Genomic DNA, 141,897 nt, shown 5'->3' on the forward strand with positions numbered 1-141,897 from the left:
TCCACCTTACAGAGACAAAGCCTACTATTCCCTAACTCCCTTCTGCATGCGCCCAAACCTTCGCACCCCGAGTACGCTCCTCACCCCCAAAACTCTCTGAGCGGTTCTGAGCTCGTCCTCGGCACTCCCGCGCCCCCGCGATGGTCTCCCGCGCCCCGCCGGCACCCCACCCTCCCGTCCTGCGGACGGCCTCCTGAATCTCCCCCACTCCCAGGCACCCAAGACCATTTTCCCTCCAGTCATCCAGTCCCTCCCCTCCGCTTCACCGCAGCTCCGACTCCCCATTCCCTCCCTGTCCCCCGCGGCCACTCCAACCCCGAGTCCGCAGCCGCATCTCCCCCTGCCCTCCCGGCCCCGCGCTCCTGGGCTGCTGCCCCCGCCTCACCTCAGCGCTCAGCGCTCGGCGCCCGCCCCGGCGGCCCCGTCCTGCCCATGCCGGGGGCTGGGGCGGGGGGCGCTCGGCTCACCTCCCCGCGGGCTCCCGCCCCCCCAGCTGCAGCCCCTCTCCCCCCGGGGCCTCGGCCCGCTACTTTGTGTCAGTTTCGGCCACGGCGGGGCGGAAGTGACGGAGGTGGCGGGAGAGGGCGGGGGGCGGGAGGGGGTTTTGGGGAGGGGTGAGGAAGGGGGAAGGCGGGAGCCGCCATCTTTGTGCGGGGCAGGGGGAGGGTCTTAACCCCGCGGATGCTCGGCACTGCGAGGCCGCGATCCCCGCCCCACCCACTCCCAGATGCATCCATCCCCGGTCCAAAAAAAAAAAAAAGTCTGGAGGCGAGGTAGCTCTGAGATTTTTTATTTTTAATTTGAAAAAAGGGAAACAGAAGAACGCTGCTTCTCTGCTAAAAGAGACCTCTCTTCGTCGGGGAGGTGTGTGAGAGCAGAGGACGAGCTGAACGATGAGAATTTTCCTCCGCGCCAGCTGGCCTTTACTCCTACTCTTTCCGCTCGGGGCCCTCTGCCCCTTCGCCTTCTCTCCTCGCCCTGGCTCATCTCGTCTCACTGTAGTTCACCCTCTCCTTGAATGACACAGCCCGGAATGCCTAGGTATGGGGTCGTGCCTCAGTTTCTCCACCTTGCTCTCGCAGTCTCCAGCCACTTGACTGGCTGTGTTCTTCTGGCGGCCCTCCCTTTCCCGTCCCCCCTACGCCGTCCCACGCCCCCTTGGTGGAGGCGGTTTTCCTACCACCACCCCTAATTACTATCTGCGGGGTGGCTGAATCTGGGCAAGGCGCCCCAGTCAGCTTAAAGGCGGGCGGCGCTGAGGCTACGCGAGCTGGGAGTCAGTCAGTGGCGGCCAGGCTTTGGAAGAAGTCCCCTGGATTATGCCCTGCACTGGATGGTCGGCCCCCACCATCCTGCAGATTCCCGAAGCCTTCCCAATCCGGTTTCCAGGGTGCGCACCCTCTGGCGGCGTTTTGGAGGGACTACGTTCTTGGAAGTCCAGGGTCCGAAAACCTGCGTGAGCGAAGAGAGGATGAGAAGCCCGAGTCTGGCACCTGAGCCTCCTCGCTCTCCCTGTCCAGGCATCCTCCCCAGTTTAGGAGGAGGAGATGCCTAGATGAGTACACGGAGAAGCTGCCAGGGCCTGGCGTTTTAATAAAGAGAAAGAACATCTTGTCACCAGGCATGGGGTATCTGGCCCTCTCAAGTGTCCATGAGGGAGGTGAGGACTGCTTTGTCAGAGTCGCAGCTTACTCTCCTGCAGCTGAGTTGCGGCCGGACTTCCCGAGTCTGAGGCTTCCTGTTGGGCACACGGTAGATTCTGAGATGGCTGAGTCCTCAGGATTGTGCGTGCCGCCAGCAGCTGGTGTGTGGCTGTGCCAAGCGCGGCCCCCACTAGAGGGCCCACCACAGGAACCCACCACCAACCGTTGCCAGCACTGCCAGACAAGAACAGAAGGGTGAGTCCCTTTGACTTCCCTTTGAAGAACTGAGGGTATTTGAAAAACTCCCTAAAGCAGTTCCTGGGGTGAGAGAGCCCAGAAAGAGTGTTGTGGCACCAAAGCATAGCATTTAGAGAGGAGGAGACCCCAGGAGAGCTTGATCTTTAGGGATTGTCTGATACATGCATTTTGTCAAACACAACCTCTAAATCTTACTGTTTGAATGAAAAGAGTAAAAGGGGAGAAAGAGGACAAGACATGAAGGGAGAATTGAGGCTTAGACGAGGCTCAAACTGTCCTGAGATGCCAAGAGAACTCTATCTAAAAGGAGAGGGCTGGAGACCCACGGTCAGAGCCCTTAACAGAGGGATGTGAGTGGAAGGACAGCACCAGGGGAGGCCATCTCCTACCTGAAGACTTCAGGGCCCCAGCCAGCTACGTAGGTGAAAAGCCGTGGGCCAAGGTCCTGGGCGGGGTCGATTGGGAGCCCACAGTTGGCACCCATGGATAGCGTGATGGCCAGGATCAGTAACCCCCACTACCACAGCCTCCAGACCTGCAGGCAGTCCCTTGTTCTGTGTGTTCAGGATGGCCAGGATCCCCACCATCAGCATCCAGGTGCCTAGAACCTTGGAGTCAGCAGAGGCAGGGGGGCTCCCATCAGCCGCCAGTTTCTCCACCTGCCCTACCTCACCCAAACACTCCAGGCTCCCACCCCATGGCATCTGACTTTGTCCAACTCAGGCAGCTGGGGAAGGTAAGATGCAAAGATAAAGCCAGCCTCACAACCCACCCAGAGCCTAAACAGCAGGCTGAGCTTCCAGGGGGCAAAGGGCAAAGGTGTGGCTTTCCCGGGTCACCCTCTTATGCCTACCTGATCCAGGAAGCCATTGCTCAGAGATAGATAGGGGGCAGGGTAGGTAGCAAAGATGGAAGCCATCTCCTTGGGACCAGCCACTGTCAGATTCCCACCTGTGTAGTTCTGTAGGGCATCTGTAGAGTAGGGGACACCCAGATTTCCATCTTTGCTTATTCAAAACTGCTCTAAGGCGTCGTTAACCACACACAGGTGCCCCCAACCTTGTTCTCTGTGACCGTAATAGAGAGCATAGGTGACTCCAGAGGCACAGAAAGCAGACAGCAACTGCACCAAGGAGTAAATGAGAAACTTGGCCCAGGGGAGGCGTCCCAGGAGGCACATGGGCAGGGAGAAGGCTGGATTCAGGTGGGCCCCTTCAAGGATCAAGAAAAGAAAACCAACATCCATTAGGTATCACTATCAGGCACTGTCACCAGTAACACTGCTATTCCTCCCCACAACTCTTAAGTCAAATGTTACTGTTCTCATCACATACATTAGGAAGTTGAGACTGAAGGAGGTTAAGCGACTTGTTAAGGTCATGCAGTGAAGCCAAGTTCAGACCTGGGTCTGTCTGCTCTTTCTATTACAGTACTTGATGCAATGTGCGTCTGAGGAACAAGCTGGTGAAGTCTTAAGCAAAGATGAACCCCAGAGGGCTTACGCAGGAGACACAAGATGAGCGCATTTACCCATGATGCCTTGCCATAGAGCTCTGTCTACCTGAGCGGAGGATTAATGTGAAGTGGGAGGGCAAGATATATAGGGAGAAGGGACTGGACTGGGCCAAAGGCATATCTCAGTCCAGGGCACTGGTCAAGCTCAAGGAGATAATGTCTGTGAGTCACCAAGGGATCCGCCTTTTCACTGTTACCAAGCTCAAGTGCACGTCCTACCCTGTCTGATGACCAGACTTCACCCTCCTCACCTGAGACGTTACCACTCACATAGATGGCTAGCGTAACACCCAGAGAGCCAGCCAGAAACATGGCGAAGAAGTTTCCTTTGGTTCCTCCACTGGTGACAGCCTGGGCCGAAGACCCCTGTATGAGGAGCTGGTGGAGAAAAGAAAGATGAGAGAGGGAGGTGGGATGGGAGACCGGGATGGGGAATTCGTGTAGCTCTATGGCTGATTCATATCAATGTATGACAAAACCCACTGAAAAATAAAAAAATAAATTAAATAAATAAATAAGGAAACAAACAAACAAAAAAGAAACCAAAAAAAAAAAAATGAGGAAGAGGGAACCAAGAATAGGGAGCCTGGGAGACCCATAGGAGAGAGAGACTGGGAAGAGAGGGGAATGGCCAAGATTGATGAACGGACTTGAGGGATCAGCAGGAAAAAACAGAAAGGGGAAAGAGAAAAGATGGGAGAAGCAGAGAGAGAGTAAAGGAGGCAAAGGAGGGTAAGAGAAGGAAAGTGACAGGAATAAAAATGAGAAGGTAGAGGAGGAATAGAGGAACAAGAGCAGGAAATAGAGACTGATGGAGGAGCTGTCTTCCTAGTACACCCAGAGGAGGAGGTAAGGACACTAGGAGGAGCCCACCTCCCTTCTTTCTTCCCCCTCAATGAGCCTGCCTGCCATGAGCACAGACACAGCCAGAAACTCCGCCAGGCACTGCCGGGCCAGGAGGCTGCAGATTCGGAGCTGGTCCTTGACTTCAACCAGAGGCTGAATGGAGACCATAGTGGGGACACTCTGTCCTGGTCACCACTCTCTCCATCTGCATATGTCAGGGGCAAAGATAAGGAAAAGACTTTAAAACCAGTTAGCTCAGTTACTGACCGGCAGCTGATGTCTGTCTGTGCATGAGTGGAAGCTCGGGAGGACAGAGATAGCAAAAGAATGTCCATGGGCAGAATGCGCACAGCCAGGGTCTGGAGTTTGCCCAGTCTGTCCCCTCCGTCTCAGCCCCAGGCCTCCCAGGAGTAAGGAGCCTCCCCTTATGCTGACAAACTTCGTGGAGTAGCCTGCTTTATGTGCATTAGTTCTCTTGGTCCTCAAACCAGCTGTGGAAAGTAGTAGTAGAGTGCTCCCACTCTACTACTGTCCTGAGGATGAGGATACACTTACTGAGAGAGCCTTAGACTTCCCCAGGCCACACGGCTAGTTAATAGCTAAGCCAGGTCTTCTGACTCTCCGTCTGATATTCCACAGTGCCTCTCCTGTGGAATGGGAAGTCTTTCCCCCAGCCATTTGGATGCTTGGAAAATTTAGCATGCATCTGGACTGGGAGACTGGACTGAAGACCATAGGCTGCAGGAATAAAACCCTCATCAGGAGCGCTTGTGGTCTCCCCTTGGCTAGAGAATGCTCTACCTTCTGTCTCTAGCCTTGGCTCCAAATGAGGGCTTCATGCCCCCACTGAGCTCCACGTCCCCTTCTCTGGACGCTTGCCACTCGGATTCTGCTTAACACATAGCCACTTCCTACTTCTTAATATTTCAAGCCTCTAAGATTCATTCAATGATGAATCAAGCTCTAACCCCTAGGGAAACATAGTTTCTGCCCTCCTAGAGCTCATGCTCTAGTAGGTGGAAGTAGAGAATACATAGACATTTTTTTTTTTCCTTTGCACCATGCCTCATGTGGGATCTTAGTTCCCCGATCAGGGATTGAACCCGTGCCTCCTTAACCACTGGACCTCCAGGAAAGTCCAATATACAGATTTTTCAAAATATATTGTATATCATTTATGAGGTTCTTGAGAGCTGGACTATATAACCCCAAGGGCAGGGGTGGGGGTGAGGGGCTCTAGCACAGTCCTGGGCACATCTCTGTGAAATAATACTTCCTTCCTAGGTTTAGTGGATATTACAGTACTCCACCCAGGTCCCCTGTTCAGAGTCAATGCACCCTTCCCCAGCTTCTGGGAATAACAGACACTGAGAGCACATGGCTTCTTCCCTCATGGCAGTGACTTCTGCGGCAGGAAATTGTGTCAGCCAAGGTCATGTGCCCTCCTATAGGGCCCAGTGAATGAATGGTCGATGCAGGGATTCAAAGACCAAGCAGAATTTGGTAGTGTTGCACACAGACCTGGATGCCAAGAGTGCTGGATCAAACGAAGTGGAACATAAAGTGAAATGTGGAAGAATTTATTGATAAGGGAGCATTCTCCTGGGACTTAGGATTTAATCCTGGCAAGATCCCCCTGGAATGTCGGATGAATACTCTTCTCGGAGGCTTGGGGAAAATGATAGCTCATGCTAAGAAAAGTAAAAATGTCTAAACAACTCATTTACGTTGATGACCATTATTGAAAAAAGGGAGAGTACTCAGACCTTCTGAGGGTTTTTGGACAAAGGATCTGAATTAACATTGACAGTTGACATCCCAAATTTGTACCATGGCCCCCTGTTAGAGAAGTAGCACATGGGGCCCAGATAATAAATGGAGTCCTGGGCTAAGGTCTGGTTCAGAGGATATTCACTGAGACCAGGGATCCACCAGGTGGTCACTTCCCTAATACCCTAACATATAATAGCAGTGGACATCCTTTGGCGTTGCAGAACACTCATAGTGGTTTTTGACCTGTAGAGTAAGTGATGAAGGCCAACTAGATGCCTGAGACTACCCAACATCAAGAGAACAAATAAAAACAAGACTGTATCCTAGGGAAAATGGAAGAGGTTAGTGCCACCCTCTGAGACACAAAGAATAAAAGAGAGGTGGCCCCTTTCATACCACCACTTTGGCTCTTAAAAACTGGATAGATCATGACAGATGACAGTGGTCTACCATAAACTTACTTAAACAGTAACTCCAGTTGCAATTGTTGTGTCCCAAATAGTAACTTTACAGGGCAGTTTAATACCGCCTCTAGTTGGGAGTATGTAGTCATTAATCTGGTGAATATGTTATTTTCCATCCCAGACAGATCAGAAAGGAGGTCCACAAGCAGCTTCATACACATGGGAAGTCTAGCAATATACACTTACAGTCTTACCCCAAGACTGTGTTAACTTGCTGGTCCCCTGTTGTAATAGAATCTGAAGGGAGCTTGACTATTTGGACATTTTGAAAAACATCATATTGGTCCACTATACAATGGACCGTTGAACAACACAGGTTTGAACTCTGTGGGTCCACTTATATATGGATTTTTTTCATTAAAAATATAGTACTACATTATCTGCAGTTGCTTAAATCCATGGACAGAGAACCATATACACGGAAGGCTAACTATGAAATTATACTTGGACTTTTGACTGTGCAGATGGCCAGAACCCCTTACCTCTGCATTCTTCAAGAGTCAACTGTATATATAACATCATGCTAACCAGATCAGAAGAGGACTAAATGAAAGTATATTGGAGGTCCTGGGAAGATACATGATGAGAGGGTGGAAAATATTCCTGTAAAGGTCCAGGAAACTGCCATATTGGTGAAATTTTCAGAGGTCCAGTGGTCCAGGACATGCTAGATATCCTCTCTGAGGCAAAGGACTGATTGTTGCACCTCATATCTTCCATCACTAAGAAAAAACACATTACCTATATACTCAGGATTTAGGAGAAATATACTTCATGCTTGAGAATACAACTCTGAAAAATTTACTTGCTGACAGTGACGGCTGTCAACTTTGAGTGGGGCCAAAGCAAAAAAAAAGGCCCCTGCAGTCATATGACCCAGCAGACCTAGTGAGACAAGAATATCTGTAGTGTGTGTGGTTTGGCAAGCTCTAATAGGAGAATCATAATGCAGACCACAGGGCTATGGAGCAAAGCCATGCCATCTGCAGCAGAGAAGTACATATCATTTGAAGAGCAGCTCTTACAGTTCATCAGGTGACCCAATAGCCAGAACTGCCCATCACAAGCGGGACTCTACCTGACCCTCTGTGTCGTTGGGAAGGGTGGGCCCAGCAAGAACACTTTGTAAAATGGAAGTGACATCTTTGGGTTAAGGCATAAGTAGGGTCAGAGAGCACAAGCTAGCAGAAAATAAGTGACCCAGACTCTCATGTCATTCAACAAGCATCTCTCTCTCTCAGCTCACATGACCCTATGGAGAATCATCTTCATCCATTTGGGCTTCTGTAACATAATACCATAGACTGGGTGACTTATAAACAAACATAAATTAACCTCATAGCTCTATAGGCTGCTAAGTCCAAAATCAAGGTGCCAGCAGATTGAATGTGTGGTGGGGGCCCATTTCCTGGTTCATAGACAGCTGTCTTCTCACCATGTCCTCACATGGAGGAAGGGGTAGAGGAGCCCTCTGAGGTCTCTTCTGTAAGGGAACTAATCTGATTCATGCTCTGCCTCATGCTCTAATCACTTCCCAAAGGTCCCACCTCCAAAATACCATCACATTGTGGGTTAGGTTTCAACACATGAATGGAGAGGAGCACAGACATTCAGTCTATGACGGGGATCCCTTGTGAACGAGGGATTAGAGAAGGAATAAGCTTGTTCAGACATGAGTTGGCATGGTATGTGGGTAAAAGCCAAAAATTGACTGCTGCTGCATTGCAACCCACCAGGAGTGGCCCTAAAAGATAGTGGTGAGGAGAGATCCTTCCAAGGGACAGAGATTTAGACAGTACATCTGATCATCCACTTTTTGTGGAACAAGAAGGTGAGAATATACATAGTCACAACTAGCCTGGTAGTCTGATCAGGGGTTGAAAAGACAAAGAATGTAAGATTAGGGACAAGAAGGTCTGAGGATGAGATGTGGATGGACCTATGGGTGTAGTCTTGAAGGGTAAAGGTCTTTCTATCACACATTAACACCCACCAAGAAAGCATCCATCGGACGTCCCTGGCAATCCAGTGGTTAAGACGCTTTCTTCCTCTGGAGGTGGCACTTGTTTGATGTCTGGTCAGGGAACTAAGATCCCACATGCCTCACTGCTCAACAAAAAAAGGAAAAAAGAGAAAGAAAGAAAGCATTCATCATAGATGAGACACTAAACAACCAAGAAGGCAGAAAGACTTAGCCACTGTCCATCATCAACCACCCAGTTCTGTATGATGGATGCACTGGGTAGAGTGACTGGGGGTAAGACAGAGGTTATCCAGGGCCCAGCAGCATGAGCTCCTGCTCACCGAGGCTCAGCTAGCTACTGCTGCTGCCAACATGCAACTACCGTTAAAAATACCAACATTGATGGGCCTTCCTGGTAGTCCAATGGGTAAGACTCCAAGCTGCCAGTGCAGGGGGTCTGGGTTCGAGCCCTGGTCAGGGAGCTAGGTCCCCCATGCCCCAGCTAAGAATTTGCATACCACAACTAAAACTTGGTGCAGCCAAATAAATAAATATATATATGTTTTAAAAATATTAGCACTGAGCCCCTAATATGGTGCAGTCTCTTGAGGAGAAGAAGTAGATAATTAGGGAAAAGTTGGGGACCCTAGATTTCCCATTACTTTTGACTGGGATTGACACATATTCCAAGTATACGCTTCCCTTTCCTGCCCACAGGGTCTTGGTAGGGTCTTATACCACTCTATAAGGACTTATAGAGTACTTGATCTATTGATATGGAATCCACATTATATAATTTTAGACAAAGGGATCCACGTTACAGTAAAGGGGATGTGGCAGTGGGAACATGACCCAAAGATCCACTGATCCTATACTACCCCACCCAGAGGCCTTCAGTCTGATAGAGCAGTTTGGTGACCTCTTAAAGACACAGCTTCAAGATGAAACCCCAAGAGGATGAGGTACCATCCTCCAGAAGATAATATATACCCTAAATCAATGGCAACTGTATAATTCTGTATCTGTATAATTCTGTATCCCCAGTGGGAAGATTACATGGATCTGGGAATTGATTGCATGGATGTAGGATAGAAATCAAGTAGCCTCCACTTATCCTCACTCACAGTGAAACATGTGGGGAATTTGATTTTGAGGTCCAGAAATCCTGGAAACCAGAGATGTAATGCTTCCTCCAGGGGTCACAGTAGGAATCCCTTTAGAACTTTGGGGTCTTGGTAGCAAGAGACCAGCAGGCAAGAAAAGAAGTCCTCATACTGGCCAGAGTAATTGACTATGATGGAGGACAGGTGACTGCAGCTACATGAGGGAGCCAGGAAGAAAATGCTGGCATTCAGGTCATCCACTCTTGCTGTTCCCATGCTCAGTTTTAACAGTAAATAGAAAAATATAGCAGCCACAGCCTGGGAAGGGCATGGTAACCAAGGGCACTCTCAGGTGAAGGCCGGGGTCGTCCCACTATCCAGCCACCTAGACCAGCAGAGGCGCTCACCAAAGACAAGGAAAATCTAGAGTTAGTGGTGCAGAAGGAGGGATAATAAGAATCCATTAGAGCCGTAAAACCAATTGCAGTAGTTAAGGCTGTAGACTTTTCCACTAAACATTCTCTTAAATTTCCTCCAAGAAATAAAACCAATCAAAGTCCTATAGAAACTTTCCCCCAACTGGGTAAACTAACCATAAGTATGGATCCAAACAGTGGTAGTGGTAAACAGTAGTAGACACCATAGTGCTTTACCCAGATCCTCTCTTTAAGATCATGAGCCTATGTCCCAGCTGCTGGGAAGATCAGTTGCTGATGGCTCTCAGCTGCCTCCCAACTGGAAATTAGCTCAGACACATTGAACTGTGTCATCCTATCCCAGCAGGTTTCCTGAAGTCAATGATAGGCTGATTCAGGGATACAAAGTCCAGGCCCCTTTGCCTTTTCAGTTCAGTTCAGTTCAGTCGCTCAGTCGTGTCCGACCCTTTGTGACCCCATGGACTGCAGCACGCCAGGCCTCCCTGTCCATTGCCAAGTCCCAGAGTTTACTCAAACTCATGTCCATTGAGTCAGTGATGCCATCCAACCATCTCATTCTCTGTTGTCCCCTTCTCCTCCTGCCTTCAATCTTTCCCATCATCAGGGTCTTTTCAAATGAGTCAGTTCTTCGCATCAGGTGGCCAAAGTATTGGAGTTTCAGATTCAGTGTCAGTCCTTCAAATGAATATTCAGGACTGATTTCCTTTGGGGTGAACTGGTTGGATCTCCTTGCAGTCCAAGGTACTCTCAAGAGTCTTCTCCAACACCACAGTTGAAAAGCATCAATTCTTTAGCGCTAAGCTTTCATTATAGTTCAACTCTCATATCCATACATGACTACTGGAAAAACCATAGCTTTGACTAGACGGACCTTTGTTGACAAAGTAATGTCTCTGCTTTTTAATATGCTGTCTAGGTTGGTCACAACTTTTCTTCCAAGGAGCAGGTGTCTTTTAATTTCATGGCGGCAGTCACCATCTGCAGTGATTTTGGAGCCCCCTAAAATAAAGTCTGTCACTGTTTCCACTGTCTCCCCATCTATTTGCCATGAAGTGATGGGACCAGATGCCATGATCTCAGTTTTCTGAATGTTGAGTTTTAAGCCAGCTTTTTCACTCTCCTTTTTTTCACTTTCATCAAGAGGCTCTTTAGTTCTTCGATTTCTGCCATAAGGATGGTGTCATCTGTGTATCTAAGGTTATTGATATTTCTCCTGGCAATCTTGTGTCCAGTTTGTGCTTCATCCAGTCCACTATATCTCATGATGTACTCTGTATATAAGTTAAATAAGCAGGGTGCTAATATACAGCCTTGACGTACTCCTTTCCCGATTTGGAACCAGTCTGTTGTTCTATGTTCAGTTCTAACTGTTGCTTCTGGACCTGCATACATATTTCTCAGGAGGCAGATCAGGTGTTCTGGTATTCCCATCTTTTGAAGAATTTTCCACAGTTTGTTGTGATCCACACAGTCAAAGGCTTTGGCATAGTCAATAAAGCAGAAGTAGATGTTTTTCTGGAACTCTCTTACTTTTTCAATCATCCAATGGATGTTGGCAATTTGATCTCTGGTTCCTCTGCCTTTTCTAAATCCAGCTTGAACATCTGGAAGTTCATGGTTCATGTACTGTTGAAGCCTGGCTTGGAGAACTTCGAGCATTATTTTGCTAGCGTGTGAGATGAATGCAATTATGCGGTAATTTGAGCATTCTTTGGCATTGCCTTTGTTTGGGATTGGAATGAAAACTGACCAGTCCTGTGGCCACTGCTGAGTTTTCCAAATTTGCTGGCATATTGAGTGCAGCACTTTCACAGCATCATCTTTTAGTGTTTGAAATAGCTCAACTGGAATTCCATCACTTTGTTCACAGTGATGCTTCCTAAGGCCCACTTGACTTCACATTCCAGGATGTCTGACTCTAGATGAGTGATCACACTATCATGATTATCTGGGTCATGAAGATCTTTTTTGTTTAGTTCTTCCATGTATTCTTGCCACATCTTCTTAATATCTTCTGCTTCTGTTAGGTCCATACCATTTCTGTCCTTTATTGTGCCCATCTTTGGAGGAAATGTTCCCTTGGTATCTCTAATTTTCTTGAAGAGTTCTCTAGTCTTTCCGACTCTATTGTTTTCCTCTATTTCTTTGCATTGATCACTGAGGAAGGCTTTCTTATCTCTCCTTGCTATTCTTTGGAACTCTGCATTCAAATGGGTATATCTTTCCTTTGCCTTTTAATTTGGGACAATTCAGAAGAATTATCTCCATTCTAGTTGCTTTTTGGTCGGCCGGTTGTGTCTGACTCTTTGGGATCCTGTGGACTGTAGCCTGCCAGGCTCCTCTGTCCATGGGATTCTCCAGGCAAGAGTACTGGAGTGGGTAGCCATTTCCTTCTCCAGGGGATCTTCCCGACCCAGGGATCGAACCCATGTCTCCTGTGTCTCCTGAATTGGCAGGTGGATTCTTTTACCACTGAGCCATCCAGAACTCCCTGTAAAATGCTAGGATCAGTTGAGTATCCTATCAGTTGAGGATCAATTGCAACCACACTGTGTCAGCAGCTCCCTTTGTGGAATCTTTATTTCTTCACTTACGTACGGGTATTTCTCTCAAGAGCACTCCTAAACCAACCTTCTGCATTAAACTCTCCATATCAGAGTCTATTTCTAGGGGGACCCAATCTAAGACATATTGCTCTCCCAGCCCTACACACTGCCTCCTATGGGCCACCCTCCTTGAGCCTTTCAGGCTGAGGAATACCAAAACTCATCAGAACCTCCCCGCTCTCTCTCTTCTATCATTTTAAATAAGAAAGGTAAGTTTTATTTTTTTTTATTTCTCCTCCAACAGTGGGTGATTTCAAGAAGCCTATAGAAAATTATCTGAAAGGGATGTAGCAGTCAGTTCCCTATGACTTTTTAAAACTAACTCACCTAGTCTCCCTTCCAAAACAGGGCCCCACATTAAGGAGGAACTGTTGCGACTTCCCCGGTGGTCCAGTGGTTAAGACTCCACACTTCCACTGCAGGGTGCATGGGTTTGAACACTGGTTGGGGAACTGAGATGCCATAAGCTGTGTGGGAAGGCCAAAAAAAAAAGAAAAAGAAGCAAACAAAAAATGAGAAACAGCTGTGCTTGTTAATTTACATGTTAAAAAGTTGCATTAAATTTATTGTATATAAATAAATTTGTATACAAATAAATTGAACTTAATAAGTTGTATTAGATTTATAGTTAATTTTGGGCAGAATTGCTATCTTAATATTGTTTGTGTTCCAAGGACACTTCCCAGGTGGCGCTAGTGATAAAGAGCCTGCCTGCCAATGCAGGAGATACAAGAGGCGTGAGTTCAATCCCTGGGTTGGGAAGATCCTTTGAAGGAGGGCATGGCAACCCACTCCAGTACTCTTGCCTGGAAAATCCCCATGGACAGGGGAGCCTAGTAGGCTACAGTCCACAGGGTCACACAGAGTCAGACACAACTGAAGCGACATAGCACACACTGTGAATATGGCATTGCTCTCCTTTTATTTAGATTTTATCTCAGCAATTTTTGTAGTTTTCAGTGGTAAGCTTTTGCACTTATTCTTCCAAAATTATTCTTAAATATTTTACTATTAGTTACGCTATTGTGAATGACTTAATGTCATTTTCAAATTGTTGCCAATATATAATATGAAATACATTTTTTTGGTATATTGATCTTATATCCTGAAACCTTGTGATACTCATTTATTGTTGTTATTATTCAGTCACCAAGTCATGTCCGATTCTCTGCGACCCTGTGGACTGCAACATACCAGGCTTCCCTGTCCCTCACCATCTCCTGGAGTTTACCCAAGTTCACGTCCATTGAATCGGTGATGCCATTTATTACTGTTAGTAATTTTTGTGTTGTTTATTCCTTAGGATTCTTTTTCTACATATAAAATCATGGTATCTTTAAATATAGTTTTACTTCTTCCTTTCCATTCCAAGTCTTTCGTTTCATCTTCTGACCCTATTATCCTAGCTGGAACTTCTAGTATGATGTTCAATAGAACTAGTAAAAGCACATAGCCTGGCTTTGTTCCTAATGTTAGTGAGAAAGCATCAGTCTTTTACTATTAAATATCTTTTTACAGCTACCTCTCTTTTAGATTTCTTTCATGTCTAAACATGACTATTATATTGCCATGTTTAATTCATAGTTTAACTGGATATCCAATTTTAGATTGGAAACAATTTTCTTTCAGTATTTTAAGTTTTATTGTCTTTTAAATCCAGTATGGCTGTTAAAGTTTGAGAATATTGTGATTTCTCATCCTCTGATTTTTTTTCTCTGTCTCAAATTATTTGGATTCTCCTTCAACTCTACTGTTCTGAAATTTCATATGATGTGCCTTGGAGTGTATTTATTTTCATCCTTGGTATCCAGCATGTGGTGAGTCCTTTCATGTTAGAAAGTAATATCCTTCCCTTCTGGGATATTTTCTCAAGTTATTGATAAGTTATACCATTCTAGTTTGCTTTCTTCCTCCTATTTTCTCTCTCTGTTATTTGGTCTACTATCTTGGAGATTTCTTCAACTTTATCATCAAAATATTTTAATAGTTTTTCATTTCTGTCATTTTTTTTTAAACTCCCAAAATTTCCTTTTATTTTGTTTATTCCTCTTTTGTAGCTTCTCGTTCTGGTTTATGGGTATATCATCTCATATTTCCAATATAGTAAAGTTTTGTGTCCTTGCTAAATTTTTGTCTTTCTGCATAGTCTCTGTTTCTTCCAAGTCTTTTGTTTTTGATTCTACATCCTTCATCTTAAAACTGTCCACAGATGTCTGGTAACCTCTAGCAACATTTGTGTTTACAGTGGTACTCTAAAAAGCTGATTAGAAAAATCAATTGCACTCTTATACACTAGGAGAGTTAGAAAAAAAGTGGGAGGACATGTTCTACAAAATACAACCATAGTATTTAAAACTATGATATGGGCACAAAGGTAGGCAAATAGATTAATAGAAAAGAGTGGACATTGTAACATTTGTACATATATATGTATATATTTTTCCAAATGTAAAAAAATGAAGTTGGTCCCCTGATTCATACCATATAGTGAGATAAATTCCGAGTGGATTTTAATTTTTTTTAATATTTATTTATTTTGCTGTGCTGGGTCTTAGCTGTGGCATTTGGGATCCTTAGTTGCAGAATACAAACTCTTAGTTGCTGCATGTGGGATCGAGTTCCCTGACCAAGAATCGCACCCAGGCCCCCTGCCTTGGGAGCGTGGGGTCTTAGCCACTGGACCACCAGGGAAGTCCTGATTTTATTCTTAGAAAAGATAAAAACTTTAAAAAACTTAAATATTAAAGCAAAAATACAGATCTTTCTCAACTTACCAAAATAGAGATCTTTCTCAACAGATCTTATAGGGTCTTGTCCCTATAAACTCATCATAAGTTGAACATGCCTTTAATATATCTAACCTAGTGAAAATCACAGCCTAACCTAGCCTACCTTATACATGCTCAGAACACTTACATTAGCCTACAGTTGGCCTCAATCATCTAATACAACGCCTATTTTATAATGAAATGTTGAATATCTCATATTATTGGATACCATACTGAAAGTGAAAAACAGCACAATTGTTTACCCTTATGATGCTATCGCTACCTAGCATCATGAGAGAGTAGTGTACCACGTATCACTAGCCTGGAAAAGACCAAAACTCAAAATCTGAAGTACAGTTTCTACTGAACACATGTCACCTTTGCACCACCATGAAATTGAAAAATTGTAAGTCAAATCATCATAATTTGGGGACTGTCTCTTGTGTTTTGAGATATGTGTTTTTGTGATATGTATGCCTTTAGAAAAACCTCTTTAGGAAGTTCCCTGGCAGTTCAGTGGTTAGGACTCCATCTTCTCACTACTGGGGGGCCTGGGTTCAATTCCTGTCCAGGGAACTAAGATTCCACAAGCTGTGCCCCCCCAAATCTCTTTATTATCATTTTATTGGGGTTTTTAGAAGGAACAGAGGTAAATTTGTAAGCTCTGCCATTCTAAACGATAATGCTAAAAACTTTAGTGAGAAAAATATCCAGTAACTTAAAATTTAAGTATAGTTGACTTATGTTAGTTTCAGATGTACAGAAAAGTAATTCTTTTTGCAGATTATATTCCATTATAGGTTATTATAAGTTAATGGGTATAATTCCCTGTACTATACAGTAAAAATCCTTGTTACTTTATCTGTTTTATACAAAGTAGTTTGTATCTGTTAATCCCTTACTCCTAATTTGTCCTCCTTCCATCCCTCTGCCTTTGATAACCATAAGTTTGTTTTCTATGTCTGTGAGTCTGTCTCTCTCTTTTATGTACATTCTTTTGTGTTATTTTTTAGATTCCACATATAAGTGATATATAGTATTTGTCTTTCACTTATTTCACTAAACATAATATTCCCTAGGTACATCCACATTGCTGTAAATAGCAGTATTAATATTTTACTTTTTAAAGGCTGAATAATATTCCATTCCATACACACACACACAATTTTTAAACTATCAAATGTCACTTATTAAATTCAAAATGATGTCATCAAAAGAAAGATTTGTACAGATTTTTTTACTTCCTTGCAGAAATCACATATTACAAAAAATTTATCGAAATATAGTTGATTTACAATGTTGTGTTAGTTCTACGTACACAGCAAAATGGTTCAGTTATGTATGCATAATCTTCTTCAGATTCTTTTTTGCCTTATAGGTTTTTACAAAATAAAGTATGGGTCCCTGTGCTAAACAGTAGTACTTTGTTATATACTTTTTATACAATAGTGTATGTATGTTAATCTCAGACTCCTAATTTATCCCTCCCCCACATCCCCCCTTTGGTGATCATAAGTGTTTTCTATGTCTGTGGGTTTATTTTTGTTTTGTATATAAATTCATTTGGTTTTTGTTTTTTTTTGGATTTCAAACATAAGCAGTATCATATGGTATTTGTCTTCTCCTGCCTGGCTTACTTCACCTAGTATGATAATCACTACAACCATCCATGTTGCTGCAAATGACATTATTTCATTCTTTTTTATGCCCAAGTAATATTCCATTGTATATGAGAATCCCATGGAGAGAGGATCCTGGAGGACTACAGTCCATAGCGTTACAAAGAGTGGGTCACAACTGAACTTACCTTCACAACTGAAATGAAGTGTATTTATATATATATATATATAAATAAATATATATATATATAATTATATATAAATATAAATATATTTATATATAAATATAAATATTTATATATAAATATATAAATTTATATAAATATATAAATTTATATATAAATATATATATAAAAATATATATATATAAATACACACACACACACACACAACTTCTTTAATCCAATTGTCAGTGGACATTTAGGTTGCCTCCATGTCTTAGTTATTGTAAGTGATTCCACTATAAACATTGGGGTGCATGTACCTTTTCTTTTTTCTTTTTTTTTATTTCTTTACGACCCCATGGACTGTAGCCCACCAGGCTCCTCCATCCATGGAGTTTTCTAGGCAAGAGTTCTGGAGTGGGTTGCCATTTCCTTCTCCAGCATGTACCTTTTCAAATTATTGTTCTGATTCTTTCCTGATAGATACCCAGGAATGGAATTGCTGAATCAAATGGTAGCTCTATTTTTAGTTTAAGGAATTTCCATGTTGTTTTCCATAGTGGGTTCATCAATTTACATCCCCATCAACAGTGTGAGTTCCCTTTTTCCCACATCCTCTCAGTTCAGTTCAGTCGCTTAGCCATGTCCAACTCTTTGCTACCCCATCAACCACAGCACGCCAGGCCTCCCTGTCCATCACCAACTCCCAGAGTCCACACAAACCCATGTCCATTGTGTCAGTGATGCCATCCAACTATCTCATCCTCTGTCATCTCCTTCTCCTCCGGCCCTCAATCTTTCCCAGCATCAGGGTCTTTTCAGATGAGTCAGCTCTTCGCATCAGGTGGCCAAAGTATTGGAGTTTCAGCTTCAACATCAGTTCTTCCAATGAACACCCAGGACTGATCTCCTTTAGGATGGACTGGTTGGATCTCCTTGCAGTCCAAGGGACTCTCAAGAGTCTTCTCCAACACCATCCTCTCAAACACTTATTTGTAGACTTCTTGATGAGTCATTTGGACAGATGTGAAGTGATATACCTCATTGTGATTTTGATTTTCATTTCTATAATAATTAGCTAAAGAGTCTAATAATGTCCGACTCTTTGTGACCCGACAGGCTGTAGTCCATGGAATTCTCCAGGCCAGAATATTGGAGTTGGTAGCCTATCCCTTCTGTAGCAGATCTTCCCGACTGAGGAATTAAAGTGGCGTCTCCCACATTGCAGGCAGATTCTTTACCAGCTGAGCTACCAGGGAAGCCCCTAATAATTAGCTATGTTAAGCATCTTTTCATGTGTCTGTTAGCCATTCACATGTCCTCTTTGGAAAAATATCTGTTCATGTCTTCTGCCCATTTTTGATTGGATTTTATTTTATTTTTTTTGGTGGAAGGATGGGGCACACAGCATGTGGAATCTTAGTTCCCCAACTAGGGATCAAACCAATGCCCCTATGCATCGGCAGCATGAAGTCTTAACCACTGGACCACCAGGGAGGTCCTGACTGGATTTTTTTACATTGAGTTCTATGAGTTCTTCATATACCTTAGTTACTAACCCCTTGTCAGTCATATCATCTGCAAATATTTTCTCCCATCCCATAGGTTGTCTTCTTGTTCTGTTGGTTTCTTTTGCTGTGCTAAACTTTTTAAGTTGAATTAGGCTCCATTTATTTTTGCTTTTTTTTTTTTTTGCCTTGGGAGACTAATCCAAGAAAATAGTGCTGCAATTTATGTCAGAGAATGCTTTGCCTATGTTCTGTTCTAGAAGTCTCATGGCTTCATGTCTTACATCTTTTTATTTTTCTATCTGGTGTAATGGAAAGTTCTAATCTACTTGTTTTGTATGCAGCTGTCCAGCTTTTCCAGTACCACTTGTTAAAATGACCAATAATGCTTTGCTAGTTATATTTTCTCTGAATTATCCAATCATAGTAATTTCACACATAGGGAAGCAGTTTTTCCCCATACACTTACACACATCGTTTTTTTAAAACTGATGCATCCGCATGTGGAAATTTCCCTGGAACTATCACTAGTTATCTATTCATAAGGAAAATCATTTCCTAAAGGTACCTGGTCCTTACTTATCAAAATCAGTTTTGCAAGTAAAGCAAAAAATTAAGAGATAATTTTTTGTGGGTCAAGTTAATTTGGGAAGCCCTGGATAGTGTGAGTAAGTGGAATAGCCATGACAAAACCAAGACCAAGGCATTAGCATAAATAAAGGTTTTATTGGTCAGTCTGGGTGACGGGCACACTGACAGACGTTCAGTTCACTGTTCTGCACACCCGAGGTCCTGAGGCGGCAGGAAGACAGCTAAGCCCATTAGTACTGAGCAAGGGTAGGAGGTGGAAAGAATCTAAAGGCCTCTGAGGTTAATTAACAAGGCTACCGGGACCGGAACCAACGTCCTAGGAACAAATCCAGGATGGAAGAGGAATCATCCAAGGATGGACGTGTTGGTGATTCTGGACCTAAAGGAAAAAGTGATACACACAGGCTAAATGAAAGGGATTGCAAAGAGGCAAAGGAGAGCAGTAATGTGAAAGGGCAGGAGAGTAACGGTTTCCCTTTCCCATGGAATTGAGAGATGGATCCCTTTCATTTATACTCTTCACTCACCATCTCTAGGACTGCCGCCTGCCTCTTGATGGGTTACTGTGGTCTCTTTCCGGCCCTCACTGTCCACCACAGTCCGGCGCTCCTCTATAGTCTACAAGGAGAAGTCCCCCCACCATATCCCTAACATCACTAAAGGTGAGTTCACTGGTTTCTTTATATAGTCCCCCTTTCCAGAACATTCTCTGGTTACAGTTGCCTTTACCCATCTCTCCCAACTCACCCCATCTGGCTTAGTGATCTTGGTCACAGAGACACTCTTGAAATAGGTTTTGGGTTGGGGCTGCAGAACCGGGCCAAGACCCTCCTGAGAAACCTGGGAATCAAGATCTAGGAGGGCACAGAAAGGAAACAAGAGTCCAAAGCAAAGAAGGGAACAAATGTGGTGGACAGAAATTTCAGGGAGAGAGACTACAGGGCTGGTAAATGTCCTCTCCCTCCAGACTTACCATTGTCTTCCCTGGCTCTAGAGTGGGCGGTCACAGGCCACGTATCATCAAACTGTAGAAGAAGCCAAAGTAGGTCAAATGACACCTTTCAATCTGAAATTTGAGGGGCCCCAGAACCCAAACTATTTCCAAGTTCCAAAACCACTTTTTTCAAGAGAAATGATCCCAGCAGGATGGCCTTCTTTACTCACTCCTCCTCCTTCTTACCTGATTCATGTATTTCTCTACCAAAAAGCATTCCTGAACTGACACATTTCTGTCCTCCTTCAACATTTCTTTCTCCAAGGATCATCTACAGTAATTTTTAACAAAAAGCAGAACTCCCATTTCCTCCCAAAAAAATTCTACACAAAGTTTAATATAGAAAACAGATAAATACAACCCAAGTCTGTTAGATTCCAGCAAGGCTTCCAGTCTTTGCAGTCTTCTCCACAGATCCCACTTCAGGCCCAGATGTACTCACCCTATTAAAAGGTCTCTGGGGGCCCCAGTCTGGTGCTGGTTTGGGGGATTCAGATCTTGCATCACTCTCCAAGCCCCCACCAAAGATCTTGGGCTGGTGACTATCTGGATACTTAAGCATTGAGTCCCGAAGCGTCTGTCCTTCCTGTCGTCTCTCACCAGGTGTCTCTGACTCAGGACCTGGAAGTTCTGCAGAAAGGTGGCAGGTGGATGCTGGGAGTGGGAAAGGACTTGGGCTCTTTTAAATCTCCTTGAAATCATCAGCTTTCTCACACTTCCCAACCCCCAACTACTCTCTGCAAGTCTTTTTTTTTCACCCACCGACCCAGTAGAAACCACAGGTTCTTCCCCAGGAGCATCCACACACCAGGAGGGCGGGAAGGCAAGGTCCAGGCCCCCATCTCGCTGAAGATGCTATTGAAATCCCGTACTAGGTCATCAAAGCCGAAGTTATCGTGGAAACGCATTCCTCCTCCAGGGCTGAAGCTGAAGCCAAAGCTAAATTCCTCGGGGGGCTGGGGACCCTCAAACCTCGAGTTCCCACGGCCCCACGTGACTCCTTCTTCTTCCTCTTCCTCATCATCTTCGTCTTCATCGCGAGTCATTCCTCCAAAAAAGGGATCTCTGTGGCTAGGGGTGGAGGCAGATTAGCCACCAAAATTTCAGTACTACTTAAACCATAACATCAGCTAATGCGCGACAAAGTGGGACAAGAGTTGGGGTCTGAGAACCTGAAGCGAGGGTAGAGGACTGGCCATCAGGTTTGTTTTGCTTCATCAAAGTCGTGTCCCGCCCCCGCCCCCGCCCCCGCAGCTTCCTGCGGCTTTTCTTAAGTGTTTCCCAGCCCCCCCCCCCCCCCAAGGTCTTGCTCACCAGTCCTCTACCCTAGAACCCCATTGTCTTCCCCACCCGGTACCCCTGTTGCATCACCCTAGATTGGAGAAAGGTTTAAGCGGCTGTTTCTTAACGACCGCCCTGGTTACTGTCGGGGGTGTGTTCAATGTTGACCTTCTTTTCCGCAGGAGTTGTAGAAGTGGAGAAAAGGATGGTTTTTCAAAAATAGGGTGTAGGGTTAAGCTCCTCTCAGAGTACTCCCGCTCCTCCGTGTCTGGCCCGAACCCGCTCTCACCTTCGAGGTCCAGAAAAGCCGAAAAAGCCCCGAAAGAGGTCAAAAAGGCTCATTCCCGCAGTGGGACTCGAACCTTGGAAGCCCACAGCTGGCAGCAGCCAGAGCTACGCTGTCGGAAATTGAACGAACGTCAGACCACGCTGCCGGAAAGCAAGCATGCGATCGCACACTGTCGTAAAACAACCGTAAGCCGGCCGTCGCTGAGGGGCGGGGCGGGCGAGCCTATCAAATTCTAAAGGCTTTCAGTTTTGCCCCCACCTGTTTCCTGTCAAGGGAGCGGGCGTACTGAATTTTTCTTTTCCAACGAACACTTGCCCTCTAAGCCAATCCTTTTGGCCGACCAACCCACTCCAATAGGGTTTCGAGGTGTTGACGCTTGATGGTACTGGAGACAGCCGCCAGAGGGCACCCCACCCACACAAATGAACCGGACCCAGACCCTCCCTCATTGCAGACTTACCACACCCACGGACCAGTGTTCTGCCTTAACCCACCTCGCTCCCTTCTTTCATCCTGTTTGTTTCTCGCCTGACTTAAGTCTGGTATTAGAGGAATGGACAAAATGTATCAAGCTCCTACTTTAATAATGACATCCCCAGAGTAAAAGACACAGGAATGCATGGATTTAATTTCATCTCTCCAGCTATTAAGTAGTTTGTCAAGATAGGCTCTGCAACCATCAGCATAGACTGTGAGAGCAAGGGAAATCTAGTCGTTTTGGGATGGAAGAATTTGGAGGTATCAGTATCCCCTTTTGCCTATCAGTGACTTTCAAAGCTTCTCCCCCTTTCTGTACCCCCACCTCCTTCCCAAACCTGGCCTTGCTCTAGCCTCCTCCTTTTCAAGGGTTTGGATATTAGCTGTGTGAAATGAAAACACTCAAGAAGCAAGACCTACTGCCTCAGTTTTACTAGTCAACAGTGCATGTTTTGCCCTCATTTCTTTCCAGTTCATTTGCCTGGACCCATCTAAATTAAACTTTGATTCTCTTGATACAAAGTGATTTCTTTCAGCTCTTGCTTAATCCCTTTCCTTTCCACCCAGTATCAGCTATCCCACTCCCTTCACTGCCTAAAATCTGCTACAGATCTGAAGGAAATGAAGTTTTGCAATGATTCTTTCCAGGCACCACTGTGAAATTTTTGAGGGTGGGTGAGGGAATCCCCTCAAGGGCAGCACATTAAGGTCAGAGTTCTTAAAGGGCGAAGATTCCGTTTTTATTCCACTGCCTTCGGGGCCTGCTATGGAAGGCCCAGTTGGTACAGTAATATTTATTCACCAAGCTGGTCATCGACGAGACTGAGGACATCCTAGACGGAGCAAGAATGGGCAGAGGCTGAAGGTAGAGGTTTTCTTTTTATATATACAAGACACATTAATCCATTAAATTTGAGGACACAGTACAAAAAAAAAAAAAACCACTTCAACTAATTCATCTGACAATGCTGTTCATATTCATGACGCCATTTTTTGTTGTTGTTGTTTTGTTTCCTAATAATAAAGGAGGAGACTTAGGGCTGTTGGGCTGATATATATTTGGGGGTCCCCCCTCCCCACCTCACCCACACACCACCAGGGTGAATAGGAAGAGGAGAAGAGAGGGCAGGGCCCACAGCAAAGTTTCATAATCTTGAATGCAAGGGAGGAGGAAGAGAGGAAAGGAAGAAAAAAAAAAAAAAAGGAGAAAATACAAATCCTATAATACATACAACAGAGTGGGGATGGTATGGGAATGGGACAGACATGAAGCTGAGGCATGGGGTGGGCCGCTGGGGGTGGGGGGTAGCGGAACCCCCCACATTCTTTTCTCTCTTTGATGCTGTTTCCATAGTTGCCAGGCTGAGAAGCCCTCTCAGAAGATGGGACCGGGAGAAGAGGATCGGGGCCTCAGTTGGCCCCCCAGCTGTAGCTGTTGTAGGCAGACTTGTTGGTCTGGGGCTTCTGCGGGATGGAGCTGGTCTGGCTACGTTGCCCGCTGCCCGTCTGCAGGGGAATGGGAGGGTGAATGGGGAGGAAAAAGATGTCGAGTTAGTGGGACGAATTTATGACATCTTCAAGTGGAGATTTAGAAACTGTTTTACTCTCCCATTCCCCTGGCTTAGAAACTACTCTGAAGCTTGCTTCTCAACCATCAGAAATTTGGTTTATACAGCAGTTAAAAGCACCTCTGACAAGTAAAAAAGCACCTATAAACTTTAAATAAGGGAAAGATGAAAAGAGGGCAGGATACTTTTGGAGGCAAGATAGTGAATCAGTTCTACTCATTTTCAATTCCACCTCCCCCAACCCCTCAAACCCATCCTCTCCTGTTCCAGAAGGCTAACTCTCTAGAGAGAATTATGGCCTCTTGGAGATGGGTTATCACAAGGTGATTTCACTTTCACTGATCCCTATAAATGCCTCAATTTGGGTATCTGTAGTTGAGAGCAAGGAAGTCCTTACTCTAGCTTCCCAAGCCACCTATGAGGAAGGGGGAGAGGTCACTTGCACCACCCCAGGGCTCCCCAGCCCTATCACACATCACATCTGTGAGCCTATTTCAGGGAAGATAAGAGAGTCTGAGGCCCCAGGCTCTAGATGCTGCTCCAAGAATCCTTTCCATTCCAGTAACCAAGTGTTTCAAAAGTCAGGGAAGGGTAGAAAGAAAAAGAGCAGTGAGGAGGGGAGGACGAGAGAGGAACGGGAGGCCAGAGAGCTCAGCAAGGTGTGTGTGTTCGTGTATCCCGCCTTGTGACCGTGCAATCTCTTCTCTTCACGTTCCCTGAGACTGTGGAGGTGAAATGGGGACTGAAAAGGAGTGGGTTCAAGCATATCATCATTCAGTTTCATTACCTGCTCCTCCTGCTGGCGCTGGCAACAGAGAATCATCTGCAAATATGGTAGCTGAGGCAGAACCAGGATATATGGAAAATAAAGGGACAAACTTTGACAATAGAACTCCACCATTAGAAGGGAAAGCTATAATGTCAGGGAAGGGGGAAGGCTGGGAGAGGTTAAGAGGGGAGGTGTGAGCCAGGTCTGATGGGATGAGGACAACTGTGCTATGGGAGGAGGTGGAGGAGAAAGGCACCAAAGGAATCGGGGAAAAAAGGTTGCAATCTGGCCCCTCTCTGACATATCCTTTGCCGGCCACTCGTGTTATGTGCGCTGTGTCTGTATGTGCTGTGTGCCCATGGCTGGCGCTGGGGAGGATTGGGTGAAGTTGGTGGTGAGGAAGGGTAAGAAAAGGAAAGGGGAGGTAGTTTTAGGGATAGGAAGGAAGAGGAAGGGAAAGGAAAGAGGGGGAAGGGCTATTACCTGGCCATCCTGCTGCAGGTGATGGTGAAGGATCTGGGAGTGCGGCTGCTGATGGGGAGTCAGGATGTGCATAAAGGGGGCAGGTGGGTAGGCAGCAGCTGTGGCCGGATTGATGGGCCCCCCACTTCCTAGGGCTGAAGGCAAGTTGAAGGAGGCAGCAGGAGTACCGGAATGAAAACCTTGTTTCTCAAAGGACTGCTATCCAGAAGAATAGGAGAGAGAGTAAAAAGATCAGCAAACTATTCCTTGGAATTTCTGAATCTAAGATCCCCCACCCTGATAGAGCAGCATGGTGTCACAGGAACACTGCACCTGAAGTCAGATATTCAGGTCTCTGCCTCAGTTCTAGTATTTAATAGCTGTGTGATCCTGAGAAAACTATTCAGTCTCTCAGCCTGTTTTCTCTTACATGAATCAGGGATGCTATTAACCTCTCAGCTGTAAGGACCAAATAAGAGGACAGATGTGTGAGAGCACTTTGTGAAATCTAACATCATTCATGAACACAGTGAAATCTGCTGACTACTATTAGCACAACCTCTGGAGTTGGCTAAAAATTAGAACTTGTTGGATATTTTTTTTAAAAAATGAATACACACTGAGGTATCTTAAGTGTTAATGGTCTTGGTCATGAAGCACTCCACCACAACTCCTAATACTTTACCTGGAACTTTTAATTATTTATGGTGTGTGTGTGGGAGCAACACAATACTAATCTGTGCATAATTTGGATGCCTCCTTGCTTTAATTACTGGGCTGTGTTGTATCCTTTCCCACTCTGTTATAGACTTAGAAAGAATGGGAAGAACTAGTTTCCTTTCATTCTGTATCTATTCTCTGAGAAACTTATGAAAAGGTTGGGAGTAAGTAAAGGGCCAGGAAAACTTGCACAGTAAACAACATGACATCACAACAATTTACCACACTTCATCTTCCTGTAACATTTTTCTTTTTTCCAAGAGGGCTAAATTTAAACTTTAAGAACTCACTTTCTAGTAGGATGGGTTTCCTGATACCTCTCTTAAGAAGATTGTTCTTGTTCACTGTATTTTCCCGCCCTTTGGCCACATGGCTTGTGGGATCGTAGTTCCCCGACCAGGGATTGAACCTGGGTCCATGGCAATGAAAGTGCCAAGTCCTAACCACCAGACAGCAAGGGAATTCCCATGTTCAGTGTTCTTCTATCACTGCATCTCCACCTCCTTGATATCCATCTCTCTTGCCACTTCTGTCCAGAGCCAGGCACCTACCTGGGTTTTGGAGTACACAGAACCCGAGATATCTGGCACGCCTGTATTACTGGAGGTGACTGACACACCTGGGGGAGGAGGAAACAGACAGGAGGATTAGCTCAGCTAACTGTCTGGCCCCATCCCTGGGAAATGATGATGCTTTTCTAGCTATAGCACTGCAAGGGAATTTTGGTCTGTTTTTCCAACTTCATGTCAGTCCTGAGGAATAAGAGCTCATGACACAAAAAGGTTCCCTAAGGAGTTCTCTTGCCCTTTCCCGATATATACCATTTATGTGAGAATGAGGTGTGTTGTTTTTGGGAGCACCAGGGAATATAGCCAAACTTCACTAGCCTATGACTTTCAAAACACTCTCTATGCCAAAGCCCAACAGGACTGTATTAAACTTTTCATGTCCATTTCAAATCAATCAGCCCAAACTCCACTCAGTTCTGCCGTCTTGCTGCTGAGTGGGCTCAAAATTCATGCCTCCACAGCATAAGGAAAGTACTAAAGGAGAAGTTCAGTTCAACCCCCCAAGAGCACTTTCATTCTCAGAGCCTCAGTTTACTTAGGCCAGCTTCCCTATTGTCTTGGTACTACTAGGCTACATACTTACAATTTAAAGAACAAATTTCCATTTACTCAATTTAAGCCTAAGTGTGGAGAGGAGAGAAGGTAGACAGGGTTAGGCTATAAGAGAGAGCCTAGGTGGAACACAAAATCCAACTGTCATTCTAGTTTACAATTTCAGCTTTTCCATGAGGTAAAAGCTCTAATCCATACTGCAGCAACTTGTGTGTTTCCGATTTAAAAACTCCCTACACCACCACTATAATTTTATGGAAACCACAAAGATACAATTCCCCATTTTAATCTGTACTCCTTAAGCTGAAATACACATACTGTACCCCCCAGGGTATGAGGCAGTAAGAATAGGAAAAAAGCCATCAGGTAAAATAACCCAGCATCTTACTAGCGATACTGTATGCAAATATTGAAGAAAAAGTAACTGAAATTTTACTAGGAATTTAAAGCTTGTTTTCTAAAGATCTGTTTAATCTCAGAAAGTGAGATAAAACGAGACTTCAGAAAAACTTCAGTCTGGGTCTCTGGATTTTCCTCTGCTGTTAGGATCATTTTGAGGAGTTTTTTAGAACTAAACTGATGGACTCACCCAACACACACACACACACACACACACACTCTGATGGAGTGACAAACGAGGAATCCTCCATTTACCCACAATTCAATAGCGATCTCCGTTCACACACACACTGATGGAGTCACAAATGAGGAATCCTCCATTTACCCACAATTCAATAACAATCTCCATTCAAACTCCAAAATCCAAATCCTTCCTAGACCAAGGTAGCCTTTAAAAGCTAAGTCCACCTTGGACAGCCACTTTAGAATCTTCCCAGTAGAAGTGGCGTTTACCCTGGAAAACCCTCCCATATCGTAAGTCCAGACAGTTTCAGGGAGGAACAAACACAAAATAGGAAAAGAAAAGAATTACAGACACTAATGGCTCAGTGATAAAGAACCTGCCTACCAATGCAGGAGATGTCGGTTTGATCCCTGGGTCAGGAAGACACCCAGGAAGAGGAAATGGCAACCCACGCCAGTATTCTGTGCATGGAAATCCCATGGACAGAGGAGCCTGACAGGCTACAGTCCGTGGGGTTGCAAAAGAGTCAGACATGACTTAGCAACTAAACAACAACAGAAACCAAGCATGAGAAAACACTTTCCCATTTTCGAAGTATCAACTCTACATTTTAATGGCGCTGGAATAAAAGGGGACAACACAGGAACTAACCAGGTAGTTTTTTCCTTTCCTTTTTCAGCTCCCAGGTGCCCATTTGGCACATCACTGGTAACAGGCATAACTTTAGGAACAGAAATTCATTTATGAAAAAAGCTAAGCTAATGAGGAGGTTTGTGTGGAAGTGTTGAGAGTAAGGTGAAATGGACAGGATAAAAATAGAACATCTCTGAGGGAAACCAGAAGAGACAATAACCTTTACAGTGAAGGTTCAAACAGCTTGCCAGCACCCTTGGTCATCCCATACAGAATGGAAGAGATGGCTGTTCTCAAGCCTAGTGGTAGGAATTTAGTTCCAATGTGCCCTTTACTGGTCTCATTCTTTCTAGAGGCTGAACTGGCTCAAAAACAGCTTCTAGTCTAGAAGCCTTGATTGGGCTACTGGTTGAAACAACTGGAGATGCAGAAAAAAACAAAATAGTGTAGTAGCCCTAAATGGACTCAGTGTAAGCATTTGAGACCCTAGAAAATAATAGGCATTCATTTCCCTACCTACTATTCATCAGTTAGAATCTCAGACTACAGAGTTTTTTTGCTTTCCTTCCAACAGTCAACATCCCCTGGTTAATCCACACTCCCAAGCAGTCATGATCACACAAACACAATGTGGATGGCAGGGAGGAGAAACAAGAAATCTCTCCCAGCATGGCAACCCTTGAGAAAGCTGGGCACACTCAAAAGACAAAATTACTTCAGAGGGCTGGGAACAAATACAAAGAAGGTCAAATATCTGGGTTTCCAATTAACCAAGAACAGAGTTCTCAGTATCCAAGTTAACTCTACGAATGAAGGGCATTAAGAGGGGGTGAGAATTTCCGTAAAGGAGATGTCTAGCCAAACCTCTCCCACACATCCTTAGCTACACCCAACAAGTGCGAATTGACTAATAATCCACAATCCCTAAAAAGTCATCAAGGGACTATAAGAACAATGTTCCAGGCTAGAAGAGTTTCCATAGTCCGAGTCATCAACTAGCTGGTCACTCAAGAGTTTATCATATCTCAGCCAGCCATGTGGCCTCTGGGATAGAAGATACTTTCGTAACAACAGTCCTGAACACCATCTCTTTAGCCTTTCACAATGACATGACACTCATTTTTCTGTCCTTTCCTCTCTGCTTATGTCAGAGACAAGGGGAAGATCTAAACTGAAAAGTGAAGAGCTATAAGCAGCATGGAGAATGGGGAATTTTCTACAAATAGCTTTCTTTACCAACAAATCAACAGGCTGAGAACTGAGGCCACTTCCCCTCCCCCACCTTAACAGAGTCACCATACTGAAAAGTTAATGGTTCTTTGACTATGGCCACCCTCCACCCACAGCACAACATTGGCTCCTAGAGTCCAGAAAGACATGCACGGAAAGAACGCCAGAGTTAGCTAAAGAAATACCACAGTTTATTGAGGACTACAAATATTTTGTTACAAGTTGAAACTACATGCCTTCCAGAAATCAAAAGCAACAGCAGGTGTGTGCATTGATGCTTCGGAGGAGGTGCTGCACCGCTTGAATTCGAAATGGGTAAGACAGGGTCAGACACATGGGGCAGAGGGAAATGAGGCAAGGGCAAGTTCAAAAGCCCAGAAGGTATCCACAAACTCATTCCCCCAAGCCACGCAGGCCATGGCCACAGCTCAGTAGGCTCTCCTCAGTGGTCTGGTTTCTGAAACAAGACTTCAGTGCAAATTTATACACACACACAAAACACAGCCCCCAGCCTTGGGCCAAATTAGCTCTCTGCCGTCCAGAAATGCTTGTATGGGGGTGGATATTTTCTTCCTAAAAGGAATCAAATACATAAAAATAAATGAATTTAGAGGTTGATGAGGAATGGGATGACAAGAGCCCTCTGTGGGATTGGGAACTGGGGGTCCTCAAAGGGTTGTTATAGGTTTCTGAAATCTTAGGGAAAAACTAGGATTTCCACAACCAAGTAATGCCACCTTCTTATATTACCAATCATCTACCTCTTAAAATTCTTGAATCTGGTCCAGCTAAGACCTAACCCTGAACTCCTGTAATTGGGCCACTCTAAGACAAGAGCTTGTAAGCCTCCCTACCAAGGACTAGGGCTGACCTGCTCCGTGCGAGGGGTCCCGAGCCACAAGGAGTCTGTGTATTTAATCTCAGTGAGTTTAAATACAGGAGGTTTAATCTCAGTGAGTTATCTCAGGATTTCTTTACTTTAAATCTCAACCCACTGTAAGTCATACAACACAGTTCAAAGCTCCACCTGATTGACAGTTTCCAGACCTACTGCCCTCTCAGCTCAGTTTCTCAATTATTGAAAAATCTTGGACAATTTTAACCATCTGGAGCCCATACAAGGGTGAAGAACACACGTACAGCTCCATCCAAACCATCATGAAACCATAACTAAGAATTTTCAAGAACAACCCTCAACTTCAACCCCAAGCAATGACAACCACCTACTCTCCATACACATCTATTAGGCACTGAGAAAAGTAGAATTGTTTTATTAAAAAACTCTTACTTCCTGTCCCCCAAAAACAGGACAGTAGGTGTCAGGTATGGGAGCAAAGAATAGGATAAATATCTTTTAGGTCAGCATCCATTCAGAGGATCCCCGTATTTCCCTCCCTGCCTTCAGCTGTACAGTGGACTCTGCGAAGAAACCAGCCATACAAATGAAGGAACCCAAAGGTCCAACTCTCCCTCTATTGAGCATTTGTGCCCTACTCCTTTCTTTCCACATCTTAGGCCCTCTAGATAGGGAATAAAAGGAGAGGCCACATGAGGAAAGTAGTACTATAAAGACATTTCAACCAAACCTATTACAGCGTCTTAGCTAAGAACCCATTTAACTCTTCTATTCAGTGAATGAATATATCACCTACTGTACTTACCAGTACCTTAAATGTTAACACCTGCCCCCACTGAAAAATCTCAGTAAAATCTTGCTTAGATTTGGGTGGGCCCCTTGCTTCCCCCGCAAAGTGTAGGCCAGTCAACATATTCTAATAGCCAATTTGTGACCCAGGGCATTCTCGAACTAAGTAATAAATACATGTTCTACTATTAAGCTCTTCTGTTGGTGCTGCTCAGACAGTAATCCAAGTCAGACAAACATGAACAATCATACCTGGAGCAGCAGCACACCCTTACCAGTCCTATTTTCTCAAGCATCGAATCTTCCTCCCTGAAACTCATTTAATAACATCCCAATGACAGCCAGGGTCAAGGTTAGCTTACCAGTGTTGTATCCATGAGACCCATAACCACTTGGCTGTTGGAAAGGGGTGGCTGATGCATTCACACTGACATTCACACCATGCTGCTTGGAAGAGGTAGGAGCCACCTGAAGAACAAAAGACCAGCACTACAGTGAAATGGCAGCAAAGTTACCATTTATCCTACTCCAGAGACTGGGCATTCAAGACGGCTACCCACCCTGAAGCAGGCTGTCCAGTTTGCTTAGCAAAATGGCTCAGGGAGTGAATGACAGTCTGAGGGAAGCAAAGCTATACACTGCCCCTTTAGCTAATTCTAACAACAGGGAGTCCCTTATCCCAATACCACCTATCCAGCCCCAACCCCTCTCCCAGGCCAGAAGTGGAAATTGCTCCCCCTATTTGTTATCAAAAAGTCATCTAGCTTTCAGAGTAGCAGCAGAGGGCCGAGGAGCCCCCGCTGCAAGGAAAGGCCAGGCCCAGGCACTCACAGGGAACACAGCAGGCCCATACTGGAAGGTGCTGGGAAGGCCAGGAACCCCTGTGTAGTACGGCAGGCTGGTGTAACTGTAGCCAGGAGGCAGCGCCGGGTTCAGGAATGTCTGCTGCGTGGTATGGTGAGTCTGCGTCTGGTTCTGCTGGGGTTGGGCCAAGGTTGTGGCTGGGGCCGGGGAGGAGGCATCCCCACGGCCAAACTTTGTGAGGTCACCTGTGAAAGGAGAGGCTCAATGTATCTGCCGCTTTTACTCCCCACATCAATGTAGAATTACCTCTTCTGGTTTCACATGATCCAGGAGAGACTTGGTTAAAGTTCAGTTCTTTGAATTTTATTTTTTTGAGGCTCCATTTAGCATTGCTCAGAACACACTCTGCACAGTGCCAGGACTAATGAGGCATGGCTGTGCAATGCTGTGGCAGAGACAAGCTTCCAGAATAAAGCTCCTATATGGTTTCTCTGCCCACCTATGTTCTTTCATCTCTTCCCCACCCGACCCCCTACTTCCCCTCTCTGCTTTTCCTCCATGGGGAAAACTCCATATAGGACCTGAAAAACAGTGACAGTCAATAAGGACAACAGGTCAGGCCTGTGGCCTGGCAAGGCAATAAGACTGCCATGTAAATAGGGAACAGGAGTAGAGATGAGCAAAGGAAGGTCAATTCAACCACTATACTTATTCTAAATCTACTGACCCTGATTCATGACATCCATTTTGTATAATATTTCTGTCAAAGATCTTAAGGTGAAAACTGGATCTACTAATCAGGTTTCTGCCACCAAAACCAACACAGCTTCCCTTTATTCAGCCTCATCCCAATCCTACCAGAATAAGGGTTGCTGGCCAGGCTACCATCCCTCCCAGTCAGCGGAGTGGTGGGTGTGGGAAATGGGATGCTGTAGTAATCCTGAAAGACAGAAATAAAAGACACTCAGTGCCACTCATTATTGGCATGACACATTGTACAAGGTGAGAAGCAAGAGAATGTTGGAGAACTGCAGTTTATCCAGCCATTAATGAGCTGGCAAGAGCTAGCACAAACTCCATATTACTCTTGCATACACTGTCCCCCCTGCCTGGCCATGGGGATAGTCAGGCAAGGTCTACAAGTATGCCCACCAGGAAAACGCTTCAAGTCCATCAGTACCAATAATATTCTAGATAAATTTTAAATCTCTAGATATAATCCTTAATAGTCTACCACTATGAAGATAATACATCTTCCTTCTAGAATTCATCAAAGTGTTTGAGACATAAAGGAAGCTTAAAATACGTTTAATTCAAAGATGCCACAACTTTTTTTTTTTTAAGTGACCTTCTATTAGAACCACTTTCTAAGTACATTCTAATAGGTTGAAAAAAAGCCAAGTCTGTGACTTATCAAGTAAACATCTGGAATAATTCAAACATTAAGATCACTTTCTTTCCCTAAGCTCTACAACCATATACTCACCAATGGAAATCTTGTCTGAAGCATCTGCAAGTCATCATAACCATATACCTGTGGCTGAAAGATAAAAACACATTAACAGTATTAATGGGAACTGGTCATGATGGTAGCAAACCAAGGAGCTAAAAGACAAAATAAATCAACAGAACTTTCATCTTTATTCATGAGAAAAAAGAGGACATAGATTATTTCCTTCATTTTCTTTAAGAAATGAAATGCAAAGAAATTACATGATTCATGAAAGGCCTTGAAGTTTTCCTTGAGCTACATACTGATTCAACTAGGCTGTCCTCTGGGTAGCAGTGGGATACATAAGTCACACATGAAAACTTAACTTTATTTTGCCAGTCTTTTTCTCCATTAGCCTTCAAAATATGGCTTAAAATTCCTCTCTCTCAGAAAGGATTCACATTTTACTCTATTATTTAACCGCTGGATACTAAGGTAGTGTGTTAACTATTTAAAAAGTGCTACTGAGTATTTCATTTGTATGATAATCTAAACTCTCTGAAGGCAAAAACAGGTGTTTTGGGTTTTTTTCTGGGGGGGGGGGGGGAGTATTTACAATGCTGTGTGAGTTACAGGTGAGTAGGTTCTCATATATTCACTTTTTTTTTTTTGGATCCTTTTTCCATATGGGCCATTGGAGTACAGAGCTGAATTATTACCTGTGCTATACAGTAGGTTCTTATTAGTTACCTGTTTTACATACAGTAGTATGTACATGTCAGTCCCAACCTCCCCATTTATCTCTTCCCCTCCTGTATCCCCTGGTAATCATAAGTTCAAAAAACAGGTATTTAAAAAAAATGCTTCTAAATAAATATCCTTCATCTTAATAAGCACTGAATACATAAAACACAGCAAGACAAAAGGCTACTTCTGTTATTCACCTATTCTCAGAGAACCACAGACTAACTCAGGGAACTCTACTCTCATCAGGTCAGAGCCAGCATAGACCCCCAGGATTAGGAATCAATCCAACTAGAGAAAATAATTTTCTAGGAAACTGAGGGATTCACTAACAGTGACACTCTGGCCTCTGGCTTCTGAGGTCCAGTAATTATTTCACATAGAGAAAATACACAATAGAGGATCTGGTCTAGGTTGAGTCCTTCCTCTTAAAAAAAATTATTTCCCCCCCAAACTACAAAGATTAAAGACTACACATGACAACCACTTATTTATTATGTATAGTCTTCCACCTGAAGTCATAGCAATAAAGACTAGGCATACCACCTTCCTCTTTTGGAAAAGATCATTCAGTCTCACTTACCGGGTAGGCATGTAACAGCCCTGGAGCCATAATATATGGATTAGGCAACAATGGCGGGACTCCAGGAGGGAGGTTGGGAGGAGCTTTTCCTAAAAGAGAAATTATATTTTTATCCTGTCACACCATTACTTTGCTCCTCCATCCCAAAGGAAGGTAACTGAACTTCTACACAGGGTTACCTGAAGTCGTAGCAACTGAGCTTCGAGTGGAGGCTGTGACGGTAGAGTTGCTGCCTAGGCTGAGGCCCAAGCTACTGCCACTACTGAGACTGGAGGAGACACTGACCACTGGGGGAGGAGCAGAGACGGTGCTGGATGCGGTGGAGAAAGTGCTGGAGGAAGAATGGAGATTCGCCTCACTCTCCACGCTCGTGTGCTTCAAAAAGGCAGTGCAGTGGAAAAGAGGAGGAGGAGACAGTGATTAGTGTAACAGGTCAGGAAAGACATTTCCTTCTGTTGATTCTGTCACACCAACTTCCCAATTAAAGAGGTTGAGGCAGGGTATTGGGCATCCTCTGCCAAAATAACTAGAATAAATGATTAAATATCTCCAGCTACACATTCACCAAGATTTATCTGGTAAAGATTGTTAGCAATGGATCCACAGCACATTATCACCCTGTTCAAAAAGCAGCAGAGCGAGTAGGGACAAACTCCCTAGAAATCAATACTGACTGCCCAAGGAGACAAAAGATAAGTTTGAAAAATACATCATAGCCTCCTCGACTACTCTTCTTCACTAGGCTAACACAACAGACAAGTTCAGAGGCTAGAAAAAAGTGCAAGTTCTAATGCATTTAAACCTGAAATAGTATACTGGAGGAAAGAGAAAATCCCAAGAAAGCCTTAGCCCTCATTACCTGGTCCCAGGCTTTTGACAAACCAGACATGCTTTCCCTGAAACAGGTGCTTTTGAACTGAGTTTTTTTCCTTACCATCTCAGCTTAATTCCACAAATATAGTTGTCACAAAATCACAACAGTGAAATTAATTCTTTAGCCAAAAGCACTCATCTGGCCTTTACTTTCATAGGATGCCTAGACTCCTTATTTTCAGGACTCAGGTTTGGCAAATCCCAGAGTGAAAATGGCTGTATCAGTTAGAAAAAAAAATGTTCTTACAGAATTCATCACAGCATACAAAGCCCCACCCAGTTTCAGTGTCTTAAAAAAAAAAAAAAAAAAAAGTCATATACTCAGGAAAGTAATTTCCAGGGCTTTAAGAATTAGCCCACAGCTCTGCAGTATTTCTGGATTCTTCTGCCTTTCTTGGCTTCAAGTATCCTTTACCCCTTTTCCTGCAACCTTAGGTCTGTTGTCATTTTGCCACCTCATGAAGAAATTTTCAAGAGTTGCTTCTTGGGAGAATCTTATGGTTAGATAATTGTTTGAGTATAATAAGACCACATTTCCTTTTCCCACATTCACACTTACCAAAAGAGTGGATGTCGAAGTGCGCCCAGAAGATGTTGATGACGAAAGGGTATTCTGCTGAGTAGATAACGTGCTGTAAGGATAAAGTGGTTGCCATCAGCCACAGTGCTATGGTTACTGCCTGACGTGGAGCTTCAGTCAGGAACTGGGGACTAGGTTGGGGACTTCCCTAGTGGTCCAGTGGTTAAGAACCCACCTGCCAAAGCAGGGGACACAGGTTTGATCCCTGGACTGGGAACTAAGACCCCTCATGCCTCAGGACAACTAAAGCTCACACACTGCAACTACTGAAGCCCGCGCACCCTAAAGCCTGTGCTCCGCAAGGAAAGAAGCTACTGCAATGAGAGGCCCGCACACCACAACTAGACAGTAACCCCTACTCCCTGCAACTAGAGAAAGTCCATGTGCAGCAACAAAGAACCCGTGCATTGCAATGAAGACCCAGCACAGCCACAAAAATTAACAGAGGCCAGACACAGAGAGAACTAATTTGTGGTTGCTGAAGAGAAAGAGATAGAATTGAAGTTCTGGGTTATCAGATGCAAACTAGTACATACATAAAATGAAGGAACAATAAGAATGAAGGAACAAAAAGGTTCTACTGTACAGCACAGAGAACTATATTCAATATCCTGTGATAAACCATAATGCAAAAAATAGAAAAAACAATGTATGTATATGTATAACTGAATCACTTTTCTGTACAGCAGAAATTAACACATCATAAATTAACTATAATTCAATTAAATAAAAAAAACAACCCAGATAAAGAAGGCAGAATATGGGACCAAGTAGATCTGAGATCATAAGGTCAACACAATAGCCAGCGAGGGGTAGTGAGCAGTTAAAACAAGAATGGGTTTTGAGAAAGGGAAAAAAGCCTCCTCTGTCTTTACTTCCCATAGCTTGTAGGTCATCCACTTAGATAATGTGGTCTCTGCTAGGCAGAGAGGGTAAGAGAGAACCAGAGAGCTCTGTTATTACTATTCACCAACCCAAACCTCCATCCTCACCCCAAATCACCTGCTGTGTTGTGTGGTGGTAGTATTTGGAATCTCCTCATTGTGGCTCAAGCCACCCAAGGAGGATGAGTGCTGATTGGTTGTCGTCAGTAAGGAAGCTGCAGATACCGTTTCACTGAGAGGGGGGATGCCCGAAGAGGAAGGTGAGTCAGATTTCACTGCAGACCCCGTAGCACCTGGAAATAAAGAAAGGAATTCACATCATCAGAGGAAGTTAAGAGGTGACAACAGTCCTAGGCTGTCCCGAAGACAAGAGTGTGAGTATGAGTTATTTAGTAATGGACCACTGGCATTTAGGTGCAATCTTTTTTTTTTTTTTTAAATTCCGAGCATTTCACAGTACCAATCTCATTCGTCCAATAAAGGAAACCAAAAGGATTATCACTGTTACAAGACAGAGAACCTGAAACTTAGGAAGGTTTGAGATTAAACATCAAGGTAGAAAAAATCAAGCTAAGAATAAAACCAAAAGTTTTGATCACTGAGGCAGGGGTCTGTTCATGACAATCTACAACATGCAAAAATATTGAAAGGGGAGTAAAAACACTATAATTTAAAGGAAAAAGCCTGGAGAACCCTCACCTTCAACAGATTGCGTGGTCTGTAACTGCGTCGCCTGCACAGAACTGAAGCCATTCTGGTAAGAAATAGACAAACAAATAGATTAGGTTAGTACACTGACTCAGTTTAATTTTTGCCAACCAATTTCCTTCAGAGAAATTCTGCAAGTTAACAGAAGGATTAACATAATGTACACAACCCAAAGGAAAAACAACAAAAACTTTAAAACAACAAAAGATATACCAACCCTGTGTGACCCAGGGCAATAGGAGGCAATGCCCAAACTGCTGAAGAGATCCCCAACCCCAAACAGATAAAGGAGAGGTTCAAATCCAATGATCCCTCGGGAAGGATGTGGGAGTAAGACAGTTCAGCCAAACCACTTATTCTGCTGGCTGCCATCTGACAGTCATTCCACATTCTCCACATTTCCTCTGGCATATGCTGTCCCCCTCACCAACCCAAGACATAGCAAGGTGAGGTCTACTGATATGCCCTCAGAAGTCTAGCAATCAGATCTTCCAAGAAAACGGGTATTGGAGAATGATTCTACTAGAGAGAATGAATCTTTAGTGCAAAGAGAATGACCTTCTGGCTCTAAGTCTCCAGGATTAGTGCACAGAACTTTTTTTAATTTCACCAACCACAAAAATGAGGTTAAGCTTCATAATCAGCATTTCAGAGATATCTCAGCACCATTTGTCAAGAAGTAAAACACTAATATTTAAGAGACTTTGTCTTCTATTCTCCCAACCAATGCCCAGGGGCTAATGAAGCCAATACCTTTGCCTGAGTCAAGTCCTTTTGGGGTGATGAAGAGATGGAGCTGGGGTACCGCCGAGTCTGTGTGGATCTCTGTTCATATAGAGGGCCCTGAGCATTATTTTGGGAGGTATAGGTTGTCGACTGAATTGGGCCACTCTGATAACCGGACTCCTGACTCTGGTTAGATGAAATTGTGGATGAAGATTCACTGTGGGGAATGGAGAGGGAAAATCTCAAGAGAAATGAATAGAACAGATCTCCTGATACTAGAAGAGTGGAGAAAGTAACTTACTAGAGTTGATTACAATCAACTTATAATCAAATTGATTATAATCAAAAAGACAAACTTCAAGAACAAATAAAAGATACTGCGACAATTTTCTCCTGGCAACAGTAGGAATTTCCACATCCTATGAAGCCAGGTATCTAAGTTAAGAATCGAGCTTAAAAACACTTTCAACTCTTAAAGGAAAAGAAAATTTTCTTGTGTCCCTACATTCTGCTGTTATTAGAAAAAGAGGCTAAAAGTCAGTAGAAAGGATACACTACTCTTGGTCCCTTTCATACAACCATAACAAGAACCCCAAGCACAGGAAAAATCACCTTTTGCTTATTTTAAGGAATTCTGAGTTCCTGGCTCTCTCAAAAACCCAAGAGCAAAATTCTCATGAGAAGAACTTTAAAAATACTCACATGCATTAACAACAATTATGATTCAATAGAGCTAGGCTAGGGAAAGGCATCTCTACTTTTAAATTCTAAGGATTGGGGGGTAACACCTATTACTCTGAAATTCCAGGATTTTCTATTGCCTAAGATAGACTTCCCTGATATCTATCATAGGAAATAGAAAAGGTTCTACAGGAAAGATTTCTTTTAATTCTGTACTACTAATTTTAATTTTACCTCCTTCCTAGGAGTTCAAAGTTACAATCTTCATAGGCTTTAAATCCACACAAAATGTCTCAAAGTGTCAAAAGCACTATTGGTTGTGGCAGATGCCAAGGTACTTTAAAAGTGCGGTACACCTTCCTAGGAACTGTGCTTGGACATTCTGTAAGTACCCAAAGGATATATTTCTATCTGTTTAGAATTATGAAAAAACCTAGTAACAAAAGCACTCAACAAACTGCTACAAGTGGCTGCTTTTCCTTCAATCAGAGCCTTGGCTGTCCAGAGTTCTAGGAATCAACAAGAGACTTACAAAAAGTGGTAAAAGTCTAAAAGAAGTCTAGGACAGCTGTTTCCTCTACCTGGCCGTGCTGGTATAGAGGCTACTTGGAGCCTGGCTTGAAGAGGCGCTCGTGGTGGGGGTGGACTCATAATCAGAAAGGACAGGCTCTGATCCAAACTGCAATGCCCCAAACTGCAGGTTTAGCCCTGAGATATCTGCTGAACCAGGCATCTCCACAGCCAGAGCAGGAATCTGTAGAGAAGATAAAGAAATGGTTTACTATAACCTTACTGTAAGACTGATAACAAACCTCCACATCAGACTTCCAAACTACATCCTTACAATCTCAATTCTCAAATCCTACACCCCTTTGCCCTAAAATAATATCTATCTAAAAGTTCAAATACCTTAGAAGTCAAGGAGGCTTTTTTCTTCTGCTGTTTGAGTTTTTGCTGAGCCGGCTGAGGGCTAGAGGATTGGTTGTCTGAAGACCCAGGAGACATCTGTGGAGCCGAGGTGGATTTGCTTGGCAGAGGAGAAGACGGGGGTGGAGGTGCAGCTGTGGAGGTAGCCACAGCAGGTGTCTTCTCCTGAAGGAACACCTCCATCATGGTTGAAGACGGGGTGAAAGCCTGGCGCTTTGTAAAGGGGCTGTGCACTGTTGAATCATTTGGGTTCTTCAAATCTGCATGAGGACATCCAATAGGTATGAGGCCGGAGGTCCTCATTAACCTCAAGAAAATACTATCATTCTGTGACAACCATTGGGTTATATCAAATCAACACTATTACACTGCTTTGTAAGAAAGCAATCTAGAAGTGGCCCATATTCAGAGTATAAGGTCCTAAAACGGCAAAGTTCATAAACTCTTCCAAAGGCAACAGACTGTTTTCAAATACTGACGATAAATCTAGGAAAAATCCAAAACATCCTCATGTCAACAGAAGACTGCAAATGTGTACAGGGTTAAATTTGATGAAAGAGATATACAGCCTCAACTTATATATTTATTATTCCCCAGCTATCTGAACTGAGCCTCTCTGACAAGGGGAAATGAGTGTGGGTACTCCTCCTCCCAGCCTCTTGGCAGTAATCCTCCAACGCTTAAAGAATTCAGTCACTTTCCATCTTTCTCACCATACTGCACCAGCGATGGGGACTGTGTGGTAGAGCCCATGTCCCATGAGGAGGTGGTGGTGGTTCCAGATTGAGAATGCTGAGCTGCCAACTGAGCCAGGGCCTGAGCAGTCTTGAATTGCTCCAAGAACTGGGAGCCTGTGGTGCTGCCGCCTTTAGCTTCACCGACATCACCAAATCCTTTCCCTAACATGCTCACCTGTAGATTAACACAGAGATTAGAGAAATCCACAGCCAAATAACCTTGTTCAGCTACTCAAAAAGACACTCATCTGGGTTAAGAGTCAGTATAAAGAATGTCACTAAATGGAATAGTCTATTACAGCATAAGGCCTGGACTGAGACTGTCTAGACTTAAATCCTGGTTATAATTGTGGAAAAATGACTTGTAGTCATCTGTACCTCATTTTCCTCATCTGAAAATAGTAGTAGTATCTCATAAAGATGTAGGAGGATTAAACAAACAATAGATAAAAAGCATTTAATATGTGCATGACACCTAGAAAGCACTCAAAGAAATTTAAGAGCCATTAAAATTGATACCATTGCCATCACCCTTCCCTCCCTCCTTCTCAGGGACTTCCTTTTCTTCTTTGGCCATGCCAGGTCTCAGTTGCCTAACAAGGCATTTCTAGTTGTGGCATCCCTAGTTGTGGCATATAGGATCTAGTTCCCTGAACCCGGGCCCCCTGCACTGGGAGCGTGGAGTCAGACACTGGGCCACCAAGGGAGTCCTCAGGAATTTCTTTTTTTGTTTGTTTTTTAAGAAGCGCTTTTTTGTTTTTTGTTTTTTTTTTTTTTTAATATTTATTCATTTATTTGGCTGCACCAGGTCTTAGTTGCAGCATGTGGGATTTAGTTCCCTGACCAGGGATCGAACCTGGGCCCCCTGCATTGGGAGCTCAGAGTCTTAACCACTGGGCCAGCAGGCAAGTCCCCTCAGGAATTTCTTTAATGACTGGAGGAGGGGTTTCCCCCCTTTTTGAATTTTTAAATCAACTGATAACTGTTTACTAAGCTAACATGAAGATGACATAAAATTTCACTTCAGTCATTAGTGTCTTTGCCCCTTCCACTGAAAAGCTCAGAGAGAATAAAGAAAAACTTACTCTTGATGCTTCTGGGGGAATCCCCAATACCAAGTAAAACTACCATCCTAGACCAGAAAATTAACCATTCTAAAGAAACTCTAAGGAGATTTAATCTAGTCTTCCTAGGTTCTTATTTAACCACATCATGATTTTCATCATTAAGCAGCACTTATACAAAATCAATCTGTCCAACTCAGGGTAAGACTTTTTCTTTTGCACTTCAGTCTGCATTTCAAGATTACACAAAGAAAAACCAAAACAGCCAAAACCTAGTTGAAAGTACAGGATTGTAGGAGAAATGATCCCACACAGCAATGATTACCAAATACTCTGCAAGCATGAAACATTAAAGACACAGAAAATTACTTTATATTCACATATTATGATAATAAGGACTCCTATATTACTTACATCTATTAAATTTTAAGGGAAATTAATCCTGTAATTTATCCTGAAAGGAAAAGAACTACATTAAATAGCACACTAATTAATACAGATAATAAGAAAGAACAGAATAGTATTTGTGTTTAGTTTAACTTATCACATGACACACATTAAATAGAATGTTAAGGGTAAGGTGGAAATATACCGAAATTTCAATTTTTGATGAGAATTTGGATTTGGGTATAAATCTTAAATTCCAGGCTTTAAAGGTAATTTAAAGTGACACAAAGCACGTAACTCTTTTCAAGTCATCTATCTTAGGGGCTGGCAGCTATTTTCTGATCATCTTTATCCCATTTTCTTTCTTTCTTTTTGGTCCCAACACTTCTTTCCCTTTCCCTTCTCTTCCAGTTTTTCTCACCTGTCGCCATTCATATATGGCAGAATATTAACCACCAAATTACCATTAACACAGGAAATTATTTTAGGATAATGGTTAAAAATTAAAAAACTTCTGGATTAGAGGCTGACTTGACAATTTTCTAGTTGAAGCAATTACTATTAATATATATCTTACTACTAGATAAGTAAAAGTATATGCATACACACTGTCTCTTACCTCTTGACAACCACCAAAAAGTAAACAGACAGCAAAGTAAAAGAAAGAAAAAGCAGTACTTTTAGGATTTACTGACCATAAGAAAGTTGGTCCTTGTATCATCTTTGTTTATTTAGCCTTTCCTGTAATTGATGACCTTAAATTTTTTAAAAATAATTCTGAATCAACAAGTCATTTTTTGTTAAGTGCTCCAGGGTGTTAACAACTAATATCACTACTGCCACCACATTTGTATAACTTTTACTCATAATCTTATCTGTCTTCCTGAAGCCCTGTAAGATAGGCACAGCAAGCACCCTTATCCCCACTTAAGGAGAAAAGGAGAAACAGTTATTATATGGGCAGATTCAGGAAGACCCCAAGTTTTTAGAAGCTTACCTCAGAAATGTCTGATTTAAATAAATACATATGATAATTGTGCTCTATCAAGAAACAGGGAAGTGCTACCACCTCTCATCAACGTTTAATTACTGTTACTAATTAGTATCAGCGTTAAAATTGTCATTGATTTTCTCTCTTCAAGAATAATAGAAAATAAGGACTTCCCTGGTGGCCCAGTGGCTAAGACCCCACATTTCTAATGTGGGGGGCCGGGAGAGAGGACTGGGTTCGACCTCTGGTCAGGGAACTAGGCCCTGGATGCCACAATTAAAGATCCTACATGCCACAACAAAGATCTAAGATCCCAAGTGCCACAACTAAGACCCAGCACGGCCAAATAAATTAATTTTTTCCCCAAAAAAATTACATTAAAAAAATATATATATATATTGTTCAGCACTGTTACGTAGTCAGTAAATGGGGTCAGAGCTTCCCAGGTGACACAGTGGTAAAGAATCCACTGCAGGAGATATGGGTTTGATCTCTGGGTCAGGAAGATCCCCTGGAGTAGGAAATGGCAACCCACTTCAGTATTATTATCTAGAAAATTCCCTGGACAGAGGAGCCTGGTGGGGTCCATGGGGTTACAAAGAGTCAGACACACTGAGCAACTGACAACAAATAAAATGTTTATTCATTTTTATAAGACAATTCTGTCTGTCCACAACTAAATCCTCTCCTAGAGCTATCCCCTATTACCCAACTCAACATTTCTATACTCAAGTCTGCTCAGGAAGATAAAAGATGCTTTTTACCTTGCCCCAAACCTTTCAGGTGTCACTGAAAGGACTTATGATATTTTTAAGTATGTGCTGGGGTTGCATAAAACTTTAAGATACACCTTGTTTCCTACTTACCATACTGTGATGAGAAAATGTGTTCCCTGAAGCAGGCTGTGATATGGCACTCTGCTTCGAGTTACTGAACACCAGAGGCTGGGCAAGAGAAGGAGCCTGAGAGGGATCCAGATTAGATGAATCATTCTCCATTGAAGATGGTGTCTTTCCCAACAGAACAGCAAGGTCAATTCTAATGGAGAGAGAAAGTTTGATGAATAATGACAGAACATTCTTGTCTCCCAATACCCGACTTAGATTAAGGACAGATCAAAAGGAAGTCACTCCGCAGAAACACAAAGCCCTAAAATGCTGAACTCATCAAAAATAACAGATGTATGAGTCACAATAGCATTCAGATGTATTCCAATGGAGCTGACATCCTTAATGTTATTTATATTTTTAATTTTAGTGAAATTTAACTTAATGAAATAGCAAATGTTAGTTTTAATACAGCAGCTCCATAACTGGCCCCAAATTAACTAACTTTTAGTCATGATTTTCATACTGAATACCTGTCATGACCAATATCTAAGACCACAAACAGAATGCTGGCATCCTCTAGTGGCTTTAGAACAAGAAGGATTTAGGCAATTTTTTCCCCAGTTTTTAAAAAATTCCAGAAGTCACCTGTGGTATAATAAAAACATATACTAGGGGCTTGGCAAATTTCTTTAGTAAGAGGGTATATCTTTTATTTTTCATAATTGGTCCCTTTCAACCGCAGTTTAAGATAATAGTTACTCGGGGAGGGGGACCCCCACACACATAGTTTTGAGAAGGTGGCTGGTCACCAAAAACACCAAGAAAGTGAATCAGAGTTGGAACTTTCAACCCCACTACACTCCACCCACCTCTAGGAAAGGAAGGGGAATTAAGAGACTGAATTCAATCACCAATGACTTAATCAATTATGCCTATGTAATGAAACTTTGATCAAAACCTCTTGAACAGTGAGATTCAGTGAGCTTCTGGTCTGATGAACACATATGACCCACAAGGAGGGCAGAACACCCAGAGAGGGCTTAAAAGCTCCATGCTTCACTTCCCACACCCTGGCCTGTGTATCTCTTCCATTTGGCTGTTTCTGAATACTGGTTAAACTAATAAATCAGGAACGTCAAGTAAAACTCTTTCCTGTATCCTAGATCAATCAAATGATTGATTTAGGATCAATCATCCTAGAAAATTATTGAATCTGAAGAGGGGGCTGTGAAAACCCCCAAATTTGTAGCCAGCTGAGCAGAACTGTGTGAGTAGCCTGGGCACCTCTGCAGAAAGGCTGTCCTAGGGTACTGAGCAGTCAACATGGGTCTGTGCTAACTCTGGAGAGTTATTGTCAAAACTGAATTAAACTGCTGAACGCTTAGCTGAACACACAACCTGCGTGGGGAAAAAAATCACAGATATTTGGTGTCATTAAAAACAACAACAATTAACCTCAGTTAATGACATCCTTAACATTCTATTCTTATCACACTTCTTATTAGGACATTCTGAGTTAGTTCAGTTCAGTCACTCAGTCGTGTCTGACTCTCTGCAACCCCATGGACTGCAGCACACCAGGCTTCCCTGTCCATCACCAACTCCTGGAGCTTGCTCAAACTCATGTCCATCAAGTCGGTGATGCCATCCAACTATCTCATCCTGTCATCCCCTCCTCCTCCTGCCTTCAATCTTTCCGAGCATCAGAGTCTTTTCCAATGAGTCAGTTCTTTGCATCAGGTGGCCAAGGTATTGATTGGAGCTTCAGCTTCAACATCAGTCCTTCCAATGAACATTCAGGGTTGATTTCCTTTAGGATTGACTGGTTTGATCTCCTTGCAGTCCAAAGGACTCTCAAGAGTCTTCTCCAACACCACAGTTCAAAAGCATCAATTCTTAAGCATTCAGCTTTCTTTGTGGTCCAACTCTCACATCCATACATGACTACCAGCAGAACCACAGTTTTGACTAGGCGGACCTTTGCTGGCAAAGTAATGTCTCTGCTTTTTAATATGCTGTCTAGGTTGGTCATAACTTTTCTTCCAAGGAGCAGGTGTCTTTTAATTTCATGGCTGCAGTCACCATCCAAAGTGATGTTGGAGCCCAAGAAAATAAAGTCTGTCACTAGTTTCACTGTTTCCTCATCTATTTGCCATGAAGTGATGGGACCAGATGCCATGATTTTAGTTTTTCTGAATGTCGAGTTTTAAGCCAGCTTTCTCTCTCTCCTCTTTCACTTTCGTCAAGAGGCTCTTTAGCTCTTCTTCGCTTTCTGCCTTAAGAATGGTGTCAGCTGCATATCTGAGGTTATTGATATTTCTCCAGCAATCTTGATTCCAGCTTGTGCTCATCCAGCCTGGCATTTTGCATGATGTACTCTGCATATAAGTTAAATAAGCAGCGTGACATTATACAGTCTTGATGTACTCCTTTCCCAATTTGGAATCAGTCTGTTGTTCTGTGTCCAGTTCTAACTGTTGCTTCTTGACCTGCATATAGATTTCTCAGGAGTCAGGTAAGGTGGTCTGGTATTCCCATCTCTTTAAGAATTTTCCAGTTTTTTGTGATCCACACAGTCAAAGGCTTTCGCGTAGTCAATAAATCAGAAGATGTTTTTCTTGAACTCTCCTGATTTTTCTATAATCCAACGGATGTTGGCAATTTGATCTCTGGTTCCTCTGCCTTCAAGCTGGATTCTGAGTCAGTAACTATCATGAAAGTGAAAGTGAAAGTCACTCAGTCAAGTCCGACTCTTTGCGACCCCATGGACTATACAGTCCATGGAATTCTCCAGGTCAGAATACTGGAGTGGGTAGCCTTTCCCTTCTTCAGGGGATCTTACCAACCCAAGGACACAATACAGGTCTCCCACATTGCAGGCAGATTCTTTACCAGCTAAGCCACAAGGGAAGCCCAAGAATACTAGAGTGGGGTAGCCTATCCATTCTCTAGTGGATCTTCCCAACCTAGGAATTGAACTGGGGTCTCCTGCTTTGCAGACGAATTCTTTACCAACTGAGCTATCAGGGAAGCCCTATAGCTATCATATCCAGGTCCAGAAATAATCCAAGAGTTTTTCAGGGGATAAAATATTCCCTGACAAGTGTTACCTCCCTCTATTGATCCCTACTTATGTTCAAGTCCTAAAAAATTTGTAAGATAGATGCTAGGGGAAAAAATGATCTTCATACTCAGTTGGCTAAAACAAAGACATACTTACAAAGCAAGAGAAGAAGCTACTGGACAGTTCTGCAAATTCCGAAGTAAATCAAATCTTTCCACTTTTAGTTTTTCTTAACCCAACTTACTGTAAGTTTATATTATTCTAAGTTTTAATCAATATCCAGGATGCTGACAAGGCTAATGTATATATATATATATATTTTTTTTTCCCCTGATATATGTATTAATAAAGGACTATCTGTAAGAGAGTTAACTTTAAAATTATAGTATACAGATTTCCATTCAGTAGATTAACTACTATCAACTCTTACAAAAACCTACCTATAAACTAAATAGGACCATAATGTAATTTAATTCTCATTATTATCAACACCATGGGAGTTCATAAAGGCCCAGTACCACTCCTTCCTTACAGCTCACTTAGCAGATTCCTTTGAGAAAAGATACTGGTAATTCACACCACAGACTTGCCTCTGACCAGCAGTGATTGTCACATTCTCCGCAGGCAGAGGCACTGAAGACACATTAGAGGCAGTGAAGATCTTGGTCTCAGAAAGCTGGAAAACAGAGGCATTAGTCACTCCTAGTGTTAGGCTAGATATAGTCCAGAAACCTGGCAGAGGTAAAGGGAATGCAACATAAGAAAAAGGGGAAAATTCCTTGAAGAGAAAACTATTTACCCTAAGGAATCCTGAAAGGACTGACTTTCAAGCCCCTTCTATCTATCTTCTATAGATCCTATCAAAAGAGAGAGCAAAATCCATGAACCCAATAAAACCTAGTGGAGTCACATAATATGCACCCTGAACTTACAAGAAGGTGAATATGCTAGATAGAAAAATAGAGAAAGCCCCTTTATATTTTCCCACTATACCTCCCAACTCCTACCTTAATCCAAACCATACTTTATCTTCCACTAATCCTCTCAAAGAAAGAAAGATTCCAGCCAAAATGAAGACAGAAATAAAAACAATTCTTGGCTGTTGAGCAGTAAGGGCCCAAGTTTTGATGTGTTGAAATTTGCAGGAATAATTTTAATGTGTTTTGCCTTAAAACTGACTTTATTCCATCTAGTCTCTCTCCTATAAAACACTAAAATCAGGTAAGCAATTGCAGGGAATAAATATTCCTACTATTCAAAGTTGATTTAATTTTTTTAGCCATGCTGCCACGTTTGTGGGAGCTCAAAGTTCCCCAACCAGGAACTGAACCCTAGCCCTCAGCAGTGAAAGTGTGGAGTTCTAACCACTGGACCACCAGGCAATTCCCCAAAGTTTAAAAAAAACTTTCTGATTGAAGCCTCCCCTCTAAAGACAGGGAATTCACTCGCCCCAATATATCATTCTCTGAAAGGTGGTTAAGCAGACGAGCCAAATCTTAGGACGTATTCACAAAGCAGTCTAGCTGAGCTACAATAGAAAGGAATCACACTCTGATGCTGATATATCTGGAATTTTAAAACTCAGCCCTGAAAACCAAAACAGCTTGACACACCGTTTCCTCTTACCATATTCTGTCTTGCTTGAATAAATACAAATACAGGAAAGTTCATCCATGATTGCTATAATTCACAGCAAAGGCTTGACTGTGACCAGCGATCAGCAAAATCCTTTTACTCAGGTACTACTCCAGTGAATTCACATAGCTGTTTATGTGCCACCCATCTATGAGGTTTCTAAGTTTAGTCACTGGAGGACAGCCAAACCTACATAATCATCTCAATTAAAATCACCCAAGTTGGGCTCCGAGTACAATAACAAAATGGGTTTCAGAGTCAACCAAACTTTCACCACGTACCCACCTCTAAACCAATTACAGAACTGTACACCAAAGCCTGAATGTGAACCAAATAACCACACTGCTCCAAGGAGCGTCATGTGCTACCAGAAGCTACCTGAAGCTACCTGCCTGACTCCATCTCTGGTGCCCTACCCAACCACCAACGCTTCCTGGGATAAATCCGACAATCAGATATTGGACTTACACAAGTGCACTTGCCCTTTCCATAGTCTGGTTCCAGAGAGTCCTGTTCATGCCCAGTCTCCTTCATATAACATATGTGAAATGTTCTGGCTCAGAACACTATTTTGGATGTAAAAGTTTTGGGTCAGAATCTTAAGGGTGAATTTTGAGGGGTAGAATCATACCCATTTTCTATCCCTAAAACATCACTTAGGGATAGAAGGTACTAATGAAAAATAACATGGAATTACTTACATCTTCATTCCAATCTTCAGTTCCCCACTCCTCTGTTGCAGTCCTCCATGCACCTGGGAATAAAGAAAAACACGGTGAAGTAACTTTTAATGCCAGTACAAAGCATGTGCAGAAAATACTAATGCATTAAATTTTTTGGCAGCCAAAAGTGTAACCAGCATTTAGTAATCAGAAAGGAATCTTGGGCTTCAGAGGGAGGAAGAGACTTTAGAATACCTCAGAACACCAGGGTTCTAATTAGATTAAATTTCACAGCTACTTTCAGTTTTTGTCACACAGCTGTAATAGGAAAGAGCATGAGACAGCAAGAGAGAGAAAATAGAAGAGAGAGCAAGACTCCAAGAGACCCAGCACTCCAAGCAATCTCTTACAGCCCTTCAGGCCTGACTCAGTGGTCTGTTCAGTGAAATGACAGCAGACAATTCAAGCCAAAACATGCACACTCTATTGAGTATAAGACAATATTGCCAGCAGTCTGAAGAGACGTGGCAGCAGGGGCAGAGGAACACAAATGGTCTCAGTTGAAGGGCAATGAAGAAGGCAAGGCCTGAAATCCAAACAGAGCACTGACACCTATCTGCTATGGGAACTGAATTAAGAAACCCCGCTGGCTGTTATTTTCAGAAGATACAAGGCGAAACTTGAAAAATCAAGTACGTGTGATAATTACTGTACTAATCCTAACTATACAAGACATGAAATCTGACCTGCTAAGCTCATGGCACAGACAATGGAGTTATACAGTCTCCTCCTGTTGGTAACAACATAGTGCAAATATAGTTTCAGTAGGAGAGGTCCATAAATAATCAAACTATCTTCCACATTCCCCTTGTTTTGCTTCACATATACACATGTCCTCCCCTCAGAAAAGGAACCTACCTTTTCTTAAGGAATATGGGTGAATTTCTTTTTTATTTTTTTTGGGTGAGTTTCTGAGACCTAAAATTCTTCTCAGAAAAGGAACCTGCCTTTTCTTAAGGAATATAGGTGAGTTTCTTTATTATTATTTTTTTTGGGGGTGAGTTTCTGAGACCTAAAATTCTTCCCTTCAAGCAAAGGACCACACTAAGAAATAGGCACTTATCTGTAGGAAACACAAGAAAACTTCTGGTTTTCTTCTCTAGAATAACAGTATATATTTAATAATTCTTACAGCATTCTCCCCAAATGGAGAAAATTTCTTACAGGAATCAAAGAATGAAGGTCTGGCATTCAGATTTCATGGTCACTGAAAATAAACATTCTAATACCTACAAAACCCATTTGAAATCCTTCTAAACATTTAATAATGAAAAATCCTATTTCCTAGAGAAAAATATGTCAGTGCAATGCCTTTCCCAGGACAGTATTTAAACTGTACCACAGAAATTTCAAGCCACTTAACAATGACAATGTTCTCCAAATCAAATTTAAGTCCAACCTCAATTTAGACAAGCTACAAACAACATTCTTCTCCCCCTCTCTGGTGATATCATTCTTCCTCCCCATTGACATCCATCCCACCGTCGTTAACTGGAATCCAAAAGGGGGGTTAACACATACACACAATCCTAGAATTAGAAGTGATCTAAGAAGTTACATACTACTTAGAAGCTATCTCTCATGCAAGAATTTTCTTCCCCTGCACTCTGGTGACTGTATCTGGAATGGAAAGGAAGACTGTAGACAGCTACTTGACACCTTCCTATACCGGACATATGGTTACAGCTAAGGAAAAAGACTACACACTGAAGAAGCATTAAGACGCAGAAAGCGTTCAAATATTCTAACAACAGATTAGGGCTTCCACTCCATCAGCAAAAAGCATAGACAACGTAAATATTAAAGTGTTCATTAAACAATTTTCTAAGTAAGAAAAACAGGCACAGAATAAAAGGAAAAAGCAGAAAAATAAAAAAGCAGGAAGACATAAAGATGACATATCCACAGATATTTCAGTTCATAAAAATCTATTAAATATCCGGGGCAGTTAGGCGCCTGGATGTATCATACCAGGAGCAGTCTCAAATTTTCGGGGATAATTTGACCCCTCAACCCCAATGAAATCAAGTCCTGAAACAAAAAAGAAAAGAAAAGAAAAAACAACCAGTGAAATTTTGTTTGTGAATGAGAATGATTGCCCCCAACACACAACTCCCACTGTACCTGTGGATATTTTAAGGGTAGATTTCAGTCTCTTTTTAAAATAAAAAGGGAATTTGAAGTTTGCTATCATGAAAACATAAAAAGAGATCATGCATGAAGAGTTCAAGTCATCAAACTACCACAGGTGAATCACGGAACTGACCCAACACTGACGAGATAACAGCAGCACAGAGTCTCATTTGGCCACAAATCAACAGCTCCGATTCTGGCCTCCCAGATCTGCTCTTCTCCACACGGTGTACACACACACACACCTCTTCCTTTCCTCTTCTTCCAACCAACCTAGGACTGCGACTCCATGCCTAATTTTCTGTCCACAACTAAAAACAAATCCCTCAACTTGTTATTCAGACTGCTACCAATGCTCTAAAAAGCCATCAAAAGATGAATGAAGAGCAGTTCTAATACCTCCAAAGTTAAAATAGAAAAGGACATTTCATAGCCAATAAGGAAGCTCAAAAAGTTACCTAGCTTGACAATAACTTTAGCCTCCACCCCTGAGAAATTCGTATTCAAAATGAGCTTTTAAGACAGCTTGATGGAAAAAAAAAAAAAGACAGCTTGATGAACAAAAAGCACATAATATTCAGGACCTGAGGTAAAGCATACTGTGGGCAGTAGATGAGAAGAAGTTTGTGCCAAAGACCTACCTAAAGATGCAAGATTAAGGTAACAGATCTCTGAAACAGGGGTAAGGCAAATTTAAGTGGATAAGGAGTCAAGAGAGCCTATTTCATGCTCCTCTATTAACCCATCCCCTCTTTATAAGACAAAAAAAGTCTCAGGCTTTTCCTTCCATGTGGTGACCCAGTCAGAAGGAGATAGCTGATCTCCTCAGAAGAAAATACTCTGGAACCCAGAGGCTGCTCTCATTTAAAGTAATAAAAGTATCTTACTTCCAAATACATCTTGATGTGTCCCACAAGCCTAACATACTTACAAACATCTATGCTACCCAGATATGCACCGAAGTCAGCTAACAAAAAAAATCAAACCCCATAATACCCTACCATACCCAGAACACTATCCAACAATGAGAGGCTGAAAGTCTCCAGATTTTCTTCTTGCCCAGATACTGATTATTTCCCAACAATTAAAGGAAAAAGACATTCCTATCTCTGTACACAAAAACAAATTAACAGTGGGCTTTGATTCTGGGCCCTGTTCACCTCTACAAGCAGTGGTTTGATTAATCCTGGATAGCTTATCAAAAGGCAAAGCCAAACAGAAACACTAGGAAATACAACTGGGAGCTAACAGTATAATGGAAAGAGCATGGCCTTACAGAGTCGAAAAATTCTGAGTTCAAATACTAGCCAATTTCATAATCACTCCTGCAATCTAAACCTTGTCATCTGAAAAGTGACAACAAATAATGTTTGTTTTATAAAATAAGTGAGAGATCAGGTGAAACAGCATGTACAATGTGCCTATAGGCACACAATAAATACAGACTACACAGTAATACAACTGTTATCCCTTTCTCTCCCTGTCTCAGCACTCAGGAGCTATACCTTCACTTTTTTATGTTAGTATAACCTCAAAAAAATTACTTCCTTAGGTTCCTAGAGACAAAAAATGAATAAAACAGTCACTCACTCGTCCCATCATCTGGTTCAAAGTGGCCAGTGTTGTTCCATGTATTGCCGCTATTATTGCCGTAGTTATCATCAGTATTGGCCGGCTCTGCATAATCAGCTGGGTTAAAGGTTCTGGGAGAAAAAATAAATAAAAAGCTTAAGAGCCTCTGAGCTCTAAGCAACATCAGTTAAAATTAACTCAAATGGAGGGCAATTAGAAACTTGTCTGTTCACTTTTCCTCATTTTACCAGCTTACCTAAAATTTCATGATATAATCTTATATGTATCTATCATTCCCCTTGTGTTAGGACACTGATAAAATCCACATGAAGATTTTGGAAAAACAGCAGGTATATGTATTCATATGAAGTTATGAGATACGTAATCCAGGTGGTAAATGCTTATCTCACTAAAATAAGCCCAATGTCTACACACATCTGATGAAATAGTGTAGCAATCTGATCACACTTGGTTACTTAGCTGCCTATTATCCTCAGGATACCAGAATATTAACCACATCAAGCTACTATGGTAACACTTATGAAAAAAAATTAAAGACTGTGACATTGGATCAATGAAACTCACCCCATTCCTTGAGCAGAAAATCTTCCTCCGCGCCTACCAGAGCCACCTAAAGAGGGAGAGGGATACATTTTAAAAGTTGATATAAAACCACCATACCAACTGAGACAACTTTGCAAAGTAAGTGGTTGACATTATTAGATGTTCCTTCTCTCACTCCGCAGCACAACAGTTAATACAGGAGGACAACCCTTATTATTGACAAGATTGTTTCTTTGGTGACTGAACTGCTGGATCCTTAAGCAAACACAGTAATGACAATAAATACTAGAGGAAATGACATCTACCTTCATTCTCACTGCCCTCACAGTAATCTCTAGAATTTGCACTACATCTCAACAATTAAGGTACCCAGCATCCATTTGAATTTTTTTTTTTTTAAATAAAGCAGACCCCTACTAAACTAGTAAGAGTAGCATGTCCCCAGCATCCATTCCCCCAACAAAATGATCACCTCTGCCTCGGCCACGACCTCTTCTGCCTCTTTCTGTGCCTCTTCCAGAAGGTCCTCCACTCTTGGTGCCATCTAATCCATTTTCCTGACCTCGAACTGAAATTTAAAAACAAAACACTACAAATGGCCAGAGTAAAGTGAATAGAAAAAAAATATATAAACAGCATGCATACATGATGGGGGGGGGGGGGCAAAAACAAAGAAGAGAAAATGAGCTGGAAGGACAGAACATGATGGTTACGAGGGAAATGGTTCCCAGTCAAAAAATTTTACAAACAGCTAACAAGGTAATTTCATGCTAAACTGGCGGCTGTTGCTAAAAAAAATTCTATGTAAGAAATGCCAAGATCTCAGAACAGATGATCGTAAGAAAAATAAAAAAGATAAGGGTTACTCGGTCCAGCCTCACAAGGCCCTGACATCCCTCAAGTCTAGACATTACTAACCCACAGCTGGTTTTGTTAAAGCCCCATGCATACACTCTCGTCCACGGCTGGCACCTCTTCCCCGTCTTGGTGGCCCACCACGTCGCCGACTATAGTCTCTGTCACGGTCTCGATTTTCTTTGCCTTCCTCGTTGGATTCCGTTTGGCCACCATCCTTCTGTCCTGAGACACCCTTCTTCTTCCCGACCATCTCCCAGGAATGCTAAAGAAGGGAAGAGCATTCATGTCAAATCAATACAGGCTGCTACCAGGAAACCAGAGATAAAGGTTGGGACAACTGTTAACCACTCTCTCTCAGTATCCATATCTAAGATACTTCTATAAGTTTACTTCTGTTTAAGTTGAGGGTATAGACAGAACCTCAAAACAAATTCTGCACCTATCACTGCAAAACTGAAGCCCTTTCTGTGGAGGAGGTGCTTATGAACAAATGGACTGCAGGAATCATTCTCAAAAGAACCACCGAGATCTCAACCCAGTTCAGTCATTTGGTGTCCCCTTAGTCAAAGGGCCCAGTTATTTACTGGTCCTTTCTTTCAAGTGGATTTCCTAGGCTGAAAACACTAGTTCCCTATGCATTCAGTAATTTCCAATTTTTTATAGCCTTATCCATGTCAAATAAAACTGAAAACTCAAAGTTTCTAAAAGTTAACTTTGAATTCAGAGTGAATGAATAGCATTTGCCTCTTGAGTACAGTCTCTAATTAAGTAACCAAGAATTTAGGAGGAAAACAACTACACCTGCTACCTAACCCATCCCTTCCACACACACCAATTTCCTTTATTTAAAAGACGACCAAATAGCAGTCAGGAAAGCACAGCCCTGGCCCTGAGACATGCTGACTATACGAAGCATGTCTGGTTTTACTGTGTTCTCCTTACACATCTGAAATTGCTATAATACAATTCAACCTTCCTCAAAACAGTTCAGGAATAAGTATTTACAGCAAGGAAAATAAGCTAAACAGCCATGCAAAAACTTATTCCTTAGGAAAACGAATTTTATAAACTTAAAGTTCTTTTTTTTTGTCTTGTTGTGTGGCTTGCAGGTTCTCAGTTCCCTGACCAGGGACTGAACCCAGGTGCTCAGCAGTCAAAGAGCAGAGACTTAACCACTGGACTGCCAGAGAATTCCTTATAAATTTCAAGTTTTAAACACACACATATACTCATTTATAATGTTTGCAGAAAATATGTACAAATAAGTTCAAACATGCACAAGTAAGTTTCAGTTCAAACGCCAAGACTATCATGTTTACCATCCTGGATACCAGGATTCCAAATACCAAATTACATAATACCAAATTATAATGGTCCTGTTTGCTCAGTAACAGCTATCAAATAACTTTAAAATATGGAATAGTAACATGAAATTACTATTAATTTTCTCAGGGCTAACCATAATTTGTCATATAAAAACAGTATCCTTTTAGGAAAACATGATGAAGGATTTAGGAAAAGTACTCTGATGTCTACAATTTATTTCCAAATAGTCCGAAGTGTTCACCAATGATGAGTGGATAAACAAAATGTGCTATAAACATGCAACAGAATATTACTCAGTCTTCCAAAGAACTGAAATTCTGACACAAGTCACAAGACAGATAAACCTTAAAAATATTTTGCTAAATGAAACACAAAAGGACAAACATTTGATTCCACTTTTATGAGGTACCAAGAATAGGCAATACCTTATATGAGATACCTAAAACACAAGATGTTACCCGAGCTGGGAGTAGGGAATGGAAAGTTAATTGTTTCATGGATACGGTTTCTAACTGGAAAATGAAAAAGTTCTGGAAATGGATAGTGGTAATGGTTGTACAGGGGCGTCCCAGGTGGCTCAGTGGTAAAGAATCCACCTGCCAAGCAGGAGATACAGTTTGGATCCTTGGATCAGGAAGACACCCTGGAGGAGGTCAAGGCAACCCACTCCAGTATTCTTGCCTGGGAAATCCCATGGACAGAGGAGACTGGCAGGTTATGGTCCATGGGGTTGCAAGAGAGTCAGACACAACTTGGTGACTACACAATAAGAATGACTGTACAGCACTGTGAATGTCCTTAGTGACAAAGAACTGTTTACTTAAAATTGTTAAATTGGTCAATTTCCTCTAGTGTATTTTACCACAATTTAAACATTTTTAAGTTCAAAACAAGTAAATTTAAAACTATACTAAAGGGTGCCATGAAGCAACTAAGCCCACACACTGCAACTACTGAAGTCTGTGTGCCTAGAGCCTGTGCTCTGCAACAAGAGGAGCCACCGCAATGAGAAGCCCGCGTACCGAAAGAGTTGTCTGCAATTGCCGCAACTAGCCCTCTAGTACTCTTGCCTGGAAAGTCCCATGGATGGAAGAGCCTGGTAGGTTGCAGTCCCTGGGGTCGCTAAGAGTCGGACACGACTGAGCAGCTTCACTTTCACTTTTCACTTTCATGCATTGGAGAAGGAAATGGCAACCCACTCCAGTGTTCTTGCCTGGAGAATCCCAGGGACAGGGGAGCCTGGTGGGCTGCCGTCTATGGGGTCGAAGAGTCGGACACGACTGAAGCGACTTAGCAGCAGCAGCCACAACTAGGAAAAAACCCTCAAGCAGCACTGAAGACCCAGCATGACCAAATAAAAATAAACAACTATATTAAAGGAACTTCCCTGGTGGCCCAGTGGTTAACAATTTGCCTTAAAATGCAGGGGACACAGGTACAATCCCTGGCCAGGAAACTAAATCTTGCAAGCTACACAGCTTGGCCAAAAAAAAAAAAAATTAAGCATCCACCTAGGACCTAGCAGCATCGTGTTGCCTATTCTTCCAACCCACCTGACTCCACATTAAGCTGTAGGTCACTTTATGCTCATAGTAGTTTTAATTCATAAATTATAGTAACCTCATACCTAAACCTGCCATCAGGAACTCTGGAAACGAGACTCAAAACAGTCAGTCCTTAGGAGTTTGTGTTAATCTGTATCAAAATCTGGAAGGTTTCAGAAACCTGTCACCTTTTAGCTTCTCTATGGTTATTTATCAGCTGCTGGCACCAGATTGGTTTTATACATAAAAAGAATTATTTACTATGCTTTGCCCAAAGGCACTGTCAGTTTTCTGATATGATCTCATCCACCCAAATACATGCAACATTCCTGGCAGCTGACTGATTCCCATTGGTTTCACTAGTTGCTAGTTTATTTGGGAAATAAACCTACATTCTCTAGCTTATTTTTTTAATACTGTGGAAGAAGGTCAGACTTCTAGTACTAGGAAGGTGAAACAAAACGTGACTTGTGCAAAAAAAAAAAAACAACTTTCACATTTTTTCTGCTATGCAGTATGTCGGACCTTACCCCCAACTAGGGATCAAACCCACGGTCAGTGCATTGGGAGCTTGGAGTCTTAACCACTGAACTTCCAGGGAAGTCTCAAAAAAAGCCACACTTTTAGAAAGCATAGGTAGTCCCACTTCCATCTCCATCCTACTCCCTGAAAAATCCTGCGGCAATTATTCCAGAGTAAACTCAAAATGAACCAAAACTGCTATCTGATTATTCAGGAAGTAATTTTCAAACAAAAGCAATAATTTACAACCTAATCTGGGGCCACACTTTTGAAGACAAAAATCTACAAATCTATATTCAATGATTAAAAAACAGTTTTCACTATTATTTCCCATTGTCTCAAAAAAAACTGACAAACCTCCAACATTCAGCTAAAGTAACACTGTAACATCAATCAGTTACTCTAAGGATGAAATCTGGTTATCAATCTCAACCAAAAATCCCGAGTAAGATCAAGTAAATGAAAATGACTTCAAGTGATACACTGCTCATTTAAAAAACTAGTAATAAAGGTCTCTACTAAACGCTGCAGAATATCCCAAAGATTATTTAGTAAGGCACAATCCTATTCTTAAGGGACATAACAAACACAATAGTAAGACAGTAACAAAACACAGCATTCTCATTAAGTGGAAAGGAAAGGAGAGGAAGAGGTGAAATCAACTCTAAATTCCAGAGCAAGAGTTCCTCCCATATCCCCTATCATCTCCAGGAATGGTCAACAAGCTGTAAAGTTTATTTCTCAGGCTTCCCTGGTCATCCAGTGGTTAGGAACCCACGTGTCAATGCAGGGGACATGAGTTGGATCCCTGGTCTGGAAAGATCCCAAATGCATCGGAGCAACTAAGCCCTTGAGCCACGACGACTGAACTTGAACGCTGCAACTACTAAAGCCCGTGTGCCCAGAGTCTGTGCTCTGCAACGAGAAGCCACCGTTGAGAAGCCACCACAGTAAGAAGCCAGCGCACCTCAATGAAGAACAGCCCCTCGCCACAACCAGAGAAAGCCTGAGAACAGTAACAAAGACCCAGTGCAGCCAAAAATTCATGAACAAAATAAATTATTTTCAAAAAAGGATTCTTTCTCTGCTACTTCAACAAAAATAAGTTCACATGATAAAAAGGTATTATGAAAAAAAAAAAGTTATTGTGAAATATAACGCTGATATTGCTGGGAATGTTCTGAAATCAGAATCCAGTAAGGGCTGTAGTTCTCTGTTCAACAGCAATAAAACAAGTGAGTGAGAAATCTTCTATTAGTAAGTAAGGTTATTTAGCAGCAACTCTTAACTCAGACTAACCAAGTCTTAAAAGTAGTCATTAGCCTAGAATCAACAATTATTCCAGGCCAACTAAAAGAAACTGATTTTATCTGTTTCTCCTATTTATTGCACATAAATTTTAAGTGTTTGCAACCTCCAACAAATAATCTCCAAGACAGTTCCTTGCTTTATTTGGAGAATAAGAGAGTATGCTTTAAGTTGACCCCTCTTGCTATTTTTGGAATTTACTAGCCTCTCAACCAGGGACCCACTTTCTAGAACACTTTATTAGCACTCTACCGTATCTGGGTTTCCTTCCAGCAGTACATTGATGGCTCTGTTGACATCTCCATTGCAGTCATGCAAAGCAATGACACATTCATCCTGGTTCTTGCCTGTGATATCAATCAACTGAAAGAGAAAGATCAACCATTATGAACAAGCTTGCACTCCCCCAAAAAGGAAAATAGATGAAGGAAAGGGAGAAGACACAGCTGAGTTTGAATCAGGTTTAAAAAAGCAAAACATGCAGAATTTTGACATTCTAGCTCCAAAAGCAAAACATTAACATCTGTGATTAAGGATGGGGCAAAAGTATTTATAAATCAATCGAACATTAAAGTATCTAATAGAGAATCAAATGCGGAAACAAACAGGCTTCAGCATACCATGACTCTCCATATTTCCTAGAAACCACAAATGCTAAATGTTGCTATACAACAGTACTAACAAATTCATTCAATAAAGAGGTTAAAATTAAGATAAAATCTCTTTGAATAAGGTATCTGTCCAAAGGAGCACAGTAAATCAGACAATAAAAGCACTCATGTATTGGCTTAACCTATCATATTTCAGGTCAAAATTCTTTTAATACCTAAAGTGGAACGTATCCTGGTAGGCATCAATCCTATTAACTGCGCTTTAATCTTCATGTTTTTTCCCACAACTTATGGCGAATCAAAAATACACTCACCTGTTTCACCTTTTCCTCAAAGTCAGCATCATTATGGTCCGAAATCATCTGTGCAAGTCGAATTTGTTCTGCAGTGGCCTAAAAAAGCAAGATCAAGAGACAACAGCTTAGAGAAATGAGAGGGACCAATACAGTCAACTGGGCTTCCCAGATGGCTAAGTGGCAAAGAATCCACCTGCCAAGCAGGAGACGCAGGTTCGATTCCTGGGTTGGAAAGATGCCCTGAAAAAGGAAATGGCAACCCACTCGAGTATTCTTGCCTCGAAAATCCCATGGACAGAGGAGCCCGGCCAGCTATAGTACATGGGGTTGCAAATGAGCCTGACACAACTTGGCAACTGAACAACAATCAATATTCATCATCTCCCACCCCGATTTCCTTCTACCTGTTACACACGACCAAGTAATAAAACATTTCCACCACCTCACTTCACTTCAGTTGCTCAGTCGTGTTCCACTCTCTGCGACCCCATGGACTATAGAGCCGTCAAGCTCTTTCCACCAGTTAAGATGCTTAAATGAGCAAAACAACAGAGTGAAGCTGTCACTATTTCACACTACCTTCTCTAAAAAAGCACAGAGCTTTTCTCTTATGTTCACAGTTAAAGAAACTCATTTCGGGATCAAATACCACTTTGAAACATCTGTGCCTTAATTCAATTTCATGTATTTGCAAAGTCATGTGAAAACCCTGTTCCTGTTTCTGCAATGATCACTGTCACTCTTATTCCCTAGGGATGAGAATAGCATAAGGTTTAGTCTGAGGATACACTGAGCATATCCTCCAAGTATCCAATGTATGCTTGTAAGATGTCAGAAATTTTAGCCCCAGCTGAGATAAATACTAGAATTCTGCTAGAAATTCACCTGGAAAGAGAAGCAAAAGAAAAATGAAAAAGAGAAAAGTTCTAATCTTAACATTCAACTTATCTGACCATAATCAAATGTTAACTGATTCATTCATATTAGGTGCCAACAAATACCAAACTGGTTATTAAAAAAAATCTAAATTCAATTAAAAAAAAAAAACTCATAAACCTCAGTGCTAAGGAGGTTAATTTACTCTTTAAAACTGAGCAATACTCTAGAGTATCTCATTTGTTAATCTTAAAGGAACATAGTAAAGACGCTAACTCCTCATGGGAAAGGAAAAATCAGATTAGGGCTCAATGAGACAAGAGAGGAAAATAAGACAAGTGAGGGAAAAGAAGAGCAAAGGAAAGGAAAAGGTGGGAAGACAAAGATTGGCTAAAGAGACATCAAAATGGAAATTATAGGAAATAAGGAATGTATTGCTGAAACAACCCAGATGAATAACGGAAACTGCTATCTCAGAAATACAAAGCACAGGACCCATTCTTTCCAAGCCTCACAATGCAGTAAATTAACAATTAAAAAAATTAACAACAAAAAATAAGCACATTGCATCAATGTGTCATTAACAGTTATTAGGCCCCAAGTGAAAAGAGGAAAGGGTAAGAAAGTAAAAATAAAGAACACAAACTAATAACCCAAAGCACAGAACAATGCTGAACTAGATGGAAACGAGCATCAACCAGCAAGGCTACCCCATGGATCCATATCCCTTGGGTTCTTTACCTGGGGCCGCTGCTTGTGCTGTGTCTGGTTTTGGTTTTGAGGTGGTTCCCAGTTTCCCCGGGCTCGGTTAGTGCCCACCGACGTCATCATTTACAGTATATACAAATAACAGTATTTACAAGGTAGAATACTGAAAGATTTAAAAAAAAAAAAAGGAAGAAAAAAATTTAGATGTTAAATGCCGGTAAAATGTTTTCAACCTTTTTCATCAACACCTTCACCACTATCATTTCTTCAAAGAAACCAACATGCACCTGTTCTTGAGACATTTATAGTCTGATGAATTCTTTAGGGTACTAATCCATTTTTGCAGAACAATAAATGTATGAAACATGTGTTAAGTGATGGTTTGTTTATTTTAAAGTTATGGGCACAATTTGGTTACAGTCCGTTATAAGCAGGCTTTGTTAAGTTTTGCTATCTTGATAGTTAGCAAAACAATGTCAATAATCAAGTTTTCCCGTAAGTGAAAATATCCAAAGTCCCTCTGACAGAAGGAAAGATAATCAGCAAAGCCTGGAAACAAAAGCCTTCCAGGAAGGGGATTAGTCTATATTTCAAATAAAAACAATGTAAAATGCTGTACTCAACCTACCTTTGAAAACAGCTTTACCTGCCTTACAACCTTTTGAACACAAGCTGCATGTGTCCTCCATCATTTGGGAAAGGACAAGCTCAAGTCTAGCCTTTCTCCCTCTAAAAGTTTCTGTCCCTCAGTATGGTGCAGGGGCTCCTACAACTTTCAACAAGGCATGTATTAGCCCCAGTGGACTGCTCAGAATCTCAGTTCCTTGGATAATAATTCCAACACCCTGCTTTTGTGGCTGCTTCTGTTGGTTTCCTAAGTCCGACGTTCCAAGAAACCGGAATGGGAATTACCCTCCACCACTCACCTTAATATACAGAGAATCCCAAATTTGTCCTAAATCAAAAGCATTTGGCACAAAATTTTATTTGGAAGAAAGTCCTTCAGGGAAATCATTTTAAACTTGAGACATTACTGCCAGCAAGATGACTTTGTTGAGTCTTTAAAGAGATAAGGAACACACAGGGCCTTCCCAAAACCAGATCAGTTTTTCTTACAACACTTCTAACAAGCAAAGATTCTACTGAATTTAAGTTGCCTTCATTCATACTTTGCTTTATAATGCAATCTCAGTTGCTATATTTAGTAAACAAAGAAAACATTCATATTGTGGAGTGCTCAAAAGGAGGTTACTCTGCATGTTTTATTCCATTCCAAAAAGAACAAGTTTATACTTTTCTATATTATTTATTTTTCACTAATAAAACTTCACATAGGGTAATTCTAGGCTGCCCAGGAGACATTGCCAGATATGAGGGACAGGTTGGTTGGATTTCTAAGGAAATATGAAAGCATTAACTATTGAGAGTGAATTTCACCTGTTTCTTGGGTCACAAAGAAAGCTAACTTCCTTGTGGATAAATCCTTCACCCAATTAGGTCAATGTGTTACATAGGTCTTTATTGTTTGATGCAGTCATTAAGAGTAAACAGTTCTACATTCCCTATCACCAAGAAAGATTTTTAAGGAAACTTCGGGGCTAATTTTTAACCATTACCTCTTCTCCCTACACATGTGCACAAAAAGCCCTGCAAATTTGTCTAGATGGTACAGGATTATTTGATACACAGTAGTCCATTTTCCCAGGCTGCCATTATTGTCAAGTTTCAACACTTAACTTACAAAAAAATCAAGTGATGTTCAACCAAGTACCTAGATTCAAATCAAACAGGAAAAAAAAAAAAAAAAACCTAGAGGAAAAACTATTATGCATTATTAAAATTGGCTCAAAGATGAAGATTCTAACCATGGGAGTAGCCTCTCCTAGAACTTAAAAAATATAGATTGTGTTCTACTCCACATGTGTTTTCCATTTGTGAGCATGAGTTATTAACTAGAATTTCATGACTACCTGTAAGGACAATTTCATGTACAGTACCTGTCAGCATAAATACATTAGTCATTTCAAAACCCACATTAATTACTCAGGAAAGGGGGGGGGGGAACCTCCTGATCACTCTATTAACTTCCATTTCTCTCTTACAAGTGCTTTGAAATGTGTGACTAACAAAATTTTACCACCTATGTAGTAGCAACACTGAGCAACAGGTCAAAAATAAGTGATCTGGGATGGATCACTGCAGGGCACAGAATTAGTAGCCTTTTAGTAGTAAAGAGACACATACCCAAAGTTATCACAGTAGAGGTGAGGAATCTTGTTAAGTACTCTTTCATATAGCATAAAAATATTTAATGAAAGTAGGTGAGAAGTATTGGAGACAAGGGAATAGTGCAGGAACAAATACAGGTTTCAACACAGGAGTGCCCTTGACCATTTTTTGAAAACCAGCTACTTAAAAAAATAGCCAGAGAAATTTTACAGAAAAAAATAAATAACAAGTATTTATTGAGTATCTACTATGTGTCCAGTACTTTAGTAAATACAAAAGCAATATGGCTTGGTTGCTGCCCTCAGGGAGCTTACAATCTAATTTGAGAAACAATTCGGAAACTCTGAAGCTGGACGGGGATGGGTTAGGCTTACTACTTCTAAAAGAGCAATTAATTCCCCTAGATGCTCTGTGGAAATAACCCCTGCAACTCCTTCCCCATCAGCTTGAACCTGATTTAAAAAAGAGTACTTCCCAGTTAGGACACATTTTGGCAAGAAGGGGCTTTAAAAATCATAATCAAAACAGTACATTTTAAGGTCTTTCATCATCAGTTTTCATGCCAGCAACACTTTCCGACTTCCCGTTCACAACGGAAATAATCACAGGGAGAGCCTAATCTTTTTAAGGACAATGGTTGCAGGATCTCAGATGCAGTTTTATCAACCCATACACGGCCAAAACGTTTTAGTTCTCCAGGAATTCGGGTTGTCAATGACCCTCATCACATCCCAGCAAGTCACATCAGATATCCATCCCCAAAGCAGAAGATGGGCAGTGGAAGTGAATGGGGAGGAGACAAAAAAAAAAAAAAAAAAAAAAACACAACAAAACACGATTTCACCATCTAATAATCAGGGACAGTCAAAGGCAAAAGGAGAACAATAACAACAAAAAAGGCCTGTTACTGTGGTGTTTTTCTTTCCACAATATCCTACACCAGAGATGGCTACATCTCAAGAACAGTGGAAAAGGAGCAGTCTATTTGTGACATTAGTTTGCAAAGCAATTTGAGGACTGCCCACAAGGTGAAGGGTCTGAAGAAATTTGGGATTCCTGTTCCATTATGAGAAGCGTGATCAAATACCCCACTGCTCTAGTGACGTCCCTTAAGCGTAATATACCCTATGGGGGCCTCCATGCCCAGCTTCCTAGATAACATCATAATTGTTTGGGGTACCCAAAACAACAGTATGGACAACAGGAAGCTAAAGACAGCAGCAAAAAAATATATTCCAAGGGCTGGGGCGGTGAGAAAGAAAGAAAGGTAGTAAGAGGAGCTGACAAAGAGGCTGGAAACGGAGAGGGGACGCAAGCCCACGCGTGGAGGATGGGAGGCTCACCCCGCTCAGCACCACATCGGGAGCTCACAGGGCCAATCGCCTCCTTACCTCCCACCCGGAACAAATTAATCCTCCGCACTCCAAACTGAGGGCCACATGGGGGAGTTTGGGGCAGCTCCACCCCATCGTCCTCCCTCCCCCCCCTCCCCGCCACCCCTAAACCAGGCCGGATCCGGATCAGAAGGGGCCCGCAGAGGGTTGGAAAGGGAGGAGGCCTTCTCGTTTTCTCCACAGGAACCGGCCAGGGTAAAGAGAGGGCCCTACCTCAGGCGGGGCCCAGGCCTCGCTCACTCGCGCTCTTTCTCGCTCTCCCCCGTCTCAGGCTCTAGCCGCATGGCCCCCCCCGCCGCCGACTGCCCCAAGCCCCGCCCCGGCCACGCTCCCAAATCGAGGCCCCGGCTCTGGCGCGGCCCACTAGGCCGCGAACCCAACCATAAACAAAACCTCCAGCGGCCGACTCGAGGGGGGGCGCCAGGGCTCGCACGACTAGGTGGGGGGGTGTACAGTAGGGAACACGGTGCGGGGGGGCCTACCGAGGGAGGGATATACGGCGGGGGTAAGGGAGAAAGGAGGGAGGGTAAAAGGGGGATCGCGGATTTAAAGGGGCCGCGGACAATACCCGGCCCCGCCGCGCTGCCGCTGCCGCCGCCGCCGCCGCCAACGCCGCTGCGCTCCCAACTTTACCTCAGTCTCCTCCACACTGACACCCCGGGCCGCGCCGCCCCTGTCACGTGATATAAGGTTCCCTCCTCCCCCCTCCCCTTTTCCCTCTCGCGCTCGCTCTCGCGCCTTCTCCCTCCCACTTGCCTTCCTGCGTCCCCCAGCACGTGACGCGAAAAGGGACGCGCACGTAAGCGTGCGCGTGCCGCCTCGCCACGAGACACCTCATTCCGGCTGCGCGCGTGTGCCCCGCCTCCTCCGCGGTGGCCCCGCCTCCGCCACGTGACGAGCAGAGGGCCTCTGCTTCCTCTTACTGGCGTAGTTCCGCGTCTCAGCACTCGCCGGTCCCGGTTGTCTTTGCGTGCCTGAGTCACGTGCTTGGGGGAAGCGGGAAGGCGTCCTTCTTCTTTCCTAGCCCCCCCCATCCGCCATGTTTTCAGGCCCGGTCAGGCTTGGTCTATCCCCGTAAGGAAATGGCCGGGGAGTTTCAGGAAACCCAGGCGCCGTTGCCTCAGCGGAACCCGGGCTGACGAGGCAGGGCAGCAGGTTAAACCGGAGCAGTTCCGCGCGGGGTGGGGAGGCCATGGCGTCCGGCAGTAACTGGCTGTCTGGCGTGAATGTCGTGCTGGTGATGGCCTACGGGAGCCTGGTGAGGAGATTCCCCCACCCCATTCCTGCGGTCGCGTCTGACCCAGTAGAGACCCTCCTCTTGAGCAGGCCCCCGTGTCCTCATTCTCCACCCACTCACCTGCACTTTTTCTGGGCTTTGACTCCTATCCCAGGAGTACCTGGGAGCGTAAGTCACTGCCTCGGACCGCCCCGCCCCCAACCGAGAACCCTCCCTCTAAACCCTGGGACGCAGACCCCCCACGCATATCCGCCACAGGTTCGCCCGTACCCACCCCATCCGTAGTGGCCTTGCTTTGCCACAACTTATATCCCAAAGCACCCCTGAAAACCTCAATTGACATTTTAATTGAAGGCATGCCTTTTATTTGTTTAATTTTTTAATTTAAGCTTCTCTGCCTTTTGGACAGGTGTTTGTACTACTATTTATTTTTGTGAAGAGGCAAATCATGCGCTTTGCAATGAAATCCCGAAGGGGACCTCATGTCCCTGTGGGACACAATGCCCCCAAGGTAGGTCTTTAAAATATGAGATAGGCGTGATTCTCCAGATCTGTTAAGGCTCAGAATGAGATTTCCTTTGCCTTTAGAAATGACTCAATTCCCATATTTCTTTGTTCTGTTACCCATGTGCTTGCTTTAGTACACTGAGCGATAAAGGTCATCTTGAGTCCTGGCTTACCTGCTCACTGCTGTGGCACAGCTAGTAACTTATCCAAGGACTTCAATTTCTGCACCTGCAGAATGAAGGACTTGAATTAAAATTCCAAACTTTCTGTGGTAAGATATTTCCCTGTTAAACTTAAGCTACCCAGTGTTTTCTGTTTGAGGATTTTGTTTTGTTTTTGATTTGGAATGGAGTTAGAGTGATTAGAATTAGCCCCACATCAGTGAGGAGGCAAATTTTGCAAAACTTTAGATTTATGAAGTGAAATCACTCAGTCATGTCCGACTCTTTGCGACCCTATGGACTGTAGCTGGCCAGACTCCTCTGTCCGTGGGATTTTCCAGGCAAGAATACTGGAGTGGGTTGCCATTTCCTTCTCCAGGAGATCTTCCGGACCCAGGAATCGAATCCAGATATCCTGCATTGCAGGCAGACCCTTTACCGTCTGAGCCACCAGGGAATCCATTTAGATTTATGAGGGCAGCACAGATCATCTAGTTCCATCATTCATGTTACAAACTGAAACCTAAGAAAAGGAAGCAACTTACTGAGGACATACAGGAAGTGAATAACCAAGTAGTCTAAGATAACTGCCTTTCTTTCCTCACTTTAAATACTCTACTGAAATTTTATTTATATCCCAGTCCTTCCTGAGTTCCATACTTGTGTATCCAAACGCCTACCTAACACTTCCAGTTAGATATCTGATAGGCATTTCAAACCTAACATGTCTAAATCAGAATACTTAATACCCTACTGCCACCCCCATCCTGCTGCTCTCTTCCACTTCTGGTAAAAGGTGCCTGCTGCCCCTACCAACCTCCTTTTATATGACTCTCCATTGATCACTGGGGTCCAGCTATGCTGGTTGAGTTTCTTACCTTTACGTATGCTGTCACTGGGGTAGAATGATCAACCTCTGGTTTTCATGTAGCTAGTTCATTTACTCTTTAGAGCTTACCTCAAATACTATTTCCTAGAAAGAGGAATGCTTATGACTCATTATAAACTAGGTCTTTTTTTTCAGATAGCATTTTACTACAAATTGTCTTTTATGTGTATTCGTTTAATGCCCGTCTTTTCCCTAAGCTCTAATAATGTAGGCACCATGCCAGTTTTGTTCACTGCTATAGAGCCAGGGCCTACATATAGTAGATAGTTAATAATTCATTGTTGAGTGAAAAGCTGGTTAGTGGGAGGGCTAGAGCTGGTATACAATTATGTCAACTCCTAGACCAGTGTTCTTTGATTAAATAGTGTAACTCTCCTCATTTTTCTTTACTGGTACATTTCATGGAAAGCCTCAAAGTGTGGCCTGAAACCTCAGCAGTGCTTCCACAGTCTCTCAGTTTTCCAAATGCCAACTGCCTCCCATAAGAAGGATATAGGGTTAGTTTACACTATATCATGAGTCAGTCATACAAGGTTAGTTTACATTATATCATGAGTCAGTCAAAACTTTTGACTATTTAGAAACACCCCACCACTGCCACCCCCTCCCGGCAACCATAGACTAGATGAGATCAAGATTCCTTTTGCTCTAAAACATTCTGTCTAAATTCTTAGCCGTTGCTGGTGAAAAGTGTAAATTAGTAAAACTGCTTTGGAAAATACTGGAGTATTGTCTAGTAAGATTGCAAGTGTACCTAAGTCACAGCCCAGCAATTCTATTTCTACCATAGAGAAATTAATTTTTGCATGTGTACCAGAAGACATGTACAAGAATAAAGCATTGTTTGTAATTTTTTTTTAATATGGTATGCTAAATTTCCACTTGAAAACATATTCGTGTTGTGGAACACTATGAGAAATGAAAATAAACTGAAGATAAGAATATGAACACAAATGAATCAATCCCCAAAATATTTTTGAATGGAAACAATAAATTACAAATATGAATGAATCTCAAAAACATGCCGAGTGAAAAAAATGCCAGAAAGCCATTCACAAAAGTATATACCATATGATTCCATTCCATTTGTAGAGAATTTTAAAACAGATAAAACATCAGTGTTCCCTGGGTCATGGAGGAGGAGTTTAACTGCAGAGGAGGATGAAAAACATTTTGGGATGATGGAAATGTTCTGTATCTTGATTGGAATGGTAGTTGAATGAAAGTATTCATTTGTCAAGATTCATCAAACGACACGTAAAGTGGATATATTTTATTGCATGTGTATTAAACCTCAATAAAGTTTATTTAAATTTTAAAAGGTTGCAGAGAAATTCAAAATATTTTTCCATTTGTATGAAGTTCAAAGCCAGGCAAAGCTAAACATCTTCAGGGTAACATGATAAAACAGCAAAGAAAAATAAAACTTGAGAAATTAAGGTTGGAGGTTGCATTTCACCAGGGGTGGACACACAGGGCTTCGAAGTCGTTAGTCGTATCCCAGTTCTTAAAGTGAGTAGTGCATACAGGTGTTCATCTTAATGAATTTTATAATTACTTAAGGTGTACATATATGTGAAATATATTCTATGTATGACATACTTCACAATATAAGTTTCTAAACAGTTACAAGAGAATACTTGGGACTCTGGCAGCCCTTTTAAGTTAGAAAGATGAATATGAAACTCTTTAACAGTGGCTTTATATATATATATATATTTTTTTTTTTTTGTAATTTGACTGCACTGAGTTTTTGTTGCAGCATGTGGAATCTAGTTCCCTGACTGATCTAGACCCCCTGTATTGGGAGCTTGGAGTCTTAGCCACTGGACCACCAGGGAAGTCCCTAGTTTCTTTTTGAATTACCTACTTAAAAAATTAAACATGTTCTTAGAAGAAAACCTCTAGAAATCCTGTGGTCCACCAGGTAGAGATAGTTCCCAAACTTCTAAACCACATATAGATCTCCTGAGAGGGTTTTAGAATAGATTATGACCTACAGTTGATGTCCATTTTTTCCCAGCTCAGGAAAAAACAGCTAACCGAGACTCTTCTAAATCCAACTGAGGGGACCTCCCTGGCAGTCCAGAGTTAAGCCTACACTTCCACTGCAGGGGATGTGGGTTCAGTCCCTGACGGGGAACCTAAAAGCATTCATGTAGCTCCCTGGTGCGGGAAAAAAAAAGTCAGAAATAATAAAACTTGAAGGAATTCTATCAGATTAAAAGATCTAGCTTAGAGATATGCATTTTGGAGAGGTTCTTAGCAAATCCAGCCCCATTCTTAAATTCTTGAGTCTTAACCTGGTGGTTTCATTAGCCAAATGAGCATTTTCTCTGCTTCTGTTGTCTTAGTTGTTCCCCTGCTTTGCCCCATTTCCAGGTTGAGGGGAAGCAAAGTACAGGCTAAATAGCCATGTATTCTTTTCTCTACATGGACAGGACTTAAAAGAGGAGATTGATATCCGACTGTCCAAGGTTCAGGATATCAAGTATGAACCTCAGCTTCTCGCAGATGATGATGCAAGACTGCTACAGCTGGAAACCCAGGGAAATCAAAGTATGTAGCATGTTCTTGGAGAATACTTCAGTGAGGGGTCTCACAAATTCTGAACTCCTTTTCTCAGTTGTAAACATAGCTGCTGGCAAACTCAACAGCTGTAGTTCCTTGTTACTGGGCATATGTTAGATTGGGAAGCACTTTAAGCTTGCTGGAGTTTGGAGTATCTTTTGAGGGTTATTCCTGACACCAGTCTCTCTCTCAGCAGATTGCTACAACTACCTATACAGGATGAAAGCTCTGGATGCTATCCGTGCCTCTGGTAAGGGCTGCTCAGCAGCTGTTCTGTATCCTGAGAGCTCACCCGGGAAAGAGAGGGAGGAACCCAATTTATGTTAGAATTTGTCCTTTCTACACCTACCCAACTGGTAGGAGTTTGCTAATTTTGAGAGTACTGGGTTACTGTTTTGCCTTAAGGAAATGATGTGGGTGAGTTATTTTTCTCCAGAGAGTGTGGATTTGTTTTGTTCTTTCTATACCTTTAATTTCATGAACTGGTGGTAATTTGGTGGTAATTTGCTTGTTTTTCCACAGGAGACAGGCAGCATCTGCTTTTTCACCAAGCCTACATAGATGGTTCTTGATTTTTTTTTTCCATTTGACCATTGTCAAAAATGCTCTTGAGTTTTTTTTCCATATTTTTCATATGACTATTGTCAGAAATGCTCTATCTCTACCAAAACATAGTTTATATCTTAAACTATGGGTAGGTAGGAGGGTAAATAGGAAAATGACAGTTGTGTACCACTGGTATAATTTAACAGTTGTATTGCTACCACTGTATGACCACTCAGACATAGCTCTAGATCTCTAGTCTTAATTCTCTTAAAATATCCCCCCAACTCACTCATTGTACCTGTTTCTAAGTTTGGAAAATTAATTAGGAAGACTAAACAAATGGGAAAGGAGGTATCATTGTTCTATTATCTCCACAGAGATCCCATTTCATGCTGAAGGCCGGCATCCCCATTCCTTAATGGGCAAGAATTTCCGCTCCTACCTGCTAGATCTTCGAAACACTAGTACTCCTTTCAAGGGTGTGCGCAAGGCCCTCATTGATACCCTGCTTGATGGCTATGAGACAGCCCGCTATGGGACAGGGGTAAGCCACAGTGGATGGCCACTTTTTCCTTCAGGGAACTAAAGTGATGCCCCACACTGAGAGATCTCATTCTTCCTTCCTCTTTCTTCAGGTCTTTGGCCTGAGTGAGTACCTGCGCTATCAGGAGGCCCTGAGTGAGCTGGCCACAGTGTGAGTTTGGAGGGGAACATGTCAAAGGAAGCTGGTTAGAGAATACAGTAGTCCTGGACTGTTCTCACAGTTAGATTACTTTCAAAAGCACTGTGAACAAAATCAGGTCCTAGAACTGTTTCTTACTTACGTTGGAAAGTAGACGCAAGCTAATAAGAGAAGTTTCTCCTACTTTTTTGTATATCTTTTCTTGTTTTTGTTTTTTTTGTCCAACTCAGTAAAATGTCAGAATTGGTGTAATCTGTTACACCAGTAAAAGGAATAAAATAGTTTTTCAGCAAACAGAGATGTCTTCCTTTGTATCTTGGTCTGATAAAAGTAAGAATTAATTCTCAGTCACCTTTATTACCACTTAAAGTATTAATAACCCTGACTGAAACAAAAGGTATTACTAAAGAGCTAGCTGTGTTTTATAGAAGAGACTTCATGACTTTTTGCTGAGAACATTTTAAATACCTACTAACAGAGCTTCAATATGTTGTTTATGCATGTATGTAATTATAAGAGTAAAGGGGGAAAGCCAATCTGGAATAAAGAGTTACTTACCAGCCACGAAAAGAATACATCTGCTTTCTGCTGTGTTGATTATGACTCTTTCTCAAAAGATGAGGGGTATGTCTGTCCTGTTTTCTCTATATCCTTATAAACTACTTTGTTCTAAAGACAAAAGGTCCTATAAAAACTACTTAGAAAACTAATGAAAACACTTGGAAAGGGTTGAAAAGTCCTGTTCAAGTTCAGTTTCTTTGAAAGTAAAATACTGTATGACTCCACTTATGTGAGGTACTTAGAGTAGTCATATTCATAGAGACAGAAAAGTAGAATGGTGGTTGGTAGCGGCTGGAGGGAAGGAGGAATAGGGAGTTGTTTAATAGGTAGAGGGTTTGTTTGCCAAGATGAAAAGAATTCTGGACGTCGGTTGCACAACATTGTGAATGTACCTAACGCTACTGAACTGTAAACGTTTAAAAATTGTTAAGATGGTAAATTGTATGTGTATTTTACCTCATTTTAAAAAATTTAGTCTCTTTGATCTCTAGTTTCTAGAAAGTTTCAATGGGTATATTGAAGAGTGTAAGCTCTAAAATCTGACAGACTTGGGTTTTAATCCCAGCTCTCTATCACTTACTAGCTTTGTGACCTCAGGCAACTTACTTGATGGACCCTCAGTTTCCTAATCTGCAAAAGGGGTGATACCACCATAAAGGGATAATGGGATGTGAGTAAATAACATGTTGGTAAAAGGACCAGATTTAGTGTCCTAACTTGTGATAACTCAATAGTTAATTTCAATATTATTTTTTGGAGGTCAGTTGTTTCAAAGGACCCTTTGGACTGGGAGTATGTTAGTGGTATGCACACATTAGGTGAATCAGAATTAAAAGTTTTCTTTAAGCACAGTGGAATGAAGAAGAGGTTGAGTCAGAGGCAGGGACTCAGTGGGAAAATTGGTTTCTCCGCTATTTCTAAGCTACCACATGGGATTTTAGTAACTAGTTTGTAAGACAGGACAGAGACCATTTGTGGCTACAACTGCATGTATAGGATGTAGAAGCCTTGAATTGTTTTCTTCCATTAGTCCTCTATCTGTTCGTGACCAGCCCTCTTTGTGTTCTTCAGGGTCAAAGCACGAAGTGGGAGCTCTCAGCGACAGCACCAGTCAGCAGCCAAAGACCTAACCCAGTCTCCTGAAGTCTCCCCAACAACCATCCAGGTGACATACCTCCCCTCCAGTCAGAAGAGTAAACGTGCCAAGCACTTCCTCGAATTGAAGAGCTTTAAGGACAACTATAACACACTGGAGAGTACTCTGTGATGGAGCTGAAGGCCTCTCACTGTTGATGGAGCCAGACAGACTGCAGTGTGCTTGCCGGGTGGCCCTCACTCAGGTCATCTGGTTCAGCCCAGCTCTGGATCAGCTGAAGCTCTGGTTGTGTTCAGAGCTCTTAAGATTTCATGCCTAGAGGATCATTCTCCCTCTTATGGGAGAATTCTCCCATATTCTCTCTCTCTTATGGCCAGTTTCAGAGCATCAGTTAAGACTTTATTTTCGCTTGGTATGACTTTTCTCTGGAGTTGAATTAGATGTTTTTCTCAATATTTCTGTCAAAGCGTCTTTAAAAATCCTCACTTGGTTTTTTGATCATGGTTCATCTGTCCCTTTTCCAGACTATAAATTATCCCAAGGGTGACGGGGCTTGGTTTCTTGTCTTCTGTACACAGTTGAATGGGAGCCATTTGGTTTGAGACATCTAAGAGCTGATTGGTGGAAATGGCATACAGAATGGTGGGGAAATGGGTGGAGGCCATGAGTGGTACCTAGAACAACTTAGCCTGGTGCTCCACTTAAAACAGAATGTTAATGGGAACATTAACACAACTTCTCTAATATGCAAGAATCTGCCTTCCACTTTCATTGTATACTATCATGAATAAGTTGAAAAAGGAATGTTTTGACATCTGATATAATCCCACCACTCCTTATTTGTGGGATCGTGTGAAGGAATAGACCAATATCCTGATCTGACTTTATAAACCATTTAATGAATACTTCAAAAATAAACCATATGATTCATTCCTCTGTAGTTGTCTTTTAATAAAACAGGCATGTGAGGACTTCAGTGGTGGTCCAGTGGCTAAGACTTCATGCTCCCAATGCAGTGACTATTGTTTCCACCCCTAGTTGGGGAACCAGAGTTCGATCAAAAGTTCGATCAAAGATCCCACATTCAGCAACTAAGACCCAGTGCAGTTTGGTTTTAAAAAAGATGTTTATTTTTATTTATTTGGCTGCACCGGGTCTTAGTTGCCGAATGTGGGATCTTTGATCAAACTCTTGAGTTGTGGTATGCAGACTCTTAGTTGGGTCATGTGGGATCTCAAAAGAAGAAATCATAAAGTTGCAACTGGGGTCCTTGCTCATAAAATTGCCTGTGTCACTAATAGAAGGCTGGAGAACCAGGATGCCCTTCAGGTCTCTGGGGCAACAGACCAGGTGACCAATCAACGCTCGTAGGCCTAGGCTTATTGTTGGAGGTGTAAATGTTGCTATGGCTACTGAATCCTTGGTGACTAAACAGAAATGAGAGCTTGCTCAGTCTCCTAAGACTGTATCAAGCAAGTCTGTAGACATGTCCACGGAAAAGATGGGAAAAGTAGAAGAGGTACGCAGAGTTGGAAAAGGCTGCTTTGGATGAGTTTCCTCTGGATAAGGTTTCCAGATGAATTTATCAGAAATTGACAGTTCTTGAGAGAGGCCCTTGATGTGACTGAAGGGTAGTAGCAGGAATGGGAGATGCACATAGTAGGTATTCAAATATTTATTGCCTACTAACCCCTGCATGAATAGGACTTTCTCCACACCTGCCCTAGGAAGTTGGCTACTCCCCTCTCTCCGAAAAGAAAGGTCTTTGTCTCCCACTGTGTTAGGGCGCTGAAGGTGAGGTACTAGAGATCAAGGCAGATAACAGAACTCCCTTTTCTTGCAGCATTTTCAAAGGGCCCTGGGACTTAAGAAGATGGTGGACAGGTAATCTCTGCTTCTGTCCTTTCCCTTACCCTTCATTTTCACTCTCCTGCCCTCCTCTGATATCTGCTTCATCTTGTTAGGGGCTCCTCAAAAAGGCAAATAGGTGTGAAGTGGGCAAGAAGCAGCCCTTGTTTCCCATTCTCTGAAGGAAAATTGGAGCAAGTTTTTGTTGTTTTTTTTAATCTTTTTAAGGAAAATTCAAATATTTGTTGTTTGGCATCACACTCACCAACCATGTGGTAGGTATGCAGTAGGTGTTTATTGAATGAATGAATAAGAAAACTCAAAAGATTAAGCTGTATATCTCTTACCACCTGGGGAGCTTTTTTAAAAAACAAAGGTCTTAGGACTTCCCAGTGGTCCAGTAGTTAAGATTCCTCGCTGCCAATGCAGTGGGTGCAGGAGTGGGTGGGGAACTAAGATCCCATGTGCTGCATGATGTGGCAAAAGATTAAAAAAAAACAAAGACCCAGAAGAAGATTCTGACTAAAATGGTCTGAAATTAGATAGGATAAGCCTGTTTTTTAAGGTTTCATAGGTTATACCCAGAGGTAGCAAGGATGTGACATAAAAAGAATGGATATAGTTTTCGTGGGAGTCAAGATTGATGCAGCCTTTTTTATAAAATCAAAATTTTAAACTCACAGATCCTTTGAACTGGCAACTCAACTTCTAGGAATTTACCTTACACACATACCTACAAAAGCAGTAGAATGTACACACACACGAGTATTCATGACAGTATTGTTTATACAAGTAAAAAAGTTAGAAATAACATGTAGCTGGTGAAATTATGTTATAAAAGTACTTGGTAGCCTTTAAACAGAATGAAGCAAATCTCTTAAGTGCTGATATGAAAAGTCCAAATTGTTATGTAATACTGTTTATGTAAATGTATGATTTCATGTTAAAAGTTATACTTGCTGATACATGATAGAAAATTTTTCTATAAAGATGCACAAGAAACTGCTAACTTTGTTGAGATGAGCTGAGGCAGAAGAATGATGCTTCCAGCTTTCATTTAATACATATTCCTGTATGTACTTAATTTTTCAGTCATCTGTAAAAAATACTTGTTTTAAAGAAATGTCAACAAGATTATCTGAACAGAGGATATGTGTGTGTATCACGTGTATAATCCTGTTATGTATTAGAAAACCTTAACAAATGATTCCAGAGTGTGTCTAGCCAAGACAGTATCACTGGTATGACGGAAGGAATCAATCCTTAGATTAGATTTGATACCGAAGTCTGCCATTAGGTGACCTTGGGCAACTCACCTGAACTTTTAAGTTTCCTTGTTTGAATAATGCAAAAATTGATATCTGTGACACATGGTTATTACGGTGATTGAATGATATAATACACTTAATATATGCTAGGTTCTAAATCAAGGTTTCCCTGGTGGCTCAGATGGTAAAGAATCCGCCTACAATACAGGAGACCCAGTTTGGATCCCTGGGTTGGGAAGATCCCTTGGAGAAGGGAATGGTAACCCATTCCAGTGTTCTTTCCTGGAGAAGCTAAGCCAGTACTAGTCACTGGTTCAAGGAGTTTGCAGTCTTCTCTGACAATGGTACAGAAGTTCTGAAGAAGAAGAGCCTCCCTGACAGGGTTTTGTCTCTCCTCCCAACTCTAACCTATTCTGCCGCTACCTCTGTGCCTGGGACAGGTGGCGGAGTTCACACACTCACTGTCTGTGGCAGATGACGTTAAGCCAGAGGAGAAACCCATATGCTCTCCTCAGGATGCAGGACACCATGGCAGAGGAGTTGGCCCTGGCCAGCAAGCAGTTGCTGATGGTGAGTTCTAGTGGCCTGGAGTTTCATCCTCCTGCACTATTCTTTGCCCACTGGGATTCCCAAGCTCCTGGTGTCTGCCGTTCCACCAGAGCAGCAACTCTCTAACCCTGAAACCAAAGCTCCTTTTCACTGACTCTGTATCCAGCTGCAGAGTCCCAGAGCAGTCTTGTCTCTGCTCCTCTCGCCTTGGTGCCAGTATCTGCCTCTGGGAACCTCTCTCCCTGGAGTCCCCAGTTGCTGTCACGTCACCATCTTTGTATCCCAGATGCCTAGAAAATTTTCTGTTTTTGGTGTGTTCTCAGAAATGATGTGGGTCTGCACACCCACAGAGAAAAAAATGGGTTGGCTTCCCCTCCAAAGTTCAGTCTTTATGCTCCTGCTTAATTTTAAGCCATAGCTAATTCCAGATCCAAGAGAAAACAGGGGATGGGAAAGCAACCAGGGAGAAAGAATGAGAAAGGCAAGTAAACAGAGGGCCAACAGCACACTCTTCTACCCACCCCACCAGGTCCGTCAGGCTGCCCTGCACCAGCTGTTTGAAAAGGAGCATGAGCAGTACCAGCAAGAACTAAATGAGAAGGGCAAAGCTTTTTATGTGGAGAGACTCTGATGGCATTCGAAACACTGTGCTTCCATTCTCACCGCGTCTGCTAACCTAGCCTTCCTGAGCCCCACTGCCTCCAATGTCGCTTCCTAGACGCACCTGGATATAGTTATCTGCCCAGGGCTTAAAACAGTCTTCCCACGCTCACATCTCCTGTTCTTGTCAACCCCCTGGTGCTATCTGGAAAACAATCTATGAAACAACGGTAAAAACAACAGTGACGCCTTGTGGTCAGAATGAGGTATGCAGTATTGACGTGAGTGGAGGGGAAGTGGACAGATGAACAACGTGAGTAGAGCATCCTGATTTGGTTTAATAAATAAAGCTAGTTCTTAAAAGTTCAGACTTGGACCGCTGGCTTATTCCCTCAGCCCACTTCAAAGTGCTTGTTCACAGCTGCCAGAATCTTAATACAGCTCACTGCCTCTCTGATCTCTCTTCACAGGTCTTTTCTGTGTACTTGGACAACAGCTCTGAATGTGCCTATTAATCCACAGGCACCATGGGGCTTGATATCAGTAGGACTGGATTTTACGTTTTGACTTTGCCAATTATTGTGAGACCTTGGAAAAGTCTCTTTCCTCTGAATTTCTGTCTGAATGCTCACCTCTTCGAAATGACAGGGTTCCAAACTCAAATGCCTTCAGGGGTTAGGCAGGTAATATAGCAGTTATGAGGGGGAAAGAAATAGTGGGATTTATGGGGGACTAGAAAGAGCATGTGACATCTTAATCTATTCAAAATTCTGAAAAGCAGTAATTAATCATACACATCTATAGGCCACAGAGAACCTTACTCATAAAGATCCACTTTACAAATGACATCTCAAGCCAGAGAGACTCCCACTTTGCAGCCAGAAACAGGAGTAGAAACACACCATCACTCTCTGATTAACTGCCATCATACGTATTTTCCCCTCATCCCTCACCTTGCCATCTGCATTCTCATTGGTGACTCATCCTTCCCACACTGATGATTTCCTGCTCTCAACACTGTGGCTCTGTCCACACTGCAAATTCACACCCTTTCTTTCCCCCGTGCCCCAAGTCTGCCTCTGTCCTTCAATACGCTGTTTTCATCTTAGATGTCAGAACTTCTTCCTCCTCTCCTTACTCACCACACTGATGAGCACAGAGAGGTAGCAAGGTATAAAGAGAAAAGCACACATTTTGGAATCAGGTTTGGGTTCAAAGTCTGGCTTCACTTCTTAATTGTGTGCTGCTGCTGCCAAGTCGCTTCAGTCGTGTCTGACTCTGTGCGACCCCATAGACGGCAGCCCACCAGGCTCCCCCGTCCCTGGGATTCTCCAGGCAAGAACACTGGAGCCGGTTGCCATTTCCTTCTCCAATGCATGAAAGTGAAAAGTGAAAGTGAAGTCGCTCAGTCATGTCCGACTCCCAGAGACCCCATGGACTGCAGCCTACCAGGCTCCTCCATCCATGAGGTTTTCCAGGCAAGAGTACTGGAGTGGGGTGCCATTGCCTTCTCTGGACTTAATTGTATATGTATAGGTTATTTCTCTGAGCCTCAGTTTTCTCTTCTGAAAGTGAATATAATATCCATCTCATAGAAACATTATGAGGATTAAATAAGATAAATGTGTGTAGAGAGCAAGCGCAGCCCTTGGCATGCAGTAGGTATCCTCCCACTTCCCTCTTAGGAGATTTCCTATGACCCAAGCCCTTCACAGGTGGCCTGCAGCCCCCGTATACAGCTCAAATATCCTTCTCCATCCCAGCTCTGTCTTGCTCTTTCTGTCCTAAATGTCCATTCATCCTCCAGTCTCCATCAGCCCTGCTTCCCAAGCCCTCTAATCTTTAGTCAATAACTGCTCTTGAGTTGTGACACCAAATAATACATGGAGCTCCAGGCTGGTGGGGGAGGCAGGCGGTGAACAAGTCATGACAGGTATGGTGGGAGTTTTATAGGAGACAAAACCACATACATGTGTCCTGAGTTTGACCCATTAAGCTGAGACTGAGTCTCCCCTCCCTTCTGCCTGTTCCTCCACTCTGTTCCCTATAGGTCTGTCTCACCTCTTTTCTCTCCTCTTTGTATCTGTCTCCCAGCTAGGCCCTGCCTCATACATGGCAGCATAGCCTGGTGTTAGGAGAGCAGGCTTCCATATGACAGATTTGGGTTTGATTTCTGACTGTCACTTACTGCCTGTGGGTTCTTGAGCAAGTAACTTTAACTTTCTGGGTTACAGGGCTTTATATGTAAAATGGAGATAATGCCTACCTCACTAGATTACTATGGTGATTAAATAAAGCACTTAGCAGAGATGATAACCCATAATGATGTTTTCCTGTCCTTTGATAGTTTTTCTATTTTTATTTCAACTCCATTACCTGGTTGCCCCTCACCTCCCGCCACATTCCCTCATCAACCCCTTTTATTTCTTTTCTGTTCATTTGGGCCCACAGAACACCCCACCCCTCTGCCATGATCCCTGACCTTGGCCTCTCTCCCCAGGGCTTGTCAGTGCCAGGCTAGCTCCAGTATTGGCAGTCCGGCCCCTACGGAGCCCATCACCTCTGATCCTCTCTGCCTGCTCTGTCTGCTCTCATCACATCAGCTGAGTAATTCACCCCTTCACACCTCCCCAGCCCCTTTTCCCTCTGTGGCCAGTGCCTTACCCAGATCCTCAGGCTCAAAAGGGCTCAGTCTGGTTTGAAATGGTTACACAGAAGGTACTTCCAGGAGAGCTGGAAAGTTTTCATCAGAGGCCATCTGAGGTTTCCGCCTGGACATGCCACCCTGTCAGTCTCTTCCTGGGAGAGCTGCTCCTCTCCTACATCAATATTTCCTGTCTCGGCCTCTGTTTCCCGAGTTTGCCAAACACTACAGTCCTTTCAATTCCTGCTAAAATCACTTTCCCAGCCTCTTGCCTTCCAGCCTGTGGTTCTCCAGGGCAGTCAAGGTTTCCAGAGAAGGTAACTAGAATTTGGGGCAGGTGTGGGTGTTAAGGGTAAAAAAGGAAGGTCAAGAAAGTGAAAAATTACACGCAGACTGAAAGCCATAAGACAACACCACAGGTGTTTACCTTGGGGCTTGTAGGCCCATTTGTTAGTCTTCCCTGGAAGGCAAGAGCTGCACAATATGAATTGACTGGAGCTTGGGACAAGCTATCGATCTAGATCAAGGGCAGTCAAGTTGGCAGATCGTTTGTGTGTGCACGTTGAGCAGGGTGGGGGTGTCCGGACTAATGGGAACAAGGACACATGGAACAGGCCTGGGGGCTGAGGCAGAGCCGCCCCCTCCCACCCCCACACTTTCATCCAAGCCCCCTGCCCCATCAGTGCAGCTATAACTCGGGCTCCTTTCTGCCACAGTAGAGAGAAGCATCTGCCTGCCACAGGACATTCATAGACCTGATTCTCTTCAGCAGAAAAACCTCCCAGAAAAGCAGGCACCTGTGAGGAAAGATCCTTAAAGAAGCCAGCTCAGGAGCGCGCGTTGTAAAGAGCCCCCGAAGAGGAGAGTCCCAAGGACTGCAGGCTGTTTCCTGGCAGAGGCGTTTTCCTCCCTCACCTTGTCCTTCTAAAATCTTGGTTTCAATTCTGCCAGGCAGGAGAGGCTGTCCTTAAGTCTTCTCTGGAGCCTGGGCTGGAGCCTGCTAGTGAGAGAGGTCACGTTTCTCTTCTGGACATCCAAGGGTGACTTTAAGGAGGAGGATGCCTGGAGGACATGGGGAGAAGGTGAGAAGGGACAATATGGTGGGGAAAAGCAACCAAGCCTTCTGGAAGTTTCTCATGGCTACTGATCTCTAGTATTCAAGAGCAGGTGGCTTCCAGGAAAGTGTCCGCTGAAAGGCCCTCAGCAGTCTTCCGGGGGTGCTGGAAAGGTAAAGCAGGATGTGTAAGCCCCCACCCCTACTCCCGGAAAGCCTTGGGGCAGCTGGAGGGGAACTGAGGGGAGCAGGTGGCAAGGTTGACAAGGAGCTGCTGACACTGTTGATCCTCTGAGCGCTGAGGCCGTGACACTAGGGGAAGAAACTGTGTTGGAGCTTTTGGAAAGGATAGGTGCCCGGATGCAGAGGGCTGCCAGATATTCCTCCTGGTTTAGGCTAGCGTGATCAAGCAAAGGCCAGGCACTGGTAGCAAAGGAGCCGAGACAGGAATGGCACGAAGAGCCGATGAGTAAGAGCCGGCTGTCAGGAGGTGAAGAGCAGGGGTTGGTTGGTGCCCTTTCCCCAGAGAGATGGCTCTCAGGGGTTGGTGCCTGACGTGTCTGCTCTGCCCTTTCTTTGCAGTGGAGAGGAAGGCAGAGAGCCACAAAAGCTCTTCTGCCTGCTTCTGTGTGATATGTTTGATATTGAGTTGTTTAATTAGGAACCAACTAAATGTCAAACATATTGTTACAGCAGTAGGCAATTTGGCATCATACTCTTTCTTACCCCAACTTCTGGGGCTCCGGGGTTCCTGTTTTTTTACTGAACCTATTTTCTCCAGGACCCCTTTGGAAGACTAGTGGCTGCAACCCATGTGGATTTCAATCTTAAACTGGAGGGCTAGTGTGGGAGCAGGAGAGAACTGGAGTCTGGGTATTAAATGTTCCTCTATCTTTCCTTTGTGTGTGCATGCTGAGTCACTTCAGTCATGTCCCACTCTTTGCAACCTCCTGGACTATAGCCTGCCAGGCTCCTCTGTCCATGGGATTCTCCAGGCAAGAATACTGGAGTGGGTTTCCATGCCCTCCTCCAGGGGATCTTCCCAACCCAGGGATCGAACTTGCATCTCCTACTTCCCCTGCACTGGAAAGCGGGTTCTTTACCACTAGTGCCACCTGTGAAGCCTCTTTTCCTTGTACTAAAAGGGAAATGGCTCTGATCTTTTCCTGTCCTTGTGTTTTTCTCCTCCTTATTCAATCTCCCCACCTTATTATCCACAGCTTTCTGTCCCAGGGACTCCTGTTCCCTAAATCCAATAGTAGGGGTCTTTGGTTTTTGTTTTCTTTCGAGAGTCAGCTGATAGTTCTATCTGTGTATTTAGTGATTAGAAATAGGCATTTCAGTCACCCCATTGTCGGAGCCTAGTATTAACACCAGCCATCTATCCTTGACATAATGACTAATAAGCACCATTTATATTTTCCCCTGGTAGTCTGGGTCACCTTGAACAGTGCCCACCTCTCTCTAGCATATTCTCAGATTGTATGGTGCCTGTGTCTGGGATGAACTACCACCTGTCAGTAGCAAGGCTCCAAGTGGAATGAACACAGCCTGGAGCTAAGCCAGGGAGAACAGAGCTGGTACTGGTGACTATGATGACGACAGGGGGCAGTTAAGAAGGGAGCAGAGGGTGAGAAGAGTAGAGAGCAACAAGACCTTGGCCTATGTGGGTATAAACGTTCTACTTAAAGATCACTACGGGAAAATGGAGGACATGATCCTATCTGGTTTACTCTTGTCTCCCACTTGTTTTTCCCTGCCCACTGGCCTGAAACTCTGGGATGGCCATCCAAATCCCAACCCTACGCTCTTACTCCATCCCCCTGGTTCTTAAGTGGGGAGGAATAGTGTCTCCCTGCCAATTAGAGACTCTCAAAATAACACAGTAATTTGATCTGGGGTTCTGGGGAATTGTCAAGGATCATGGGTGATCTCCCCTCTTCACTGTTGCTCAAGCTCCCTGAATACCAGGAATCAAAAGGTAAAACTCAACCAATGGAATTTGATTAGCATCCAACACAGTCTGGGTGAGAGTAAGGGGAAAGCTGAAGGGCAACTAGGAAAACTAGTCACGAGTTGGGTGAAAACTACCATTCTAGAATTGCCAAAGTACCCTTCTATATTTCAGTGTCCTACCCCTCCCCTTTCCTTGCTCTTTAAAAATATGCTTGGAGCTGCCCAGAGTGAGTGGAAAGTTTCAGGGTCAGGGAGAACCTTTTCCCTCCCCCACTTTCCATTGTCTAAAATCAGCCTCAGCTGTTCCCTAATTTTTCTTTGCTGGTGATGTCAGTCCATCAAAGTGTCTCACCCTGTGTTCCCCTGAGAACAATGATGGGGCGGAGGGAGCTGGAAAGACCATATTAGGAACAAGAGGTGGAGCCATGGGCAGAAATAAAGGCCCAGGTCTGGGGAGCTAGTCACTCAGCCAGCAGCCCCTCCTTTCTTGCCCTAGTCTCCAGTCCTCCAGTATTCACAGGTGAGCTCCCCAACGGCCACTGTTCAGGATGGAGGCCATCAAGAAAAAGATGCAGATGCTGAAGCTGGACAAGGAGAATGCTCTGGATCGGGCAGAGCAAGCCGAAGCTGAGCAGAAGCAGGCAGAAGAAAGAAGTAAGCAGGTAGGCCTTAACCTTGGTCTTTCTTACTGGCTGGTGAACAAAACTGAAATGGAAGAGTTTTGGTGGGAAAGGCAGTGACCACTGGTGCCAGCTCATCCTTTGGGTGGGAGGGACTCCTCTTCTTCCCCAGCCTCACAGCACACGAAGAGGGCATCTAGGGTATTTGCCTTAGACTGCCTGTGTGACCTTGTGAAAGTCAGTGGCCCCTTCTGAGCCACAGTCTGTCTGCTGGATCTAAGTGGGAGTGGATCATGTTTTGGAAGAACTCCTGACTTCTAGAGGAAAAGGTGGGAGCTTGACATGCAGCATCTCTTTTCCCTTAAATGGGGTCACAGACATTGACATCTGAAGATATTTACCATCCCAATGTCTTAATGAAAACTCAGCATGGCCTGGTCATTTTAGGATCAGAGATTACAAGGTCACAGGCCAAAGCTATAGCATAATTCCTGGTGCAGTTGGCTGAAACTGATGAAGAAGAAAGTGTGTTGTCTCTCTGAGGATGGTAATATAGAAATTGAGCTTAGGGGTCTGTCAGGCTCAAGAGCCTAGGGTCTGAGTCTGCACTGTTGTATATGTATGTCTTGTGTGTGACTCTTGGGGCTTCCATAGCTGGAAGATGAGCTGGCAGCCATGCAGAAGAAGCTGAAAGGGACAGAGGATGAGCTGGACAAGTATTCTGAAGCTTTGAAGGATGCCCAGGAGAAGCTGGAGCTGGCAGAGAAGAAAGCAGCTGATGTGAGTATAGGGAACCTGGGAGATGGGTTTAACCTATGCAAATAGATCTTCATGTTAATAACTGAATTCTAAACACACTTGGACATATACATACTTGTGGATTCTCAGAACATAGGCATAGATACCCACATACATTTTTGCCACATGCTGGTATACCCTTATTGGCATTTACTTTCATTTTTTAAAACATGCAGAAGTCTCATTTTTCTTACCCCCAATCCAGGAATTTAATTATCTTTCCCAGGACCTGGACAGAAGGAGAGGAGTTGAAGTCCAGAATGATAGCACTTACCCCACCTCCTCCCCCATGCCACATTCTTAGCTTTTGTGTCCAAGGACTGGCACGTAGATATGTGTATTAATAGGGAACCTCTCATCTCTCAACTGTCCAGCAGAGCTAGCTCAGATTTCACAATGGGACAAAGGAGGTCACACTGACCCTGGCCCTATATGGGTTTATTTCTCTTGGCCAACGTGGGCATCTGACCTTATGCCACAGAGATGCCATAGAAAGCATTGCTTATAGGGCAGCTGAGAGAATCTTAGAATGATATATCAGAAATAAGAAGGACCAGGGAGTAAAGCTGTTACCAACAGACCTCACTCTGTGACCTTGACTAAATTATTCAGCTTCTCTAGGGCTGAGTTTTCCCACTTGAAAATGAAATAAATTCTCTTTTCCACTTCACGTTATCTCATAGTCACCCATTTCCCTTTATCGTCAACCTTGAAGTTAACCACAAAGATAAATGAGAGACTACACAGAAAAGATTTGTGAAAGAAAAGTAACATGGGAATCTTAACAGCAACAAAAGAATGTTCTGGTATTGATGGAAATACAGTCAATTCTCAGCACTGAGTTAGTAAGAAAGTATTTTTAAAATCACATTTGATTTTGGAAAACAGCTAGAAACAGAGTAGGAGGTTCAGAAATGTTTTCGGATCCTCTCATTCACTTTTTTACTATTAGGTTTCTGATCTTCCCTCTGGCTTTCTGCCACTTTCAGTGACCTAGGGAAGTGGTGAGGGTTATTTAATGTATCATGCCAGAGGTAAGAGACAGAGAGCATATTATATACATGATACATATTCATAGTTTCCAAAAGTTTCAGTTCAGTTCAGTTCAGTTCAGTCACTCAGTCGTGTTCGACTCTTTGCGACCCCATGAATCGCAGCACGCCAGGCCTCCCTGTCCATCACCAAAGTTTACACCACTATTAACTATTCATTCTCCCTTCTTGGAAAACTGTGAACAACATAGGTTACTCCCAGGACTTTGGGCTAGAGCTTGATGACCTGCTTTACAAGGATAGATGACTATATCTCTCTGGTTCAAATAAATGGGCATGGGAGTAAGTTTTCACAAATGGACACAATGTCAGGTTGATCACAATTTTGTGAGATGTAACAAAATTGTAACAACTCTCTGGGAAAGTCCTTAGGCTGGTATAGCTAGTATATGGGCTTGAGGAGGTATTTCCAGGAACAATGAAAAGAACAAACAAGATTAACCCAAGATTTGGGGAGGGAAAGAATGACATAGAGGCTCTAGACAATATACTGATACCATTGGGAAGATAAAGGAATTTGTTGGAGATGAATTCTATTTGTCCTCACACATACACACGTAAGCACACGTCAGCCCCCACCTAGACAGGGTCTACTCAGTATATTCATTTGAAAGAAACTTCTCATAGGCATATAGGAAGCCACCAAAACCATTTAAATATGCAAAGTATGGGTAAAAAACCTCATTCAACTTCTCTCCCTCTTGTTAGCTTTCCCAAAAAGTCATTAAGTCCCCTCAGAGATATATAAGAGAACAAGAAATAGGAGGAGAAGCTTGTAGGCAAGAGGCAAACAGTGTTGTTGGAGAAGACTGTGGTGTTGGAGAAGACTCTTGAGAGTTCCTTGGACTGCAAGGAGATCCAACCAGTCTATCCTAAAGGAAATCAGTCCTGAATATTGATGGACTGATGGTGAAGGTGAAGCTCCAATACTGTGGCCACCTGATGCGAAGAACTGACTCATTTGAAAATACCTTGATGCTGGGAAAGATTGGAGGCAGGAGAAGGGGACGACAGAGGATGAAATGGTTGGATGGCAGCATCACCAATTCGATGGACATGAGTTTGAGTAAGCTTCGGGAGTTGGTGATGGACAGGGAAGCCTGGTGCTGCAGTCCATGGGGTCGCAGAGTCGGACACAACTGAGTGACTGAACTGAACTGAAGATGGAAACTGGAAGAAAGGTTTCTTTTCTCAAAGATGGGTCAGCAAACTATCACCTGTGGGGTAAATGATGCTTCAGCCTGGTTTCCTACAAAGTTTTATTGAACATTTCCATGCCCATTCATTTACATATTGCCCTACTGACTTTCCCCCTACAAGAGAGTGGCAGCCACACACTATGGTCCACAAAATCAGAAATATTTACTATCTGGCCCTTTACAGAAGTTTCAAGTAGAGAGCAAGGGTCAGAGTCAGCAGCACATAACATATGCATCTTTGAAAGGAGGGTGCTCTTTCTAATAGGAAGGGAGTTCACAGCTCAGCTTTTGCCCTTGAGATTAATAAACAAGTAAAGAGAGCATATTACTTTGATGTAAATATAAGGGGAAGAGAAGGAGGAGGGAGTCAATAACTGCTTATTTACGCTGGGAGTCCTGGTTACCTGAGAAGCCAATTTGGAAAGCATAGGATTTGCTAGGACTCCTTGAACAAAGAAAGGGTAAGGGTGTAGCAAGGTCAGTCTGAACTTCATTTATTTCCTCCCTAAGTTCATCCAAGGTCCTTTTTGTTTTTTAATTGTGAAAAAATACACATAATGTAATATTTGCCATTTTAACCATTTTTAAGTGTGCAAAGTCACTGGTGGTAAGAACATTCACCCTGTGGTACAACCATGTGGAAGGTTCTTTTGATCTGAGATGAAATCAGAAGCTGTTGAAGGTAAACAAAAGGAGAATGCAATAACTATGACACACAACTTATACTTTTTTTAAAGGACAGGAGGTGAAAAGGATGGGGAGAAGAGGGAGAGGACACCTGTTGATACATTGTACTGTTGGTTACCAGGAAAACAATAGCACTAGGCCCCTTGCTGCCCATCCATCCTGCTTTTAAAGGTCATTAGGAGTCAGTCCACCTGTTTCCCTGGATCAAGAGAAGATTATCTGTTCAAATCTACCAGCTTCAGGAATGCAGTGGTGCTCTCAACACTCATTTGGTTTGTCTAAGATGAAGTCTTCTGCTTCTTCAGTAGGGCAAGGGAGCAGTGCAATAGTGTCCCCTGCTGATCAGCACTGAGATGACAAAGTCTCATTTTTATTTCCATAACCCCTCTCATTGCTGCTAAGTCGCTTCAGTTGTGTCCGACTCTGTGCGACCCCATAGTCAGAAGCCCACCAGGCTCCCCCATCCCTGGGGTTCTCCAGGCAAGAACACTGGAGTGGGTTGCTATTTCCTTCTCCAATGCATGAAAGTGAAAACTGAAAGTGAAGTCGCTCAGTCGTGTTGGACTCTTAGCGACCCCGTAGACAGCAGCCTACCAGGCTCCTCCGTCCATGGAATTTTCAAGGCAAGAGTACTGGAGTGGGGAGCCATTGCCTTAGATTTCGCCAAAGAGAGCTGGGAAAGTTCTTAGGCCATCAGGGCACAGCTTACTGAAACTTCAAAGCCTGCTTTTTTCTTTCCATTTCCTGGGGGGAGTGGGGGGGTGTAAATCAGCGTATAGGTTACTCTATCAAGCAAATTATTTATTGTCTGAGTTGTTTCTGTTTTCTCTGATTAGTCTAAATGCTCAGTATTTCTAAATGCAGATAGTTGAAGACAGCCTCTGGTGGGAGTGTCTTCAGAACAAGGCATTGAGTGCAGCACCAATGTCTTACTTATCAATCTTCTTGGGGGTCAGGATTCTTAATTTTAAATCCTGGTCGACATCCTAATTCTCTAGAGAAAAAGAGATCTGCAACACAGGAGAGACTTATTACTATTACTTACTGAGAAGGTGGGAGGAATACAAAGAAATAAGAGGGAAGAGTAAAATCCCCCAGGCTCTTCATTACTGTGCTTCTAAAAATCCTGCATGGCAATGCCTGTAGGGTGGTTTCTAACTGACAAATAGCTCCTGGGGTACCTGGAAGCAGAAATAGTGTGAAATTGGTGAAAGTTATAACACAGAGGGAAGGCTGAGATCCATAATGCTATATACAGTTTCTCAGATGCTCCTATCAGTGCTATTGCACAAAGGATCTGGTGACACTAGTCTGTAACAGAGGACTCCTGATAAAATGGAGGCTGTAGACACCTTCCTCACCTACAAAAGGAATTGTAAGCGATGATTAATTACAAAGTTCTGAATCATTCAAGGTTTGGAGAGGCTGGTAAATCACTGGGTATACTGATTCTCAAAAGTTAACAGGGGAAAAGACCAGTATTCTAAATAGAACACGTTCATAACGTGTCAAACAGAACGAGAATTTTGCCAACCCCCCCATTAATTCCCTTCACTGACTTTCAGGAGATGGGAGAACACCTACCTGAGCTGACTTTGAAACGAGGCTGGAGAGCAGCACTGTTGAAGAGGAGGCCCAGAAAGTCTAGGCTTTTCTTAGCACCTGGGTTTGGAGCATTTGTGGGGTGGGTGAAGTAGAGGCTTGTGGGGTGTTTATGTTGTGGAGAGGACACAGGATGCCAGGAGTGAGGGGTCAACTGCAAGTGCGTAAAGGCCGCGCAAGCCAACCATTGTGGGCGGCCTGCCCAGCTGCTGGACAGGCTTAACCACTACGCGCCTTCTGGTTACCATGGTAGCCCTCCCTCTTCCCAACCCCGCCCTCCTTTGCTGGCCGGAGGGAGAGTCTGGAAGCGGTCGCCCAGGAGTACGGGGCGATCCCGCCCCTCGCTTTCGGCCGCGGGCCTCCCTCTAGTGGACTGCCTTCCCGCCTGCCTGGCGGTGGGAGGGCGCGGCAGTCGTAGCGTCACATCCGGGCGGGTGGGTGAGTTCCGGTATTTCAGGGCGGAGCAGGCGGAAGTAGGGGTGAGAAGCGGCTGCAACGCCGAGCGGAGGAGGCAGGAACCCAAAGGCAAGCAGTAGCTGGGTGGGGACCATGGCCGGGATCACCACCATCGAGGCGGTGAAGCGCAAGATCCAGGTTCTGCAGCAGCAGGCCGATGATGCAGAGGAGAGGGCCGAGCGCCTCCAGCGGGAAGTGGAGGGGGAAAGGCGGGCCCGAGAACAGGTACGGCGAGAGGGAGAGGCAGGAGCCGGAGCAGATGGGACCCCTAAGTGGGTCCGGATTTGTGCGGTGGAGCACGGTCCTTAGGGGGCCAGCATACTCCGAGATGAAGTTGAAGTCCGGAGGATGGGTGGGGCTTAGCTTCACTTGGACCTCTAGTGGGTGAGGGGGGCACTGGCTGCTGGAGCAAGCAGACTTGACTTTTGAAGGAATTGAGCCTCACGGGGTCCGAGGCGTGGTTTTCTTCCTCTTTTCTCCCAGCTCATTCATTCAATCCCTTCGAGTCGGGCGCGGTCAGGGGAGGGGCTCAGCGGCCTCTCCCTCCCCCACTTCCCCGGTGGGGTGGGGGACTTTGCTCTCGTTTGGGGTTTCCGGCCCAAAGGGTGAGAGTAGGTGGATGCCTCTGATCTGGAGGGGAGCAGCACCGAATTTACAGTGAAAGGGTGGGGGGTGGAGGGTGGGAACAGCCGGAAAGCCCCCGGCCTGGCCTGCTGGCAGCTTTTCCGCTCCCTCCTCCTGCTCAGGAAATGAGGCAGCAGTCGACTGAGGAAGCGGTGCCCTCCCTGGAGGAGGTTGAGGCCACAGCACCGCCTCCCATCCTCCGGTCTGGGGCCCTTTCCTCTTAGGGGGAGCAGTGGCAGCTGCTAAACCCACTCTGTCGACGTGAAACTGGAGGGGAGGAGATAGTACCTCACTGCCTCTGTGAGTGCAAATGTAGGAACGAACAAAACCTGCCTAGCTCCCATGACTACCTGGAAGGCGGGAGCTTCTGCCAGATTCAGGCCTTTATTGCTGGAGTGTGAAGAGTGCAAGCTGAACCGTTTAAGAACACTTCTTCCAAGCAGAGCTGATAAGCGAGAGTATGTGGTAGAGAATCTGATGGAGTGCCAGTTTCTGTCAAGGTTTCTGGTTGCCCTAGTCAGTGTGGCTGATGGAGTTTCAAGGGGTCTATTAAGGGATGTTACTTCTCTGCTACGTTCCCAAGTACCCACTGTAGTGTCTGTTTTTTTGGTTTTTTTTTTTTTTTTTGCGTTTAATAAATATTTGCTCAACTAAAAGTTGAAACATAATATGCTAATCGATTGAACAGTGATTCTTGAAACTGCTTTCTGTTGAGAAGTGGTGAGCTAGTTTTAGTAAGCCATAGGTTTTGCACGATCTAGGGTGCAGTCTAGTGGGTAGGACTGATTTCCTGAGTCGAGGCTTTGGTTTTGGAGGATCCTGAGACTGGAGGGGAAAGTAACTGTTGCTAAAATTTGAAGACCTAATGAAAGAACTCTTGTGGTTTATTGGTATTCCTTGTTCTCCCCTCCCCTCTTTTGGTCAGTGGCTGAGAATTAATGTTTTGGGGAAATGAGAGAAGCAGCTGCCCTCCAGGTTAATACTTAAAGATTGTTAGAATAGTCATTTCTTTTTACAACTGGTCATGGAAATGCTGGGAGCTTGGTTTCCTCAGTCACTCATTTCTCAGTGGATTTTCCCTCTGTTCATTATACTCGTAACTTTTTTTTTTTTTTTCATAACTTCTAATTATCATTCTAGTGAGATGAACTGGCTGGGTGACTCTTTATGACTAGTGACACTTTCTCATCTCCTTTGTTCTGGAGACCAGATCCCCTTAAAGGGGGAGACAGGGTGGCTTTAAGGAACTGGCCTTGTGTTGACCTAGAGCCAGGCTCAAAGTAAGAGCATGCTAGGAATGGTTCTAGGGTAGATGATGTAGTTACCCCCACCCTCAGTAGCCCCCAGGACTTGGTTTCCCCCCTAAGATGTCCTGGACATTCACTGCACTCAGGATTTGGTAATTTTTCTTGCAGGGAAATTTCACTCCTTTTTTTTTCCCCAACCTGGGCTGATAGGTGAGAGACAGCAGAGTGAGCAGCTTCAGGTTTTTCTTAAGCTTCTCCCTCACTCAGAGCCTGCAAGATTTGCTTACTGAGCTGAGTGAGATCTAGTGAGGAAGCCCTCACTCAGATGGGGAAGTAGAGTGATAGTTAAATATTTATGAAACCAGTATTTTCTACCCCCCAGCTTGAAAAGTGCCTAATCTTTTGACTTTCTGCTCTAGTGAACTTTGAATTCCTCCTGAGGAAACACCTGTGGGAAGGGGGGGCGGGGGGGAGTGCCTGAACTACCTGTTATCCTCCTAGGGCATTTTGGAATGTGGATTTTGTAGGCTCTTCCTGCCTGGAGCTGGAAGCTCTGCCCTCCCTTATGATATTGCATGCCATTAGTGGAATTGTCACACAATTACTTTTCTGGTTGCTTTGTGTTATCATCCAACCCTCCTTGGGAAGCTGGATGAGTCCAGAGCCCACCCAGTGGTTCTGGAAACCAACTCTACTGCTCTTGACCTGGAGATGTATCTTTTATAATGTAGTGCCTTGTCAAATCCACTTTCTATTTTGAATCTCCTTTTACTTTTTTGCGAAACTGAAACAGATGGCAACATAATATTTCAGTGCAGTCTTTTCCCTCATCTGTGTGTGTGTGTTGTGGTGGTGGTAAAGATACACAGTGGTAAATGTTTACTCTTTTAACCATTTTTAAGTGTACAATTCACCTTATCTGTTTTTAATACTTGTCTCCAAACTTCTGGTATTTCTCGCTCTTTTTTTTCCCCCTGGTCTAAAAAAATTTAGGAATACTATTGAGGGAGTGAGTGGGCTTGGAATAGCAGTTTGATTGTGGCCTTATTCCCAAATTCCTAGTCTGCAGGGAGTGGGTGGTGGTGGTGGTGGTTAGAATGTCTGGCCATTGTGTGGCTCTCTTCTGTTGGTAGGGTCTGGTGGGATAAGCCACTGACTTATCACCTTTCCTTGGTTTAGGTTGACTTTCCTGTTGATTACCTTTCTTTTTCTTACTTCATACTAAGAGCACATACTCATAGGGGAGAGGCAAATAGCCCTTTGCTCTGAGTGCCTCGGCTTAGTCTACACCTTTGTTTACTCTGGAACAGATAACTGCTCCCTTCCTTCCAACTTGCCTCCCCCTTGATGAAATTTAAAGTCCCCAAGGACACAGTATCTCCCTGGGTAGATACATTTGTGAACACTGTAAACCAGAGCAGTCCTTTACTCACAGGGCTCAAGCCTAACTTTTCCATTACTCTTTTCCTTTGAATTTCATCTCTGGCTTTTGTCTAAAAAGAGAAACCCTGGAGTGGCAGAATACCAGGTTTAGGCTAATCCCCGTCTGTCCTTGGCCCTGATCTGCCTCTGAACACCAGTCTCCTGTCTTTCCTGCCTTGATGGGTATGGTGCTCTTGGGCAATCTGTTCAGTGTGAAGGATGGTAGCACTTAAACTCATTTCCTAGCTGAAGCTGTTGTCAGCCATCTTCTGAAGTGACTCAGTCGCTGCTTTGTTCTCTCTGGCCTTGAGATCTTTGCTTACTGGGTAGTGGAGAATCCTATTATTACCTGAAGGAAGGACCTCACAGTGTACCTCCCACCTAGGCAGGGGTGAGCGGGCTGAAAGATCAAACCCACATGCTAAACCTAAGATGATATACAGCATGAAGTTAATGTTTCCTGGGGCCATGTTTCCCATTGTCACCTGCAGAAGTTAGTCCCACTTAATTGACCTGAAAGGACAGGCGTTGTGCATAGGTTCTGGCTGGAAGGGAGGAGTCAGGTAGGTGTCTTCCCTTATTCCTTTAAATATTAAACAGATCTTGATTCTGCAAGCTTTTGTTCACTGTAAAGAGAACTGATCCTCTGTAGGAAGAGAAAAAAAAGAACAGTGACTACCTTGCTCTCTCTCTGCTCCCCACGGGAGTCTCCAAAGCTTCTGCTGTGGGACTCCCATCCTGCGTTCTGTTTTTGGTATGGGCTTGTTCAGTGTACGCATGCTCTGAGTAGGGCACCAAGTCGTGTTTTCTCCTCCTCCCTTTTCAGCCTTGCGAAGAATTCTATTGTAAATGCTGATTTGTGGGAGAAACTGCCCGAGCCAGCTTGTTGTCATGGAAACTCTACACCCCCGCCCCCATAGCCTGTTATCTTTACTTCATTTGGGTAACTGCTGGTGAGCTGGGTGGGGACTTAGATTTCATGAGCTTCCTTCAAATCTGGGTTCCGTCTTTTTTTTTTTTTAAGTTCTAGGCATCTGAAGGTAGTGGGGTGGGGTAAATGATTGAACTGTCAGTTCTCAGTTCTTCTTTCACAGTTCTTGCCTGATAGCCAGATTCATAACAACCTTGACCGGTTAAGCCTTTTTGAGCTTGTGAGGTAAAATCTGTGTTGTCCTAGGTTTCCTGAGATAGGACCAGAGAATACTCATCTTTGTGCTATTTTGAATAGAGATGCAAACGGTTTCTTAGTAATTTCAGCTTATGTAGACATGTTGATTTTCTTTTCTTGTAGGGCAGTGGTTATATAGCCCCAGCCCCTGCACTTCCTTGAATCTCCCATGTTTGTATTTGGAAATTTTTGTGTGCTACATAACCCAGTTCTTAACAGGAGTCTTTTGGGCTATATCCCTTCCCATAGGGGCTGGTGGCCCAGATTATCTCTATAGCTACCCCCACCCCTGACTGCCAGGAGGAAATCAGGGTAATAGAATTCAGGCACAATCTGGGCCGTAGAAGGGAGATCGTGTTTACCAAGCATTTGGATAAGCATCTGAACTGGGTAGTGTGCAGGGCAGGTTAAATTCTTGAGCGGTTGTGACGGTCAGTGTGCTTGCCACCAGCAAAGGTGTGGGGAGGGGGAGGGCAATCGTAAGAGAGAGGCTTCTTTACCAGCAGAATTCATGCTCATGCGGCTGCCCCCTTCTTTCCTTGTTGCTTATTCCATGGCCCAGGAGGAGGCATGGGATAACTTGGACTCCAACCTGTGCTTTTTACTATGGGGTGGGAGCCAGGGGGAAGATTGTCACACACTGTAGTGGAGGGCGGGGCTAAGGGGGTGACTTGAGGAACAGAAAGGGTCACAGTTCAGAAATTCGGAGGGGTGGTGGAAGGCCTGGAGGGAACATTCTCTTCTGCCCCCAGTTTTTTTTGGTAATGCCATCAAAGCAGATAATTTTAGCCCAAAGAAACTCCTTGTAGTCAACTTTTAAAAGGTGGGAGGTGGGGGCCAGTTGAAAGGGTGGAAATATTCCACTCTTTATTTCCAATATCCCAATATTCCATCCTTTTGTTTTCTGATCTGGAAGGTCCTCCTGGAAAACATTCTCTTGGCTAGTCATCCTCTTGTTGGGTGTGTTAGGGTAAGGTTATCAGAGGGTTATCAGAGAGTTAAGCAGCAGATTAACAGATAATCCAAGATTCCCTCTTTGAGAAACCTTTTTGTATTTTTCCACTTTATGTGACACTTATGGGAAAGCTGCTGCAGAATAAGACATGTCTCTAAGCCAGAACTCAGGCAGACCCCTTCACTGGCTTACCTTTTCTGACACTAGCGTGTTTAGGAATTTGAACTGAGTCCAGAAAGGGGGTGGTACTAACTGACACTGGGCTGGGCAAGGAACTGAGTTTTGAAACACTTTTCCTGTGGAACATATGGGAATTCATTGATGGGAAAGGGAGGAAAATGCCTGTAATAACACAGAGTGTATAGTCATGTCTGCTCGGTCTTACGTGCATCTGAGTTAAGACAAGTTCTACCCTGCTTCCTCATGGTGGTATTCAACCCGTCTTAGTGTCATAGTAAGTTCAGTTTCTTTTCACCATGCCTCTGCTTCCTTTTCCCATTCTTTCACTTAAACACAGGCTGAGGCCGAGGTGGCCTCCTTGAACCGTAGGATCCAGCTGGTTGAAGAGGAGCTGGACCGAGCTCAAGAGCGCCTGGCCACTGCCCTGCAAAAGCTGGAGGAAGCTGAGAAAGCTGCCGATGAGAGCGAGAGGTGTGTAGCAGGGCCTGATGAAGTGTGGATTTCAAAAGTTGTTCATAATGGCTCTAATCAAACAGGTTCCTTAAAAACCTTTTTTTTTTTTTTTTTTTTTTAAATAGTGACCTGTCTTTACAGAATCTTCTTTCCTTCTGTCCCTCATATTCTCTACATATGAAAACCAACAGAGTAAGGGTTACCTGGACCCATGACCCTTGTGTAATGGTGTTTCTCTATAAATAAGTTCACCTAGTAATAGTATTGCTGCAGTGGCCTCCATTTAGCACCCACTCAAAGCAGTTCTCAAAGTGAGGTTCCAGGCCAGCTGCACCTGGGAATTTGGGAGAAAGTCCCATCAGCAGCCTCTGCAACTCATCAGTGGACCAGAGGGGGAGCCCAGCAATCACTGATTTAATAAGCTCCCTCGTCCCTGGCTGCACTGTTAGAATCATGGGAATGCATGGTAGGGATCTTTGGGGGGTTTAAAAAATACGTCAGAATGCCTGGGTCCCATCCCAAATCAGTTAGAACCCATTGTGAAAGGGGCCTGGTCATTTTTAAAGGGGCCTGGCTATTTTTAAAGCTCTCCAGTAAATTTTTGGGGGAGTACTGCATGACCTCGCTTGCAGGATCGCAGTTCCCCAACCAGGAATTAAACCCAGGACCCGGCAATGAAAGCCCAGACCTCTAACCACTAGGCAACCAGAGAACTCCCCCCTCCATCAATAGTTCTAATGTGTGCCCAGGGTTAGAATCACAGTCCTTGAACCAGCTCATCTTTGTTGAAAATAGCCAATTGGCTTCTTGCCACATGTGACCTAAAATAAGAACAAAAGTGTGTGATGACTTGCACAAACTAAGACTTTTCAGAATTGAAAAAATTCCTTGTTGGGAGTACATTAACACAGTGCAGCCGTGGACATAAATAAGACAGCTATGTGTATACTATTATAGAATAGTGGCCAAATTATAGAAAGTGGGGAAAACATTGCAGAGCAGTGTAGTATGGTTCTTTTGGGGTGTGGGGAAAGGTGATGAGATTTTTGGTATATAAAACATTTCTGGAAGGATTATCACATTTGATGAGCAGGACTAGAATTAGGAAGACTTTTTGCATTAGACCTTTAGACTGTTCATTTAAATGTTTGATTTTTTAATAAGGATGTATTTATAAGAAAAGATTTTAAGCAGAATAATTCAACTAAGGTGAGAAGGTGCTATGAAAATTCTTTTTGAGCAACACAAGCAGGGAGGCATGGGCTTTACATGGTGCAGTCCCGGGTCCCTTAGAGTTGAGCTGATGACAGACTCCCCAAGCTGTCTGTGTGCTGCATTTGTCCATGTTGTTTCTGGCAGAGGTATGAAGGTTATTGAAAACCGAGCCTTAAAAGATGAAGAAAAAATGGAACTCCAGGAAATCCAACTCAAAGAAGCTAAGCACATTGCAGAAGAGGCAGACAGGAAGTATGAAGAGGTATGGCACTCTTAGCTCGTCCCTCTCTCTTCAGTGGTTTCGGCCCCTTTGCTTCACTGAACTGTACCCTTGTCTTTTCCCGTAGGTGGCTCGTAAATTGGTGATTATTGAGGGAGACTTGGAACGCACAGAGGAGCGGGCCGAGCTGGCAGAGTCGTGAGTATCTTGCCCCCCAAATCTTGCTGTACCATTCTGTTCCTTTCCTTTTGGCTTGGGCACTAATGTGAATAAACTAGCATTTCTTCAACCTTGTTAAACAGGACCTAGAGAGTGGGAGTCATTTAGAGTGCTTTTTTTCTTTTAGCCCTAAGAATGGCTTTGGACTTTCTTAACTGTCTTTTAACTCACGCCATGTGACAAATGAGACTTCCTGATTTTTTGTTGGGAGGGTTTATAAATTGAGGGGAAGATGAAATCTAAAAAAAAAAAATGGTGAACTGTTGGCCGGCAGGCCTACTGGGTCCTTCAAACTGGGTTCTGCTTCTCCTTGAGGCATTGAAGTGGCTGTGCTCACTTAAGATGTGTCTCTGTTCTTACTACTTCTCTAAGCTGCTGGGAACTTTTGGGCAAAGGCAGACAAGACCTGTTCCCCTGATGGCACCTTCTGGGCCTTGTTTAACAAAGTCCATGCTGATACAGATTTATTTGTGCTTCCCTTGCATTTCCCTCTCCTAGACATGACATATCATGACCATGGTGATGTATTTCTTTCCATTTTTTTTTTTAATTTATTTTTTTCCCATTTTGCTGCTTGTTTCCTTGCTGTGTTCCTTTTTGACCTTTCTCCCTCCCCACCACCCGGCTTGTGCGATCCCTGTGACTATCACTAACAGCCGTTGCCGAGAGATGGATGAGCAAATCAGACTGATGGACCAGAACCTGAAGTGTCTGAGTGCTGCTGAAGAAAAGGTACTAACCATTAAACCCACAGAGAGGTTCTGTGTATGGTGTGATTTTGTTCGGTTTTGTTTTTGTTCTGTTTTGCAGCTGCCTCCCCTCCACTGGTTGGTTTGTTGAGTGCTTTCTCATCTCTTCATGGAATGCTCCATTCCTCTCCACTTACTTGGCATCTTTCATCTCTTCTTTCTAATTACTTCACTGCCTCTCCACAGGGTCTCGCCTTCCCTTGGGTGATTTGGGGGACTCTTTGGGTTGGGCATCCGTTCCCACTTCCACCCCAGGTAGCTGTTATGATTTGTTCCTGGTAGTGATCTCTCAGGTGTTTTCTTTACCAGTGTCCGAACACTCTGAGTCCCAGCGCAGGAGGGTCCAGCTCCTGATGTGTTCTCTGGTGGAGGGAGGAGGGTTGATGCTTGCTCAGGTTACCTGGGAACTTCTCTTTTCCCCAGTATGCCTTCCAACTCTCTCTACATATAGGTTCAATTCATGTCTGTGTGTCTCTCTCCCTTTTTTTATTCTCTTCTTCCCCTTTCCTCTCCTGCGGTATTTAAAATATTCACAGTAAGTGTTCTGAGCTGGAGGAGGAGCTGAAGAATGTCACCAACAACCTCAAGTCTCTTGAGGCTCAGGCGGAGAAGGTAGGGGCTGGTTTGTAAAAGTGACAGGCTTTGGGGCCTGGGCCCAGCCCTGCCCTTGATGAAAAATGGGAGAAACTCATTCTTTATATAATCCAGTGAGAAGTATCCACCTATTCTCTCCAGATTGGGGTTTAATGCCAATTCCCGTGCACTTTGACTGCTGTAGTTAAAGTAAACTTCTTGGTCTCACATCCCCCGGGGCACCTTCTCCTCAGGCTGATACTGCCGTGCTGGCGTTTGGGGGCAACAAATAGGATTAGATCTGAAACCTGGTGGGCATAAAGAAAGATGGCTTGTCTTCAGCTTCTTGTGGGACTGTTTCAGCCACATGGCCTCCAGGTGTCGTCACATTTACTCATTAACCTGGAGGCAGGAAGAATGCCTTCCTGTGTTGATCAAAGCCTAGGTCCATTTTAAAAATAACGGTCCTGGTGGAGTCTGAGGTTATCATGGCTCCAAGGACATTGATTTGTGGGTTTTAAGGACTGTTTGTTCTGAAACAGCCTTGTTCTTTCTCATGGATCATCCAACACATTCAATCCAAGAGGATGTTGAATGTAAATGTCGGGAGCGGGGTGTCATCTGTGTAAGCAATATCTATCCTGAGATGTTTATTCTACTTCTCTTACAGTACTCTCAAAAAGAAGACAAATATGAGGAAGAGATAAAGATTCTTACCGATAAACTCAAGGAGGTGAGCTGGGGGGATTATATATGAGGAGGGGGGCCCCAAGACATTGAGAGGCATATAAGGCATTGTGTTGACTTAGACTAGCTGGCTTTGGTTCTGAAAATTATAGAAGCAGAAGGTGGAAAAGATAGAGGCCCTTCTCGAACTGTCTTATTTATCTCTGATTCTGACTCATTTCATGTTCCCCCAGGCAGAGACACGTGCTGAGTTTGCTGAGAGATCGGTAGCCAAGCTGGAAAAGACAATTGATGATTTGGAAGGTATGGAGCCTGGTGAGGGATTTAAATTAATAGAGAGGAAGACCTTGCCCTTTGATGCTCTTCCCCTCAACACCAAAAGGATTTGGTAGTGACCTGGCGTGCATCCTATGCCCTGTCTGTGCCATAGCCAGGTGAAATGGGTCAAATCTTGGAGCTGGATTTTTATACTTAATCTTTTCCTTTAATAAGACTTAACCTAATATTCTGGAATTTGTATCCTCCCCTTGGAGGAGATTGGTCATGGCATTATCCTCATGTCACCCCATGGCTACTTTGGGCAATCTTGCTCACCACTCGAGTTGTGGGGGGAACCTCACCAAGGGAAGCAATGGTGGAATGGCCACTTCTCAGAGCTGACCAATGCCAGGGGCTTTCTGAATGCTTCCTGCCCCTGCAATTTGGCAGCTGCATCCACCCTAACAAGGAAAAGTTTGTACTTTGCTCTGAGAAGTCTGAAATATGCTGCTTTGGTACACTCTGGGTAGCAGAATATTCTTTGGGAGAGTTCGGAGCAGGCAACCTGTAGAGCAAAGGGGCCAAGAATATTGGTCATGCTTGGTAGGTCTGAATATTAAGTTTCTGAGTATTAATGTATATTTTCTCCTTTTTCTATTTTTGTTAAATTCAGCAATATCACTACTAGGAATTAGGTTTGCTGGGTGGGAGTGGTATCCTCTTGAGTGCCTTTGGTAATTGGAATTTCTAGTCACGACTATGCCCAGGTTCTCAACCTTTGCTGCAATTGATTAGAGGTATCAGAGGGATCAAGAAGCCTGGTTGGTCTTGGGGACAGTGGATCTGAAAATGGCCAGTCATGGCTACCAGGATAGATAATCTCCTAACGGTGGGATTAGACCCGTGGTCGCGCTTTCCCTCATTTCTAACGATTCCCTCTCTTCATCTGCTTCTGATACCTTTTACTGTGTGTCCTCATTCCTCCCTGTGGTTCCTGTGCCTGTCCAGATGAGCTCTATGCCCAGAAACTGAAGTACAAGGCCATTAGCGAGGAGCTGGACCACGCCCTCAATGACATGACCTCTATGTAACTATCTGACAGCAGAGTGGGGCTGGGACCTTGGCTTGGGGGCGGGTGGGGGTACAGACTGTGTAGTGTGCTCTGCTTTTGTCTTCTGGAAACTAGAATCTCCACTCTCATCTTTAAAACATTGGTGCTGGTTACTTGTTGGCAAAAGCTGCGGAGGCATGTAATCCTGGACCAGTGGTAGAACCCTGATCTACGTGTAATTTTTGTACTGTTTATTCACGGTCCTCTCATTATGACACCGGGATTTTCCCGTTTGGTTCTTAAGTTTAGTCTCAGAAGAGTTACTGCTTAAGATAATCATGTTGTCATACAATTAAAGAACTAGGGCCCAGAGAGCCAGTGACTTGGGCCATAGCACCCAGACTTCCCTGGTGTGTATGGTTTGTACCCTGATACTGAAGTTCAGGTGACACACCCATGATTGGAAATCCCAAATTTACCTAAAAGGCTGAGCCACGTCCCAGAGCAAGCCAGGTAGTAAAAAGCACCAAAACGAGTTGTGGGGGCCTTCATCTGTTTGCTGTGGATCCCTGATCCTTGACGCTAATCTGCCTTTTCCCCACTAACCCTGAAAAGAAGCCAAATGACTCAGGCTGCAGTGTCTGGCTATCTTTTACCATTCCTACCGCCACCTCTTCCTTTTTCTCCTCTTCCTTTCTCCCAAATTGCTGTCTAGATTGATGCTTGTCCTTCTCACCTAGAGTCTCCTTACTTTTTCACACAGATAATTATCACCGTTTCTGCTCTGTTCTGGATCTACCCCCTTTCCTCGGGGAACCCAACGCCCCACTCTCGCTCTGGATTCCATTTGGGTCAGCCTGGCTGATCCCCAAGGCATTAAGATGGGCGGGGGGGAGGTGGCCACAAAACAACTTATGTATTCTCTTCCACCCCTCACCCCAAATTAAAATGTTAAGCTGCCGGAAGCCTCATGCCACCCTGCATTTGTGTCATTGACAAAGCTGCTGCTGTCCCTAAAAAGGAGCCTTGGGGGTGTGATGCGGGGCGCAGCTATTGTAGGCTCTCCCTTCTCTGACTTATGTAATCAAAGCCACTTTTGTGTGTGTCTATTTTTTCTTGACATTTAAATTCAACTGATCTATCAGAGTGGTGGACTAGGAGAGGTTCCTTAGAATAGGAGCTCTAGTTTGACACTCAAGCTGAGTGAAATTATCCAAGTCCTTTACTTCCAGGTTCTTAAGTCATCCTGTCTGGAATGTTTGTCTTCTCCTTAGGTTCTTCTTTTAGAGACCACTGAAGTACCTCTCAATATATCCTCTCTACCCTTTTACCAGTGGTTCATACTCCGAATACACGGTGGACCCAAATATGTGATTGCTGAAATTGACTAAGTATATTGCCACAAGTCAGAGAAAGTACATAATAGGTAGAATTTCCAGCAGTTACAAACCTTTCTTACATATTTGAGGCTCACTACTATTTGCCTGCTAGTATATGCTGGTGGAATATAAGTGATAAATGATCGTTACTGGAAAAATGAAAACAATCAGTCATGCATATTTCAAATGTTATACACAGGTACCACGTTTTTTAGTACATGCATAAATATGGTAAATTGCTTCTAGTAGGATTGTTCCTACGTTCATGTTGTGGAATGAAATATCAGCCTTCCGGAAATCCCTTTGCTGGTTTACATAGCAGAGATAGTTTAATCTGGGCAGTATAATCACTGATTATACCTACCTAAGCACTTAAGTGTAATCCACTTAGTACTTCAGCTTCTCAACACAGTATATATGTAAAATTTGGCTTTCTTTTAAACAGGTACGGCCAGGTATAGAGGTTTTTCTCTAATTTAAAACTTTAGGCCCCATTAAATTCAGTTTTCTTTCTGTCTATACCATTTCTTTCTGCCATACAGCCTTTGTGATTCAGGTACAGGTTGTTACTAGTTTGGGCACAGGGTATTAAGATGGAGGCATCTTCCTTACTCTCAGGTCGCTCAGAATCTAGTAGGACAGAAAACATATGTATAAAACGAAAGATGTTGTGTGATGAATGCCCCAGATAATCAAGTACCGTCAGAGGGAGGAAGAGGTTGATTGCAGTGTTGATGATAAGAGAAGTGTCATGATAGGAGGCACATACAAGTTACTTAATAAACATGTTGAAACTTTCCTCTTCATTTTTATTGGATTCCAAAAGATTGGATTTTTGACAGTCTGGTTGAAGGAAAGTAGGTCTTAAGCATTTTCATCAAAGAGAAGCAAAAGAACAAATGCCTGGAATTGGGAAGGACACCACAGGTTTAAGCGTCCATTTAGATAAAGTAGGAACAGGTTTGTGCTGTAATCAGGCTGGAGAGTTTTAATTTCGTTTTGTAGGTGATGGGGGTACCACTAGAGATTTTGAACAAGATGTGTTCTTGGTAGAAGAGTTAATTTGGCAACTAAGTTAAGAACATATTGGAAAGGGAGCAGATTATCAAAGTGACCCATTAAGGCAATGATTCCCGGATTTCATTCATTTGCCTATCAGTTTTGACTGCTTTTTCCATATTTACATGCAGCCTACACTATTTTCTTTTAATTTAGTCATTTTAAAATTTCTTAGGCTAAAAAACAAAATTTCTTACACTACACAATTCTAACTTGAAATCAAAAGTTTTGACATGTGCTAGTGTTTTTTTCCTAGTGAACATTAAAATCATGTAGCTAATTAAGTTCACAAAAGTATGCTGTCTGCAATCTTCTCACTTATCACTAACAGTGACTGTACCACAGTTTAGGAAATACTGGGATAGGTTATTGCAGTTTCCCAGGGAGAAAAATCTGACCTAGATAGTGGTATTAGGGGATGGTGCTGACCATGGGCATTATGACGGGTGGTCACTAAATGCAAGAAGGAAGCATCAAGGATGACTGGTTCTGAACCTAGGAAAATGGTGGTATTAAAGGTGTAGGGAGGTCATATGATCCTGGTCTGGGAAGGCAAAGGAAAAAGTCTGTAAAACTAGCTGGTATCCAAGATGAAAACAAATCCTAGCACTTGAGGGGGAGAGTTTGATACAAGAGAGATTTAGGAGTCTGTGAGGTTGGCAGGCAGTTTAGGCCATGGAAGTAAATTTGAATCCTAAAGACAATTGCAAATGTAAAACGAAAAGCTCAGCAGAGGAAAATCTGTGTAGAGGTGGAAGCCAAATGACACTGGTTGGAGGGATAGAAGAAATGAGTAGCTTTTTAAAAAATTTGAGTCATTGGGTGATTTCCAGTGATTCTTAACTTTTAACAGATAGAGAAGGATGATAATTGAAAATTATGAAAACATAATTATTGATGCTTTATTAATCTGAGGGTGTATTTTGAGCATTAAGAACAAGGAGAGGAGCCATACTTCAAGGAGCAGAAGCAAATTGATGGAAAGGAAAAAAGAGGCATGAAGTATAGTGTAGAACAATGATGTCTGTCTGAACCTTTGATAGTGATTTCCAGTATTGCAACCACCAGCCACATGGGGCTGTTGAATACTCAGTGTGGCTAGTGTGACCCAGGAACTAAATTCTAATTCTGCTTTTAGTTCTGAATTTAATTAACCACATGTGGCTAGTGGCTGCCACGTTCATTGTATAGTATAGTTCAGGCTGTTTTAATATGTGGGCAGAAGGAATTGACTTTGGCACAGAGGAAGGCTTCTAACAAAGAAAAGAACTAAGAATGGAGAAAGATTAGAAGAGTGAGGTGTAGAAACCATTTTATGTTACTTGAGCCAAGACTTGCTATGGGAATAGGGTGAAGCATCAGGGTAAAGTGCTTCATCCCTTAACTTTCCTCATCTTAATTTCTAAGGAAAAAACCACAGGCTGATGTGTTGGGATCCATTCTTCCCTTCCTCGTTGCCATTGTTGGGACAAGGAATGAAACAAAATGTGACTAGATCCCAAGTTACCTGATGGGTGGACCTGACCTGTTATGTTAGGCATTCTTGTCTTAGCCACACCCAGACTCTTCCATTCTCATGATATTGGTTGAATATTCCTTAGCCTTAGCATGAGGGAGGAGTTAAAAAAAAAAAAAAAAAAATCTGTTCTACATCATTCCTTGAATGTGAGTCTTTAACACTGATAGAGTTCCCCTTATTCCAGGCACTCCCATCCTTTTCCTGTTACAGAATGAAATTGACCTGATTCAAACTAGTGAAGCCTAAGAATGTGTAGCATCCGTGGGATTATTCCCTGAAAGGAAAATCAGACCAATTCTCTGACTTGCTTTTTGTTTGTTCATTTTATTTGCTCTTACAGGGAACCAAGAAATTTAATGAACTAGTATCTGGTTCTGAAATTTTAGTTAATAGAAATAACAGAGTTAGAGACCTTACTTATTACAAAGTTCAAGGTGAGAAAATAATCACATTTATCTTTCTGACTTTATGCAATTCTAAAGGAACTAGAAGTTCTAGGATTTAATCAGGCAATAAAATGCTCCCACTTCTTCTCTGCCTCTTTATTTCTTCCCTAAGTGGAACAAAACTCTCCCTGACCAGACTTTTTAGAGTTAGGATCCTAATAACACCTATCTTTCCTAAGATTGTGGGGGTCACACTAAGACTAACTTAGATATAGATGTTATGGAACAGCCAGGTTGCAAATGGTCTCTGGGTGTAATATAACACCAAAAAGTGCAAGGAATGAGATTTCAACACAATTTGAACCCCTACTGTTTGTCAGGATTGCCCCAGTGAATAAGACAGGTCCAATCCCAGACCTGATGGACTAGTGTAGACTAGTACAGTGTTTCTCAATGGTGGACTTTAGCCCTTTAGGTCAGGATAATTCTGGGATGTACAGAACAATTCTGTTTATTGCTGTCCCCTGCCCAATATGTCAGACCCTCCAGTTATTGTGACAATTAAAGCCTGCCCTCACACATTTCTCAATTCCCCTCTAGCGGGAGGGGAGGGAGAGTATTCCTCCTATTGTGACACTGGTTTAATAGGAAGTGCAGTTTTTAAATTTCTCTTCCAATTCTGCCCCTTAAGAAACTCTTGTTTTTTGGTTATTCCCCCCAGGATCTTTTTATACATGTATGTTTTCTGTTTTGGATAGTGTACACAAAGTGACAAGTATTATTGGGAAAACACTAGTCCCCAGTTTCTGGGGAGAACTGGGAAAACTTCAGTCCAGGAGGCAAGGTAACTGAGCAATGCCCACAGTGAGCCCACAGATGCAAGACAGAAAAGTCTTTTTCATATTGAGGTTCTGAGACCATTTTGAAACAGACTGTAAAACATAGGAAGAAACTTGTTTATGAACACCGGAGGCTAACATTAGGAGTAGACCAGGAAGACCTATCCCTCAATTTCCATTACCCTTGTGTTAGTCACATGAGTTTGAACTCACTGTCGCCCCTTTTTTATTTATTAAAAAAATTTTTTCTTGTGATGAGAACTTCTAGGATGACTTTTTAAAAACACCTTTCATATATAAAACATATATAGAGCAGTACTGACTATATTATATTGTATATTGCATCTCTAATACTTATTTATTTTATAACTGGAAGTTTATACCTTTTGACTACCTTCATCCAATACCCCCATACACACACTCTCCCTCTCTGGTAACCACAAATTTGATCTCTTTTTCTGTGAGATTGTTGAAGTGTAATTGACTTATAACACTATGTTTATATTAGTTACTGATGCACAGCATAGTGATTTGATATCTCTATACCTTACAAGACGATCACCACTCTCTACCTCTTTAAGATGTGCTCCAAGTGGAAAATCCAGATAAAACCAGGGGATTTGAGCACTTAATTACTTGTATCAGGAACACTTTTAGTTAAGAAACATCTTAATAGCAGCTTAAATAAATATGGGGTTATTTTTCTCTCATAATAAAAAGTCTTGATTTGAGCAGCTTTGGCTTGATGTAGTTGGGGTTTCTGTGATTCTTATGGCCCTTTTTTTTTAGTTGAAATTTGCAACTCGAGTCATCATATCCATGTTCAAAGCAGGAAAGAAGGCTAGTTTTTCCAGAAGCCCCCAGACACACTACCTCCTACATCACTGGCCAGAACTGGATCACATGATCACCCTAAGCTACTAGTGAGGCTGGAGAAACAGGATAGTCTTGATTGGCTTGCATTAGTAATCCACCTTCCCTGGGGCTGGCGACTGTGGCCACTAACAGGTTTGGTGAAGTTGGGTTTTGATTGGATGTGCCACTGTGATAGGTCTTTCACTCAACACCTAGCACAAAAAGCATTAGAAAGTATAGGGTTGAGTGAGTATGGGCTATGTATTCCAGTCTTCTGTTCATAATGCTGTATTGAATGCTTTTCCAGAAAAATATTCAACTGTTCACATCGGTTCCTTACAAACGCTCATTTTTGTAAATGTATTTCTTATAAACCAACTGTATTCCTTCTTTTGCTGTGCTTCACTTGTCTCAGTTTCTTAACCCAGGGAATAAATACTATGAAGGAGATATTTTCTCCCTCAAGATGTCATCCTTTCGCCTGGTTAGCCTGCATTTTTTATTTTATTCCTCTGTTGGTCTTTTCACCAACTGACTGAATCCTCCTTGCATCCATTCAACCTTACAGATGCATGTTATATATACCAGGTAGTTGACAGTCTCAAGATTTACTTCTGGTACTCTACTAACTTTCCCTTTTTCTCTTTCTCCTCCTCTTTTTCCTCTCCTTCTCTTGTTTTTCTCCTCTCCATTGCTGCTGCAGAGCGTCTCTACAGCCAACTTGAGCGAAACCGCCTGCTTTCTAATGAGCTGAAGCTAACGCTGCATGATCTATGTGACTGATGGGCAGGGCTCACTGATGCCCATAAAACCGAGCTTACGGCTCACGCCACTGACCTGGACCCCAGCAAAAAGCTGATTGTCTTTTTAAAGTTATTATTTTGCCCTAAGCAAATTGCTTTTTAATTGAAACAGTTAGAATAGTGTTGTCTTCCTCACTACACTGTAAAGTGGGAACAGTTAAAATTAATACTGCCTTTCTACTCTTTTCAAGAAATTGTGGGTGATGAAGGGAGGGACCTGAGAGATTATAATGAGGAAATCTGGGAGAGTTTTCTGTTTTCCACCCTTATTTGCTGCTCTTTCACTTGTGCACTGACTGTAGGATATGTTCCTTGCATGAATGTTTTCTAACAATAAAAGGACTGACTTGACAAGATGTTGTAACTGCTTCATCTGCAGGCCCGGGGATGGGCCCTTCTGACTGGGTAGAAAAAAAGACAAGGGAAAGAAAAGGTTGTGGGATATGAATAGGTCAGTGTTGCCATTCACTTCCTTGAGTTGAAGAGCATTTTCCCCACCTCCCTAGAGCAGAGAGTGGTTTGCTTGCTGGGCAGCTTTGATTTTTCTTGATGTTCAGCTGCTAGTTTTCTTTGTGACGTTTTCCCCATTTTTCTTCTTGCTTCGTTTTCCTGGTATAATGTTTAATTGTAAGTAGCTATATCACAGGCTAGTTCCTGAAGAATAACTCTGCGAAAGTCTCAACTGAGGTTTTGCTTACAAGGATATGTTTTGCAGTATTCTTTTTTTTTTAATTTGGGTGCATCAAATCTTAGTTGTGGCATGTGGAATCTTCAACCTTAGTTGTAGCATGCAGGATTTAGTTCCCTGACCAGGAAGCAAAACCTGGGCTCCCTTCCCTGCATTGGGAGCTCAGAGTCTTAGCCATTAGACCACTAGGGAAGTCCCTGTTTTGTTGTATTCATGACTTTGTTTTCTTTCTAGATTCTCTGACTTAGCTATGGGGGTTCTTTTATTTATCCCACTAGTCATTCCTCTCCTCTCTACTTGTTGAGGAAAACCTGTAGTGCACGAGGATCCTCTTGTACTCAAATTTTCAAGTTGAGATTCTGCTGTTTCTACTGGTAGAAACATGCCCATCCTTGTTCTCAATGTGTTAAGACTCCAGCAGGCTATTTGAAGTAGGTGTTATCCTGTGGGCAAAGACTTAGAAGAGTGGATGGCTGATGCTTAACTTAAGGCCAACTCCTTCAGTGACTGAAAACTGAAAGCCTTGCTTGGGGTGTGGGGAGGAGAGGAAATGACTGATAAGGTCCCCAGCTCCCTCCCCTAAAAGTCCAGCAACACCTGTAACTTCCGTAGGCAAGTCTGAGGCCCTGAAAAACCAAGTGATGCAATAACTCACTTCTGTGGCTGAGAGGGCAGCTGCTTTATTAGTCTGCAGCTTCCCTGCAACAGGAGCAATTCTCAGAATGGGTAGACCTTGAAATTTACTTCTAGTTTTTATAACATCTCTCCTTTACCCCCATTAGATAAACTGAAATGCACCAAAGAGGAGCACCTCTGTACACAAAGGATGCTGGACCAGACTCTGCTTGACCTGAATGAGATGTAGAACACCCCAGTCCCGCCCTGCCGCTGCTCCTCCCTCTCACCCCGACTCCGCTGAGGCCAGCCTGCCCGAAGCTGACCTTTAAACTGAGGGCTGATCTTTAACTGGAAGGCTGCTTTCTCCTTTCGCCACCTCTCCCACCCCCTTACTCCTGTGTCCTTTTCGCCAAACTGTCTCTGCCTCTCCCCAGAGATTCCAGTTGGGCTAGAGGCTGAGCACCTTTGGGAACAACGTTTAAGGGAATGTGAGCACAATGCAAAGTGTCTTTAAAAGCATGTTGTGATGTACACATTTTGTAATTACCTTTTTTGTTGTTGATGTAACAACCATTTGTAAAAAATCATTCCAAATAATTCCATAGTTCTGAAGCAGCAGTCTAATCCCTTTCTCACTTTTGGAAGGTAACGTTTCAGCTTAATGCATATTGCCTTCTCCAGAGAGAAAGGGAAAAGGTTTGGGCCTGCCTTACTGAGAGCCTAGCAGCCCAGAGAAAGGCTCCATTTGGGAAAACCTCATTGCTCTGTAAAAAGTACCCGCCAAACCAGAAAGATGATTCCAGGAGGAGTTAGCAAAAAAAAAAAAAAAAAAAACACGTGCTGTTCAGGTTTTCAGCTTTACGGTATCTTTGGACAACTCTTTTTTTTTTTTCTTTTTTCATCAGAAGTGACCAAACAATTAAGATGGTGAAACCTCTGAGACCAAATCCTTGTCCCAGCTCTACCCTGTTCCCAACTGCTCACAGAATGGATCATGTGCCCTTTATGTTGAAGTGGCCACTTAATTGCTCTCCTGCCTCCTTGAAAGGAAAGAAAATTATGTTTTGCCACTGATTTAGCCATATGAAATTCATCTCATCACCCTTTTCTGGGTCTGAAGCTGCTGTCTCCAAAAGTGCCATCTCATTGTGCTTTGTATCGGTTAGTGCTGGAGAAATCTTGAAAAGCTTATGTACAAAACTTTTTAAATTTTATATTATTTTGGAACTTTGCTTCTTTGGGGTTGAGGCACACTGGTCACCCTTCTGCCTGTGAGAGCTCTCTACAGTCTGTGGGCTCGCAGTGTGCTGATCTTTTGAAGTTTCTTTCCCTGCCCAGTCCCCCTTTTTTGATGAGGTTTCAGTGAGGTCTGTCAGGTGTGCGTCCTGCAGCTTAATTGGCTTAAAATGTTCTCTCCTTTGGTGTGGTCTCTTTGCAGACCAACTGGGAGGAAAAAAAACCAATAGTGTAACTGTTTTGATACTGAAAATTGATAAATGTCTTTTTGAAATAAAGAACCAGTCCCTCCAACCATCAGAAGTACTTGCTTTTATTTCCCATTCCAAATGGGCTTTCTCCACAGGAGCTGTGAAGTTTGGGTAAAGATCAGATCTTTGTGGGTGGCGGCAGTAGGATTTTACGCAGCACACATGCTTTGGAAGTTGTCCAAACTGGGGTCAAAACTCAGCTTTCAGATCCCTAGTTGTGTGTTCTTATGTCAGTCATTTAGTTTCATTATCTGTAAAATAAAGACAATATGTATTTTTAGGTAAATGTAAAGATTAGAAATAACATTTATGTGTCAATGTTTAATATTAATGTTACTTAATCTGACACTGGCATCATCAGGGTCAGCTGTACATTTCCTTTACAATCATATTTATTCTTTCTTGTAAATCCCAGATTTATTGGACTCTGCTCACTAAACAATTTCAATAATATGACACTGATTACATACTCCTATATATGTGTGGTTTTAGTAAACTGTCCTGAGACAGCCTTTGAGCTAATACTTTGTTAGATATTTGGAGAAAACAATTTAACAAGAGGTGCTCTTAGGGTATTTGCTTACAGACAGGTTGTGTGAGTGGATAGCTTTCAAAGCTGCCTTTGAGACGCCAGTGCCTGGCATTTCCTGCACTCTGGCCTTGAGGCTGCACATGAATCTGACTTACTAGTAAAAATGACACAGCTTCCTTGACAAAGTCCAGCTGTTTATACCAGAGACTGGAACATTTTTTCCATTTATATGCATGGGCCAATGCTGACTGGAAATTATTGCCCCCCAAAAAAGTTGGGGGGGGTTGCTCTAGAAGCCAAACACATAGTAGGCAACAGAAGGAGAAATTTAATTGGAGAGTTTGGGGTTTTTTTTTAGATTTTTCTGCTTGTTCTTTACTATTATAAAGGCCTGCCACCCAATATTTAAGGAGGTAGCCCTTTAAGTGGGTAGCTAGCTGGGTCTCTGCCTTAAAAGTTTCCATAACGGCTTGTTGGAGCCCTGCCTAAAAGCATCCCCATAATTCCAAGCGGTACGGGCCCGCCTGCTGACGTCACGCCTGCGGATTGGCTGATGTTGAAGCTGAGGGCACGGGCTGTAGTTAAGCGAGCAGACAGGAGTTGACGGGCGCCATGGCTGTTGTTGGGTCACCAAATCCCCGAGGCTTCAGGCTGTTCTGCGTGACTCTACAGCGCCTCCTGTTTCTGCTTCTCTTTTTGCTTGGAACCCTGGCCAACAAACTTAATGTACCACAGGTGTTGCTACCCTTTGGCCGGGAGCCAGGCCGGGTTCCTTTCCTGCTGGAGGCTCAGCGGGGCTGCTATACTTGGTGAGGGGTGGCGGGATCACAAGAGTATGCACACCCCCGCCGCCCAGGAAGAATAGGAGGGGTTCATTGAACGGAAGACGCCACCGGAATACTGTGTGGTCACTCATCCTGAAGAGCCTTGCCTTTAGGGATCAGGGGTGGGGTGTCAGCAGGAATGGAGGGCCAGCCCTTCTGATATGGCCTGTCCTCGTTGTGTGGGATGTCTTCAGCTTATGTGTGGGTCCTTTTATGAGCAGTTAACGTGTGAGATTGGCTTTCTCATGGTATGTGTTGGGAGGGGTAGTCACTGTGAACAGCTGTCAGGGTATAAGGAAACCCTGTGTTGGCGGCTTCAGACAACCATGGCTAACCCACCGCAAAGAACTCTTAGTGTTAACAGCTAGGATGAGGAGTTCCCAAAGTCTGAGGAAATTTATTGAGGGGCTGGAGAGGCTTAGGATGCGCGAGTTCTCCGCAAACTAAAGTGAGGTTTTCAGTGTAAAAACACTTAACTATTGCATACTTAACTAAGCACTTTGTATGTGTTAACTCATTCCGTTTTTACAGTCTTAGGGATTAAGCGCTATTCCATTTTACAGGTGAGTGAATTGAGGCATGGATAATATGAAGTATAAGCTTGTATGAGAAGGTGTATTTTAGGTGGAGATAAGATTTGCCTGTCACATATTAATATGTCTCCTCCCTCATATGAGAGTATTCTTGAAGTGTACACTCAAGTTTGGGGTAATCAACTCTGGGGGGAATGACTTTCTGACTGAGGATGGAAAGACACGATTTCCTGGCGTGAGAGAACCCAACCGTAGATTGTATGGTTTCCTAAGGGTAAGGGAACCTAGCTGAAGTGGGCTCCAAGGTATCAGAGGGCTTATCCTAATTGGAGATTTCCCTTTACCATCACTGAAGAGAAGCACTAAGTTTTCTCCATAGTGTAAGAAGTTCATCTCCCATTTTATGAGAATGTATAAGGAAATCAGGCTTACACACTGATCCAGTGTGACTTATCTCCTCACTGAGGATGATGGAAGGCATCAACCTAGCATTGAAAGCCATTCCTTCCATCCATCCAAAAATATTAATGATTTTTTAAACTGTATTTTGAGTTGGACTCACACCTCATAATTTTAGCAAGATTTCCACCTTAGATAGCAACAGTCCAATTTCTAGGAGGAAATTCATTCCTCAGAGTTTGAGAAGCTTGGTCTCTTAATGTTGGAAATACAGCATCAATCCTATTTTTACATACTGAGGGAAGAATGTAACAATCTTACTTTAAATATTGAGGGAGGAATGTAACTTGGCACAAGGGATCACTGGAAAATGTTCTCATCAGTCTCTTCCACTTAAATCTTACATCTTTAAGCAGTGTTTATACTTTAAAGAAAAACATTTAAATACACCTGGTAGTATGTAATGTGGAAAAACTATAGGAACCTATGTTCCACCAAAAGTTAATTTTAGCCCACATTCATATTTCATACTCTTAAGTATTTTATTCTGGCAGGCATTCCACCCATCATGATGCAGTAACTGTTGAACCTTTATATGAAAATGGCACCTTATGTTCGCAAAAAGCTGTGCTCATTGCTGAATCTACCCAACCAATACGCGTCAGCAGTGTTATTCTTGCTCGAGAGATAGGTATGTTGAGACAAAACACACTATGTAATTGTTCACCTGGAGTAGAAAAATCTGATATCTTTTATAGATGGTTAACACAGACAATGTTGGCTTCAAATGCCCCTTAAGGTAGAAAAAAGGATTCCTGCAATATAGACCTTAATTGTGGCATCCTAGCCTGTAACTTTTTTTATTTTTGAACATCTAGCCCCTGGCAATGTGCCTGATGCAGAGCAGAAACTCTGGTTGTTTGAATCAGTGGAGAAGGGAAGGACCTATTTATCAGAACTAGCTTGGTAACGTTCTGAGGTTGGTCTTGAGTGAGGCAAAAGGCAGAATAAAGACTAGTACTTCTCAGGCTTCCTTGGTGGTCCAGTGGTTAAGAATCTGCTTGCCAGCACAGGAGACACGGGTTCAATTCCTGGTCAGGGAAGATCCCACGTGCCATAGGCAGCTAAGCCCACATGACATAACTACTGAAGTCCGAACACTCCAGACCTCATGCTTTGCGACAAGAGAAGCCACCACAAGGAGAAGCCTGAGCACCACAACTTGAGAGTAGTCCCCACTCACTGTAACTAGATAAAACCCGTGTGCAGTAACAGAGACCAAGTGAAGCCAATAAATAAATAAATAAAATAAAAAACTAGTACTTCTCAAGTACTAGTGTCATCTATGAATATGCATCTTCAGCATCACCTGAGAGCTTGTTAGAAGTGTAAATTCTCAGGCCCCACCTTAGATCTGCTGTATCAGAATCTCTGGAATGAACCAGGGGATCTGTGGTGTTAATTAATTTATGGCTTCAGTGGATCTTGGTTGCTGTGCCAGGGCATTCTCTAGTTGCAATGAGTGGGGGCTGCTATTTGTTGTGGTACTCAGGCTTGCCATTGGAGTGGCTTCTCCTTGGGGAGTATGGGTTCTAAGGTGTGCAGGCTTCAGTAATTGCAGCACTCGATCTCAGTAGTAGTTGTAGTGCACAGGCTTAGCTACTCCATGGCATACGGGATCTTCCCGGACCAGGAATAGAACCTGTGTTCCCTGCCTTGGCAGGCAGATTTTTAACCACTGAGTCACCAAGGAAGTCCCAGGGATCTGTGTTTTTAACAAGCTCTCCAGATGATTCTCATACATAACAAAATTTGGGAAGCACGTGCTAGTCTGTTTTAGACCAGAGCAGCTTAAGAAATGCTATTTGTGTCCCTGAGTTTCTGGCACTTGGTATTTTCATATTGATAAGTCAGAAATATCTGTGTTGCTCTTAAATATTTTGATAAATTATTTATCTGTACTGTATTATTAAAGATAAATTTAAGATGTTTGGTATACCATATTTCATATAATTGAAGATGCCATCTATTGTAACTATTTTTAATGTACTACTAAGAACAACATTGCCAACTAAACTGCTTTTCTTCACTTAGAATTTTTACTTTATACCTATTGAAGAGCTCTTTTTGACTTAGATGGTTATTTTTATTATGTATCACTCTCAAGCCTAATAAAAATGAAATAAAATTAACTGGTTAAAATATTCCTAAGATAAATTTAACATTTTTGCCTCATCTGAATCACTTTCTGATTGGGAATCATCAATGTCTGTGTTTATCCCCACAACATCTTCCTTTGTACCATTGAGACTGTTAGTGATGTTGCATTTCTTAAAAGAATCAATTAAACCAAAACCACCTACAGGGTATTAGTATTGGACTCATTAGTTGGCTTTACAATTTATAAAGCTGACCTGTTTTGTCTCCAGCTTTGAAAAGGTTTCTAGCACATCTGAGTCACCACCTTTCCCACCCTGTGTCCTTAACTGTTTGGTTCCAAGGGAAAAGAGTACTCCACCATTGTTCACCATGTTTTCTTCCAGCTACTAATACCCATTCTGCAAGCTTTATGTTGGCCCTTTTAAAGTTCTCACGAATGCAGTAAATGATAACTATGTTATTGACTGCTGGTGGTTGACAGTTCTAAGATGTCATCAGTCATAAGATAAAACCCTAATTTCAGAGCTGTTGAAATGTAAAAAAAATGAGTGTCTTGGAGTCAATGAAATGAGATTTCAAAGATGAGAATCTTTGAGGATCGTGTCATGCAGGGCAGCTACAGTGGATAGAGAAGGATACAAAGATGAGAAAAGAAGTGTTGCTTTGGTCACATATGCTATTTTTAATGTAATTACTCTTTTCAAATTTTATTTATTTTTGGTTGCACTGGGTCTTTGTTGCTGTGAATGGGCTTTCTCTAGTTGTGGCGAGGGGGGGCTACTCTTCATTGTGTTGCACAGGCTTCTCATTGCTATAGCTTCTCTTGTTGCAGACCACAGATTCTAGGTGCATGGGCTCAATGGTTGGGGCTCACAAGGTCTACAGCATGGGCTCAGTAGTTGTGGCTCACAGGTTTGGTTGCTTCTCTACATATAGAATATTCTTGAACCAGAGATCGAACCCCTGTCCCCTGCAGCAGGCAGATTCTTTTCTGTACCATCAGGGAAGTCTGTACCATGCAGGGAAGTCCCCTGCAGCAGGCAGATTCTTATCTGTACCATCAGGGAAGTCTTAACTACATGAATTCATTCTGATGTTGAAAGAGCACACAGTTGCTTGGAGAAATGTCAAATCTGGCTCTCAGCTTAGTTTCATCTGACTTGTGAATATTCCAAAATTATCTTTCAAATCAGCTTTCACAATTTTGCTATTAAAACAATTGTGTACATAGATGATGGAGATTCCCAATAATGAATGGCAGTCTTAGTGTCCTACAAGATGCATTCTTATCTTAATGGGAACTGGCCCTCTGACATGGGAAGGGACATTTTGAAAGGGAAGAGCATGCCTTAAGAGAAACTCTTCATTTGTTTGACAAATATTGAATTACCTACTAACTATAAGGTATCTGTAAAGGTTAAAAGATTTAAGCACTCCATTGGTGTTTAGGTGCTTATGTTTATGATATTTTTGGTGATAGTCTAATAGAGAAAATGAGTGGCTATGACAGAGATTAGCCGCTCTGTCTGCAATTTGGGAGACCTGGATTCAATCCCTGGATCGGAAAGATCCCTGAAGAAGGGCAAGGCAACCCACTCCAGTATTCTTGCCTGAAGAATTCCATAGAGCCTGGTGGGCTACATGGGGTCGAAAAGAGTTGGACACGACCGAGTGACTTTCACTACTGTAACAGAGATGGATAATGGTGAGAGACTAGGTGGGCATATTGTATTTGGTAAGAATGTTAGATTTATTTTGATTTTTTGTTTTGTTCTGACTAGATGTTACCTCCCTTTGATAAAATATTTAAAGAATATGGAAGGTTATATGTGAAAGTAGTGAAAGTGTTAGTTGTTCAATCATGTCCTACACTTTGTGACCCCATGGACTGTAGCCCGTCAGGCTCTTCTGTCCATGGAATTCTCCAGGCAAGAATACTGAAGTGGGCAGCCATTTCCTTCTCCAAGGGATCTTTCTGACCCGGGGATCAAACAAGGGATAATCTCCTGCATTACTGGCAGATTCTTTATTGTCTGAGCCACCAGGGAAACCCCAAAAGGTTATATAATGAAAAGTAAATCTCTAATCTCATTTCTCCCAGAGAAACCACTTTTCTGTATCATTCCAGATGTAGTCTATGAATATATGAAAATGCCTTTTTGTAGTGGTATATCTAGAGTTTCAACATTAGGTACAGGACAGGTAGAGGAGTTTAGAGATGAAGGCATAAATTTTAGGTATAAAAGTTCATGTGAAGGATGAAGAAAGGGTTTAGACAGCTGAATGATTTTGGTGGAGAGAATAGAATGCAATGATCAGTACATTTTGCACTGTGCTCAGCATGTGGTTATTGTTCAACAAATACTTAAAATTTCTTTTAAATTAATTTGTTTATATTTCAGCTGCACTGAATCATTGTTTCTGTGCACAGACTTTCTCTAGTTGCGGCAAGCAGGGGCTACTCTTTGTTGTAGTCAAAGAGTTTCTCATTGTGGTGGCTTCTCTTGTTGCAGAGCAGGGACTTTAGGCACATGGACTTCAGTAGTTGTAGTCCATGGTCTTAGTTGCTTCTTGGCATGTGGAATCTTCCTGGACCAGGGATTGAACCCCTGTCCCCTGCATTGGCCAGCAGATTCTTACCTACTGTGCCACCAGGGAAGTCCCAAAATATTTTTTGATAATTTTTAAAAATTTATTTTTTGGTTGCATTGGGTCTCCATTGCTGCTCACAGGCTTTCTCTAGTTGTAGTGAGCTGGGGCTGCTCTTTGTTGCGGTACATGGGCTTCTCATTGCAGTGGCTTCTCTTGTGGAGCACAGGCTCCAGGTGAGTGGGTTTCAGTAGTTGTGGCACACAGACTTAGTTTCTCTGAGGCATGTGGGATCTTCCTGGACCAGGGATTGAAACCATGTCCCCTTTGTTGGCAGGCAAGTTCCTATTCACTGTGCCACCAGGGAAGTCCCCAAAATAATTTTTATTTCATCCTTATTTCATCTTTATGAAAATAGGTCTACTTTCTGTACTGTTTCAATTTGTGTTTCTGAATCATGACTATATTGGGCTTCTCTGGTGGCTCAGATGGTACAGAATCTGCCTGCAATGCAGGGGACCTGGGTTTGATTCCTGGGTCAGGAAGACCCCCCCCTGAGAAGGGAATGGCAACCCACTCCAGCATTCTTGTTCAGTGGACAGAGGAGCCTGGCAGGCTGCAGCCTACAGTGTCGCAAAGAGTTGGGCACAGCTGAGCAACAAACATATTGAGTGGAAGTCTAGTTGGGTCTAATATGTGATTCTCAGGCTTTTTAATCTCATGGTCCAGGAAAAAAAATGGAAAGAAATAAAGTGAGAGAGTAATTTATTGGCAGACAGGAATGGCATATGGTTGCCACCCTCTTACTTTCCTAAATAAACACATTTTTTAAAATGTACTCTTATAATTTCATAAAAGGAAAAGCATTCTAACACTTCAAAAGTAATATTGAACATATATTCCTTTAAAGTGAATATATTTAATTTTATTACTGTTTTAAAATCTCATTTTTTGATGGGTGAATGAAAACATTATTATAGATCAGTGTCTGGGAATCACTGCTCTAGTGTCTCTTCTTGTAAACAGATGCTCTTATATTTTGTTGCTATGCTGTTTTCTTCCATAGGTTGAAACGAACTGTTATGCCTTTCCTTTTCTTAATATTTAGAATAAGCTCCTCAGTATATGAAACATTTAATAGATTCATGACCTGTTGAACTAAATTCTCAGTTTCTGGGTTCGTTGTAGTGACTGACCATGAACTGCGGTGTGATGTTAAGGTTGATGTGATAAACAGCATTGAAATTATATCTCGAACACGGGAACTCTATGTAGATGATTCACCACTGGAACTGATGGTGAGGGCATTGGATGCTGAAGGTAAAGAATGTCAGAGGATTCAACAAAATTACTTAAAATGAACACTTTTGTGTTTAGTATTTGGAAACAGAAATTTGAGAGATAAAAGTAGGTTGGAAATAATATTTATTTTCTCATATGTAGTTCATGTGCAGGAAGAATTAACAATTCTGAGTGTGGTTTGATGTATTAACTACAGACTTTCATTAAAATTTCCTAGTTCAGAATCCAAATTCTGCTACTGAGCTTCTGCTAATGGTCCCAACAATTAAGAGCATTTTTGGAGGAAAAAAAAAGAACATTTTGGAATTTATTATTAGCTCTGTTTTGATCAGTCTACTTTCTATAGGCCAAGAGAATTAAATGTAAACCTGTGAAAATTTTATAATTTTATCTTTCTTAAGACTGATTTACGTTGTTTTTCATATACTACGTAATGTAATATGTTACAAAAATTTTTAATTCATTGCTTCTTTCTTTGTAAACTAGTGAAGAGCAATTTTTAAAATATGAGAAATGAGCATATTAGTAATATTCAAATCTAGTTTTTATAAAAATTTTTATTAGAGGGACCAGGATTTAGGGATGCCTGTCAATCCTGAGACAGATTATAAGGTGGCCTTTTTATGTTGAAAGGAACAGAAATAGTGCCGTAATTTTGTCAACCAGCAGTTAACAAACTTGAGTCATTTTCACTTTGAGAAAGCTTATACAGCAACCATACTTACTCTGTGTAGGGGTCTTCCTGGTAGATGTGTTTTAATTCTTTAATGATAGTGCATCTATTTGTTAATGAAAGATGCTTAAAAATAATTTTCTACTTAAATTTCCCTTGCTTATTAAAGATACCTGAATATTTTTGAATATGTGATTCTGTCTTGTCTGCTTTTGCCTTGCTTTACAGGAAATACTTTTAGTAGTTTGGCAGGGATGGTGTTTGAGTGGAGCATTGCCCGGGATAATGAATCAGCAGTAGAAGAACTGTCTAGCAAAATCAGGTAACCTTGAAACCAAACCTAAGTATCTGACTTTGAAGGAGACATCTGCCTTTGGGTAACACACTGAACAGCAATCATTTGTGTGGGTTTTGATAATCTTTCTGTTTGGAACTATTTGGAACAAGTAAATTTATCACGGGGAAATATGGCATGGCTGTAGGTACTTTCATGATGGTTTAATTTGAGTCACTGCAGAGGAGTTCATGAAATCAGAACTGTATGATTATTTGTCGTATCTTCTGACGCTTTTGTTATTCAAGCAATCAACACTCACTGAAATACAGTGAGTGGATATTAATATGAAATTTTCAGTACCAAGCAATAGCTCTCAGACAATCCAGGTTTTAGTCCTACAACAGTTTTAGCCAGAAGCATATTAAGTACTTTTCTTCTATTTGTCATTGTGGAAATTTTAAACTTTTGACACTATACAGACATTGAAGAGATTATGTTTAAAGTCTCTCAGAGCCTTTTGGAAGAAGAAGAATTTACTAGAAACAAAGTTTATCTCTTTAGGATTTTGAGATACTCTGAAGCAGAATATTCTCCCCCTGCATATATAGCTGAGATGGAAAAAGAAGAGAAACAAGGTGATATGATTTTGGTGTCTGGCATTAAAACTGGTGCTGCTATCATAAAAGTTCGAATTTCTGAACCATTCTATAAGGTAAAAATTTAGACATTAAGTCTTGCCTATGGAATAGTTTCTTATGTTTATCTATGATAGAAACCCTCTAACCTGATTGATTTAGGCTGATTGAAAAAGTTATTTGAAATGAATAAACATTTTTTGAAAACCTGTCTTCCTTAAACATGTTATTACCCAAGTAAAATTACAGATGTTAGTGGCATTTTCTTTTAAAACATATAACTGCATTTTATTCACCAATCCTTTGATGTAGGTCTGAGACTTTTCTTTGTCTACAGATTCACTGGTTGAAAATATACGTACTCATTCTTCCGTAAATTAGTTTCTAGTTTCTTTTTCATTTTATTTTATGGGTGAGTAAAAAATTACACGTGTGAAGCAATTTGAGTGCAGAATTCTAATGTATTTTTCAAGGATTTTCCCTTCGTCTTTTACATTTCTCACCTACACCTAATTTGATGGCAGTACATCTTAGCTATCCTTTAATTTCTTTTTTTATTTAATTTTTTCTTAATTAAAAAAATTTTTTAAAATTTACCCTTAGCTTGCCTTTAACTATTTTTTAAAAATTAATTTAAAAAATTTGTTAATTTATTTATTTGTGTGGTAGTTTGTGCATTCTTTGGCATTGCCTCTCTTTGGGATTGGAAGGAAAGCTGATCTTTTCCCGTCCTGTGGCCACTGCTGAGTTTTCCAAATTTGCTGGCATATTGAGTGCAGCACTTTCACAGCATCATCATTTAGGATTTGAAATAGCTCAGCTGGAATTCCATCACCTCCACTAGCTTTGTTTGTAGTGATGCTTCCTAAGATCCACTTGACTTCGCATTCTAGAATGTCTGGCTGTAGGTGAGTGATCACACTATCGTGGTTATCTGGGTCATGAAGATCTGTTTTATATAGTTCTTCTGTGTTTTCTTGCCACCTCTTCTTAATATCTTCTGCTTCTGTTAAGTCCATACCATTTCTGTCCTTCATTGTGCCCATCTTTGCATGAAATGGTCCTGTGGTATCTCTTATTTTCTTGAAGCTATCTCTAGTCTTTGTTTTGTTTTCCTCTATTTCTTTGCATTGTTCACTTAGGAGGGCTTTCTTATCTCTCCTTGCTATTCTTTGGAACTCTGCGTCAGATGGGTATATCTTTCCTCTTCTCCTTTGCCTTTTGCTTCTCTTCTTTTCTCAGCTCAGCTATTTGTAAAGCCTCCTCAGACAACCATTTTGCCTTTTTACACTTCTTTTCCTTGGGGATGGTTTTGATCACCAATGTCACTAACTTCCGTCCATAGTTCTTCAGGCACTCTATAAGATCTAATCCCTTAAATCTATTTGTCACTTCCACTGTATAATCGTAAGGGATTTGATTTAGGGCATATCTGAATGGCCAGGTAGTTTTCCCTACTTTCTTCAATTTAAGTCTGAATTTGGCAGTAAGGAGTTCATGATCTGAGCCAGTCAGATCATATGTTTTGGCTGCACTGGGGCTTTGTCTAGTTGCGGCAAGTGGGAGCTACTCTATCATTGAGGTGCACAGGCTGCTCATTGTGGTGGCTTCTCTTGTTGCAGAGCACAAGCTCTAGGACATGGGTTCAGTAGTTGTGATGCACAGGCTTAGTTGCTCTGCAGCACATGGGATCTTCCTCAACCACAGATTGAACCTGTGTCCCCTGCATTGGCAGGCAGATTCTTAACCATTGGACTACCAGGGAAGTCTTGACTATAACTTCTTTTCAAAACATTTAAATTTTTTATAAAAAACAACTCTTTTCATATAATGCTTTTTAAAAATTAATTATTATTAAAGTTGGGAAAAACAAATGTCTTTTGGCAAGCATTTAATTGAAGTGGCAGGAACATGTATGTGGACGTCCTAGAGAGCAGCCTATTAACCTTGTATTGGGTAAGCCTTCACAAGAATTGATATATTCAACAAGGGATACAGAGTAACTTAATCTGGAAAGTCAATTCACTGGAGGTTGGTTAAAAGAATTTCAGTGGAATACAGTTAGGTCTTACTTTTTCCCATTTTATCACACTTGCCTTTTTATTTACCTGCCCTTCTCCTTTAGAAAGCTTGTCGTTTTCTATTCTTTGTTTGAGTGACTTAGTTAATAAGTGACTTAGAAAGCTGACACTGTATTAATATTCATGATCACTTTTTTTTCTTTCTTTTTTTCTTCACGATCACTTTTTAAGGCTAACTGAAATTATGATCTGTGCTTAGGAAAGCATTTTTTTAATCTTGGCAAAATATTTTAGAAGAAACTTACAGAAGTAAACTTTAATAAGGAGGACAATCTTGAGGATTTTGCCTGTGGAAACTTTCTGGTTTGTTTGTTTTTTTTCCCTTCTTTTAGAAAGTGGCAGCAGCATTGATACGTCTGCTTGTTTTGGAGAATATATTTCTTATACCACCCCAAGATATTTATCTCTTAGTAGGTGCATATATTAAATACCGAGTTGCAAAAATGGTTCAGGGAAGAATGACAGGTAAGTTGATTTAGCTTTTCCTAAGACTAACATTTCCCAAATCTTTTCTGCTGACAAGAGAAGCAGCTTCACATTATATATGCAAAATACGTCTTTCTGTTCTTTCTGTCTTAGATTTTTGTGATAAAGTACAATTGACCCTCAAACAACACGGGTCTGAACTGTGCAGGTCTGTTTATATGGAGATTTTTTAAAAATAAACACTACAGTACTACACGATGTCTGGTTGGCTGAGAGCGTGCATGCAGAACTGGGGTTATAGAGGATTGACTAATATGTGGATTTTCAACTGCATGGGGAGGTCGATGGGGGATGTCAGTGCCTCTAATCCCTGCACTGTTCAAAGATCAAAGATCAACTGTATTCTTTAATTGCTGTACTTGAGCTAATACTGGACTGAGGTAGCCCACATATCTTAAACAGGCTAATGCTACAGTTCAACTACTATGTAGCTTCAGTGGCCATAAGCATCTGAGTTGTGTATTAAAACAACAACCAAAAGTTTACTAACTTAGGACAAGTGAAGAAACTTTACCAGAAGGGATTTGAATGATCTTTGCAAAAAAATTGTTTATTGAGAAACTCTGTTAACTGAAAAATTTAATACCCTGTTGATCCCAAAAGTCCCACTCAGTTTATAAAGTGTACATTTACTCTATTAACATTAGTCCTTTATTTACTTGTCTAGTGGAGATCCTTCCTCCTATTCTCAGTTTACTGAGCTTTAAGAATACAAGCAACGAAAAAACCCCACAAAGTTGAAAGCGAAATCTGCACAAAATATATTTCTGGAAACACTGAAAAAAAAAAAAAAGAATACAAGCAACAATAAACTCATATAGTGCCCCCCTCAATTTCTATATATGTAGAAATTCATTATAGTTGGGAGGAAATAAAGAGAAATTAAAAGCAGATTTTGCTCTTACTTTGACCTGCTGCTTATAATCCAACAATATACTATTATCTATTGCTTTCATTATGGTTATGTATCTTTCATGTCTTACAGAGGTGAAACTTCCCCTGGAACATTATACACTAGAATTGCAAGACCACAGAGTTTCATGTAATATTTCTCTTTCTGGGAAAGTGGCTTTACTGGATGAGAAAACAGCCATGGTGACTGCTGTCCAGCTGGGCCACACTAACCTTATCTTCGTCCACAAAAGTATCCTTTTGTTCAAGTTTTCACTGCCAATCTGTATTTCCTTGAGCATGCTAGACATGTTCCTTGGTAAAATAACTGGCTAAGCAGGATTATAACACTACTACATTTATTTTCTATAGGTTCTGTCTTTTAAAAAGCGCTATAAATTATTATTGTCATAATTTCGCACAAAGGGTAGGTACAGAAGAGTAGTTGGAATTTGGAATCTGTTAAATTCAGAAGTTATGTACAACATAATATAAATTGTAAATAGGCGGGGTTCCTTAGTGGCCCAGTACTAAAGAATCTGCCTGCCAATGTAGAAGACACAGTTCAGTACCTGATCTGGGAAGATCCCACAGGCAGCTGAGCAACTAGGTCTGTGCACCACAGCCATTGAACCTATGCTCTAGAACCTGGGAGCTACTACTGCTGAAGGTCACACACCCTAGAGCCTGTGCACCACAACTAGAGAAAAGCCCATGCAGAGCGAAGACCCAGCACAGCCAAATATAAATAAATAAATAAGGTTATATTAAAAAATTATAAGTAGGAGACTGGGGAAAACTCTGGAGGAACTTGTGTAAATGTTATTTAATTTGTTCTTGTTTTAACCTGAATAATTGAGGAAAGATGATATTGTCTGCAGTGGCTACTTAATATTTGCTAAATTGAGGCAAGAGTAATTTTTTAATTAATTTATTTTAATTGGAGGATAATTACTTTACAATATTGTGGTGGTTTTTGCCATACATCATCATGAATTACTCCCAGGTGTACATGTGTCTCCCCATCCTGAATCTCCCTCCCACCTCCCTCCACACCCCATCCCTCTGGGTTGTCCCAGAGCACAGACTTTGAGTGCCGTGCTTCATGCATTGAAGTTGCACTGGTCATCTGTTTTACATATGTTAATATACATGTTTCAATGCTATTCTCTCAAATCATCCCACCCTCACCTTCTCCAACAGGGTCCAAAAGTCTGTTCCTTACTTCTGTGTCTAAGAGTAATTTTAAAAAATTCACTAAACCTGCTCTGTAAGGATTGAACAAAGAGCTCTAATATAGTCAGTGAAAACAAAACAGTATAAAGATTAAAATTCTCAGAAAATTGAAATTTGCAGAGAATTCATAAAATTCTCAGTGTTGATTTTGAAATATTTCCTATTTTTGAATCTTTGAATCTCAAAAATTTAAATTAATTTGTTTAATTTATTCAGCAAATACCTATTATATTTCTCCTATATGCTCAACATTGCTCTAAGTGCTGAGGATACAGACTATTTTACTCAGGGTAGTTAGGGAAGTCCTCTCTGATAAGGCTGCATTTGAGCAATGAACCATACAGATATCTGGGTGAAGGCTCTCCAGAAAGAGGAAATAGCAATTTCAAAGGTTCTTAGGCAGAAGCCTATTTGGCATGTTTACAGAAGAGCAAGGAAGACACTGAGGCTGAGTGCAGAGAATCAGGGGAAAGTAGAAGAGGTAATAGAGTAGGAGAGGGAGTAACTATGTAGGGCTTAGTAGGCTTACTCTGAGTAAGAACCTATCAGTCTTAAAGGATATAGTATTTCTTGTAGAATAGTATTTGTTAGTTAGCTGTTATATTATTTGTCTAAAACATTCAGGAGGGGTTTTGGTTCAGAGTTGTTTGTTCTCTAGTCATTTCAAGGTTCCTTGGACATTTGTGAATAAATACAGTAGTAACTACAAAGTAAACTAAGACTGGAGCCCATTATACAGAGTGAAGTAAGCCAGAACGATAAAGAACATTACAGTAAACTAACACATATATATGAAATTTAGAAAGATGGTAATGATGGCCCTATATGCAGGGCAGAAGAGACGCAGAAGTACAGAACAGACTTTTGAACTCTGTGGGAGAAGGTGAGGGTGGGATGTTTCGAAAGAACAATATGTATATTATCTGTGGTGAAACAGACCACCAGCCCAGGTGGGATGCATGAGTCAAGTGCTCGGGCCTGGTGGGCTGGGAAGACCCAGAGGACTCAGGTGGAGAGGGAGGTGGGATGGGGGACCGGGATGGGGAATACGTGTAACCCTATGGCTGATTCATATCAATGTATGACAAAACCCACTGGAAAAAAAAAAAAAAAGTAAACTAAGATATTTGATATTTATTGCGTTCCAGTTGTGTGTCAGGCACTTACCTGAATTGCCTTCCCTAGACATATTTATCATGATTTTTTTATATTCTCAGTTCATATTGTTATTTATTCCAAAGTATTAAATATTAAAACATATTTACCTCTTGACATGGAAGGTGACAATTCATAATTTATTCCAGCACCTGCCTTAGGGTGGCTGGTGGTACTCATAGAGGTGGATAATATAAAAGAAGGAGCATGTTTAAGGGAAAAGAAAACTAGTTTAGTTTTTCACATGTCAACCTGAAGTACTTGTGGGGTAGACATCCAAGCAGAAATTTTTGTTATGCATCTGGAGGAGAAACATTCAGGATGAAGAAAGGTCTTTTAAAGTTATTAATTTATAGCCAGGTGACAGTTGAAGCTGTTGTTGTAGAGAAAGTGAACCTCAGGAGAATATAGAGTGAGAGAAGAGGATCAAAGACAGCTGTGGACTGCCAGCATCTAAGGTTCATTTGGAAGAGGAGGAACTTTAAGGATGCCCAGAAAGAACGCTTAATAGGAAATTAGGAGAGTAGGAAATAGTAGGAAAATCAGGAGAGAAAAATTTCGTGGTAACCAAGTGAGGAGTGTGAAATGAGAATGTTCTTCAGGTGAAATTGGCAAAGATAAAGACTGAAAGTCTCTAGTAGCTAGGAAGTCTTGGATCACTTTTCCAATAAAACAGCTTGGCTTTAAAAAGAAGGAGGAAAACAAGGCCAAAGTTTGAAGAAGACAGAATTTTTTTAAGTTAAGAGAAACTTGAATATGTCTATAAGTTAAACAGAGAGATGGCAGAGATATGGATGAAAAGAAGGTCAGTTGATGGAGCTAGATTTCTGAGGAGTAAGGTTTTGGAGGAGCAAGATAAAATGAAATTCCAAACAGAGAAGGATTAGATAAAAGGTAGATGTCTTATTCTGATTATGGAGGGATGAACTGGTTTAGAGACCTATTGAGATCTGTTTACTCATCTGTAAAATGGAAGGAGTGATATACTCCTGAATTTCCTTCTGCATGCATGTTCAGTCACTCAGTTGTGTCCAACTCTTTTGTGGCCTCATGGACTGTGGCCCACCAGACTCTTCTGTTAATGGAATTTCCCAGGCAAGAATACTGGAGTGGGTTGCCATTTCCTTCTCCAGGGGATCTTCCCAACCCAGGAATCGAGCCCAGGTCTCCTGCTTTGCAGGCAGACTCCTGCACTGAGTGGATTCTTTACCAACTGAGCTACGAGGGAATTTCCTTTTAGCTCTTCTAGTTTATGAATGTAGTACATACTAAAACCAAACCTAGATTGACGCAGTGTTTAAAAGATTTGCTTTAATAAGTAGTAAAAGCAAATGGCTTTTACTTGTGGCTCAGCTGGTAAAGAATCCTCCTGCAATGTGGGAGTCCTGGGTTTGATCTCTGGGTTGGGAAGATACCCTGGAGACTGGAAAGGCTCCCCACTCCGGTATTCTGGCCTGGAGAATTCCATGGACTATACAGTCCATGGGGTTGCCAAGAGTTGGACACGACTGAGCGACTTTGACGTTACCTAAAAAATAAGTTTAATTAGCATATCAATTGTATGTATATTAATAGTTCTTTTGGAGTACTTGGGTAGCTTTAAGAGTTTGATCCCTGAAATAGATTAAATATTTTGCCTTCATTGTCACTATAGATACTGTGGTGCCTAATTATAGCCTAGTGCATGACTGAATTAACAGCACTTCTAAATTAGTGTACTTAGAAATAGCAGGAGTTTTCTGTCCAATCATTTCAGTAATACATTTCTCAAAGCAGAAATAATATCTTCTTAGCTTTTGGATATAGTATATTTCTGAGAAGGAATTACATTACTAATTAGATTGTGTAGGCGTGCTAAGTTGCTTTAGTAGTGTCTGACTCTTTGTGACCCTGTGGACAAGACCCCACCAGGCTCCTTTATCCATGGGATTCTCTAGGCAAGAATACTGGAGTGGGTTGCCATGCCTTCCTCCAAATGATCTTCCCAATCCAGTTTGAACCTGCATCTCTTAGATCTCCTGCATTGGCAGGAGGGTTCTTTCCCACCAGTACCACCTTGAGAAGCCCCAGATTGTGTGTAGGCTAACAGAATAAATAATGTGTAATGTGATGTATGACATAGAAGTATCTTTGGTGGAAGAGAAAACATTTTGATGTTAAAGAATTGCCACAGATAATAGAAAATCAATTAGTGATTTTTAAAACTGTCTGTGGAGCCCGAGGCAAGTTACTGGGCTGGATGACAAGTCATGACGCTCCCTCTACATCCACCACTGTCCATTTATTTCTTCAGCCAGAGCAATTCCACTTTGTCCTACTTTCCCTAATAGGCGCCTATGAAACACTTTTACAGGGGAAAAGGATTCTGCAGCTAAATGAATATTAAAAACATGGAGCATGATCTTTTTTCTCTCGTTTCATCTTCCTGATATTTGAAATTCAAGAATACCTGATGACTATGTTTACCGAACCCTCAGATTTTTCTCAGAATGTATGCATTTAAGTTTTGCTTTCCAAGAGATAATGAAATATAGAATTTTTACTTTTGTTTGTGGGCTTATTTATTTATTTTGGTTGCTTATATTTTTCTTTTCACCCAAATCTAGCTCATAAAATTTCCTTAAGCAAAAATTAAGATGTTCATATGCGATCTGTGTCTGGACTCCCAAATTGCACCATATATGTTGTAGAGCCTGGATTTTTAGGTATTTTTAGATAATGATTTTCAGAAAGCCAAATAACTTAAAGTATGCCACTGAAATGAGTGCATTAAAGACTAGAGTGCTTCATTTTGAGACTTAACTAATTTCAAATTCAACCTTACTTTGACATGTTTTCTCGCACTGTTCTAGTTAAATGCTATTTGCAAGGGTAAAGCATCTTGAAATAGACTGGAAAAGTATGAAACTCCATGTAATACAAGATTGGACTAGGAAAAGAGACTTCATACAAAGAAAGAAGAAACCTATGTCCTTAAGCCACAGGAAGCAATGAATTTGACTGAAAGCAGCTGAAATCTTGCCTGACATATCAGAAATGAGCAAAATTGTGGGTTTGGGGTGGGTGGTATTTGTATACAGATGTAAGTGAGAATGCTTCTTTTATACCTGAGATGAACTAAGTTAAACTAGGATCTTTGGAACCCCAAATTATTATACAGTTTTATAGAGGGAACTAAAGGATCTACTTTGGAAACCATCTCCATCTATTAGTGACTTTTGCTCTTTAAATGGCTTTTTAAAAGTTTGTATTTTTAAAATTCGTTATAGAAAAATGGCCTCTTCTGATAGTTTTGTTTATTGATTTGTGTACAGGTTTCACAGTCCAACCTGGAGACCGATGGAGTCTAGAGGTGGGACAGGTCTATGTAATTACAGTAGAAGTATTTGATAAAAGCAGCACAAAGATCTATATTTCAGATGTGAGTCTATCTTTTGAATTTTTCTAGTTCCCTTAAGGATAACTCCTTCAGTGAGCAGCCTTTTTGCTAGGAAGACTTTTTTTTTGCTTCCAGATTTTGCCTTCAGAAAATGCAAGTTACTACTTTATCATTATTGTTATTAAGTAGTTCTATCCTTGAGGAATACTAAACCAGAAATAAAAGATACAACTTGGTTAGAATTACAGGAAAGAGATGAAGTTGGCACCAAGGGTAACACTTTGGAGGGGATCCTCATTCTAAAACTTCATTTCAGAGAAGTTATCAGAGTTTTATAGTGTGATCATTAGATGTAAAATGTTGTAGTCATTCTCCAGCATCCATTCCCCCCACCCCCACCCCCAACTGTCAATTTCTGGAATGGCACAAATTACACTAAAATTGACATAAGCTTTGATGCTTACTGTTTCTAGTTGCTTGCCATTAATGGATCTTCCAAAAACTAGTGCCATTTTAAAATGACATCTTTCCAACTTAGAATTTGATGAGGACGAGCAAAGATTTTTATTTTTACTTCTTTAAGCCCCAGAAAGCATAGTCACGCTTTTTTTTTTTTTTTTAAATGCTTTGAGTTTAAATTGGCGTTAGGGAAAAAAAACATCTCTTCAGATTTGTGCTAATTTTGGGCTGATTTTTAGAATCTCAGGATTATGTACCAATTCCTGAAAGAGTACTTTGAAGAGCAGCTAACTACTGTGAATGGATCTTACCATGTTGTAAAAGCTCTGAAAGATGGTGTGGTCGTGATAAATGCATCTCTGACTTCCATCATTTACCAGGTAGGAATTAAAAGGACAATTTTTGAATCCTGATGATACTGACAAGATTTGCCTGATTTGTTGATTTGCTAGCCCATATATAGCATATCTCACCATTATCTTTCACAAAATAAACTAATAAACAGTACACTTAGTAGTTTATACCTCTGCAAATTTTCCATTCCAATCTCTGTTATTGCATATATCTGCATTTGTGGTCATTTTGTATATGTGTCATTTGAGGTTCCTTTAAAAATTATTCCATATGCATGTTTCCTTGTGTCATCAGATCCACATAAGAGTATTTTGTATTCTAAAAATACATAGGGTTAATATGCCAATTGTTTAACCATGCCACCAACTTTGCACTTTTAGCAGTTTTTTACTTTGTAAATGGCATAACTGAGTATCTTCATACAATTTTCATTCCTTTTGGTTAATTTTTGTATGGTATAATACAGAAATGGAGTTAGTGGGTGAAAGGATAAGGAATTTATCTGTTTTTATTGCCTCTAAAAACGTGCAAATGTCCGACTTTTAACAGTCCATCAGATTTGTTTCCCTCTCTAAACCTACTTTTTCTCCAGTGATCCTTTCCCCAGCTGTTTGAGACAAAATCCCAAGAGTCACCCTTGATTCTACCTTCTCCCTCACCTCCTTCGTTCAGTACATCATTGAATGCTAAGTCAATTCTTCTAAATATCTCTCAAATCCATCTTACTAGGTGAAGGAGACACTGCTCTTTCACCTAGATTTTCACAGTAGCTTCTAAACTGATACTCCTACCTTCAATATTATCTGTGGCTAGAATGATGTTACAAAAACTATAAAAATTATTATGTATTTACTGTTTAAATTCCTTTCGTGGCTTCCCATTGATTTTAAGGTAAAGTTTAAACTTTGCGGTTCATGGGATTCTCATCTCAATGGCTTCTCTTGTTGCAGAGCACCAGATCTAGGTGCACAGGCTTCAGTAGTTGAAGCATATGGGCTCAGTAGTTGTGGCGCACAGGCTTAGTTGCTCCACAGCAACTAAATGAAATCTTCCTGATCCAGAGGTGAAACCTGAGTCACCTGCATTGACAGGTGGATTCTTAACCACTAGACCACCAGTTTTTGTTGTTCAGTTGCTAAGTCATGTCCAACTCTGTGACCCCATGGACTGCAGCATGCCAGGCTTCCCTGGCCTTCACTGTCTCCTGGAATTTGCTCAGATTCATATCCATTTAGTTGATGATGCTATCTAACCATCTCATCTACCACTGCCCTCTTCTCCTTTTACTTTCAATCTTTCTCAGCATCAAAGTCTCTTCCAGTGAGTCAGCTCATCATATCAGATGGCCAAAGTATTGGAACTTCAGCTTCCGCATCAGTCCTTCCAATGAATATACAGGGTTGATTTCCTTTAGGATTGACTGATTTGATCTCTTTGCAGTCCAAGGGACTCTCAAGAGTCTTCTCTAGCACCACAATTAGAAAGCATCAATTCTTCAGCACTCAGCATTCTTTATGATCCAACTATTACATCTGTACATGACTACTGGAAAAACCATAACTTTGACTATAGGAACCTTTGTCAGTAAAGTGATGTCTCTGCTTTTTAATACACTGTTTAGGTTTGTGATGCTTTCCTTTAAAGGAGCAAGTGTCTTTTAATTTTGTGGCTACAGTCACCCTCTGCAGTGATTTTGGAGCCCAAGAAAAGGAAATCTGTCACTGCTTCCACTTTTCCCCCTTTGATTTGCCATGAAGTGATGGGACCAGATGCCATGATCTTTTTTTGGATGTTGAGTTTTAAGTCAACTTTTTCACTCTCCTCTTTCACCCTCATCAAGAAGCTTTTTAGTTCCTCTTCACTTTCTGCCATTAGAGTTATATAATCTGAGTATCTGAAGTTATTGATACTTCTCCCAGCAATCTTGATTCCAGCTTGTGATTAATCCAGCCCAACATTTCATGTGATGTAATCTGTGTATAAGCTAAATAAACAAGATGACAATGTACTTGTTGTATTCCTTTCCCGATTTTGAATCAATTTGTTCCATGTCCAGTTCTAACTCTTGCTTCTTGACCTGCATATAGGTTTCTCAGGAGACAGGTGAGGTGGTCTGGTATTCCCATCTCTTGAAGAATTTTCCACATAGTCAATGAAGCAGATGTTTTTCTGGAATTGTCTTGCTTTCTCTGTGATTCAGCAGATGTTGGCAATTTGATCTCTGATTCCTCTGCCTTTTCTAAACCCAACTTGTACATCTGGAAGTTCTCAGTTCATGTACTGCTAAAGCCTAGCTTAAAGGATTTTGAGGATAACCTACTAGTATGTGAAATGAGTGCAGTTGTTCGATAGTTTGAACAATCTTTGGCACTGCCCTTCTTTGGGATTGGAAGGAAAACTAACCTTTTCCAGTCCTGTGGCCACTGATGAGTTTTCCAAATTTGCTGGCATGTTGAGTGCAGCACTCTCACAGCATCATCTTTTAAGATTTGAAATAGCTCAACTGGAATTCCATCCCCTCCACTATCTTTGCTTGTAGTAATGCTTCCTAAGGCCCACTTCACACTTCAGGATGTCTGGCCCTAAGTAAGAGATCACACCATTGTGGTTATCCCAGTCATTAAGACCTTTTTTGTATAGTTCTTCTGTGTATTCTTCCCACCTCTTCTTAATCTCTTCTGCCTCTGTTAGGTTCCTACCATTTCTGTCCTTTATTGTACCCATCCTTGCATGAAATATTCTCTTGATACCTCCAATTTTCTTGAAGAGACCTCTCATCTTTCCCATTCTATTGTTTGCATTGTTCATTTAAGGAGGCCTTCTTATCTCTCCTTCCTATTCTCTGGAACTGTTCATTGAGTTGGGTGTATCTTTCCCTTTTTCCTTTGCTTTTTGCTTCTCTTCTTTCCTCAGCTATTTGTAAAGCCTCCTCAGACATTGTCTTCTTGCATTTTTCTTTCTTTGAAATGGTTTTGGTCACTGCCTCCTGTACAAATGTTATGAACATCTGTCCATAGTTCTTCAGGTCAAACTTGTCTGTTATTCCAGGTATCTCTTGACTTTCTACTTTTGCATTCCAGTCCCCTATGATTGAGAGGGCATATTTTTTTTTGGTGTTCTAGAAAGTCTTGTAGTTCTTCAGAGAACCAGTCAACTTCAACTTCTTTGGCATCAGTGGTTGGGGCATAGACTTGGATTACTGTGATGATGAATGGTTTGTCTTGGAAATGAACTAAGATCATTCTATCATTTTTAAGTTTGTGCCCAAGTACTACATTTTGGACTCTTTCATTGATTATGAGGGCTACTCCATTTCCTCTAAGGGATTCTTGCCCACAGTAGTAGGTATAATGGTCATTTGGTTTAAATTCACTCATTCCCATCCATTTTAGTTCACTGATTCTTAAGATGTTGATGTTCACTCTTGCCATCTCCTACTTGACTACGTCCAATTTACCTTGATTCATGGACTTAACATTCCAGGTTCCTATGCAATATTGTTCTTCACAGCATCAGATTTACTTTCACCACCAGATACATCCACAACTGAGCATCATTTCTGCTTTGGCCCAGTTACTTCATTCTTTCCAGAACTGTTAGAAATTGCCCTCAGTTCTTCCCCATAGCACATTGGACACCTTCCGACCTGGGGGTGGGGGCTGATTGTCTGGTGTCATATCTTTTGCCTTTTCATGCTGTTCATGGGGTTCTTATGGCAAGAATATTGGAGTGGTTTGCTGTTCCCTCCCAGTGGACCACATTTTGTCAGACGTCTCCACCAAGACCCGCTCGTCTTGGGTGGCCCTACATGGCATGGCTCATGACTTCACTGAGTTATGCAAGCCCCTTTGCCATGACAAGGCTATGATCCATGAAGGGGTGGACCACCAGGGAAGTCCCTTAACTTCTTAACCCAGATCTCTCTACCAGAAAATTACTAGAGCTAATCAGTGAATATAGTAAAGTTGCGGGATATAAAATTAACACACAGAAATCCCTTGCATTCCTATACACTATCAATGAGAAAACAGAAAGAGAAATTAAGGAAACAATGCCATTCATCATTGCAACAAAAAGTATAAAATACTTAGGAGTATATCTACCTAAAGAAACAAAAGACCTATACATAGAAAACTATAAAACACTGATGAAAGAAATCAAAGAGGACACAAATAGATGGAGAAATATACCTTGTTCATGGATTGGAAGAAACAATATTGTGAAAATGAGTATACTACCCAAAGCAATCTATAGATTCAGTGCAATCCCTATCAAGCTACCAACGGTATTCTTCACAAAACTAGAACAAATAATTTCACAATTTGTATGGAAATACAAAAAACCTCAAATAGCCAAAGCAATCTTGAGAAAGAAGAATGGAACTGGAGGAATCAACCTGCCTGACTTCAGGCTCTACTACAAAGCCACAGTCATCAAAACAGTATGGTACTGACACAGAGACAGAAATATAGATCAATGGAACAAAATAGAAAGCCCAGAGATATATCCATGTACCTGTGGACACCTTATCTTTGACAAAGGAGGCAAGGATATACAATGGAAAAAAGACAACCTCTTTAACAAGTGGTGCTGGGAAAACTGGTCAACCACTTGTAAAAGAATGAAACTAGAATACTTTCTAACACCATACACAAAAATAAACTCAAAATGGATTAAAGATCTAAATGTAAGACCAGAAACTATAAAACTCCTAGAGGAGAACATAGGCAAAACACTCTCCAACATAAATCACAGCAAGATCCTCTATGATCCACCTCCCAGAGTATTGGAAATAAAAGCAAAAATAAACAAATGGGACCTAATTAAACTTAAAAGCTTTTGCACAACAAAGGAAACTATAAGCAAGGTGAAAAGACAGCGTTCAGAATGGGAGAAAATAATAGCAAATGAAGCAACAGACAAAGGATTAATCTCAAAAATAAACAACTCCTGCAACTCAATTCCAGAAAAATAAATGACCCAATCAAAAAATGGGCCAAAGAACTAAACAGACATTTCTCCAAAGAAGACATACAGATGGCTAACAAACACATGAAAAGATGCTCAACATCACTCATTATCAGAGAAATGCAAATCAAAACCTCAATGAGGTACCATTACACTCCAGTCAGAATGGCTGCTATCCAAAAGTTTACAAGCAATAAATGCTGGAGAGGGTGTGGAGAAAAGGCAACCCTCTTACACTGTTGGTGGGAATGCAAACTAGTACAGCCACATGGAGAACAGTGTGGAGATTCCTTAAAAAACTGGAAATAGAACTGCCATATGACCCCGCAATCCCACTCTTGGGCATACACACCGAGGAAACCAGAACTGAAAGAGACACATGTACCCCAATGTTCATTGCAGCACTGTTTATAATAGCCAGGACATGGCTTAGATGCCATGTCCTAGATGCCCATCAGCAGACGAATGGATAAGAAAGCTGTGGTACATATACACAATGGAATATTACTCAGCCATTTAAAAGAATTCATTTGAATCAGTTCTAATGAGGTGGATGAAACTGGAGCCCATTATACAGAGTGAAGTAAGCTAGAAAGAAAAACACCAATACAGTACACTAACGTATATATATATGGAATTTAGAAAGATGGTCACGATAACCCTATATGTAAGACAGAAAAAGAGACACAGATGTATAGAACAGACTTTTGGACTCTATGGGAGAAGGCGAGGGTGGGATGATCTGAGAGAACAGCATCGAAACATGTATATTGTCAAGTGTGAAACAGATCACCAGTCCAGGTTGGATGCATGAAACAAGTCCCTGGGGCTGGTGCACTGGGATGACCCAGAGGGATGGGATGAGGAGGGAGGTGGGAGGGGGGTTCAGGATGGGGAACACATGTAAATCCATGGCTGATTCATGTCAATGTATGGCAAAAACCACTAGAATACTGTAAAGTAATTAGCATCCAACTAATAAAAATAACTGGGAGGGGGGGAACCCAGGTCTCCCACATTACAGGCAGACTCTTTACCAACTGAGCCATCAGGGAAGCCTTCTTAACATGATTTTATAGAAACCTGTATAACAGAGATCACAATCTGGTGGCCTGCAGACTATCTTGATTTGTAATCTTGTTTTTTATTTAGGTGTGTAAGTTTCCTTTTGATTGGGAAATTTAAAATAAAATCTGGAAGTTTAAAATAAAACTACTTCCCTGGTGGTTCAGTGGTTAAGAATTCACCTGCCAATGCAAGGGACATGGGTTTGATCCCTGGTCTGGGAAGATCCCACATGTTGTGGAACAACTAAGCCTGTGCTCCCCACCTACAGCCCATGAACTGTAAGTACTGAAGCCTGAGTTCTCTAGAGCCCATGCTCCACAACAAGAGAAACCATTGCAATGAGAAATCCATGTACTGCGATGAAGAGTAGCTCCTGCCAGTTGCAGCTAGAGAAAGACTGTCCACAGCAATGAAGACCCAGCACAGCCAAAAATAAATAATTTTTTTAAAAGAAAGAAAAAATGCCCTAAAGATCTATCCAAATTGTTGAGTGTATCACTATATCATTTAAAAAATTACTGAATAAAAATAAGTGGTGAATAATATCCCATTGTATAGATGTACTGGATTTTAACTATTCACCTACTAAGGGTGATTTGGGTTGTTTCTATTATTTGGCAATTATGAATAAAGCTGCTCTAAACATTCTTATGGGGCTTCCTAGGTGGTTCAGTGGTAAAGAATCTGCCTGCAGTGCAAGAGATGAGGGTTCAACCCCTCTGTTGAGAAGATCCCCTGAAGAAGGAAATGGCCTCCCACTACAGTATTCTTGCCTGGAAAATCCCATGGACAGAGGAGCCTGGGGGGCTACAATCCATGGGATCGCAAAAGAGTCAGACACAACTTAGCAACTAAAACAACAACATTTTTGTATAGAGTTTGCTGTGGATATGTTTTTATGTCTCTGGGATAAAATGCTTAAGAGTGGGGACTTCCCTGTGGTACAGTGGAGAAGAATCTGCCTGACAGTACAGGGAACATTGGTTCAATCCCTGGTCTAGGGAAGATTCCATATGCTGTGGAGCAACTAAGCCCATGCACCGCAACTACTGAACCCATGCTCTAGAGCTCACAACCTGCAAATCCTGAACCCACAAGCCTAAAGCCTGTGCTTGAAAACAAGAGAAACCACTGCAAGAAATCTGCACATGACAATTAGAAAGTAGCTCCTGCTCACCCCAACTAGAGAAAGCCCACATGTAGTAATGAAGATCCAGCCAAAAAAAAAAAAAAAAATTAATAAAGAAAAAAATGCTTGGGTGCAATTCTTGGGTCATATAGTAGCTACATGTTTAGTTTTATAAGGAATTGACAAATTATTTTTCTAAAATGGCTGTATTGTTTTATTTTATATCCCCACCAATGATCTATGAGATACCATTAATAATTTTTATAATGTTTCTTCTTTTTATTCATAGTCATTTCAAGTTCTCTATTTTAGTTCAGTTCAATTCAGTGACTAAGTCATGTCCAACTCTGCAACCCCATGGACTCCAGCACACCAGGCTTCCCTGTCTATCAACAACTCCCAGAGCTTACTCAAACTCATGTCCGTTGAGTCAGTGATGCCATCCAACCATCTCATCCTCTGTTGTCCCCTTCTCCTCCCACCTGCAGTCATTCCCAACATCAGGGTCTTTTCCAATGAGTCAGTTCTTTGCAACAGGTGGCCAAAGTATTGGAGTTTCAGCTTCAGCATCAGTCCTTCCAATGAATATTCAGGACTGATTTTCTTTAGGATGGACCTCCTTGCTTTCCAAGGGACTCTCAAGAGTCTTCTCCCACACCACGGTTAAAAGCATCAATCCTTCAGTGCTCCGCTTTCTGTATAGTCCAACTCTCACATCCATACATGACTACTGGAAAAACCATAGCTTTGACTAGACGGACCTTTGTTGGCAAAGTAATGTCTCTGCTTCTTAATATGCTGTCTAGGTTGGTCATAACTTCTCTTCCAAGGAGCAAGCGTCTTTTAATTTCATGGCCACAGTCACCATCTGCAGTCATTTGGGAGCTCCAAAAATAGTCTCTCACTGTTTCCACTGCTTCCCCATCTATTTCCCATGAAGTGATGGGACTGGATGCCATGATCTTAGTTTTCTGAATGTTGAGTTTTAAGCCAACTTTTTCACTCTCCTCTTTCACTTTCATCAAGAGGCTCTTTAGTTCTTCTTTGCTTTCTGCCATAAGGGTGGTGTTATCTGCGTATCTGAGGTTATTGATATTTCTCCCAGCAATCTTGATTCCAGTTTGTGCTTCATCCAGCTCAGCATTTCTCACGATGTACTCTGCATATAAGTTAAATAATCAGGGTGACAAGATGCGGCCTTGACGTACTCCTTGCCCTATTTGGAACCAGTCTGTTGTTCCATGTCCAGTTCTAACTGTTGCTTCCTAACCTGCATACAGATTTCTCAAGAGGCAGGTCAGATGGTCTAGTATTCCCATCTCTTTAAGAATTTTCCAGAGTTTGTTGTGGTCACACAGTCAAAGGCTTTGGCATAGTCAATAAAGTAGAAGTAGATGTTTTTCTGGAACTCTCTTGCTTTTTTGATGATCCAGCAAATGTTGGCAATTTGATCTCTGGTTCTTCTGCCTTTTCTAAATCCAGCTTGAACATCTGGAAGTTCATGGTTCACGTACTGTTGAAGCCTGGATTGGAGAATTTTGAGCATTACTTAACTAGTGTGTGAGATGAGTGCAATTGTGCAGTAGTTTGAACATTCTTTGGCATTGCCTTTCTTTGGGATTGGAATGAATACTGACCTTTTCCAGTCCTGTGGCCACTGCTGAGTTTTCCAAATTTGCTGGCATATTGAGTGCAACACTTTCACTGCATCATCTTTTAGCATTTGAAATAGCTCAACTAGAATTCCATCACCTCCACTAGCTTTGTTTTTAGTGATGCTTCCTAAGTTCCACTTGACTTTGCATTCCAGAATTCTGGCTCTAGGTGAGTGATGACACCATCGTGATTATCTCGTTCATGAAGATCTTTTTTGTGTAATTCTTTTGTGTATTCTTGCCACCTATTCTTAATATCTTCTGCTTCTGTTAAGTCCATACCATTTCTGTCCTTTATTGTGCCCATCTTTGCTTGAAATATTCCCTTGGTATCTCTAATTTTCTTTTTTGTTTGTTTGTTTGAATTTTATTTTATTTTATTTTATTTTTTAATTAGTTGGAGGCTAATTTCTTCACAACATTTCAGGGGGTTTTGTCATACATTGATATGAATCAGCCATAGAGTTACACGTATTCCCCATCCCGATCCCCCCTCCCTCTGATTTTCTTGAAGAGATCTCTCATCTTTCCCATTCTGTTGTTTCCCTCTATTTCTTTGCATTGGTCACCGAGGAAGGCTTTCTTATCTCTCCTTGCTATTCTTTGGAACTCTGCATTCAAATGGGAATATCTTTCCTTTTCTCCTTTGCCTTTCGCTTCTTTTCACAGCTGTTTGTAAGGCCTCCTCAGACAACCATTTTGCCTTTTTGCATTTCTTTTCCTTGGGTGTGGTCTTCATTACTGCCTCCTGTACAATGTCATGAACCTCCATCCATAGTTCATCAGGCACTCTGTCCATCAGATCTAATCCCTTGAATCTGTTTGTCACTTCCACTGTATAATTGTAAGGGATTTGATTTAGGTCATACCTGAATGGTCTAGTAGTTTTCCCTACTTTCTGCAATTTAAGTCTGAATTTGGCAATAACGAGTTCATGATCTGAGCCACAGTCAGCTCCTTGTATTGTTTTTGCTGACTGTATAGCACTTCTCTATCTTTGGCTGCAAAGAATGTAAAATTTTCGTGTTGACCATCTGGTGATCAAGTTCTCTAGTTATTATATAATTTTTTGGCAGGGGAGGGGGGCTGCACCACATGGCTTGTGGGATCTTAGTTCTGTGACTGGGTATCAAACCCATGTCCCCTGCAGTGGAAGCATGGACTCTTAACCGCTGGGCTGCCAGGGAAGTCTTAGTACCATATTGTTTTGCTTACTGTAGTTTTGTAGTATAATCTGACAACAGGGAGTGTGATACCTCTGGCTTTGTTCTTTATTCTCAACATTACTTTGGTTATTAGGGGTAGTTTGTGCTTCCATGTAAATTTTAGAGTTTTTTATTCTAGTCTTGTGGAAAATATCATGGGTGTTTTAATAGGGATTGCGTTAAAACTATACATTGCTTTTGGTAGTATTGGCATTTTAATAATATTAACTGTTCCAATCCATGAACTTGGGATATCTTTCCATTTCTTTGTATCATCTTAACTTGTTTTCACCAGTGTTACAGTATTTTCAGAGTATAAGTCTTTCACCTCTTTGGAGTTAATTTTATTTTATTCTTTTTGATGCAGTTGTAAATGGGGTTGTTTTTCTTGTTTTCTCTCTCTGATAGTTAATTTTTAGTGTATAGAAAAGCAACAAATTTCTGTATATAAATCTTGTATCCTGCAACTTGACTAAATGCATTTAATAGGTCTAATAGTGTTTTGATGGGGGCTTTGGGGTTTTGTCTGTGCCAGCGCTATTTATCAAAGAGACTCATTTCACTTATTGTATGCTCTTGGCATCCTTGTCAAATCCAGTTGACTATAGATGTCAGCTTATTTCTGTACTCAGTTTTATTCCATTGGTCTGTGTGTCTGTCCTTTTGCAGTACCACACTGCTTTGATCACTGTAGCTTTGAATTGTGTTTTGAAATGGGAAATGTGAAGTCTTCTAACTGTTCTTTTTCAAGATTGTTTTGGCCATTCAAGATCTCTTAGAATTCCATATCAATTTTAGGATGGGCTTTTCCATTTTTTCCCAAAAGGCCCTTGGGATTTTGATAGCAATTGCGTTGAATTAGAAGATCACTTTGGAGATTGTTGTCATCTTAACAATGTTAGGTCTTCCAATTCATGAACATGGGATGTTTTTCCATTTATTCAGGCTGTCTTTAATTTATTCAAGCAATATTTTGTAGTTTTCAGTGTACAAGTACTGCACCTCCAAGGTTGAGTTTGTTCTGGGTAGTTTATTCTTTTTTGATGCTATTGTAATTGTAATTGTAAAAATCATTCTAGTTTGTTTATTGCTAATGTATGTAAGTACAACTGATATTTGTGTGTGGATCTGGTATGCTGCAACTTTGCTGAATTATTTTGTTGGCTCTAGTAGTTCTTCTGGACTTTATAGGATATTTCATATATAATATCATATCCAAGAGTTGGTGATGGACACGGAGGCCTGGCATGCTGCAGTCCATGGGGTCGCAAGGAGTTGGACACGACTGAGCGACTGAACTGAACTGAACCTGTGAATAGTGGTAATT

General features: G+C 42.2%; 8 protein-coding genes and 1 non-coding gene across 44 annotated transcripts in view; 4 read left to right on the top strand and 5 right to left on the bottom strand.

The window, feature by feature from the left end:
• ATP8B2 (ATPase phospholipid transporting 8B2) overlaps positions 1–548 on the bottom strand; it is a 21,770-nt gene extending 21,222 nt beyond the window's left edge. Inside the window, exon 1 of the mRNA XM_065903401.1 lies at positions 386–548. The gene's annotated coding sequence lies outside the window, so the exon portion shown is untranslated. The remainder of the gene's footprint in view (positions 1–385) is intronic.
• A 1,127-nt stretch (positions 549–1,675) lies between these two features.
• Positions 1,676–4,430, bottom strand: AQP10 (aquaporin 10). The gene is given in 7 exon segments (XM_065945803.1): positions 1,676–1,877; positions 2,291–2,415; positions 2,417–2,509; positions 2,755–2,873; positions 2,976–3,113; positions 3,668–3,794; positions 4,326–4,430. Coding segments are annotated over 7 exon segments (909 nt in total).
• A 14,943-nt stretch (positions 4,431–19,373) lies between these two features.
• On the bottom strand, positions 19,374–22,227 carry HAX1 (HCLS1 associated protein X-1). 2 transcript variants are annotated; one of them, XM_065903593.1, is made up of 7 exons: positions 21,823–22,213; positions 21,061–21,323; positions 20,695–20,882; positions 20,232–20,283; positions 20,006–20,112; positions 19,786–19,876; positions 19,374–19,637 (listed from the first exon to the last, which is right to left on the bottom strand). In XM_065903593.1, the coding sequence occupies exons 1-7, from the start codon at positions 21,873–21,875 to the stop codon at positions 19,552–19,554; spliced, it is 840 nt and encodes a 279-aa protein (XP_065759665.1). In that variant the 5' UTR covers positions 21,876–22,213; the 3' UTR covers positions 19,374–19,551. The 2 variants fall into 2 exon arrangements, with proteins under 2 accessions (XP_065759665.1, XP_065759674.1); XM_065903602.1 differs by lacking the exon at positions 19,786–19,876 and having other exon boundaries at positions 21,823–22,227.
• A 202-nt stretch (positions 22,228–22,429) lies between these two features.
• UBAP2L (ubiquitin associated protein 2 like) lies at positions 22,430–66,767 on the bottom strand. 23 transcript variants are annotated; one of them, XM_065903434.1, is made up of 29 exons: positions 66,701–66,767; positions 61,754–61,883; positions 60,155–60,232; positions 59,482–59,592; positions 54,590–54,791; positions 54,144–54,239; positions 53,693–53,738; positions 53,126–53,238; positions 51,374–51,433; positions 49,382–49,434; positions 47,636–47,721; positions 44,018–44,189; positions 40,686–40,884; positions 39,955–40,232; positions 39,627–39,799; positions 38,392–38,581; positions 37,630–37,684; positions 37,049–37,223; positions 36,026–36,098; positions 34,773–34,968; positions 34,594–34,682; positions 33,321–33,374; positions 32,693–32,774; positions 31,862–32,079; positions 31,393–31,498; positions 26,370–26,437; positions 25,120–25,317; positions 24,655–24,705; positions 23,162–23,805 (listed from the first exon to the last, which is right to left on the bottom strand). In XM_065903434.1, the coding sequence occupies exons 2-29, from the start codon at positions 61,841–61,843 to the stop codon at positions 23,710–23,712; spliced, it is 3,408 nt and encodes a 1,135-aa protein (XP_065759506.1). In that variant the 5' UTR covers positions 61,844–61,883; positions 66,701–66,767; the 3' UTR covers positions 23,162–23,709. The 23 variants fall into 23 exon arrangements, with proteins under 23 accessions (XP_065759565.1, XP_065759632.1, XP_065759623.1 ...); XM_065903421.1 differs by lacking the exon at positions 66,701–66,767 and adding an exon at positions 65,977–66,070; XM_065903440.1 differs by lacking the exon at positions 66,701–66,767 and adding an exon at positions 65,912–66,029 and having other exon boundaries at positions 54,623–54,791.
• Positions 32,850–32,984, bottom strand: LOC136156441 (small nucleolar RNA SNORA58). The gene has a single exon (XR_010660993.1). It is a non-coding gene; the product is annotated as a small nucleolar RNA SNORA58 (small nucleolar RNA).
• On the top strand, positions 66,300–74,525 carry C1H1orf43 (chromosome 1 C1orf43 homolog). Of its 2 annotated transcripts, none has more exons than XM_065903613.1 (7): positions 66,300–66,601; positions 66,990–67,091; positions 70,579–70,696; positions 70,902–70,958; positions 71,632–71,798; positions 71,890–71,948; positions 73,569–74,525. In XM_065903613.1, exons 1-7 carry the CDS (start codon positions 66,536–66,538, stop codon positions 73,762–73,764), a joined length of 765 nt encoding a protein of 254 aa, XP_065759685.1. In that variant the 5' UTR covers positions 66,300–66,535; the 3' UTR covers positions 73,765–74,525. The 2 variants fall into 2 exon arrangements, with proteins under 2 accessions (XP_065759685.1, XP_065759692.1); XM_065903620.1 differs by having other exon boundaries at positions 66,304–66,601; positions 70,905–70,958.
• A 139-nt stretch (positions 74,526–74,664) lies between these two features.
• On the top strand, positions 74,665–78,914 carry CFAP141 (cilia and flagella associated protein 141). Its single transcript, XM_065903632.1, has 3 exons — positions 74,665–75,477; positions 77,150–77,279; positions 77,788–78,914. The coding sequence occupies exons 1-3, from the start codon at positions 75,467–75,469 to the stop codon at positions 77,887–77,889; spliced, it is 243 nt and encodes an 80-aa protein (XP_065759704.1). The 5' UTR covers positions 74,665–75,466; the 3' UTR covers positions 77,890–78,914.
• Positions 78,915–83,957: 5,043 nt separating this feature from the next.
• Positions 83,958–110,623, top strand: TPM3 (tropomyosin 3). 12 transcript variants are annotated; one of them, XM_065903651.1, is made up of 10 exons: positions 83,958–84,174; positions 84,787–84,912; positions 95,860–95,993; positions 97,335–97,452; positions 97,538–97,608; positions 98,915–98,990; positions 99,622–99,684; positions 99,872–99,941; positions 100,905–100,983; positions 109,258–110,623. In XM_065903651.1, the coding sequence occupies exons 1-10, from the start codon at positions 84,061–84,063 to the stop codon at positions 109,259–109,261; spliced, it is 855 nt and encodes a 284-aa protein (XP_065759723.1). In that variant the 5' UTR covers positions 83,958–84,060; the 3' UTR covers positions 109,262–110,623. The 12 variants fall into 12 exon arrangements, with proteins under 12 accessions (XP_065759723.1, XP_065759725.1, XP_065759726.1 ...); XM_065903653.1 differs by lacking the exons at positions 98,915–98,990; positions 109,258–110,623 and adding exons at positions 98,286–98,361; positions 101,711–101,918; XM_065903642.1 differs by lacking the exon at positions 109,258–110,623 and adding an exon at positions 101,711–101,918 and having other exon boundaries at positions 83,959–84,174.
• Positions 110,624–110,764: 141 nt separating this feature from the next.
• NUP210L (nucleoporin 210 like) overlaps positions 110,765–141,897 on the top strand; it is a 99,380-nt gene continuing 68,247 nt past the window's right edge. The window contains exons 1-10 of the mRNA XM_065903697.1: positions 110,765–111,921; positions 113,423–113,559; positions 118,806–118,937; positions 119,821–119,914; positions 120,431–120,581; positions 122,918–123,050; positions 124,057–124,215; positions 128,990–129,058; positions 129,668–129,774; positions 130,431–130,571. Coding sequence (XP_065759769.1) covers positions 111,725–111,921; positions 113,423–113,559; positions 118,806–118,937; positions 119,821–119,914; positions 120,431–120,581; positions 122,918–123,050; positions 124,057–124,215; positions 128,990–129,058; positions 129,668–129,774; positions 130,431–130,571 — 1,320 coding nt within the window. The 5' untranslated portion in view covers positions 110,765–111,724. The remainder of the gene's footprint in view (positions 111,922–113,422; positions 113,560–118,805; positions 118,938–119,820; positions 119,915–120,430; positions 120,582–122,917; positions 123,051–124,056; positions 124,216–128,989; positions 129,059–129,667; positions 129,775–130,430; positions 130,572–141,897) is intronic.

This window comes from Muntiacus reevesi, chromosome 1 (assembly GCF_963930625.1).
Source record: "Muntiacus reevesi chromosome 1, mMunRee1.1, whole genome shotgun sequence".
Lineage (NCBI taxonomy): Eukaryota > Metazoa > Chordata > Mammalia > Artiodactyla > Cervidae > Muntiacus > Muntiacus reevesi.

Bases quoted from the DNA above. Each gene is read 5' to 3' on its own strand.
- HAX1 (XM_065903593.1), bottom strand. From the start codon at position 21,875: ATGAGCCTTTTTGACCTCTTTCGGGGCTTTTTCGGCTTTTCTGGACCT. The intron at 20,284-20,694 runs GTGAGTACATCT...CTTCTTCTACAG, and splicing joins CCCAGAGACCTTTTAATAGG to TTTGATGATACGTGGCCTGT. The intron at 19,877-20,005 runs GTGAGTTGGGAG...TTCTCCTTGTAG, and splicing joins AGATCACTAAGCCAGATGGG to ACTATAGAGGAGCGCCGGAC.
- UBAP2L (XM_065903434.1), bottom strand. From the start codon at position 61,843: ATGATGACGTCGGTGGGCACTAACCGAGCCCGGGGAAACTGGGAACCA. The intron at 60,233-61,753 runs GTAAAGAACCCA...TTGCTTTTTTAG, and splicing joins AGCACAAGCAGCGGCCCCAG to GCCACTGCAGAACAAATTCG. The intron at 40,885-44,017 runs GTAAGTAGGAAA...GTTAATCTACAG, and splicing joins CATTTTCTCATCACAGTATG to GTGAGCATGTTAGGGAAAGG.
- C1H1orf43 (XM_065903613.1), top strand. From the start codon at position 66,536: ATGGCGTCCGGCAGTAACTGGCTGTCTGGCGTGAATGTCGTGCTGGTG. The intron at 70,697-70,901 runs GTATGTAGCATG...TCTCTCTCTCAG, and splicing joins GGAAACCCAGGGAAATCAAA to CAGATTGCTACAACTACCTA. The intron at 71,949-73,568 runs GTGAGTTTGGAG...TGTGTTCTTCAG, and splicing joins CTGAGTGAGCTGGCCACAGT to GGTCAAAGCACGAAGTGGGA.
- CFAP141 (XM_065903632.1), top strand. The intron at 77,280-77,787 runs GTGAGTTCTAGT...CCACCCCACCAG, and splicing joins CCAGCAAGCAGTTGCTGATG to GTCCGTCAGGCTGCCCTGCA.
- TPM3 (XM_065903654.1), top strand. From the start codon at position 84,061: ATGGAGGCCATCAAGAAAAAGATGCAGATGCTGAAGCTGGACAAGGAG. The intron at 84,913-95,859 runs GTGAGTATAGGG...ACTTAAACACAG, and splicing joins CAGAGAAGAAAGCAGCTGAT to GCTGAGGCCGAGGTGGCCTC. The intron at 98,362-99,621 runs GTACTAACCATT...CTTCTCTTACAG, and splicing joins TGAGTGCTGCTGAAGAAAAG to TACTCTCAAAAAGAAGACAA.